The sequence below is a fragment of the Lagenorhynchus albirostris genome, chromosome X, assembly GCF_949774975.1.
Source record: "Lagenorhynchus albirostris chromosome X, mLagAlb1.1, whole genome shotgun sequence".
Classification (NCBI taxonomy): domain Eukaryota; kingdom Metazoa; phylum Chordata; class Mammalia; order Artiodactyla; family Delphinidae; genus Lagenorhynchus; species Lagenorhynchus albirostris.
Genome location: NC_083116.1, coordinates 81,196,249 through 81,340,427, shown reverse-complemented (window position 1 = coordinate 81,340,427; position 144,179 = coordinate 81,196,249). Strand labels below are relative to the sequence as shown.

Genomic DNA, 144,179 nt, shown 5'->3' with positions numbered 1-144,179 from the left:
TTCTCTGTGTATAGTATCATGTCATCTGCAAACAGTGACAGTTTTAATTCTTCTTTTCTGATTTGGATTCCTTTTATTTCTTTTTCTTCTCTGATTGCTGTGGCTTAAACTTCCAAAACTATGTTGAATAATAGTAAGGAGAGTGGGCAACCTTGTCTTGTTTCTGGTCGTAGTGGAAATGGTTTCCGGTTTTCACCTTTGAGAATGATTATGGCTGTGAGTTTGTCATATATGGCCTTTATTATGTTGAGGTAAGTTCTCTCTATGCTTACTTTCTGGATGGTGTTTATCCTAAATTGCTGTTGAATTTTGTTGAAAGATTTTTCAGCATTTATTGAGATGATTATATGTTTTTTCTCCTTCCATTTGTTAATATGGTTTATCACATTGATTGATTTGCATATATTGAAGAATCCTTACATTCCTGGGATAAACCCCACTTGTTCACGGTGTATGATCCTTTTACTGTACTGTTGGATTCTGTTTGCTAGTATTTTGTTGAGGATTTTGGTATCTATGTTCATCAGTGATATTGGCCTGTAGTTTTCTTTCTTTGTGAAACCTTTGTCTGGTTTTGGTATCAGGGTGATTCTGGCCTCATAGAATGAGTTTGGGAGTGTTCCTTCCTCTGCTATATTATGGAGGAGTTTGAGAAGGATAAGTGTTAGCTCTTCTCTAAATGTTTGATGGAATTCACCTGTGAAGCCACCTGGTCATCGGCTTTTGTTTGTTGAAAGATTTTTAATCGCAGTTTCAATTTTGGTGCTTGTGATTGGTCCGTTTATATTTTCTATTTCTTCCTGGTTCAGTCTCATAAGGTGTGCTTCTCTAAGAATTTGTCCATTTCTTCCAGGTTGTCCATTTTATTGGCATAGAGTTGCTTGTAGTAGTCTCTTATGATCCTTTGTATTTTTGCAGTGTCAGCTGTTACTTCTCCTTTTTCATTTCTAATTCTATTGATTTCAGTTTTCTCCCTTTTTCTGTTGATGATTCTGGCTAATCGTTTATCAGTTTTATCTTCTCAAAGAACAAGCTTTTAATTTTATTGATCTTAGCCATCATTTCCTTCATTTCTTTTTCATTTATTTCTGTTCTGATTTTTATGAATTCTTTCCTCCTGCTAACTTTGAGGTTTTCTTGTTCCTTCTCTAATTGAATTAGGTGTAAATTTAGGTTGTTCATTTGAGATTTTTCTTGTTTCCTGAGGTAGGATTGTATTGCTATAAACTTCCCACTTAGAACTGCTTTTGCTGCATCCCATAGGTTTTGGGTTGTCGTATTTTCATTGTCAGTTGTTTCTAGGTTTTTTTGATTTCCACTTTGATTTCTTCAGTGATCTCTTGGTTATGTAGTAGCATATTGTTTAGTCTCCATGTGTTTGTGATTTTTACAGATTTTCCCGTATAATTGATATTTAGTCTCATAGTGTTGTGGTCAGAAAAGATACTTGATATGATTTCAGTTTTCTTAAATTAACCAAGGCTTCATTTGTGACCCAGGATATGATCTCTCCTGAAGAATGTTACATGAGCACTTGAGGAGAAAGTGTATCCTGTTGGTTTTGTATGGAAGGTCCTATAACTATCTATTAAGTCCATCTTGTTTAATGTATTATTTAAAGCTTCTTTTTCCTTATTTATTTTCATTTTCGTTGATCTATTGGTGATAGTGGGATGTTAACATCCCCCACTATTATTGTGTTACTGTCCATTTCCCCTTTTATGGCTGTTAACATTGGCCTTATGTATTGAGGTGCTCCTATGTTGGGTGCATAAATATTTAAAATTGTATCTTCTTTTTGGATTTATACTTTTTTTTTTTTTTGCCGTACATGGGCCTCTCACTGTTGTGGCCTCTCTCGTTGCGGAGCACAGGCTCTGGACGGACAGGATCAGTGGCCATGGATCACGGGCCCAGCTGCTCCACGGCATGTGGGATCCTCCCAGATCAGGGCACAAACCCGTGTCCCCTGCATCAGCAGGCGGACTCTCAACCACTGCCCCACAAGGGAAGCCCTGGATTTATCCTTTGATCATTATTTAGTGTCCTCCTTTGTCTCTTGTAATAGTCTTTATTTTAAAGTCTATTTTTTCTGATATGAGAATTGCTACTGCAGCTTTCTTTTGATTTCCATTTGCATGCAATATCATTTTCCATCCCCTCACTTTCAGTCTGTATATGTCCCCACGTCTGAAGTGGGTCTCTTGTAGACATCATATATACAGGTCTTGTTTTTGTATATATTTAGCCAGTCTGTGTCTTTTGGCTGGAGCATTTAATCCATTTACATTTAAGACAGCAATCAACATGTATGTTCCTCTTACCATTTTCTTAATTGTTTTAGGTTTGTTATTGCAGGTCTTTTCATTCTTTTGTATTTCCTGCCTAGAGAAGTTCCTTTAACGTTTGTTATAAATCTGGTTTGGTGGTGCTGAATTCTCTTAGGTTGTGCTTGTTTGTAAAGGTTTTAATTTCTCCATCGAATCTGAATGAGATCCTTGCTGGGTAGAGCAATATGTGTTGTACATTTTCCCCTTTCATCACTTTAAATATGTCCTGCCACTCCCTTCTGGCTTGCAGAGTTTCTGCTGAAAAATCAGCTGTTAACCTCATGGGTATTCACTTGCACGTTATTTTTTGCTTGTTCCTTGCTGCTCTTAATATTTTTTCTTTTGATTTAATTTTTGATAGTTTGATTAATATGTGTCTTGTCATGTTTCTCCTTGGATTTATCCTGTATGGGACTCTCTGCGCTTCCTGGACTTGACTATTTCCTTTCCCATATTAGGGACATTTTCTACTATAATCCTTTTGAATATTTTCTCAGTCCCTTTTTTTTCCTCTTCTTCTTCTGGGAGCACTATAATTCGAATGTTTGTGCATTTAAAGTTTTCCCGAGGTCTGTGAGACTGTCCTCAATTCTTCTCATTCTTTTTTCTTTATTCTGCTCTGCAGTGGTTATTTCCACTATTTTATCTTTCAGGTCACTTATCCATTCTTCTGTCTCAGTTATTTTGCTCTTGATTCCTTCTAGAGAATTTTTAATTTCATTTATTTTGTTTTTCATCCTTGTTTGTTTGCTCTTTAGTTCTTCTAGGTCCTTGTTAAACATTTCTTGTATTTTCTCTGTTCTATTTCCAAGATTTTGGCTCATCTTTACTATCATTACTCTGAATTCTTTTTCAGGTAGACTATTTCCTCTTCATTTGTTTGGTCTGGTGGTTTTTAACCTTCATCTGCCTTGTATTTCTCTTGCTCCTTCATCTGCCTTGTATTTCTCTCTGTGCTTATTTTGCTTACCTTCCTGTGCTTGGGGTCTCCTTTTGGCAGGCTGCAGGTTTGTAGTTCTCATTGTTTTTGTTGTCTGCCCTCAGTGGGTAAGGTTGTTTTAGTGGGTGTGTAGGCCTCCTGGTGGAGGGGACTGATTCCTGTGTTCTGGTTAATGAGGCTGGACCTTGTCTTTCTGGTGGGCAGGATCATGTCTGGTGGTGTGTTTTGGGGTGTCTGTGACCTTATTATGATTTTAGGCAGCTGCTCTGCTAATGGGTGGGGTTATGTTCCTGTGTTGCTGTTTAGCATAGGGTGTCCATCACCTTGTCCAGCACCTTGACAAGCTTGCTGGTCGTTGAGTGGAACTGGTTCTTCGCATTGAGATGGAGATCTCTGGGAGAGCTGTTGCCATTTGATATTACGTGGGGCCAGGAGGTCTCTGGTGGACCAATGTCCTGAACTCGGCTCCCCCCTTGGAGGCTCATGCCTGATTTCCGGCCAGAGCACCAAGACCCTGTCAGCCACATGGCTCAGAAGAAAAGGGAGAAGAAAAAGAAGGAAAGAAAAATAAATATAAAATAAAGTTATTGAAAAATAAAAAATATTTTATTAAAAATAAAAAAGTAATAAAAGAAAGAAAGAAAGAAGAGAGCTGCCAAAGCAAAAAACAAATCCACCAATGATAACAAGCACTAAAATCTATAGCAAAAAACCGCAAAAACCAAAAACAAAATGGAAAGACAGAACCCTAGGGCAAATGTAAAAGCTAAATCATACAGACAAAATCATACAAAGAAGCACAAACATACATCCTCATAAAAAGAGAGAAAGGAAAAAAATATATACATTTAGAAGAAAAAAGAGAAGAGAGCAAGTAAACCAAGAAACAAATCTCTCAATGATAATAAGCTCTAAATACGAAACTAAGATAAACATAAAATCAGAAACAAATTAGATGCAGAAAGCAAACCCCAAGTCTACAGTTGCTCCCAAAGTCCACCACCTAAATTTTGGGATGATTCATTGTCTATTCAAGTATTCCAGAGATGCAGGGTACATCACGTTGTTTGTAGAGATTTAATCCACTGCTCCTGATGCAGCTGGGAGAAATTTCCCTTTCTCTTCTTTGTTTGCACAGCTCCTGGGGTTCAGCTTTTGATTTGGCCATGCCTCTGATTGTATGTCACCTAAGGGCAACTGTTTTTGTTCAGACAGGATAGGGTTAAAGTAGCAGCTGATTAGGGGGCTCTGGCTCACTCAAGGTGGGGAGATGGAGGGGTACAGTATGAGGGGTGAGCCTGTAGCAGTGAGACCAGCATGACATTGCAACAGCCTGAGGTGCGCTGTGTGTTCTCCTGGGGAAGTTGTCCCTGGATCACAGGACCCTGGCAGTGCGGGGCTGCACAGGTTCCTGGGAGGGGAGGTGTGGATAGGGATGTGTGCTTGCACACAGGTTTCTTGGTGGCTGCAGCAGCAGCCTTTGCATTTCATGCCCATCTCTTGTGTCTGCACTGATAGCCATGGCTCACGCCCATCTCTGGAGCATGTTTAGGTGGTGCTCTGAATCTCCTCTCCTTGCGCACCCCAAAACAATTGTCTCTTAACTCTTAGGCAGTTCTAGACTTTTTCCCAGACTCCGTCCTGGCTAGCTGTGGTGCAGTAGCCCCCTTCAGGCTATGTGCATGCAGCCAACCCCAGTCCTCTCCCTGGGATCTGAATTCAGAAGCCCGAGCCTCAGCTCCCAGCCTCCACCCACCCCGGTGGATGAGCAGTCAAGCATCTCAGGCTGGTGAGTCCTCGTCATCACTGATCCTCTGTGCAGGAATCTCTTCGCATTGCCCTCTGCACCCCTCTTGCTGTGCTCTCCTCTGTGGCTCCAAAGCTTCCACCCCCCACCCCCTGTCTCCACGAGTGAAGGGGCTTCCTAGTGTGAGGCAACTTTTCTTCCTTCACACATCCCTCCCACAGGTTCAGGTCCTGTCCCTAATCTTTTATCTCTGTATTTTCTTTTGCCCTACCCATGTACGTGGGGAATTTCTTGCCTTTTGAGAAGTCTGAGGTCTTCTCCCAGCGTTCAGTAGGTGTTCTGCAGGAGATGTTCCATATGTCAATGTATTTCTGATGCATTTGTGAAGAGGAAGGTGATCTCCACGTCTTACTCCTCTTCCATCCTGAAGGTCCCTGCAAATCTCATGAGGCCAACCTCAGATGATAGTTCCAATTCCAGTTGAGCTGAGATGGCTAAGTTTTCACTGCAAACATCATGCTGTCGTACCTCCTATCCCAACTTCTGAGCCATACACGTACAAAGGAACCGGCCTTCTCTTTACACCCCAGCTACTCACACTGTCCATGCTGTCTTGATTACTGTGGCTTTGTGGTATAGTTTGAAGTCAGGAATGCTGATTCCTCCAACTCCGTTTTTCTTTCTCAATATTGCTTTGGCTATTTCGGCTATTTTGTGCTTCCACACCAAATGTAAAATCTTTTGTTCTAATTCTGTGAAGAATGCCATTGGTAGTTTAATAGGTATTGCATTGAATCTGTAGATTGCTTTGGGTAATATATTCATTTTCACAATATCGATTCTTCCAATCCAAGAACATGGTATATTTCTCCATCTGTTTATGTCATCTTTGATTTCTTTCATCAGCATTTTATAGTTTTCTGAGTACAAGCCTTCCCCCCTTAGGCAGATTTATTCCTAGGTATTTTTTTCTTTTTGTTGCAATGGTAAATGTGAGTGTTTCCTTAATTTCTCTTTCTGATTTTTCATTGTTGGTGTATATGAATGCCAGAGATTTCTGTGCATTAATTTTGTATCCTGCAACCTTACCGAATTCATTGCTTAGTTCTAGTAGTTTTCTGGTGCCATCTTTAGGATTTTCTATGTATAGTATCATGTCATCAGCAAACAGTGACAGTTTTATTTCTTCTTTTCCAATTTGCATTCTTTTTATTCATTTTTTCTCTGATTGCCATGGTTAGGACTTCCAAAACTATGTTGGGTAATACTGGTGAGAGTGGACATCCTTGTCTTTCTTGTTCCTGATCTTAGAGGAAATGCTTTCAGTTTTTCACCATTGAGAATGATGTTTGCTGTGGGTTTGTTGTATATGGCCTTTATTATGTTGAGGTAGGTTCCCTCTATGCCCACTTTCTGGAGAGTTTTTTATGATAAATATGTGTTGAATTTTGTCAAAAGATTTCCCTGCATCTATTGCGATGATCATATGGTTTTATTCTTCAATTTGTTAATATGGTGTATCACATTGATTGATTTGCATATATTGATGAATCCTTGCATCCCTGTGATAAGTCCCACTTGATCATGGTGTATGATCCTATTAATGTGCTGTTGGATTCTGCTTGCTAGTATTTTGTTCAGGATTTTTGCATCTATATTCATCAGTGATATTGGTCTATTATTTGTTTTCTTGTGATATCTTTTTCTAGTTTTGGTATCAGGGTAATGGTGGTTTTGTAGAATCAATTTGGGAGTGTTTCACTCTCTGTAATTTTTTGGAAGAGTTTGAGAAGGATCGGTGTTAGCTCTTCTCTAAATGTGTGATAGAATTCGCCTGGGAAGCCATCTGGTCCTGGTCTTTTGTTTGTTGGCAGATTTTTCATTATGGTTTTGATTTCATTGCTTGTGATAGGTCTGTTTATATTTTCTAATTCTTCCTGGTTCAGTCTTGGAAAATTGTACCTTTCCAGGAATTTGTCCCGTTTTCATGGTTGTGTATTTTATTGGCATATAGTTTTTTGTAGGAGTCTCTTATAATCCTTTGTATTTCTGCAGTATTCATTGTAACTTTTCCGTTTTCATTTCTAATCTTATTGATTTGTGTCTTCTCCCTTTTTTTCTTGATGAGTCTGGCTAAGGGTTTATCAATTTTGTTTATCTTCTCAAAGAACCAGCTTTTAGTTTTATTGATCTTTGCTATTGTTTTCTTCATTTCTATTTCATTATTTTCTGCTCTGATCCTTATGATTTCTTTCCTTCTACTCACTTTGGGTTTTTTTTGTTCTTCTTTCTCTAGTTGTTTTAAGTGTTGGATTAGCATGTTTATTTGAGATTTTTCTTGTTTCTTGAGGTGAGAGTGAGTTGCTGTAAACTTCCCTCTTTGAACTGCTTTTGCTGTATTCCATAGGTTTTGGGTCATCGTGTTTTCGTATTCATTTGTTTCTATGATTTTTTAAATTTCTTCTTTGATTTCTTCAGTGATCTCTTGGTTATTTAGTAGTGCACTGTATAGCCTCCATGTATTTGTATTTTTTACAGTTTTTTTCCTATAATTGATTTCCAATCTCATAGCATTGTGGTCAGAATAGATGCTTGATATGATTTCAATTTTCTTAAATTTTCCAAGGCTTGATTTGTGACCCAGATGTGATCTATCCTGGAGAATGTTCCCTGTGCACTTGAGAAGAAAGTGTATTCTGCCACTTTTGGGTGTAATGTTCTATAAATATCAATTAGATCTATCTAGTCTCTTATGTCATTTAAAGCTTGTGTTTCCTTATTTATTTTCTGTTTGGGTGATCTGTCCATGGGTGTAAGTGGGGTGTTAAAGTCCCCTACTATTATTGTGTTACTGTTGGTTTCTCCTTTCATGGTTGTTAGCATTTGCCTTATGTATTGAGGTGCTCCTATGTTGGCTGCATAAACATTTACAATTGTTATATCTTCTTCTTGGATTGATCCTTTGATCATTATGTAGTGTCCCTCCTTATCTCTTGTAATTGTCTTTATTTTAAAGCTTATTTTATCTGATACGAGTATTGCTACTCCAGCTTTCTTTTGATTTCCTTTTGCATGGAATATCTTTTTCCATACCTTCACTTTCACTCTCTATGTGTCCCTAGGTCTGAAGTGGGTCTCCTGTAGACAGCATGTATATGGGTCTTGTTTTTGTATCCATTCTGTCAGTCTGTGTATTTTGGTTGGGGTATTTAATCCATTTACATCCAAGGGTATTATCGATATGTATGTTCCTATTACAATTGTCTTAATTCTTTTGTTTTTTTTCGTAGGTCTTTTTCTTCTCTTGTGTTTCCCGCCTAGAGAAGTTTCTTTAGCAATTGTTGTAAAGCTGGTTTGGTGGTGCTGAATTCTCTTAGCTTTCACTTGTCTGAAAAACTTTTGACTTCACTATCAAATCTGAATGAGATTCTTGCTAGGTTGAGTAATCTTGGTTGTAGGTGTTTCTCTTTCATCACTTTAAGTATATCCTTCCACTCCCTTCTGGCCAGCAGAGTTTCCACTGAAAAACAGCTGATAACCTTATGGGGATTCCTTTGTATGTTATTTTTTGTTTTTCCCTTGCTGCTTTTAATATTTTTTCTTTGAATTTAATTTTCGTTAGTTTTCTTAATATGTGTCTTGGTGTGTTTTTCCTAGGGTTTATCCTGTATGGGATTCTCTGTGTTTCTTGGACTTGGGTGACTATTTCCTTTCCCATGTTAGGGAACTATCATCTCTTCAAATATTTTCTCAGACTGTTTCTTTTTCTCTTCTTCTTCTGGGACCCCTATAATTCAAATGTTGGTATATTTAGTGTTGTCCCAGAGGGCTCTGAGATTATCTTGAATTCTTTTCATTCTCTTTTCTTTATTCTGCTCCTTGGTACTTATTTCCACCATTTTGTCTTCTAGTTCACTTATTTGTTCTTCTGCCTCAGTTATTCTGTTATTGATTCCTTCTAGTGTATTTTTCATTTCAGTTATTGTGTTTTTTTCCTCTTTTTGTTGTTGTTTTTCTTTAGTTCTTCTAGATCTTTGTGAAACATTTCTTGTATTTTCTCAATCCATGCCGCCATTCTATTTCAGAGGTTCTGGATCATCTTTACTTTCATTACTCTGAATTCTTTTTCAGGTAGATTGCTTATTTCCTCCTCATTTATTTGGTCCTGTAGGTTTTTACCTTGCTCCTTCATGTGTGACATATGTTTTTGCCATCTCATTGTTTATTTATTTATTTTTAATGAGTGGGATTGTGTTCCTGCTTTACTGGTTGTTTGGCCTGAGACTTACAACACTGGAGTCTGTAGGCTATTGGGTAGAGCTTCATCTTGGTGCTGAGATGAGGAACTCCATGAGACCTCAGTCTGATGAATATTCCCTGGGGTCTGAGGTTCTCTGTTAGTCCAGTTGTTTGGACTCAGAGCTTCCATCGCAGGAGATTCAGCCCAACCCTGGGCTCATGAACCAAGATCCCACAAGCCGCATGTGGTGGCAGATCCCTTTGGGGTTCTTCCTATCTCCTTGGGTGTCAGAGTCCCCCACCAGAAGCTGGAAGTCACCCAATTTGTGGGGAGATGCTAACTCCACATCTTCCCACACTGCCATCTTGACTCCTGGGCTAGGGACATTTTTCAGTGGTTAGAAAAATCAACAAAAAGCATTTTGGGTAGAAAAATTAGGATGGATAAATCATGTTCAAAATTCTTGACATTCATACACTATCAGTCACTGGAGGGTTTGAATCACTGCATTTAAAAAAGTGCATTCCTTTTTTCCTTCCTTCCTGTAAGAAATTCCTATAAGAAGATCTGAAGAAGAAAAAGACAATAGGATTTTTTTCATGTTGCTAATGAGTTGCTTGGCTTTACTATTTCATACTTAAACTCTCAGGAAATAATCAGATCCTGCTCCTTCTCCTCCTTGCAAGAGAGAAATGTTTCAAGTCCTGGAAGGCCTGTGTTAACAGTGAAATCTTATACTGAATCATGATTAATTAGGCCACTCATTAGCAATTTTGATCACTGGGATCTAATGCATCATGTTGATGATCTAAGTAATACACTCATTTATTTACTTTTGTGTAGAGGAAAACCGAATCCTAGCTCATCAAAGATAGGACCTGAAAGGTTATTCTGTATCACATCTCATTTCATGAATGGGAAAACCTGAGGAAAGTCAACTAATTTGTTTCAAATCAGTCCATGATTAAATGGCACAGTTGAGAATAGAAGCTGATGCTGTTGTCTGCCAGGCATCAACATATCTGGACACAAGGTCATCGTCCAGAAAAAAGACTCAGAAATTGAAGTTTTTTGAGTGAGTGATTTCAGGTAAGGGGCCCACTGGATGCCATCCCAATTCTGCCACTTGAGGAGGCTGTCAAGTCCCTTCTTCCAAGGACTAGCTTGAGAACACAAAAGGCTTCTTTGCAAACAAGAAAGCTGGTCCATGATGCACTTGAACCAGGCAGTTCCTTCTAGGCGATTTAAATGACATTATAGCTGTGGCAGGGCTCCCAGGTGGAGCCATAAACCCACTGTGCCTTTACAAGAGTGGTGGCTGAAACCTTGGACAAACTGACTTGCTTTAGATGCAAGCTGGAAAAAAAATGATTCGTTGTAGAATTCCTGTTAGTCCAGTCGGCTCTCTTTCTCTGGTGAAACCAGATTTGTAGGCACATGCACTGGCCAGTGAGTCAGCCCTTAAAAAAGTCATTCATCATTTATGTATAAACAAGAATAGCCTTTGTTTCAGAGAATTTGGGAAGTTTTTATAGCCTACTTTCTTCCAGTACCATTTCTGAAGAACTGTTTCTGTCTCAAGGCGGTTCCTATAGGCCTATAAATACTTTGATGTTCAGACATCTAGAACTTATATTTGGTGTTGACTAATGAGTATTATTATTTTATTATGTAGTTATATATGATCTGAAAGAAATTTGAGGTTATATGCCACATAACTCTGTATACACACTGAACAATGACAAATTCTTTTTACCCATTACACTTATGATTTATTACTTGGGCAGAAGAAGTTCTGAGTCATTCAACTGACATGTAATTGTGCTTTGGAAGATAGTAATGGAATAGAAAGAATGTAAAATTTCCCTTAACATATATTGTTAAAATAATTTGTAAGTGGACAAAATGGACTCCAGAGATATTATTTCTCCCATTTTAAAAAATCAAAGGATAATTAATATGGCAACAAACTCCAGTGCTCCTTTTGAATGAGTAAAGAAGAACCTTGGTCTTAGAAGTACATGTGGGTATGTTTGAAACAGCAATAAACAGTGCATAATGGATCTGACTTCAAACAATGCCTATTGGAGAACCAGGCCTATTTCAAAGGCAAATGCTCAATACCCAGTTTGCTTTGGTACCAATAAGCCACAGGTAAACACTAAGATCAAAGGGAAAGGTGGGTGTGTGAAGGGGCATGTGATGACATTACTTCTTCACAACACATTTTCCCCAAGGGACACTGGGGATATCACCTTGTAAGAGCCTCTGTTGTATATTCAGGAATTTATATTAAAGGAGTGTCAGAGGTATTTCAGTCTGTAAGAATTGTAGCTTAAACGCCACTAAACAAGAGACACACTGAAGGTGGCATGCACTTGGAGAAGAGGATACTGAGCTGGAAAGAGATAAACGGTGCCTTTATAGGCCACACTGATCCATGCTTTCTTGCTTGCTTCTCCCTCCCACTAGCAACAGCAGTGTAAACTGGTATGGCCCATCAGCAGGTCATGTGGCCCTTTGTGGAAGAATGAGCCCTCTGTGCATGCAGGCAGAGCAGTTACCAACAAAGGCCCATTGGAGTGTTTAAAAGCTCCAACTTGCTGCTGAATCAAAGCCTTTCTAGAGGCAGAAGCTGTGAACAGGCTATCCCATCAACAGGGAGAGGAACTGTTTTGCAGCTCCCCTACATAATCCTTAAAGTTGACTTATCTACCTTGCCAACAGTCCCCAAATTCAGTGCCCACAGTGGGCGGTATTCATTTAAAGTCATTACTCAGAGTTCTGTTAAGTCTTACTGAACTACATTTTGGGGCATGACCAGGAGCTAGCAGACTCCATAGAAGGGAAAAAGTAAAAAAGACACAGTGGATCCCACAACAGAAAGAAAGAGTTCTGAAAACAAAACAAAATCCAAACTTGGTTTTAAGAATGTGATAAAATGAAGTAATATTTCCAGTCTCCTCCCTCATACACACACACCTGTAAATGACTTTATTTTATTGTCCATGATAAATAGATTAGAATATTGCTCAGAAACATAAACTTAAGAAGAAATGTTAGCCTACTTTTAGTAAATGCAAATAAGGGCTAAAAGTTTTAGGCTATGTTTCGATTGCATGAAAATTATCTGTCCTATATATATTTAAACATGTCACAGTATTTTCCTTTTCACTGTCTTCCAATGAATGTCTCTCTTGTCCAAGGGATTATGTGAGGGTTAGTTGATTAGAAGTAAACAAGAACTATATATACTAAAAGTAAACAGAGCAACATATGAGTTGCATGAGCAAACCTCATCATAAATGACAGAAAATAGATGATGTCAGCCTCTACCACTGATTGCCCTAGTACTACCCCAAAATGTTCTTTTCCTTAATAGTTATTTCTACCCCAGTGCCTATGCTAGTACCTGCTACGGAGGTCAATATATCAGCTAATCTTCCCTATCACACCTCCCACTGGACTTGAAATTAGGCCATGCTTCCAACTTGGGTTGCCAAATTTGGGTTTCTAATAAAATTATAATTAATTCTCTCATTCCAGGGCACATGTATAGCTCCATATTATAACTCTCAGTATCTATCAATCTAGATTTGTCCCATCTTAAGGATTATGCTTTTGTTTCCTATCTGTCTGTAATCATATTGTTTAACCTGGTGGAGTTGGAGTTGCCCAACCCTCAGTCTCACTCCATCTAGTGAGACACTAGGATCCTGCGTGATTTTGCTCATATAGGCCACATTCACAGGAATAAATCCCAGTCCAGCTCCTCCAAAATTTGAGTAGCTGCTATTTTTCTGCTCCCCAGCCTCACTCCTAAATGGTGGTCACTGCATGGATTCCCAGACCTTGAATGACCCAGATTAGAAGATGCAGTACCAACTACTTCCAGAAATATCCCTGGGATGCTGGACACCAGAAGTCTTCTTCCAGGACTGTTCCCTGACCTCTCTAAAGCCAGGCATGCACCTGGGTCTACCTTAAGCCTTGGAGATTGTGTCTTTGCCCAACTCTGGTTCCTTTCCACTCTCCATTGCCCAGTTTTACCAAGGTTGACCCATAGCGTGTCAGGCCTGAGCTATCCTGAGCTCAGGTAAATTATCAATGATGAAGGAAACAAGGCCCCCCTTATAAGTATTTTCACTGCCTTCATGTCATTGAAAATAACAATGATGATCAGCATGTCAGTCAATCACCGATCCCTCAAAAGGGCATCTTTAAAGAAATGATTTTTATATAAAAATCCACTTTGAGAATCTATTTCAAAAAAAAGAAGAATCATAGAGGGAAAAAAATGGACAAACTGCCTGACCCAAAGTGGTAAGAAGATGCATTCATTTATCCATTCAATAGATATTTACTGAGTACCTACTATGTACCATATCCTAGGTACTGGGGATATAGAAATAAACAAAACAGATTAAAACACTTGCTCTCATAGAGCTCACATTCAGAAACCATTAGCTCTTTGATCGTGAATATGTCATTTTATTTTTCTGAGCTATGTTTCCCTTGTCCACAAAGTAGGAAATTTGGTGTAAAGAGAAAGAATTTTTCAACTCTAACACTCTGTGCTTCTCTTAGGAAAATATGGGCAGACTCATATGTTATACCAACATAAAAGCACTTGCCTGAATGGATGTCAAGGAAAGATGGTAGATAAAATTCAATTTAACCTCAATAACATTCACTGAGCACCTACTGAGCACCAAGTGGAGTGAGAAACACAAAGATTACTGAATTACATGCTCACAATCCCTTAGCACCTCAATATCTAATGGGGAAGTCAAACGTATGAAATGAATTATTTTTAACAAATTTGTTCTGATCAATTATACTTCTTAATTATGCAATATACAAAAACACACAGAAAAATATAAAAATCACCAGAAATCCAACCAATAGGGACTGTCATACTTAACAAATTGGTGAACCTTCTTCCAGACATTCCTCTATGCATGTATACATAAATTTCATGTATTTTCTGTAAATTGGAAACTGCAAATATTTAAATACTGCTTTTTTCCTCAAATATATGTCACAGATCTCCTCCTCAGCAATAAATATGGTTATATATAAACATTTTAATTGCCGTAAAATATTTCATTATTTGTATGAATACTTAATCAGCTTCCTATTAATGGGCATAATATTCAATCTTTCATATTAACAAGAATATCTTAATGTTCACATTTTTGTCATTTGTGCCAATATCTCCTTTGAATGTCCATGAGCAGAATGTGGATGTCAATGTAAATTTACATTTTATATTTTGAAACACATTGCCAAGATACATTCTTTTTTTTTTTTTTTTTTTTTTTTGCGGTACGTGGGCATCTCACCGCCACGGCCTCTCCCGTTGCGGAGCACAGGCCCCGGATGCGCAGGCCCAGTGGCCGTGGCCCACGGGCCCAGCCACTCCGCGGCACGCGGGATCCTCCTGGGCCGGGGCACGAACCCACGTCCAGTGCATCGGCAGGCGGACTCCCAACCACTGCACCACCAGGGAAGCCCCAAGATACACTCTTAAAGGTTTGTGCCAATTCACATTTCCGGAGAGCATGTAGGAAATTACATCATTTACCTATACTCTCATTATCTTTGAGGTTTATTTTTCTGAACCTGTTTAATCTTTGTCAATCTGACAGCTGAGTTTTATGTTCATTAACTTTTCTTTGACTATCAGTGCCGTTGAAAATCTTCATATACATTTATTGGATATTAGTATTTCTCCATTTGTGAATTGTCTGTTCATGTGTACTGCCATTCTTTTTAATTTGCATAAACTTTCTTTCATGCATTGGTTAATAATTCTTTGTATATTAGAAATATTGCCTCTTGTTTCATCTACTGGTGTTGCAAATATTTTTCCAGTGTGGTGGTTCAAACTTCTACGATTGTTTTTAGCCACATAAAAGATATTTTTAATTATTAAAAATTCCAAACATACAAAAAAAGAGAGATAGAGAAAATATAAAAGTATAAATGAACCCCATGTGCCTATCACCCAGCTTCAGTAAATAATTAATTCACGGACAATCTTGTTCCCATTTTAAACTCCTCCTTCTGTCAACCGTGTACCTCTTTTTTTTTAAATTATTATTTTTTATTTTTTAACATCTTTATTGAGGTATAATTGCTTTACAATGGTGTGTTAGTTTCTGCTTTATAACAAAGTGAATCAGTTATACATATACATATGTTCCCATATGTCTTCCCTCTTGCGTCTCCCTCCTTCCCACTCTCCCTATCCCACTCCTCCAGGCTGTCACAAAGCACTGAGCCAATATCCCTGTGCCATGCGGCTGCTTCCCACTAGCTATCTACCTTACTACGTTTGTTACCGTGTACCCCTTTGTAGCAAATTCAAAATATCATATTATTTAATCTATGAATACTTTAGTCTGTATTTCTAAAAGATAAAAGTCTTCTGAGGTGTTTTTATTGATGTCATCAAACTTCTCATAATTTTCTTTTTTTAAACATCTTTATTGGAGTATAATTCCTTTACAATGGTGTGTTAGTTTCTGCTTTATAACAAAGTGAATCAGTTACACATATACATATGTTCCCATATCTCTTCCCTCTTGTGTCTCCCTCCCTCCCACCCTCCATATCCCACCCCTCTATGTGGTCACAAACCTACCTGATCTCCCTGTGCTATGCGGCTACTTCCCACTAGCTATCTATTTTACGTTTGGTAGTGTATATATGTCCATGCCACTCTCTAACTTTGTCACAGCTTACCCTTCCCCCTCCCCATATACTCAAGTCCATGCTCTAGTAGGTCTGTGTCTTTACTCCCATATTTCCCCTAGGTTCTTCATGACCTTTTTTTTTTTCTTAGATTCCATGTATATGTGTTAGCATACGGTATTTGTTTTTCTCTTTCTGACTTACTTCACTCTGTATGACAGACTCTAGGTCCATCCACCTCATTACAAATAACTCAATTTCGTTTCTTTTTAGGACTGAGTAATATTCCATTGTATATATGTGCCACATCTTTATCCATTCATCTGCTGATGTACACTTAGGTTGCTTCCATGTCCTGGATATTGTAAATAGAGCTGCAATGAAATTTTGCTACATGACTCTTTTTGAATTATGGTTTTCTCAGGGTATATGCCCAGTAGTGGGATTGCTGGGTTGTATGGTAGTTCTATTTTTAGATTTTTAAGGAACCTCCATACTGTTCTCCATAGTGGCTGTATCAATTTACATTCCTACCAACAGTGCAAGAGTGTTCCCTTTTCTCCACACCCTCTCCAGCATTTATTGTTTCTAGATTTTTTGATGATGGCCATTCTGACTGGTGTGAGATGATATCTCATTGTAGTTTTTATTTGCATTTCTCTAATGATGTTGAGCATTCTTTCATGTGTGTGTTGACAATCTGTATATCTTCTTTGGAGAAATGTCTATTTAGGTCTTCTGCCCATTTTTGGATTGGGTTGTTTGTTTTTTTGTTATTGAGCTACATGAGCTGCTTGTAAATTTTGGAGATTAATCCTTTGTGAGTTGCTTCATTTGCAAATATTTTCTCCCATTCTGAGGGTTGTCTTTTGATCTTGTTTATGGTTTCCTTTGCTGTGCAAAAGTTTTTAAATTTCATTAGGTCCCATTTGTTAATTTTTGTTTTTATTTCCATTTCTCTAGGAGATGGGTCAAAAAGGATCTTGCTGTGATTTATGTCAGAGAGTGTTCTGTCTATGTTTTCCTCTAAGAGTTTTATAGTGTCTGGCCTTACATTTAGGTCTCTAATCCATTTTGAGTTTATTTTTGTGTATGGTGTTAGGGAGTGTTCTAATTTCATACTTTTACATGTACCTGTCCAGTTTTCCCTGCACCACTTATTTAAGAGGCTGTCTTTTCTCCACTGTATATTCTTGTCTCCTTTATCAAAGATAAGGTGACCATATGTTCGTGAGTTTATCTCTGGGCTTTCTATCCTGTTCCATTGATATATATTTCTGTTTTTGTGCCAGTACTATACTGTCTTGATTACTGTAGCTTTGTAGTATTGTCTGAAGTCAGGGAGTCTGATTCCTCCAGCTCCATTTTTCGTTATCAAGATTGCTTTGGTTATTCGGGGTCTTTTGTGTTTTCATACAAATTGTGAAATTTTTTGTTCTAGTTCTGTGAAAAATGCCAGTGGTAGATTGATAGAGATTGCATTGAATCTGTAGATTGCTTTGGGTAGTAGAGCCATTTTCACAATGTTGATCCTTCCAATCCAAGAACATGGTATATCTCTCTATATGTTTGTATGATCTTTAATTTCTTTCATCAGTGTCTTATAATTTTCTGCATACAGGTCTTTTGTCTGCTTAGGTAGATTTATTCTTAGATATTTTATTCTTTTTGTTGCAATGGTAAATGGGAGTTTTTTTTGATTTCACTTTCAGATTTTTCATCACTAGTGTATAAGAATGCCAGAGATTTCTGTGCATTAATTTTGTTTCCTGCTACTTTACCAAGTTCATTGATTCTCATAATTTTCATTTATGGTTTCTGGTTTTTGTGATATACTCCAGTCATTCTCAAGGTCAATTTATCTTTTTAATGTATTTATGATTTATTCAGAGATTTGCACATGACTTCTCTGTACAGAGATGTGAAGAAATGCGGAAGTCTAATACAATATCATCAGGCAGCTCAGTTTTATCAATGATGGAAGTACCTCTGAATCTGTGGCTTTCAGTGGAAGAGATAGATGTCCTATTTTGTCACTTTAGGGTCATTTGCAAATTTTCCATTTGGTGTTATTGAGATCGCTATGTATCATGGTATTCATTTATTATTTTGTGTGCAATCACTGAACTTAATAAACCTTTCATTCTTAATTTGTTTGTAATTATCATATGTTGCTACCAGATGACTGGAAGTTCCTTGGTAATAGGGTGGTTGGAACTGTCAGGCAATCTATAGATATGGTTAACTGAGAAAGTAACCAATGGTATTTCATAACAAAATATGTTAATTTTTAAAAATAAAACAAAAGAAAAATTTCATCCATTAATCATATATGTTAATAAGTAGAAGTTCTGCAAATTCAAAATAGGAATTATTCAGATCCAGGAAATAAAGCAGAAATAAAAGAAAAGTAAAAATAAGTGTTCCCTCAATATCACGAATTTAAAGTAATACTCATATGCTTTACTAAAGCTGTGGATCTCAGAATGCATTTATCTTATTTTATACATAGTTGTAAAAACTGCACTAGCCTATCCCACATCACATCAGAAAAAACAACAAAAAAACCGTAATGGATCAGAATGGAGAGAGAAATAAGAAGGTAATAACTTCAGAGAAGAGATGATGACGCCTGTCGATAAAAACACAAACTCCAAGAACTAAAGGATCTGGAGGCAAAGAGGCCCACACATATAGTTGTGAAGGCCTCATTGTTCCATAACATTGCCCAGTATTCATAGTGATAACCCTGGGTCATGAAGGGAAAACTGCTGCATTTATTATACTATAGTCTGTTTAAGAAAGCTTGGAGCTAATTCATTCTTTATAATTTTCCATCAAATGATTATATTAAATTTTATTTTTATTTTATATTTAAGCATTTTTGGTAAAATTTCATTTAAGCAATTCATTACTTCATTAAGTCATGTAACTTCACTATTTAGCATTTAAAAATTATATTCAACTGGAACAAGATTTTAAGTAACACAACTCTTAGATATATTTCACACTAATTTATAAATAGCTAAAAGTAATTTTAACCCAACACTGATTCTGTTGCATCATTTCAGTAAAATTTGCTTCATCTCAGAACCCTTTTGTCAGAGAGCATCTCAGAAGTCAAATTTTTTTTTGAACACGTAAGAGAAATGCTGTCCTGGTGCTCTATAAACTTTACAACTCCATATAAGAGTTTAGTAACCATCCAGAACCAAAAACTAGATTCAGATTACAAAAGTATTCTACATAATTTGAAATCACAAAAACAAAATGAGGAATTGGTTCAACCCAATGAGCATAAAATATACTCTAGAGAGAAAAGAACTAGGATTCTGCCAATAGGATATTCTTTCCTGTCTTTGCCTATATTAAACCAAAATTCCTAATGCAAAGTGGATAATAGATTAGACAATCCTAGACTACTGAGTTTCTGGTCACCAGTAAGGAGGCACAGGCAGCATGACATCATACAAATATACATTTTTACTTTTTCTTAAATGGATCAGATTATCGATTCATTTTTAAAGATCATCCTTGAAGGACTGATTTCCAGCTATTATTTGCTCCTGTGAATATAAAACAAAGACTCTGAGTACTCTCCTCTCATTTTGTGGAGTTATGATCTAAGCCTGTAAAACATTTCTAGAGGCTCATGTTCCCATGGTCACATGTGTGTAAGAACAATAATTAGCTAGTTCTCTAAATGTCTGTGTCAACTGTTAGGCTAGTTCTCATTAAGGCTTGGCTTGAGTGGCCACTGGGACCTTTCAGTGACCTGAGTCATCTTACTGAATTCATCCATTCACTCAACAGATATTTTTGAGGGCCAACTATGAATCAGGCAATGCAGAATATCAATCAGTCAAACAGGTGACAAACCAGAGCCACTCACAGTTTTGGCAGAATAGCCCAACACCCTCAAGGCAGAACTTCGTACACCAAAACACTCAGTGGTCTGATACAAATCTGCTGAGGGGAACTGACCTGTGTGGAAACACTGCACAGTGAAATATGGATATGGTGTGACTACTTTTCAGAATCTCAAATCGAATGATGCTCTGTGGACTGATTCAGAAGCACTTATGCTTACAAGAAGTATAGAAGATAGGAATGAAATCTGATTTCTCTTCCCAAACTCAACTCCTGACTTCCTTTGAAGTCTATGGTCTATAACATTACTGCAAGTTTTTCACCTGGAGGTAAGGAATAATCCTACTTTAAGCTGAAATATATTAAGGAACTCTTTGGCTTTTGTTTTTGTTTTTCCAGTAAAACTTAAAAAAAGCTTAACATGGATTTTATGTATATGCTGACTTTCATTAAGCTATTGCTTATGCTTGAGGTTGTCAAACAGAATTTTGGAACTGGAAAAGATCTTTGATATAAACTATTACAGTGATATTAGAACTGTTAAACACAGGACCGCAGGGTCTACCATGAGGTGGAGGAAGATGGTATGCATAGGTGAGACCCTGAACCCCAGAGCCACCTTGCTTTCATATTTGATCTGTTTATAATCCCAAGAACATTTATTTAGAGAAAGGGATATATAAGTATTTTTTTAAAAAAAGAGTGAAATCATTGAAGTAGTATAACTCTTTTGTGTTATGGATGAAGATACCAAAACTCAGAGAGAAACCCGACTTGCCAAAGATCACATAGTGGATAGGTGACAGTACCTGGACTCAAATCAGTATCTCCCCATTTCTTGTTCAAGAATTGTCCAGTAGGCCATGCCACCAACTTGTAAGGTACTCAAATGGCCAAAGTACAAAGGTTATGATTGTATTTCAATAGACTGTGGCATGATAGGGTTTCTGTTCATTTCAGGATCTTTGTCATGTTCTGTGATCTCCCGTCTCATTACCTCTGGGGGTAAGGACATCTTACAGCATAATAATGACTCAGTTTTTCTCTAAGAAGGTATTAATACTACCAGGAATGTTTGTTTGTCTGTAAAGGCTCAATACTAAAGAATGTGAGAATCCATAGTTGTGCTCCAGAATGGAGCCAGGAAAGCATCTGGTTCTCTCCAGGATTAGCTACAAAGGGCAGTGGTAAGATTGAACTGGGACCCTGGTGGGGGAAGACAGAGGTGACAAAAGGGAAAGATGGAGGAGCATCAGAATTAAAGCACTTCTAGATACGCTTCTGAAGCAGAATCTGTTCAATGGAAAGGCAGCCTGAAGAGACAGCTAAGCAGCATTTTCTACTACCCTTTGGTCTCCAAATGTGTTTAATATGGAGTTCAAGACTGTACTACGCAACTTTCCAGATCAAAGACTTTCATGTGAATTTCACTATTTTATAATTAGGTGACAAGTGTTAACACCTACCTACCACTAACCTTCCAGGATGAGGAGAACCATTATGTAAAAACAATTGTGTTCACAACTAATGATTAATAATACATTTCGGTAGTTAGTGTGTCTTACTGAAGAGGTGTATTACCTTCTCATACAGAAATAAATGAAACAAAAACCTTTATATAAAATTGAAGATATTCAAGAGAGAACATCATAGCTAAGTCTATACAAAGAGGAAAGACCAGAGGATAATATAATGGACTCAAAATCAAGTTCTTGTTTCTGTTTATTATTCCACTGAGAATTATCGATGCCTCCACTTTGTACAATTTTTTGATAGGCAATAATTGTATCTGGGAATGGACTATCATTTGCTAGTTCCAGCCTTAGAGCCTCAGACTTCCCAATCACTCAGGTATTGTGTGTCTTATATCTGGATCCTTGAGTCTAGGAAACATCCTCTCTTGTGCCTTTTTCAGTCCACTTTAACCATGATCTTATTCTACCTTCCCCTCTCAGTTTTTTGATCAACTGATTTATGGCTTTTGCTTAAAATTAAAATTTTAACTTGTCTTAACAGATAAGTGAAAGAATAAAGAATACAACCACAGTCAAGTTTGTAATGCCCAGTTTTCCACGGTGATTACATCTCACTTTGCACCTAGGGCGCCGTACCTTTACAGCCTTGTGTCCCAAGGGCAATAGTATTAGTTAAGAGGATAGCTCTGGAGTCATGCTGCCTGGGTTCAACTCCTGGCTCTGCCAATTATGAACTGTGTGATCTTGAATCTATCACTTAACATCTCTATGCCTCTGTTTTCTCATCCATAAAGTGGAGATAATAATAACAATACAGACGTCTTCATAGTGTTGTTGGGAGGCTTAAATGAGATAATAGATTTAAGCTGCTAAGAACAGTGACTGGCACACAGTACTTAATAAATGTGGGCTATTATCAATTTTACACTGTTGTGTGGATCATGGGAGTAAACCCTTTTTCTGATTTAAGTCTCTATAGGGAATGTGAGCCATTTTTTTCTCCAGTTGACAGTTGATGTAACATCCTTGTCTCTCCTGAACATTCAGCACTGAGTCATAGCTTGTATCCCATGAGTGTTGACTACATTTGTCCTCTTCTAATTTTGTCATTTTCTCTTTCTCCATCACTCTCATTGTCATTATCATCTTCATCTTCATCATCAACAGTATTGAGTACAGTGCTAAAGACCAAATTCAGAAAGTTCAACTCACTAAAAATTCAAGAAGCTACAATGCAACAGGGAATAGATGAGACATGGGACCAAACAAAGAGTGAGATGCACATACTGCCTGGAGACATCCATGGTCTCCAGTGGGGGAAACACAGTAGAGTCTCATTAACTCTGATGCAAGATTCCTAAGCTCCATAGGGACCCACAATCATCAATTATTCTTCCTTTCATGCTGTGTGGAGCTCATAAGAAGTTCTGAGCCTAAGGGTGACAATCAGAAGTCAGTGGCACAGAGGTGAAATCTAATCATGACCCTAACTCTCATCGTACCAGCCATGGTCCCAAGATTGTGACAATTTCAACAGACACTCCAGCAGGATCCCAGAAGAACAATAGGCCTGAGATACTGTGAGCCCAAGGACCAGGTGACTGACCTTCAAATATCCAAAGGACACAGGCAGTGCAATAGCACCCTTTCTTCAGGGCCCTCATTGTCTCTTGCTCAGCATAGGCTGTGCTGGAGTCTTGGGACTGAATGAAAGGATTGGATGTGGTACTGTGGGACACAGCCAAATTCCTAAAGTGAGCCAGAGCTGTGGCTAAGACTCAACCCCTGCCAGTGGAAACCAAAGACTAGTGGTTGAGATAGGCTTGCTTGGCCTATTCAAAATGGTGGTGAAAACATGGTGCCAAAGTACCATCATCAACATCAGCATCTTTACTACAATTTATTATTCACTTACTTGAGCTGGACACGTATTCAAACACATGCTTCATACATAGAAACTCATGATATGGATATCATTTCCTCCATTTTATAGAAGAGGAGACTGAACCTATGAGAATTTAGGCAAACTGTACAAGATCACACAGTTACTAAGTAGCAGCCCAGTTTCTCTAAGGGATGAAGGCAGTTAATTGAAAGATATACCCACAGCCCACCAGCTGCCATAATGTTGGCAGCTGAGACAAAGTAAGTTACTTAACTGCTTTTATTGTAATTCTACTATGTCTATATTATACTGAGAACTGCCTTTTTTTGTATAGCTATAAGGGGTGTTGTATGATGAAGCATTAATTACTATTTATCTGCCCTGCAATATCTTCTGTTTGCTCTGGAAGGCCAAACTGATTTTCTCTTTTTTTCACTTCCACCTATATAAAAGAAATTTATTCAAAACTGGTTCCACTAGATAATTTTATAGTCCCAAGCCTGGAAATAAATAGTTTCTCTAGAATTTGCAAAATCTATCATGATGTTTACTATAGAAATCAGATGTCAGCACTGGGTCCAATCTGGCCTCTATTCTTTCCTCTTTAGAGAAGTACACTTGCTGATTGGTCTTAGTGAAATATGTTTTACATTCCGACTGTATTGTGCTGTGTTGCATTAATCGTTACATAGCTACAGTGGATGAAAATAACCAATTTCCTTGATTAAAGGGTTCTGGTAAGACAAGAGGTGCTCTATTCATCACTTTTCATTTGTCTTGGCTAATAGTAATAGCAAAAATAATACCTTGAATTTAGGCCACTCCTTTTTTCCAAGAAGTTCAAAGCTCTAGTATGTCTAGTATATCATGATAATAGATAGATGCATAAAAAGTAACAAAACTGAGTTATTTGTAGTGAGGTGGATGGACCTAGAGTCTGGCATACAGAGTGAAGTAAGTCAGAAACGGAAAAAAAAAATACCGTATGCTAACACATACATATGGAATCTAAAAAAAAAAGGTCATGAAGAACTTAGGGGCAGGACGGGAATAAAGACGCAGACGTACTAGAGAATGGACTTGAGGACACGGGGAGGGAGAAGGGTAAGCTGGGACAAAATGAGAGAGTGGCATAGATATATATACACTACCAAACGTAAAATAGCTAGTGGGAAGCAGCCGCATAGCACAGGGAGATCAGCTTTGTGGTTCGTGACCACCTAGAGGGGTGAGAGGGAGGAAGACGCAAGAGGGAAGAGATATGGGGATATATGTATATGTATAGCTGATTCACTTTGTTATAAAGCAGGAACTAAGACACCATAATAAAGCAATTATACTCCAATAAAGATGTTAAAAATAAATAAACAATTGTAAAAAGAATACAAAAATAAAAGAACAGATAGATGAGTACTAGTGAACCTGGCAAGGAGAAAGAGATGTTATTTATGCCAAATTAAAACACTAAAATGAGACCATAATTTATTTGCTGAATGTATTATCTTTCTTAAGATGAATGCAATGTGGTGTAAGAAAGAAAAAAAAACAGAATTTAGATGCAGGCTGTTGTGTGTAAATCTTGGCTCTGTCATTATCTAGCTGGGGATTCATACTGAAGCAAATTTTAACCTTGCTAAACCTGAAGTTTCTCACCTATAATAGAGAAATAGTGAATACCTATCTCATATGATTATTATGAAGATAAAATAAGTATGGCTATATATATATATTTCATATGATTATTATGAAGATACAATAAGAGTTAAGTATGGTACTTTATAAAACATGAAGTTTTATAACACAAATATAAAATTACTGTTTTCTCATGAAGCTAGTAGAAAAAATTTCAAGCAAGCTAAATTGCATAGGTGCACATCATTGTCTACAGTCTATGCTCAACTTTCTACTCTCCTGTCCCTGCCCTGGTACCTAGCATCCACTGGAATGTTCATCGATGTTTGTTGGACTGGGATAGATTAAATCAGATTGGGTTTATGTTCTTTTATAAAGATTCATAAAAACAATAGGTATGGGAATCTGATGTCCTATGCCTTTAAATTCTGGGAGATCAGATTTGTAACCCATAAGAGTAGATGAAGTAGTCCTAAATTGATTCAAGAATAAGAATTTTGGAGGTTAAGAATTATTTAGGAAATCAACAGAATCCATGCTTTTAAATGCAGTAAAGTGAGAATTTTTTTCAATGTTTCTCATATATAATTTATTATCCAAGAAAGGATTAGGGTATCTCTAAATAAATAGCAGTTAGTATTTAGATTTCTAGTCTCAAATGATTCCGTGGACTATTAAAGGTAACTATTGCCTCTTTGGGAAAATAGTTTTGCAATAGGATTTCAACAAGGAATAATAATCACCTGCATGTATACATGATTTTGCCCTTAAAACGGGCTCTCATATCTGTTATCTAATTCATCCTCATAGTAGTTCCCAATTTTACAGATAAGGAAACAGAGTCATAGAATATGTGACTAGGTCCTAAGTGATGAGGTTAGGATTAAAAATCAGTTCTTCACTGGTTGACAAATTCAATCACTCTAGGAATAAGAGATACCATGAAAGGACACTCAACTCTAAAGATTAAAGAGGAATAAATGAATGAGGGATTGATTTAGCTGACTTTATAAACAAAAAGAGTGGCTTTACCACTACTGCCAACAAAAACTGAACAGCACAGTCAGCTCTTTGAAGCTGACCTACTGAGTCCCTAAGAGAAAATTGGGATGTAGGGTTTGATGGTTGTTGTTGGTGGTGATGGTAGGTTGGGTATTTTGTTGGGTTCTTTTTTTATCTTATTATTGGTTTTATATTGTGGTTTTGAATTTTTTCCTATAACTGAATAAACAATAATTTGACCAACTGACCAAATGAACTAGGTGTTTTGTCCTCAAAAAACATAATCTAAAAATACAAAAGGAGAGAACAGAAATAGAATAAGAAATAATGGAGTTAAGATGAAAATATAATGATGGACATTAAAAATGGACAGCAAAAAGGAAATGATACAGGAAATGGCGTATACATGTTGGACTTAATTATGTGCTCCTAGAAAGCTGAAGAAAAGACAATCTTTAAAATATTTAATCCCTTTTACATTTTTTACTTAATTGTTTTTGTATTTTTTCCTGTAAAACATGATAAAATGGAAAATAAGTTTTAAATAATCCCCCAAAATACTAATATAAAATTTATTCTTTATTTTACATTTCAGCCTTCCTAAACTACTTTTGGAAAGACTTGAAATACTCTTTCCAAGTCCTTTAAGAAGGGAGTAAATGCGTTCTGATTTATCTTTGTGTAAGTGCAGCCTTCCACGCAGTAGGTTTGTTTAGAATGAAATTTGGGGTGGCAGCAAATCTCTTCTGGGCTTCCTGCTGGCTTCTTGTATATTTCTCTGTGTAATGTCACGGAAAGAGCTGGACTGCGAGAAATGATGCTCTCTTTCAAAGAAGTACTTATAAAGTATACATATCACATGGACTTATCAACAACCTTCTTACAGAAGATGTAAACTTCCTTAAAATAAAAGCTACCACTCATTGAGAGTTTCTGTTAGTCAGATACAGTACCAAATGCTGTACATAATTTAATTTTCATCTGATCTTACAACAACCCTGTGAGTGGGTATTATTATTCCCATTTGACAGTGGAGGAAATTGAAACAGAAAGAAATTATGTAACTAACCCATGATCAGGGAGCACACAAGTTGGAATTAGGATGTAAGCCTAAAGCTGCCACGTTCCAAAGACTTTTTGGATGTGGTGACTGCTATAGAAGTAATGAGCATAAAGTCATGCTGCTCTTATCAGAAGGCACGCCACTGGGAGCTCAAGTCCGACAGTTGCTGGATGCAGGTTTTCACTGAAATTGGATTTGACCCTAGGAGAGAGCTTAGTACATCCTGAAGAATGGCAGTTTGGCACATACTTCAGACTAGTCATCTACTTTTTACATCATTTTTCCAGCATCACTTTAAGCCACTTGGTTCTCTAGTCTATTTTTACCTTCAGTTTTGATACTGAGAAGCTAAACCAAAATATGCTGTATCATCTTGTAGGGAGACACTATGGAGCTACAAAAAAGAACATGACCCTGGGGGTACCTTGGACACCCCTGAGTCTCAGTCGCAGCTCTGCCATGCACTAACTCTGTAGAAAGCAATAAAAGATAACAATAGTGACACATGCTCGAAGATGGCGGAAGAGTAAGATGCAGAGATCACCTTCCTCCCCACAGATACACCAGAAATATATCTACACATGGAACAACTCCTACAGAACACCGACTGAATGCTGGCAGAAGAGCTCAGACCTACCAAAAGGCAAGAAACTCCCCACCTACCTCGGTAGGGCAAAAAAAAATAAAAACAAAAAACAGAGACAAAAGAATAGGGACGGCACCTGCAGCAGTGGGAGGGAGCTATGAAGGAGGAACGGTTTCCACACACTAGGAAGCCCCTTCGTGAGCAGAGACTGTGGGAGGCGCAGGGGGGAGCTTCAGAGCCATGGAGGAGAGCACAGCAACAGGGGTGTGGAGGGCAAAGCAGGGAGATTCCCGCACAGAGGATTGGTACCGACCAGCACTCACCAGCCCGAGAGCCTTCTCTGCTCTCCCGCCAGGGTGGGCGGGGCTGCAAGCTGAGGCTCGGGCTTCGGTTGGAGCGCAGGGAGAGGACTGGGGTTGGCGGTTAGTGCACGACGGCTAGCCGGGAGGGAGTCTGCGGAAAAGTCTGCACCTGCCAAAGAGGCAAGAGACATTTTCTTCCCTCTTTGTTTCCTGGTGCGCGAGGAGAGGGGTTTAAGAGCGCTGCTTAAAGGAACTCCAGAGATGGGCACGAGCCGTGGCTAAAAGCACGGACCCCAGGGATGGGCGGGAGACGCTAAGGCTGCTGCTGCCACCACCAAGGGGCCTGTGTGCGAGCACAGGTCACTATCCACACCCCTCTTCCGGGGAGCCTGTGCAGCCCGCCACTGCCAGGTTCCTGGGATCCAGGGACAACTTTCCCGGGAGAACGCATGGCGGGCCTCAGGTTGGTGCAACGTCATGCCGCCTCTGCCACCACAGGCCCGCCCCGCATGCTGTGCCGCTCCCTCCCCCCGGCCTGAGTGCGCCAGAGCCCCGGAAGCAGCGGCTCCTTCAACCCCGTCCTGTCAGAGCAAAAAACAGACGCCCTCCAGCGACCTACACACAGAGACGGGGCCAAATCCAAGGCTGAATCCCTGTGAGCTGTGAGAACAAAGAAGAGAAAGGAAAATCTCTCCCAGCAGCCTCAGAAACAGCGGATTAAAGCTCCAGAACCAACTTGATATACCCTGCATCTGTGGAATACCTGAATATACAACGAATCATCCCAAATTGAGGAGGTGGACTTTGAGAGCAAGATCTATGATTTTTTCCCCTTTTCCTCTTTTTGTGAATGTGTATGTGTATGCTTCTGTTTGAGATCTTGTCTGTATAGCTTTGCTTCCACGATTTGTCCTAGGTTCTATCCGTCCATTTAAAAAAAATTTTTTTCTTAATAATTAATTTTAATAACTTTATTATACTTTACCTCCTTTCTTTCTTTCTTTCTTCTTTCTTCCTTCCTTTCTTTCTTTCTTTTTCTTTCCTTCCTTCACTCCTCTAGAAAACGAATCATCCCAAACTGAGAAGGTGGACTTTGAGAGCAAAATTTAGAATTTTTTTCCTCTTTACCTCTTTTTGTGAGGGTGTATGTGTATGCTTCTGTGTAAGATTTTGTCTGTATAGCTTTGCTTCCACCATTTGTCCTAAGGTTCTATCTGTCTCTTTTTTTTCCTAAATAATTATTTTAAATTCAATAACTTTATTATACTTTATTTTATTTCACTGTATCCTCTTTCTTCCTTTTTTCCTTCCTTCTCTCTTTCCTTCCTTCCTTCCTCCCTCCCTCCCTCCCTCCCTCCTTTCTTTCCTTCTTGCCTTCTTTCCTTCTTTTCTTTCTTTCTTTCTTTCTTTTTTTCTTTTTCTTTCTTCCTTCCTTCTTTCCTTCCTTCCTTCCTTCCCTCCTTTCTTTCTTTCTTCCTACTTCTACTAATTCTCTGTACTTTTTCTCCCTTTTATTCTGAGCTGTGTGGATGAAAGGCTCTTGGTGCTCCAGCCAAGAGTCAGGGCTCTGCCTCTGAGGTGGGAGAGCCAACATCAGGACACTGGTCAACAAGAGACCTCCCAGCTCCACATAATATCAAATGGTGAAAATCTCCCAGAGACCTCCATCTTAACACCAGCACCCAGCTTCACTCAACAACTAGCAAGCTACAGTGCTGCACAACCTATGTCAAACAACTAGCAAAACAGGAACACAACTCCACCCATTAGCAGAGAGCCTGCCTAAAATCATAATAAGTCCACAGACAACCCAAAACACACCACCAGACGTGGACCTGCCCACTAGATAAACAAGATCCAGGCTCATCGACCACAACACAGGCACTAGTCCCCTCCACCAGGAAGCCTACACAACCCACTGAACCAACCTTAGCCACTGGAGACAGACATCAAAAACAACGGGAACTACGAAACCTCAACCTGTAAAAAGGAGACCCCAAACACAGTAAGATAAGCAAAATGAGAAGACAGAAAATCACACAGCAGATAAAGGAGCAAGATAAAAATGCACCAGACGTAACAAATGAAGAGGAAATAGGCAGTCTACCTGAAAAAGAATTCAGAATAATGATAGTAAAGGTGATCCAAAATCTTGGAAATACAATGGACAAAATGCAAGAACCATTTAACAAGGACCTAGAATAAATAAAGATGAAAAAAGCAATGATGAACAACACAATAAATGAAATGAAAAATACTCTAGATGGGATCAATAGCAGAATAACTGAGGCAGAAGAATGGATAAGTGACCTGGAAGATAAAGTAGTGGAAATAACTACTGCAGAGCAGAATAAAGAAAAAAGAATGAAAAGAACTGAGGACAGTCTCAGAGACCTCTGGGACAACATTAAACACACCAACATTCGAATTATAGGGGTTCCAGAAGAAGAAGACAAAAAAGAAAGGGACTGAGAAAATATTTGAAGAGATTATAGTTGAAAACTTCTCTAATATGGGAAAGGAAATAGTTAATCAACTCCAGGAGGCACAGAGAGTCCCATACAGGATAAATCTAAGGAGAAATACGCCAAGACACATATTAATCAAACTGTCAAAAATTAAATACAAAGAAAGCATATTAAAAGCAGCAAGGGAAAACCAACAAATAACACACAAGGGAATCCCCATAAGGTTAACAGCTGATCTCTCAGCAGAAACTCTGCAAGCCAGAAGGGAGTGGCAGGACATACTGAAAGTGATGAAGGAGAAAAACCTGCTACCAAGACTAGTCTACCTAGCCAGGATCTCATTCAGGTTTGATGGAGAAATTAAAACCTGTACAGACAAGCAAAAGCTGAGAGAGTTCAGCACCACCAAACCAGCTTTACAACAAATGCTAAAGGAACTTCTCTAGACAAGAAACACAAGAGAAGGAAAAGACCTATAATAACGAACCCAAAACAATTTACAAAATGGGAATAGGAACATACATATCGATAATTACTTTAAATGTAAATGGACTAAATGCTCTCACCAAAAGAAACAGATTGGCTAAATGGATACAAAAACAAGACCCATATATATTCTGTCTACAAGAGACCCACTTCAGACCTAGAGACACATACAGACTGAAAGTAAGGGGATGGAAAAAGATATTCCATGCAAATGGAAAGCAAAAGAAAGCTGCAGCAGCAATTCTCATATCAGAAAAAATAGACTTTAAAATAAAGACTATTAGAAGAGACAAAGAAGGACACTACATAATGATCAAGGGATCGATCCAAGAGGAAGATTTAACAATTGTAAATATTTATGCACCCAACATAGGAGCACCTCAATACATATGGCAAAAACTAACAGCCATAAAAGGGGAAATCGACAGTAACACATTCATAGTAGGGAACTTTAACATCCCACTTTCACCAATGGACAGATCATCCAAAATGAAAAAAAAAAAAAAAGGAAACCCAAGCTTTAAATGATACATTAAACAAGATGGACTTAATTGATATTTATAGGACACTCCATCCAAAAACAACAGAATACACATTTTTCTCAAGTGCTCATGGAACATTCTCCAGGATATATCATACCCGGGGTCACAAACCAAGCCTTGGTAAATTTAGGAAAATTGAAATTGTATCAAGTATCTTTTCTGACCACAATGTCATGAGACTAGATATCAATTACAGGAAAAGATCTGTAGAAAACACAAACACATGGAGGCTAAACAACACAGTACTTAATAACGAAGTGGTCACTGCAGAAATCAAGGAGGAAATAAAAAAATACCTAGAAACAAATGACAATGGAGACACAAGGACCCAAAACCTATGGGATGCACCAAAAGCAGTTCTAAGAGGGAAGTTTATAGCAATACAAGCGCACCTTAAGAAGCAGGAAACATCTCGAATAAAAAAACCAAACCTTGCACCTCAAGCAATTAGAGAAAGAAGAACAAGAAAACCCCAAAGTTAGCAGAAGGAAAAAAATCATAAGGAACAGATCAGAAATAAATGAAAAAGAAATGAAGGAAACAATAGCAAAGATCAATAAAACTAAAAGCTGGTTGTTTGAGAAGATAAACAAAATAGATAAACCATTAGCCAGACTCATCAAGAAAAAAAGGGAGAAGACTCAAATCAATAGAATTAGAAATGAAAAAGGAGAAGTAACAACTGACACTGCAGAAATAAAAAAGATCATGAGCGATTCCTACAAGCAACTCTATGCCAATAAAATGGACAATCTCGAAGAAATGGACAAATTCTTAGAAATGCACAACCTGCCAAGACTGAATCAGGAAGAAATAGAAAATATGAACCGACCAATCACAAGCACTGAAATTGAAACTGTGATTAAAAATCTTCCAAAAAACAAAAGCCCAGGACCAGATGGCTTCACAGTCAAATTCTATCAAACATGTAGAGAAGAGCTAACACCTATCCTTCTCAAACTTTTCCAAAATATGGCAGAGGGAGGAACACTCCGAAATTCCTTCTACGAGGCCACCATCACCTTGATACCAAAACCAGACATGGATGGCACAAAGTAAGAAAACTACAGGCAAATATCACTGATGAACATAGATGCAAAAATCCTCAACAAAATACTAGCAAACAGAATCCAACAGCACATTAAAAGGAACATACACCATGATCAAGCGGGGTTTATTCCAGGAATGCAAGGATTCTTCAATATACGCAAATCTATCAATGTGATAAAGCATATTAACAAATTGAAGGAGAAAAACCATATGATCATCTCAATAGATGCAGAGAAAGCTTTTGACAAAATTCAAAACCCATTTATGATAAAAACCCTGCAGAAAGTAGGCATAGAGGGAACTTTCCTCAACATAATAAAGGCCATATATGACAAGCCCACAGCCAACATCATCCTCAATGGTGAAAAACTGAAAGCATTTCCACTAAGATCAGGAACAAGACAAGGTTGCCCACTCTCACCACTCTTATTCAACATAGTTTTGGAAGTTTTAGCCACAGCAATCAGAGAAGAAAAGGAAATAAAAGGAATCCAAATCAGAAAAGAAGAAGTAAAGCTGTCACTGTTTGCAGATGACATGATACTATACATAGAGAATCCTAAAGATGCTACCAGAAAACTACTCGAGCTAATGAATGAATTTGGTAAAGTAGCAAGGTACAAAATTAATGTACAGAAATCTCTGGCATTCCTGTATAGTAATGATGAAACATCTGATAGTGAAATCAAGAAAACACTCCCATTTACTATTGCAAGAAAAAGAATAAAATATCTAGGAATAAGCCTACCTAAGGAGACAAAAGACTTGTATGCAGAAAATTATAAGATACTGATGAAAGAAATTAAAGATGATACAAATACATGGAGAGATATACCATGTTCTTGGATTGGAACAATCAACATTGTGAAAATGACTCTACTACCCAAAGCAATCTAATGATTCAATGCAAGCCCTATGAAACTACCCCCGCCATTTTTCACAGAACTAGAGCAAAAAATTTCACAATTTGTATGGAAACACAAAAGACCCCGAATAGTCAAAGCAATCTTGAGAACGAAAAACGAAGCTGGACTAATGAGGCTCCCTGACTTCACACTATACTACAAAGCTACAGTAATCAAGACAGTATGCTACTGGCACAAAAACAGCAAGATAGATCAATGGAACAGGATAGAAAGCCCAGAGATAAACCCACACACATATGGACACCTTATCCTTGATAAAGATGGCAGGAATGTACAGTGGAGAAAGGACAGCCTCTTTAATAAGTGGTGCTGGGAAAACTGGACAGGTACATGTAAAAGTATGAGATTAGATCACTCCCTAACACCATACACAAAAATAAGCTCAAAATCGATTAAAGACCTAAATGTAAGGCCAGAAACTATCAAACTCTTAGAGGAAAACATAGGCAGAACACTCTATGACATAAATCACAGCAAGGTTCTTTTTGACCCACCTCCTAGAGAAATGGAAATAAAAACAAAAATAAGCAAATGGGACCTAATGAAACTTCAAAGCTTTTGCACAGCAAAGGAAACCATAAACAAGATCAAAAGACAACCCTCAGAATGGGAGAAAATATTTGCAAATGAAGCAACTGACAAAGGATTAATCTCCAAAATTTACAAGTAACACATGCAGCTCAATAACAAAAAAACAAACAACGCAATCCAGAAATGTGCAGAAGACCTAAATAGACATTTCTCCAAAGAAGATATACAGACTGCCAACGAACATATGAAGGAATGCTCAACATCATTAATCATTAGAGAAATGCAAATCAAAACTACAATGAGATATCATCTCACACCAGACACAATGGCCATCATCAAAAAATCTAGAAACAATAAATGTTGGAGAGGGTGTGGAGAAAATGGAACACTCTTGCACTGCTGATGGGAATGTGAATTGGTTCAGCCACTATGGAGAACAGTATGGAGGTTCCTTAAAAAACTACAAATAGAACTACTATATGACCCAACAATCCCACTACTGGGCATATACCCTGAGAATACCAAAATTCAAAAAGAGTCATGTAGCAAAATTTCATTGCAGCTCTATTTACAATAGCCGAGAGATGGAAACAACCTAAGTGCCCATCATCGTATGAATGGATAAAGAAGATGTGGCACATATATACAATGGAATATTACTCAGCCATAAAAAGAAACGAAATTGAGCTATTTGTCATGAGGTGGATGGACCTAGAGTCTGTCATACAGAGTGAAGTAAGTCAGAAAGAGAAAGACAAATATCGTATGCTAACACATATATATGGAATTTAAGAAAAAATATGTCATGGAGAACCTAGGGGTAAGACAGGAATAAAGACACAGACCTACTGGAGAACGGACTTGAGGATATGGGGAAGGGGAATGGTGAGCTGTGACAGGGCGAGAGAGAGGCATGGACATATATACACTACCAAACATAAGGTAGATAGCTAGTGGGAAGTAGCCGCATGGCACATAGATATCAGCTCGGTGCTTTGTGACCGCCTGGAGGGGTGGGATAGGGAGTGTGGGAAGCAGTGAGATGCAAGAGGGAAGAGATATGGGAACATATGTATATGTATAACTGATTCACTTTTTTATAAAGCAGAAACTAACACACCATTGTAAAGCAATTATACCCCAATTAAGACGTTAAAAAAAAAAAGAAAGATAACCATAGTAACTAGGTGTGAGACACTGTGCCAGGGCTTTACTTATGCTATTTCATTCAAACTTCAGCTATTCCATGATGTATTTATAGTCTCCTCATATAACAGACTAGGAAACCAAGGTCCAGGAGCTTCCAGAGTTTGAATTCAGGCTCAACCACTCACTCTCTACATGATCCTGGACAAGCTACTTAACCTTTTAAAACCTCAGTTTATCATCTATACCAAACTCATAGAACTATTATAAAAATATAGTAAAAACTTGGCACACAAAAGCTGCTTGTCTTATTCAATTTGATATCTCTTCTCAACGTCTAACAGAGAACCTTGAAATAGTAGGAATTCAGTTATGGTTTAATTTAGTATCGATATATAGATTGGTTGACATATAGGTGGAATGGTGCTGAAAGGATGATATGAAATAAGCATTTGTGGATTAAATCCTTAGGAAGCAGGAGAGCTGGTCAGGCCTCTTGAAGGACGACTCATATGGACTATGGGTCTCATTTTCTCTGCCTTCAGCCATCTTATCTTGGACCTGAACTTTAACTTAGGATGTTGGAGACAGGAGAGAGGTGAAGTGGAAGATCACTTCCCCTGGGACCACCTCTCCCCAATTAGCTAAACTGTAAGTATCCTCCATGTTGTGGCTCTAATATGCTTTCTCCACTTCATGTAGTACAGGCATTCCTTCAATACCTAATATACCATCCATTTCGGACCAATGGCTTCCTATGCCTCAAAATACCTTCACCTTTCAGACTTCTGTTGATTCTATCCTACTTACCTGTAATACACTTTCCACCATCTCTTCTGATCAATCTTCCAGATTCTCTTAGAGCCCAAATGGCATTTCTTTTAAGGGTCTTCTTGCATTTTAACAAAGTTAACTGAATTAACCCAACACACTAAGCCTGGTATTACAGTGAATACCTCCCCCCACCCCCATACAGATGTATGCTCCCACAGACACATACCCAGGGAAGTAATTTTGTCTTATTCCTCTGTGTACCCAAAACAACTACTACAGAGCCTGGTCCAGGATAATTTTTGTATACTTGAATGAAATAACATGGGATGTAATCAGAACCCCTTGTCCTTAAGCTCTGCAATGGACCATAAATCAGGGTGTGTGTTCCCTGAGGGACTGCCTTTATGTTTTCCATCACCCTCAATCTCTGCATTAAATATTAACAAACTCAACATGGCTGAGGTTTGCCCTCCATTATAATGGAAGCTGGATTGAGTTAGAATTGTTTTAATAGTGAAAATAGGAAGATTACTGATGAATCATCCTCCTTAGTCACAATATGGCCAAGCTTAGGACACACTGAGAGGGAATTCTACCCTTAACCACATCTGAAAGAGAGAATGTCAACTGGGTCTCTTTCCATGATTCTTGGGTCGGGTTTCATCAGAAGTGTTGCAGGGCTATTTTACACTGACACCAAGGTAGAGCATGGTCAGGACAGGCCAAAGTAACTAAAAGGTAAGCAGTGAGGTTGCAGCACCAGGTTCTGAAGTCATAATCCTATTGTCAGCTCTGCTTTCCCAGTGCTTCCATGGTCTGCATGTAAAAGTACCAGATGCTTTGAAGGCAGAGCTCTAACCACCAGCATTATTGTGTACACGTATCTGTCCTATTCCCTTCTTGATGCAACAAGGAGCAAAGAAACAATAAAATTAAGAAAAAGCAATTGGTCAACTTCCATGACCAATCATGGAATCAACATGTATTTATTGAGGACCTGTTGTATGCCAGGAGTTAGGCATGGAGGATATCACAGTAAGCAAACACAGCCACAGCTCCTAGTGTCATAGCAAATGGCATAGCAGTGAAGAGCGTGGGCTCTAGAGCCAAACCACCTTTCTGGTCTGATGACCAACTCTGTCACCTGTAAGTCATGTGACTTTGAATATAAATGGATTAAATCTCTCTGTGCCTCAGTTTCCTCATCTGTAAAATGGGAATGATAATAGTATTATCAATAATCTTAAGATTATTTTAAACATTACATGACATATGTAAAGCCCCTGGGATATAGTAAACCCTTGGTAAATTTTAGTCCTTTGTGTTTTAATTTTATGAGGGACACAAACCTCAACCAAAACAGTCCTAATTACATTGGAAACAAACATGATTATAACTGAGTCATAGTGTACACTAGTAAGAGTAAACACCAGAGATACATAAACTGGTCTAATGGTCAAAGAAGGCTTCACTGGGGGAATGTGTTGGGGGAAAGTGGGGTGGGAGTTGTTCAAGCATGAGCTCTGAGGTGAAGGATACAGAGCACTTTCTAGAAACTGAAAGAGCCATGAAGCTGGAGCACTTCTAGCAAGAGCTGGGGAGCCTGGTCCAAGGCAAAGTGAAGAGGTGAGCTCACATGCCGCTGAGGGCCAGATAATATAACAGAGGAGCATGGCTGAGAGTTAAGTATTTTAGAATTATATAGTCAAAATCGCTCTAGCAGGAGAAACATGGAACTAATACAGAGATCCAAAGAGGGTTTCCAACAGGACACAAATCTTTGCCATGTGAAATTGTATTTTTAATATAGTTGGAGGAAAAAGTAAACTGTGGAGGAGCTCCTCCCCAAACCCTCACATTCTTCTTTTCCCTCTGACCTTAGCCTCAGCATGTCACCCCAGCAGCAGAGAAGGTTGGTTAGAGAGAAGCTTGCACTCAGGGCAGAGGCTGCAAGTCATGAGTATTTACATGACACCAGAGGGGACTGGGGTCTTCAAATTTACAAGGGAAGAGTAACTATGGGAAAAGAAAGAGATGGAGGTGATACTGGCATTTGGGAAAGGAGATGTTAAAAGTCAGAGGGATTATAGGAAGGAGGGGGACAGAATAGCATTAGGAAGGACAAAGCACCTACAGGGCGCTCAAATGGCAAGCCAATCCTGGAAGGCCCCAGAGGATGTATGGTTGGCCTGTGTAAGCATCTCCATACTTCTCTACACCACTGGGATCAATTTCCTACCTAGGACTCTGCATGGTTTGGGTTTATCACTGGAACTGCACCAAAGTTGCTTAAATCTATTTAGAGTATGTGTGTGTGCTTCAGAGAGCAGGAGAAAGGCAGGCACTGGAGTAAGAAGAGTCGGATCTCACTCTCCCTGCTCCATCATTGGCCCCATCCTTGCCTACATTGGCTGCGATGGCTATATTGGCTCCCTTCCTTGTAGGCTCCTCTGGGGAGGGAAGTCATCCACAGAGATCTCTACCCCAATGTGTTATGGGACTTGAGGAGACCACATTCCCTTTTAAGAACTGAGTTTCCTCCCGCATAACATGAGGGACCCGGAACAACTAAGTTCAAAAGACCTATGTGAGGCTTCAGTTCTACCTGCAATTCTTGACAGAGCCCACTGCTCCCTTTTTCTACCTTTTCTGTTTTAGACTCATAGATTGCAATAGGTGGAAACCCTATTATTTTCCCTATGGCAGATATGAGGTAAGACAATATGTCAAGATTGGGAGTGAGGGGGAAGAGAGAGAAACACTCCTAATCAAGGTGGATCAGCTTCAAAATTTGTTGGGTCCAGTGCAAAATGAAAATGTAGGGCCCCTTGTTCAATAATGAAGAACTTCAAGAGGGCAACAACAGAGCATTAAGCCAAACACAGGGCTCTTCCGAGCACAGGGCCCAGTGTAACTGCACAAGTCACATGTCCATGAAGCAGTCTTGCTGCTGCTGCAGTGCTCTTTCCTCTATTACATGCTGACTGCTCCTTTCTCCCCATTCCCAGCCTCTAATTGACTGTAAGTAATAGAGAAATAAATGACATTTTTAAGAAATATTTATTTATTTATGTAGGTTGTTCCGGGTCTTAGTTGTGGCACACTGGATCTTCGTTGCTGCATGCAGGCTCTTTAGTTGTGGCTTGTGAATTCTCATGCATGTGGGATCTAGTTCCCTGACCAGAGATCAAAGCTGGTCTCCCTGCTTTGGGAGCGCAGAGTCAGCCACTGGACCACCAGGGAAGTCCCAATAAATGACATTTTAAGTTTGAAAGACTATGACTTAATTCTTGAGGGAAAACTATTCAATCCCTTAAAAGAAAGCAAAGAAAGAAAAAGAGTTGAAGAATATATCCTCTATTTTTTACCCTCTCCAAAGCTCTCTTCATTTCTAAGACACTGCCATATGAGCAGAAAACAAGGTCAGAATCTGGAGTTCAGTAGGTTGGAGATTTGCAGGTGAGAAAAATCACAAATTGGGCTTTCTGAGTAAAAGCCAGTATGCTACAATAGGTGAACAACAGAGACTACACTTCACCTCAAGGAACAGCTCTGGACAGTCCTTATTTCTTGATACTTGTGTGGGTTACTTAGAAAGACCATCCAGATCCAACAAGACAAAGTTAAATGAGGTCAGTACAAAGTCCCGCTCTTAGGCGCATCACAGAACTCAGTTGTATTGCTGCATGGAAAAGGCCAGGGTATGAGAGGCTGGTCAACATGATGCTTGGTATGAGCCAAAGGTCTGACAAAGATAAAGCTAAAGGCACCACATGCTGACCATATCGAAGCATAAAGGCCAGGGTGAGAAAGTTAAAAATATATCCTGTGCCAGTGTTGGGGGTAGAGGGCAGGGGAAAGGATATTCTCTGTTTTAAGCCCTTCACTGTAAATAAGAAAGGGTAAAAAAGTAGAGGAGGGTTGTAGGTCAGGATGGAGAAAGATCTCAAAACAGCACCACCTAAGGGTTAGTTGAGGGAGGAAGGCGTTCTTCACCTGAAAAGAGCGAGTCAAGGAAGTCGTGGACGTGTTCGAAAGGCTGTCTGTTGTGTGGGAGCTGGATTCAGCATAGTCAGCGTGGCTCCAGAAATCAAAAGACTTGGGGGGGTGGAAGACAGGAAAACAGGATGAACCCCTGTTACTGGAAGTGATGGCAATCAGCACCTGTGCATGCTCTTGCAAATTGGAAGTTCTGCTGGGTGGGATCCCTGGGTTCTCTTCCAAGTCCATGAACTCCTGGGAATCAAACACATGAAAAGATAGCGCGTGTCTTGAGTCTTGAGGTGATATTTTTCACAACCAAACTCAACAAAGTTCAAAGATTTCATAACTTCCAGGATGGTAAGGGGGAGGGGAAGCACCAGCATCTATAAAGAGTTAACTGGAAGAACACGGGTTAGACACTTTACAGATACCTTCCAGAGTGAAGAGGCGCCTGAGACACCACTGCAGGTGCATGATAGGTACTAGGCTAGGACTAGGGCCAGGACAGAGTTTTGGCATAATACTAAGTCATCCTAAGGTTACCTAAAGCTGGCCTGGAATGAGAGAGTAGTGGCTGTTCTCCAAAGACATTTTCTTTCACCAATCTTGAGCATAGATTAGCATCAGCAACATCTTTTGGCTGTGATAAGAGAGAAAGAAAAAGTTTTTTGTGTTTTTTTTTTCTAATGCAAAGCCTGGGTCCTGTTGCCTTTTACAATCATATATAAAGTGCTTTTGTCAAGTCAGTCTGATCCCTCGTTTGTTTTCTTTGGATTACTCCACCCTGCTGTGGGAAAATTAACTCTTTGGCACGTCCACAGGTACACAACCCTGTAGACATCCACCCCCGACAGCACATCCTCGGGAGCCCCACTGAGGCTACCAGGTTACAAGAAGGGCTTAAAGTCCAATTAGAGTCTAATGAGTTGTGCTAATTGAGGTTATTCTTGCAAATTGGTTAAAATTCTAATGAGTTGGCCTTAAATGGAACCTCCAGTCGATGTTTACTCTGGCTCTGCCCCACCGAATTTGTAAGACAAATGCAATATCTCTGTCCTTGCCAGCCTCAGTGAAAATGGGGGATAACATTACTGGACACCAGAAAGTCACAAGCATCAATCATCATTTTAGGCTGCTAAAAATGCTGTCGGCTACTGATACAAAAACTGATATCAAACACAATGGATGTTTTCTAGGAAAGAAGCATCCACCATGTGCCAGGTACTGAGCTAGGGGTGTCTAGAACTCAGGGAAAACATGATAAATACTTGCCTGATTTGATCAAAATTTCCAAAGATGATGATTGTGTATTGGGGAGGGGGGATAAAGGGGTAGAGGGTGGTAGAGTTTTTCAACTATTCCTCCTATTCAGGTACCAAAATCTTTACAGCAAGACCTGGGATCCATTCACTCCAGATCACTAGCTACAATAACACCTACAGGTAATTTTTAAATGGAGGGCTTCAAAAAGACAATGAAAAGATTATACAAAGCTGATGGAGTGAACACTATATACAGATTACAAACTAGGCAACTTGGTTATGAACATATGCATATACATTTTTATCTCGTAGTAGCCCCCAATGGAGAAAATGTGAGCAACACTGAATCATGGCCTTTGGAGTCACAGACAAGGAATGAGTTAAGTATCTGCTCCTCTATCCCCCCAACCTACAGGAGACACATGATCTCAAGCTTCATATGATGATTCCTTCCAAGGCTCTCTCACTTGGATTGAGATCCATGGGATAAAGACAATTCTCTCCAAAGGAATTCATCACTCTCCTGGAGGTTCAGCTTCCACTTCTCATACAGCTTAGAAAGGGATTTGGCTAATATCAACAGAACCAGATCTACGGTTGTTCAGGTGGTCTGGCAGAGGTACCCAGTACCTTGCTTTAGGAAGTGGACCTATTATGTTTTTCTTCTCCTTTGGTATTTTTGCTAAAATTCCAAGGAAACTGGAAGAATCATATTTAACATCTTGTCATATAGAATTATGTCCACCTTATTAGTCAGAGTTCTTGGTTGCAACCGAGTGAATCCCTCCATCAAATTTAAACAGAAAAGAGCTTTACTGAAATAGTACACAGAACCTCTGGAGAAAACCCTAGATCCAGTTTGGAGTCTACCCACCAGGAGCAACACCCAAATCATACTACTCAAGCACTCCAGTAAAGGTATCTCAGTCCCTGCAGCTGTGCATAGACACCGTGGCTTGCACCACCAATCTTGGGGCCTGGACACAAAGAGTCAGCAACTGCTGACCCCCAAAACAGATGCCACACCACCACTCGCACTAAAAAAGATGGAGTTCCTAGAACAGCTGATTCTCAGATCGCTCCAAATAAAATGAATTCTCACATGAATAGCTCTGGCTAATGGAGCATGTGGTCACATGCCTATTCCTTGAAAATGCTGGCTTCTTCCTTGAGGAAGCAAAATTTATAATTAAGATATTCCCCAGATATGAGAACGGTATTCAAAGTTGCTGAGCATCACAAACAGGGCAAACTCCCTTCAGTACATCTTAACAAATGAGATACTTAGGGCCAGAAATTTTGGAAGTGGGGCCAGATTTCACCTCAAACTTTTTCCTGAGGCAGACTTACTAGGATGGATCCTACTTTATTGTTGCTAAGATAGTTTTAACAGCTCAGTCTCTCCTTGAAATGGACTTTCTTTTCAGTTACCTATTTTCTTATGGTTATCTCATTAAAAAATAATCCAGTATTCAGAGGCTATATCTATATAAACTTTCATGTAGCTTTGTATTCATCAAAAACAAAGCTCTGCTAACACGGATATGATCATTTTGCCTATACACCAATAATTATTATAATAATTAAATTAGAGTAAATGCAGTGAGAGAGAAGCACCGTTTAAATGCTATAGGAGTTTGGAGGTGGGAGATCATCTAACTGAAGAAAGAACGGAAGGCTTCAAATAAGAAGTATCATCTGCTGACCATGAAAGACAAGTGGAATTTCAACAGGAGAAAAGGATTAAGGGCATTCCAAGCAGAGGGAAAAGCATGAACCAAATAAGAAGAAACCGATGGTGGATAAAGATGCCCAATGGAAAAAGAAAGTCTTTTTCCCATTTTATTAAAGGAATCTGAGAACTGGAGAGGTGAAATGATATACCAGAAGCCATACAATGAGGGTCTTCTAACTACAGTTCCAGAGGTCTTTCTCTTCCTGTACTATGTGTGACCATGCAAAGGTCACAAGTGAACTTAATCTTCCAAGTACCCCACAGGCCAGACAAGGGAATCAGGTAATGTGGCCATAAGCTCACAAAAAATTACCCATAATAATTCTAGGCGCTTCTAGGTTGGAGAGGCTTCTGTAGCACTTTGTAATTTTTGGCAGAAAAAGAATCACTTTTATAAAATTGTATCTTAAAAATAGTAAATAGAAATATAATTTGTATGCAAAGCAATCGTTCAGAACAAAACCTAGTTATTAGATTCTTAATATAATTTGCTTGCATTTCAAGAATCACTCACACACAAAAATTCTACTTAGGGCTCATGAATAAAGAAATAACATTACTTGGTAAAGTTCTTTCAGCTTACGGTATACTTTTCCATCAATCATAGCAATTAAACTTATAACAATTCTGTGCGATACATATTATTATTATTATGCATCACATATATCCTAAATTTTATGGTCAAGGACCTAAAAGTTGGCTTGTGCAAGGTCACCCAGATAATGAGGCCAAAATCATGGCACTGAAACCTGCGGACTCCAAGTTTAATGTTTCTCTCACCACAACAGAGCTATGATGGACAGTGATATGAGCTATCTTGACCAACCTAGGGCCGATACATGAAATGACTCAGCCCCCAGTGGAAATCTGTCAGGTTCCCATGTCTCTCTGAGTTCTTTGACTTGGTTCCTGTAGCACTCACCCCACTGTGTTCTGCTGCCCTACCCAGAGTGGTTTTCTCAATATCAGATGGAATGGAAAGGCACTGCAAAATAAAATGAGTGAGCTGCCACATACCAAGAGAAATACAACTCATAGCATTGAGAAGATGAGGCTGAGAGGATGCCTGACAAGGTCCAAAGGAGACTGTTATGTTGGGCAATTCACAGGGTCCACAATCTGGCCCCTCCCCTCCTGGGCTCATAAATTCCTCCTGTCAAAGCCATGACTGGACCCAGAGCACTGGCTCATTCTAACAATGCTCACAGAGACATTCATCAAATTCGCTGCCAAATCTGCTAATTCACAATGAGGAAACTCATTGCCAAGTGGATGGATGCTCATGTCAGCCTGACCAGCTGTGGACAGGCTACATGGAGAGCCAAGGGGCAGCAGGCTCTTTAGTGGTCCTAACCCCGATTAGAGTCAGAAAATTAACCTGATCTAAATGCTTATTGTTATTAGGCCAGGATAACATGATGATGCTTCCAATTCACCATGGGGCAGACTTATCAGGAAGAAAGAGAAACTGAGGCCAGTCTGACAGAGCAATTCATTCCTGGGCCTCCTGAGACGGGCACCAGCCATCTCTGTGGATTTTTCTTTAGACACATGCATCCTTTACCAATTCTTTTCCAACAGACACATTCTAAATTGCATTTCTGAATGCCAAGTTTGGTTGTAGCCAGCATTAATGCTGGCCTGTGAGTCATTGTGATTCTTTAAAGAGATTTCACCCAACTCAATGCTAATACTTTTCGATGTTGATTTCTGAGCCCAATTCTAAGAGGGCAATCTGAGTCCCTTGTTTCCAAGTTTGTGGTAAGAGCACACTCATCACTGTCATGCCATGTCAGGGCACTCTGACTCATCCATTCTGCTTTTGCAAATTAAAAAAAATCTTAAAAAATTCTTATTAGAAAACCAATACAAGCACAGTAAAGAAAAACTAGAAAATACATACACACACAAAATATATATTTTTAAAAATCTCCTCTAATCTCATTGATTTAGAGATAACCACTCGATATTTTGGTGAACATTCTGCCAATTCTCTTTATGCATATATTTTAATAAAACAATATTTTGGAAGTTGTTTCTTCACTTAATATATTATGAGCATCTTTACTTGTTGAAAAATACAATTCTACAACATCATTTAAATTACTGCCTGGTATTTCATCCTATGAGGCATCAAAATTATACAAGCAATCTTCAAGATTGGATATTTAGCCTGTTTCCAAATTCTTGCTTTTACAAATACTACTACAATGAAAATCCTTATTTTTATAAAAAATTAAATTTTAAAAGTTTTAAATATTTTAATATATAGTTTGTTTTAGAGTAATTTTAGGCTTACAGAAAAGTCACAAACACAGTACAGTTTCCATACATCCACACCCAGTTTTTCCTAACATTAATATCTTATATTACCATGGTATATTTGTCACAACTAAGAAACAAAATTTGGTATATTATTATTAACTAAATTCCATACTTTATGCAGACTTCAGTAGTTTTCCCACCAATATCCCTTTTCTGTTCCAGGATCCAGTCCAACATAACTCAATGCACTTAGTATAGCTGAACTCTTATGCACACATTTATCACCTCCATTTATTCCTGGAAGTGGAAGAATAAACTCCTAGAAGTGCTGGGTCCAAGGGCACATACATTTTTAATTTTTTTGATATGCATCACTGAATTGCCCACTAGAAATGTTGTACCAATGCACATTCCCTCAGCAACGTGTTAAAGTGCCCATATACATGGTGACAGCACTGTCCTTACAGCAGCTTTGAACATTATTATGATGATGTCACACCAAAATCAAATTATAAAAAAAAAAAACCTGATTAGAGTCAAGGGCCCCATCTCTCTGCTGACCTGGATTGGCCCAGAAAAGTTTAGCATACACGCAGACTGGTGAGCTGCATATCCTTCAAGTAATCCTTTAAGTCTTACTTGTTACATATCTAAGGCTTGAGTAGATATCAAGAAGTGGTGAGCCTGGCAAGTGCCCCGTCGAGCTCTTCATATTGTCAAGAAAGCAACTGTCTTTAGTACATCTCTATAGAAACTTAAGCTGGGAGAAGTATCAATGTGCTATAATACATCAGCTTTCAAACATATTTAATTTTTTTTAATTGAAGTATAGTTGATTTACAATGTTGTGTCAATCTCTTCTGTACAGCAAAGTGACTCAGTTATACACATATATACATTCTTTTTTAATATTCTTTTCTATTATGGCTTATCACAGGATATTGAATATAGCTCCCTGTGCTATCCATTAGGACCTTGTTGTTTAGCCATTCTGAATGTAATAGTTTGCATCTACCAACCCCAAACTCCCAGTCCATCCCTCTCCCTCCCCCCCCGCCGCGTTGGCAACCACAAGTCTGTTCTCTATGTCTATGAGTCTGTCAAATGTACTTTTAAATCACAACGCTCATTCAGAAATCCACTTTGCATCCCCTGAAAAATTATTACCTTACTATGAGCAATGCCTGCTGAAACTTTCCATTCTATTCTATTCTATTTCAATGTATAAACTTGCAGGCACTGAGATTGGCTGTTTAGTTTGGTAGCCAATAGCCACATATATATTGAGAGCTTGAAATGTAGCTAGTCTGAATTGAGGTGTGCCAGTGTAAAATAAACACCAGATTTTGAAAACTTAAGACAAAAAATGAATGTGCAATATCTCATTAATAATTTTATATTACATGTCAAAATAATATTTTAATATAGTAGATTAAATAAAATTTATTATTAAAGTTAACTTCAACTGCTTTTTTCATGTGGCTAATAGAAATTTTTAAATTATTATGTGACTTGCACTGTATTTCTACTGGACAGCAGTACACTAAACTAATTTTATCATCTGCTAATGGGTTGAAGCCCACAGTCTAAAAACACTGCCCTAGTGGGCTCTGGGTTCCTAACCAGGAAATATGCCATGCTCTACATACATATCCACCCAGCCCACCTACCTGAGAGCCACGTGCCTAGGGACTGAGCCAGAATTCTCCATGAAAAATGGCTTTTAGTCTTCTTCAACATTCAGGAGAATGGATGGCCTATGTTCAAATATTTACTCCGTAGACCATGATGTAAAATATCAATAGTTTGGAATTCAATAAACATTTCTGAAAGAACTTCAGACTTGTCATCAATATATTTTTAGGGTTCAAACAACTCCTTCAGAAAAAAAGTGATACCTAAGAATATATGTGTCAGTGATTGCGAGTTCCTCACACAGCCACTGTTAAGCTGTTTTGTTGTTATTGTTTACAACTTCACACCATTTTGCATTCTACAGTCTGATTATCATACGGATAATCAGTAGATGTAAAAACAGCTCACTAACTGGCTAATGGGCAAAGATACTACCTTTGGGATATGTTGACTTTAAGATCTAAAGCAGAATGTTGCTTATTCTGATTTTTAACTACATATCATTTAGTCTCTAGAAATTTGCATAACTCATAAATTCTATTTAATAATGCTCTAATTATACAGTTGCAAGTAGAGTGGAAAATAAACCTTATTAATAATAATATAATAAATACTGGAAATTTGCTAAGAGAATACATATCAGGTGCTCTTACTACACACACACACAAATGGTAATTCTATGAGAAGACATTTAATTAGCTTCACCGTAGTAATAATTTCACTACGTATATGTATATCAGATCATCATGTTGTACACCTTAAATACACATAATTTTTATTTTTTTTTAATTTGAGGAGTATACCTTATATAAACACTGTTACATCAGTAATATAAAATTTGTCATTTTATTTTTATAACCTCTTTATAAACTAAAAAGGAACACATATTATACAGAGACATTGAAATGACACATACAGTATTTGTTCAGTTACTCTTACCTAAGAGATAGTCAGGTTCTTTCTAGTTGAAAATCTATTTCTAAGCCTCTTACAGCATCAGAACCCAGGAGGCAATGAGAAACTCTCATGACAGACCTCCCATCCTCTCACTTTCTGGGAGGATCACAGGGCCAACACCCAGATTCAGCACAGGTCAAGTCTTTGCCTGTATAGTCTATGTGGATAGAGGCAAAGTCTCAAGGGCACCATGGTAGAGCCATTTCTCCACACCTCTAGCCCCCAATCTTTCATGTATATAGCTAAGAATTCTTTTTAGATATTGTTTGTGGTAGGCAGAATAGTGCCCCTTGCCAAAGTTACCCATGTCCTAATCTGCAGAACCTATGAATGTTACTTTATATGCCAAAAGGGACTTTGCAGGCATGACTAAAATTAAGGCTCTTGAGATGGGGAGATTACCATGGGTTACCCAGGTGGACCCAATGTAATCACAGGGATCCTTGTAAGTGAAAGAGGGAGGCAGGAGTCAGAGAAAGAGATGTGAAGATGGAAGCAGAGGTCAGAGTGATGTGGGGCCATGACCCAAGGAATGGAGGCAATCTCTAGAAGCTGGAAAGACAAGGAAATGAATTTTTCCCTCCAGCCTCTGGAAGAAATATAGCCCTGTGGACACCCTGATTTTAGCCCAGTGAGACCCACTTCAGATGCCTGACCTCTACAGCTGTAAGATAAAATACTTGTGCTGTTTTAAGATACTAAGTTTCTGGTAACCTGTGATAAAAAGAAATGTTCACATATTGAGGTATGGGGAAGTCATTTGGGCTTATACATGAGTTAACTTGCATTTTATGCTAACTAAAATCGCCTGTTTGTGGCCTATCAAACATACATTGTACATCTGCTTTAATTATTAAATAAAAATGTGCATTGACCAGAAGTAAGGAATGTCCATGCTAAAAATAAAGATTAAATACCTCCCTTCCTGGGACGCCAATGCTGGTACTCCTTCCATACAAAGACTCCCTTCCCAGGTGCCAAGGCCATACTGACTAGCTGTGCACGTGCTGATCTGTTTTTCTTAAACCTTGAAGGAATGTATCCCTGAATTGCTTGATGTTCTTTGTTCTCACAAGACATAAAACTGTACTGAAAAAAAATCTATTTCTATGTCTCTGAAATTAAAAGAAATTAATGATTCAGCATATACATAGATATAATCACTAGACGCCCTGCTGCTCTACAGTAAATACTGTCAATATCATCAAGCGGTTAACTTGAAGAGCATAAATATATTGACTTTATTAATGTGCTTATTAACCTTATTAATAATATTGTTAACCACTCTCTCTTACAGATATTTTATGCTATTAACTAAATGCTTATTTTCTATTATTAAAGCTTTGCTTAATTGTGTAGGTAACACAGGCTCATGTAACTACATAAACGATCTAGAGATATGTAGTGTAATGACCAGGTATTACACATGGAGAGGCACATTGCAACAATTCAGTAATGACACACTTCAGCAGATGCAATCAGATCTCTCCTGGGTTATAAGGTCTTGGAGGAAGTGGGCATCATTTGTTTTTTTAAATAAAAATAAGACTGAATTTTTTTAATATACATGTTATGAAACAAATATTTCCTAAATTTTATCATTTCTGTCATTTCTACATGTTATATAATTTTTCTATCCCCACTTCTAATTCATTAATATTCATATATGGAACTAGCTTTTTATAAGTTAAATTATTTTGTGTAAGGCATACATGTATACATCCCCCTAGACAGTAAGCTCCAAAGCTCCAAAAGATCTTATCTTTCTCCCCTCCTCAGCACAGCACCTGGCATAGAAAAGGCACTCAGTTAGCATTGCCTGACCCTAGAGACTCTGGAATGCAGGGCTGTGTTCTGTGTCTTCCCTCACTGGCTTTTGCTTCCATTTCAGGTGTTCTTGGGTGTGTTTATGACTGTCAAGCGCTCTATCACATCCCGATATCATGCTATGGAGGCGTATCCCAACCATTACTTTCAATTTTCAGTCAGCGAATGAAGTGATTTCTACATGCTGGGCCCTATACTGTGAATGAGGGAGAAAACAGAGATGAACCAGGCATGCTCTCTGCCTCCATGGGACTCACAGATAGTTAAGTAAGAGAGAGGATGAAGAAGTGAGCACAGACTCCATGCTCTGAGGTGAGAACTGAGCCAGGAGATGGGGCATTAGTTAAAGGAGCAGAAGCTGTGAGAATTGGCTGTAAAATGAATGAAAGAGGGAGAGTTTCAAGATGGCAAAAGAGTAAGACACGGAGATCAACTTCCCACAAATACATCAGAAATACATCAAAATGTGGAAGAACTCCTACAGAACACCTACTGAACGCTGGCTGAAGACCTCAGACCTCCCAAAAGGCAAGGCGCTCCCCACATACATGGGTAGGGCAAAAGAAAAAACAGAGACAAAAGAATAGGGACGGGACCCGCACCAGTGGGAGGGAGCTGTGAAGGAAGAAAGGTTTCCACACACTAGGAACACCTTCGTGGGCAGAGACTGCAGGTGGTGGAGAGGGGAAGCTTCAGAGCCGTGGAGCAGAGCACAGAAACGGGTGTAGAGGGCAAAGCGGAGAGATTCCGGCACAGAGGATCGGTGCCAACCTGCACTCACCAGCTCAAGAGGTTTGTCTGCTCACCTGCCGGGGCGGGCCGGGGCTGGGAGCTGAGCTCGGGCTTCAGTCGGATCCCAGGGAGAGGAATGGTGTTGGCTGTGTGAACAAAGCCTGAAAGTGGCCAGTGCGCCACAGCTAGCCTGGAGGGAGTCCGGGAAAAAGGCTGGAGCTGCCCCAGAGGCAAGAGACTTTCTCTTGCCTCTTTGTTTCCTGGTGCACGAGGAGAGGGGATTAAGAGCACTGCTTAAAGGAGTTCCAGAGGTGGGCGCGAGCCACGGCTATCAGCACAGACCCCAGAGATGGGCATGAGACACTGAGGCTGCTGCTGCAGCCACCAAGAAGACTGTGTGCAAGCACAGGTCATTATCCACACTTCCCCTCCTGGGAACCTGTGCAACCCGCCACTGCTAGGTTCCCGTGATCCAGGGACAATTTCCTTGGGAGAACACATGGCACCCCTCAGGCTGGTGCAAGGTCATGACAGCCTCTGACGCTGCAGCCTTGCCCCGCACTCTGTACCCCTCCTTCCCCCCAGCCTGAGTGACCCAGAGTCCCTGAATCAGCTGCTACTTTAACCCCGTCCTGTCTGAGAGAAGAACAGACGCCCTTAGGTGACCTACACACAGAGGCGGGTCCAAATCCAAAGCTGAACCCTGGGATCTGTGCGAACAAAGAAGAGAAAGGGAAATCTCTCCCAGCAGTCTCAGGAGCAGCAGATTAAATCTCCACAATCAACTTGATGTACCCTGCATTGGTGAAATACATGAATAGACAACGATCCATCCCAAATGGAGGAGATGGACGTTGGGAGCAACTATATATATTTTTTTCCCTTTTTCTTTTTTGGTGAGTGTGTATGTGTATGCATCTGTTTGTGATTTTGTCTGTATAGACTTGCTTTTACCATTTGTCCTAGGGTTCTGTCTGTCCGTTTTTTTCTTTTTATAATTTAAAAAATATTTTTTCTTGATAATAATTACTTTTTATTTTAATAAATTTATGTTATTTTACTTTATTTTATCTTCTTTCTTTCTTTTTTTCCTCCCTTTTATTCTGAGCCGTGTGGAGGAGAGGCTCTTTGTGCTCCAGCCAGGCATCAGGGCTGTGCCACTAAGGTGGGAGAGCCAAGTTCAGGACACTGGTCCACAAGCGACTTCCCAGCTCCACGTAATATCAACAGTGAAAATCTCCCAGAGATCTCCATCTCAACGCTAAGACCCAGCTCCACTCAAGGACCAGCAAGCTACAGTGCTTGACACCCTATGCCAAACAACTAGCAAGACAGGAACAAAACCCCATCCATTAGCACAGAGGATTCCTAAAATCATAATAAGGCCACAGACACCACAAAACACACCACCAGACATGGACTTGCCATCCAGAAAGACAAGATCCAGCCACATCCACCAGAAAACAGGCACTAGTCCCCTCTACCAGGAAGCCTACACAACCTGCTGAACAAACCCTAGCCATGGGGGACAGATGCCAAAAACAACAGGAACTATGAACCTGCAGCCTGTGAAAAGGACAACCCAAACACAGTAAACTAAGCAAAATGAGAAGACAGAGAAACACACAGCTGATGAAGGAGCAAGACAAAACCCCACCAGACCTAAGAAATGAAGAAGAAATAGGCAGTCTACCTGAAAAATAGTTCAGAATAATGATAGTAAAGATGATCCAAAATCTTGGAAATAAAATGGAGAAAATAAAAAATGTTGTATTGGAGAAACAACGTTTAACAAGTTGTAACAAACGTTGTATGGAGAAAAAACGTTTAACAAGGACCTAGAAGAACTAAAGAGAAAACAAACAGTGATGAACAACACAATAAATGAAACTAAAAATTCTCTAGAAGGGATCAATAGCAGAATAACTGAGGCAGAAGAACAGATAAGTGATCTGGAAGATAAAATAGTGGAAATAACTACTGCAGAGCACAATAAAGAAAACAGAATGAAAAGAATTGAGGACAGTCTCAGAGACTTCTGGGAAAGCATTAAACACACCAACATTCAAGGTATAGGGGTCCCAGAAGAAGAAGAGACAAAGAAAGGGACTGAGAAAATATTTGAAGAGGTTATAGTGGGAAAATTCCCTAATATGGGAAGGGAAATATTTAATCAAGTCCAGGAAGCACAGAGAGTCCCATACAGCATAAATCCAAGGAGAAACATGACGACACATAATAATCAAACAATAAAAAATAAAATACAAAGAACAAATATTAAAAGCAGCAAGGGAAAAACAACAAATAACACATAAGGGAATCCCCATAAGGTTAACAGCTGATCTTTCAGCAGAAACTCTGCAAGCCAGACAGGAGTGGCGAGACATATTTAAAGTGATGAAGAAGAAAAAACTACAACCAACATTACTCTACCTAGCTAGAATCTCATTCAGATTTGATGGAGAAATTAAAATCTTTACAGTTAAGCAAAAGCTAAGAGAATTCAGCACCACCAAATCAGCTTTACAACAAATGCTAAAGGAACTTCCCTAGGCAGGAAACACAAGAGAAGGAAAACACCTACAAAAATAAACCCAAAACAATTAAGAAAATGGGAATAGGAACATACATATCGGTAATTACCTTACATGTAAATGGATTAAATGCTCCAACCAAAAGACAGAGATTGGCTGAATGGATACATAAACAAGACGCCTATATATCCTGTCTAAAAGAGACCCACTTCAGACCTGGGACACATACAGACTGGAAGTGAGGGGAGGGAGAAAGATATTCCATGCAAATGGAAATCAAAACAAAGCTGGAGTAGCAATTCTCATATCAGACAAAATAGACTTTAAAACAAAGACTATTACAAGGGACAAAGAAGGACACTACATAATGATTAAGGGATCAATCCAAGACAAAAATATAACAATTGTAAATATTTATGCACTTAACATAGACGCACCTTAATACATAAGGCAAATGTGACAGCCATAAGAGGGGAAATCAACAGTAACACAATCATTATAGGGGACTTTAACACCCCACTTTCACCAATGGACAGATCATCCAAAATGAGAATAAATAAGGAGACACAAACTTTAAATGAGACATTAAACAAAATGAATTTAATTGATATTTATAGAATATTCCATCCAAAAAAACCAGAATACACATTCTTCTCAAGTGCTCATGGAACATTCTCCAGTATAGATCATATCCTGGGTCACAAATCAAGCCTTGGTATATTTAAGAAAATTGAAATTGTATCAAGTATCTTTTCTGACCACAACGCTATGAGAATAGATATCAGTTACAGGAAAATATCTGTAAGAAATATTAACATATTGAGGATAAACAGCACACTACTTTTAACTAAGAGATCACTGAATAAATCAAAGTGGAAATCAAAAAACACCTAGAAAACAATGACAATGAAAACACGATGACCCAAAATCTATGGGATGCAGCAAAAACAGTTCTAAGAGGGAAGTTTATGGCAATACAATCCTACCTTAAGAAACAAGAAACATCTCAAATAAACAACCTAAACTTACATCAAAAGCAATTAGAGAAAGAAGAACAAAAAAAACCCCAAAGTTAGCAGAAGGAAAAAAATCATAAAGACCAGTTCAGAAATAAATGAAAAAGAAAGGAAGGAAACGATAGCAAAGATCAATAAATCTAAAAGCTGGTTAGTTGAGAAGATAAACAAAATTGATAAACCATTAGCCAGATTTATCAAGAAAAAAGGGAGAAGACTGATATCAATACAATTAGGAATGAAAAAGGAGAAGTAACAAATGACACTGCAGAAATACAAAGGATCATGAGTGATTACTACAAGCAACTGTATGCCAATAAAATGGACAACCTGGATAAATGGACAAATTCTTAGAAATGCACAACCTTCCGAGACTGAACCAGGAAGAAATAGAAAATATGAACAGACCAATCACAAGCAGTGAAATTGAAACTGTGATTAAAAGTCTTCCAACATTTTCTCCCATTCTGAGGGTTGTCTTTTGGTCTTGTTTATGGTTTCCTTTGCTGTGCAAAAGCTTTCAAGTTTCATTAGGTCCCATTTCTTTATTTTCGTTTTTATTTCCATTTCTCTAGGAGGTGGGTGAAAAAGGATCTTGCTGTGATTTACGTCATAGAGTGTTCTGCCTATGTTATCCTCTAAGAGTTTGATAGTTTCTGGCCTTTTATTTAGGTCTTTAATCCATTTTGAGCTTATTTTTGTGTATGGTGTTAGGGAGTGATGAAGCAACTGACAAAGGATTAATTTCCAAAATTTACAAGCAGCTCATGCAGCTCAATAACAAAAAAACAAACAACCCAAATCAAAAATGGGCAGAAGACCTAAATAGACATTTCTCCAAAGAAGATATACAGACTACCAACAAACACATGAAAGAATGCTCAACATCATTAATCATTAGAGAAATGAAAATCAAAAATACAACGAGATATCTCACACCAGTCAGAATGGCCATCATCAAAAAAATCTAGAAACTATAAATGCTGGAGGGAGTGTGGGGAAAAGGGAACACTCTTGCACTGCTGGTGGGAATATGAATTGGTACAGCCACTATGGAGAACAATATGGAGGTTCCTTAAAAATCTACAAATAGAACAACCATATGACCCAGCAATCCCACTACTGGGCATATACCCTGAGAAAACCATAATTCAAAAAAGTCATGTACCAAAATGTTCATTGCAGCTCTATTTACAATAGCCCGGAGATGGAAACAACCTAAGTGCCCATCATCGGATGAATGGATAAAGAAGATGTGGCACATATATACAATGGAATATTACTCAGCCATAAAAAGAAACGAAACTGAGCTATTTGTAATGAGGTGGATAGACCTAGAGTCTGTCATACAGAGTGAAGTAAGTCAGAAAGAGAGAGACAAATACCATATGCTAACACATATATATGGAATTTAAGGGAAAAAAATGTCATGAAGAACCTAGGGGTAAGACAGGAATAAAGACACAGACCTACTAGAGAATGGACTTGACGTTATCGGGAGGGTGAATGGTGAGCTGTGACAAAGCACGAGAGAGGAATGGACATATATACACTACCAAACGTAAGGTAGATAGCTTTACCAAATTGGAAGCAGCCCCATAGCACAGGAAGATCAGCTCGGTGCTTTGTGACCTCCTGGAGGGGTGAGATAGGGAGGGTGGGAGGGAGGGAGATGCAAGAGGGAAGAGATATGGAACATATGTATATGTATAACTGATTCACTTTGTTATAAAGCAGAAACTAACACACCATTGTAAAGCAATTATACCCCAATAAAGATGTAAAAAAAAAAAAGGAAATAATTAGGACAATCACACCATGTGCATGGCATAAATCACACCTTTAAAGTTGAATGGAATTTGTTTTATATTGTTATATATATAAAAAAGTCTTCCAACAAACAAAAGCCGAGGACCAAATGGCTTCACAGGTGAATTCTATCAAACATTTAGAGAAGAGCTAACACCTATCCTTCTCAAAATCTTCCAAAATATAGCAGAGGGAGGAACACTCACAAACTCATTCTACGAGGCCACCATCACTCTGATAGCAAATCCAGACAAAGATGTCACAAGGAAAGAAAACTATAGGCCAATATCACTGATGAACATAGATGCAAAAATCCTCAACAAAACATTAGCAAACAGAATCGAACAGCACATTAAAAGGATCATACACTATGATCAAGTGTGGTTTATCCCAGGAATGAAAAAATTCTTCAGTATTCGCAAATCAATCATCGTGATACACCATATTAACAAACGTAAGGAGAAAAACTATATGATCATCTCAATAGATGCAGAGAAAGATTTCGACAAAACTCAGCACCATTTTATGATAAAAACCCCTCCAGGAATTAGGCATAGAGGGAACTTACCTCAACATGATAAAGGCCATATGTGACACAACCACAGCCAACATCATACTCAGTGGTGAAAAACTGAAACCATTTCCACTAAGATCAGGAGCAAGACAAGGTTGCCCACTCTCACCACTATTATTCAACATAGTTATGGAAGTCCAGGCCACAGCAATCAGAGAAGAAAAATAAATAAAAGGAATCCAAATTGGAAAAGAAGAAATAAAACTGTCAGTGTTTGCAGATAACATGATACTATACATAGAGAATCCTAAAGATGCTACCAGGAAACTGCTAGAGCTAATCAATGAATTTGGTAAATTAGCAGGACACAATATTAATACGCAGAAATCTCTTGCATTCCTATACACTAATGATGAAAAATATGAAAGTGAAATTAAGAAAACACTCCCATTTACCTTTGCAACAAAAAGAATAAAATATCTAGGAATAAACCTACCTAAGAAGACAAGAGACCTGTATGCAGAAACTTATAAGACACTGATGAAAGAAATTAAAGATGATACAAATAGATGGAGCGATATACCATGTTCTTGGATTGGAAGAATCAACTTTGTGAAAATGACAATGCTACCCAAAGCAATCTACAGATTCAATGCAATCCCTATCAATCTACCACTGGCATTTTTCACAGAACTAGAACAAAAGTTTTCACAATTTGTATGGAAACACAAAAGACTCCGAATAGCCAAAGCAATCTTGATAACGAAAAATGGAGCTGGAGGAATCAGACCCCCTGACTTCAGACTATACTACAAAGCTACAGTAATCAAGACACTATGATAGAGGCACAGAAACAGACGTACAGATCAATGGAACAGGATAGAAAGCCCAGAGGTAAACCCACACACATATGGTCACCTTATCTTTGATAAAGGAGGCAAGCATATACAGTGGAGAAAGGACAGCCTCTTCAATAAGCGGTGCTGGGAAAACTGGACAGCTACATTTAAAAGAATGAAATTAGAACACTCCCTAACACCATACACAAAAATAAACTGAAAATGGATTAAAGACCTAAATGTAATTCCAGACACCATCAAACTTCTTAGAGGAAAACATAGAACACTCTGTGACATAAATCACAGCAAGATCCTTTTTGACCCACCTCCTAGAGAAATGGAAATAAAAACAAAAATAAAGAAATGGGACCTAATGAAACCTCAAATCTTTTGCACAGCAAAGGAAACCATAAAAAAGACCAAAGACAACCCTCAGAATGGGAGAAAATATTTGCAAATGAAGCAATGGACAAAGGATTAACCTCCAAAATTTACAAGCAGCTCATGCAGCTCAACATTAAAAAAACAAACAACCCAATCCAAAAATGGGCAGAAGACCTAAATAGACATTTCTCCAAAGAAGATATACAGATTGTCAACACACACATGAAAGAATGCTCAACATCATTAATCATTAGAGAAATGCAAATCAAAACTACAATGAGATATCATCTCACACACGTCAGAATGGCCATCATCAAAAAATCTAGAAACAATAAATGCTGGAGAGGGTGTGGAGAAAAGGGAACACTCTCGCACTGTTGGTGGGAATGTAAATTGATACAGCCACTATGGAGAACTGTATGGATGTTCCTTAAAAATCAAAAAATAGAACTACCATACGACCCAGCAATTCCACTACTGGGAATATATCCTGAGAAAACTGTAATTCAAAAAGAGTCATGTACCAAAATATTAATTGCAGCTCTATTTACAATAGCCAGGACATGGAAGCAACTGAAATGTCTGTCAACAGATGAATGGATAAAGAAAATGTGGCACATATATACAGTTGAATATTACTCAGCCATAAAATGGAACGAACTATTCTTAGTGAGGTGGATGGACCTAGAGACTGTCATACAGAGTGAAGTAAGTCAGAAAGAGAAAAACAAATACTGTATGCTAACACATATATATGGAATCTAAGAAAAAATGTTCATGAAGAACCTAGGGGCAGGACATGAATAAAGACACAGACCTACTAGAGAATGGACTTGAGGATATGGGGAGGGGGAAGGGTAAGCTGTGACAAAGTGAGAGAGTGGCATGGACATATATACACTACCAAACGTAAAATAGATTGCTAGTGGGAAGTAGCCACATAGCACAGGGAGATCAGCTTGGTGCTTTGTGACCACCTAGAGGAGTGGGATAGGGAGTGTGGGAGGGAGGGAGATGCAAGGGCGAAGAGATATGGGGACATATGTACATGTATAACTGATTCACTTTGTTATAAACAGAAACACACCATTGTAAAGCAATTATACTCTAATAAAAATATTAAGAATAAAAGTTCTCACCACAAGAGAAAATAAAAGGAGTGAAAGAACAGGCCTGGGAAAAGCTGTAAATGGAGCCCAAGAATGAGGAGGGAGGCACAGAGATGTATTGGTTTCAGAAGACACAAGATTTTCAGTTCTCCTACCCTTATCTAACTCACCATTCAGGCCTGTGAGGATGACAAATCAGCCAGAAATAAGACCAATCTCTGATAGATCCAGGGCTAGCCAGAAAGTTGGCTAGATGAGAGGGAGGCACTTCTCATGGTTAAAGCATGGCTCAGATTTCGCTCTAAGTTGTGGCCTTCCGTGCCCTCTGTGTGTGAGGGTAGGATGGGGAAAAGTGATATAAGGAGTTAACAGTCAGTGTAGGCGGTACAAATCTGGGGGAATAAGGCAAGAAAAGCAGTCCTATAGACCCAGATCACAACTGAGAAGCTGCACTGTGTTCTCAGGAGTGGGAATGAGGGAGTACTCAGAGGAGAATGGTCAAGCTGAAGAAAAATAAATGGAAATGGAAGTAAGAATTGGGTCGGTGGAGGGCCTTACAGCAGAGAGAGGATGCCACATTGGTCTCATGAGGCTACAGGAAGACACAAGAATCCCCACTTCTACATATATGCATAGCTCTTCCCAGCTGTTGTAAACAGAAGTGGGAGCTGTGAGGCCTTAAGCCACTGCAGGAAGGGGTGAGCTGGGGGATTTGGGCTAGGTCTTTGTTATCTCTGTGGTATCTGAAATCACGTGGCCACAGGAGGTGACCCTGACCTCACTCATGAGTCAGCCAACACTTTCAGGTCACCACACACTTGTGAATGTGCCTTCCTGTCTGTCTGGGCTGTGGTTTGCCTTCACTTGATAAAGATAGAGAGAAATTGAAGCAGAGGGCAATGGCAGATTTTTATGCCTCAGAAATTTCTGCATCATCTATAGCAAATAATTGCTCAAGTGCACCAAAAAGGAAGTCAATCAGCAAATCCACAGGCCTCTCAAGAAACAGACCTGATAGATTCCTGGAACATTGACTGTCCCAAGCCAGAACACAGGTAGGAAAAGCCTATCATCCACAGGTAGGAGGGGAAAAAAATGTAAAGTAAAAGCTCATATGCTTTTGGCTTCCGTGTGCTATCATTAATCATTTTGCTAGGAATGGAGGATAGTTGCCTCGCTGTAAGAGGAAAAGAGAAACAGACTCCTTTGACTAATATGTTACCCAGATGTTCACCAGACCCCAATATCTATTTTTCCCCCACTTGATTTAGAAAATTGAAAGCTAGTATGATGACTGAGGGGAAGTGGTTCCTGAAGACAACATCACCAATCACTTCTCGGATGTGGCATCAATCCACCTTCTGCTGGCGGAAAGGGATTACATGACGTCCTGAGAGCTTTCAAGAGCAATACCCAGCCATCTTCTTACAGAAGCCATGGAAGCATTTAGTGGACTAGCTCTTTCCTAAATCAGCCATGAGTTAAATTACCTCATAAAATGGAGAGAGGCTTGTACGAAGCCTGTTGCCTGCAGGAGTGGCCCCAATCTGGAATGCCTTGACACATCCCAGCCTTGCCTGGCTTCCCATTGCATCATGTATTCTTGAGGAGTTCATTGTCACAAGGTAGAATTAAGTCACATACTTGGTGGAAATAATTCCTAGAAGCTCCAAATTAGAAGGACAAATGTAAGTCACAAAGGGTGCAAGGTTCAACAAATTGATTTAATTCTAAAGAGAGTGGGGACTGCATCTTTAGTTTTCACCACGGACTTCCCAAAACCTGAGACTCTGTGGGTCTCAATTAGTGTCATTATTTCCCTTTTAGTTAACTCACAATTTTACTTATATAAATATTTGCAAATGGAAAGCTTACACTACCATGTTAAATAGTAAATGAACATCCCTTGCCACATGTAGTCATGAAACATGAAAAACAAACACAGTGACAACACAGGCATTAAAAATTCACTTCATAGGGCTTCCCTGGTGGCGCAGTGGTTGGGAGTCCGCCTGCCGATGCAGGGGACACGGGTTCGTGCCCCGGTCCGGGAGGATCCCACATGCCGCGGAGCGGCTGGGCCTGTGAGCCATGGCCGCTGAGCCTGCGCGTCCGGAGCCTGTGCTCCGCAACGGGAGAGGCCACAGCAGTGAGAGGCCCGCGTACCACAAAAAAAAAAAAAAAAAAAAAAAATTCACTTCATAGAGATGGTTGCCTATAGAAAGGTTGAGCCTTGTGTTTGCTTTTGCTTTATTTATAAACGAATAAATAAAGATGATTAGTAAATAATGGAGAGGTGATAAGGACATTTGGGCTCCAAATTGCAGCCTTTTCCTTGGTTAATCAGAAGGCTGGAGAATTTTAAAAGGGAATGACTCTTACTATATGAGTCAACAGTATTTAGTATTGTATCTAGATACCTCATCAAAATGACCCCAGTGCCACGAGGGTATAATCTCTCACTTTGGAAAACACCACACTAGATGGTCTCTAAGGGCCTTTGAACATTGACAGTCAGAAATCTAGTGATATCTTTTAAACTATATCATAAATAAAATTATCAATGTGAGGTGGGTGTGAATAGATAGGGTGGATTTTGGAAGCAATGAATCTGATTTTCTTGCCTAACTTTGGAAAAACAGTCTTATGTCTTTACAGCTACCCTTCTCCTTAGTCATGCCATCATACTGTGGGGCCCCATTATGATTTACCAAGTAATTACATGGATCTGGGTCTCCCCAAACTACAACTGTTCAGAAAATGAACCTACAAAGCTCAGGTAGTTTTTCTATACTCTAAAGCAAGGTTTCCATGAAACCTGGTGTATAAATAAACTGGGGCTGCCATATCTCTTTCTCTAAATCTTTGTCTCTCTAGAGAGAGCATAATGTCTCTGGAGTTTAGTTCTTCCCTGAGTTACTATCAATAAGGTGAAAAACTCCCCATTAATAAAATGAAGACAGGTCCAATAGTAGAAGAAAGAAAGTCCCAAAGAATGGATTGAGCTCAGAAGTGTTTTATCCAAGGTAATTCGAGAGTCTATCATCACACCAGAGAAGCCATAGTTAGAAGAAACCATGGTCAAGAGATAAGCTGAATTATTATCCAGGGAAAACCAGTTGTGCGTATTGTGCAGAAGTCTTATGGGAGACTAAGCAGTAAAATGAATCAAGGGAGAAATGAGAAGTAAGGAAGAAGGAGCCAAACTGGTGGCTCAAGAAGCTAAATTGAAAAAGACCCAAGTGCCAGAACAGTCCATCTATGTTGCACCTGCTGCATACTGCCAAAGCAAGCATGTGGGCAAAGAAAGAGCCACTTCAAAATTCATAGACAGCATGTGTGTTCAGCATGCCTACATGCCTATAAGCATGTATCCATCCATCCATGCTCATGGACCCTTTCCATTCCTCACTGTGTAAGGCTGTGATGAGTGAAAGCAGAGGTGAAGAGAGTTTAGATCAAGATGCTGAGAAGAAAGAAACAAGAAAAGGAAAACTACAGCACTTAAGACTTGAGACAGTGTCCAGCAAGCTGAGAGAGGTACAGAAATTGCCATGGGAAGGAGGTCCAAGGAGGATGGGGGTCACAGCTGGCTGGTGTGGAGTCGGGGCGGGGGATGCCTAGAGTTCTCCCAAGATCTCCACCTCATCATGAATGTAATAAAAGGAGGGATTTTCCTGTAAATGGGGCCTTTAATCAGTGTTCTGAAGGATTAGGGGAGGACAGGATGGATGTGACAATGGGGAAGGGGGAGGATTTTCAGGCAGAGAAAACAGCTTGAGCAAAGACAGTGAGGCCATTATTTATAGCTTCCTAGATGTTTTCTAACTGCAGTAACCAAACCCTAAAGAATCTGTCAGCACATTCAAGGATTACTGACTGAATCCTGAAAATTTATAGGCAACTGACACAGGAGGGTTGAGCAATTCCACTGATTTTATCATGGCATCCGTGATCTTACATGAAAAGCAAGAGGCAGCTGCCTTGATGATTTAAAAGATTTTTCTTCGATTCCCCAATTTGAAAATTCTTTTCAATAAAATACCTTGATGTGTTTATAAATACCATATTACAGTAAAGTGATCCCTTTTGGACCAGGCATTGGCGGGGAGTGGGGGGAGGAATTTCTTGAATGAAAAGTTGGGAAATTCCTGAAAAAATTTTGAAATAACATTTAAGGCACTTGGAAATCGCAGCTGGCTTGAACATATTTCCGTTCCCAAATACTGCAAGGTAGCAGAGCTTACTTCTACTGATGGGGAATTCTTCCCCTTAACCACATTAGTGCATTTCAACTAATTCCCTTGATATTGTAGGTGGACTAAAAAGAGGAAAATGTTGATCTTTAATAAACATCTTAGGAAAATGATAAAAATAAAGGATATCATCTTCACTACAAAATAAAAGTGCTACATGTTTTTAAACTTCTATTTTAAAATGAAGCAAATGAGATTCAAAGAAATTAGGGAAATGCCCCAAGTTCATTCACAAATAAGGGAAGGAAGATTAGAGTGAGGAACACTAGATCCCCCTGTCAGTCTTTTATTTGAACAATGCTCTTGGCCCTCCCCCCGTACTTTAACCCTAGACCTGGAACCACCTCTGCTTACCCCTTTCCTCTTCCCTGGATCTGCAAGCTGGAACTGAATTCTACTTCATGTGGAATTCCTTCCACCTTGCCACCTCTAGAAGATAAGACTAGTTATAGAAAATCTTGCTCTTATCCCAGTCTTCCCCATCTCAGTAAATGGTATTATCATCCACTAGGTAAAACTAAAAAAGTAAAAAACTCAGGAGATATTCTTGACTTCCCTCTTCCCCTCTTTATTAGTTTCCTGTTGTTGCCATAACAAATTTACCACAAATTTGGCTTAAAACCACAGAAATTTATTCTCTCACAGTTCTAGAGGCCAGAAGTCCAAAACTGGACATTGGCAGGGTTGATTCCTTCTGGTGGCTTTGAAGGAGAATCCATTTCATGCCTCTTCTACCTTCTGTTGGCTGTGAGCAATCCTTGGCGTTCCTTGACTTGTAAATGAATGACTTTAATCTCTGCCTCTGTCTTCACATGACCTACCCCTCTGGGTCTCTGAGTCTGTCTCTTTTCTGTCTCTTAAAAGACATCCACCTTGGATTTCGGGCCTGGTATAATCCAGGATGATCTTATCTCAAGATCCTTATCTTAATTATATCTGCAAAAACCCTTATTCAAAATAAGGTCACATTCTGAGGTTCCAGGTGGACATATCTTTGGGGGCCACAATTCAACCCACTACACCCTCCTTCCCACATCAAATCAGTCTCAAGTCCCATCCACGTTACTTCCACCATATATTCCATTATCATTTCCTTCTTGCCACCTTCATCACCATCATTCAGGCCAACACCACCATCATCATTCCTTGGACAACTCCTGCAGCAGCCTAACTGGACTCCCTGCCTCCACACTCAGATCTTTCTATCCCTTCTCTCCACCACAATCTGAATGATTTATTTTAAAATTTGTATCTTGTCTTTCCCCTACTTAAAATTCCCCACAGATTTATCACTAACTTAGCATAAAACCCAAACTCCTCTCCACAGCCTCCTGAGACCTCAGGCTAGCCTACAGCTCTCACCCCCCTGTTTTTTTTGCTGATCCTCAGATACTTCAGACTTACTTCCTCCTGGGAGATTGTTCCTAGCTTTTCTTCTAATAGGCATGCCTTTTTTTGTCCCATTTCCCCATCTCTACATGGCCGACTCCCCACCATTCAATTTTAACTCAAATGTCACCTCCTTGAAAGGCCTTCCTGACCACCAAGAAGAAGTCACTACCTAGGAAATTTTCATCAAAGCACCTAGCCTTATTCATTTGCTAAGCATCCAGCACTGTCTGACAGCTTTCTTCTTTACTTGTTGTTAGTTATATGGTGGTTATCTGTTCATTCATTCTTTTATCAATGTCCCATTCCCACTAGAATATATGCCCTGAAATCAGAGATTTTGTCTATTCATTCACTATTAAATCTTCAACACCAGAACTTTTTGGAACATAATAGTTTCTCAATAAATGTTTGCTGATTGACCAAATAAATGAATGGATTAATTAAAGCTACAAATGCTTAAAGATCCTGACTTGTGGATGGGTAATAGGACACAGCTGCTGAAACCATCTGATAGGGAGAAATCTGGCTGGATGAGTACCCAGGAATGTCCATAGATACCTTCTCAAGCTTGGGGCAAGAGATCTCAACTGCTAGAGAATCAGACCCAGAACCTTGCTTTCTTACCTGCAGTTAAGTGTATGTAATTCCACGCTGGGGCTTTTAGATCAGTGTAATTATGGAAGGCATAGACATCAGCATCAGTTATAGAACCTGGAGAACTTAGAATGAAAACTAAAACTTGGTTTGGCCATTAAAAAAATCATACTTACGACAAATGCAATATGGGTCTCCTGATCCCATGCATCATAATGATTACATATCTCATTCAACATACGCCAAATTAATATAATTGTAAATGTTTTCAGTGACAACAATAAATCAGAGGGGGCAAAAGAATGTGTTACATAAGTGATCTGAGACCCACACAACCAACATTGGGAATTGCCAAAAACTGAGCCACACGGTGCTTTGTGACAGCCTGGAGGGGTGGGATAGGGAGGGTGGGAGGGAGGGAGACGCAAGAGGGAGGACATATGGGAACATATGTTTATGTATGACTGATTCACTTTGTTATAAAGCAGAAACTAACACACAATTGTAAAGCAATTATATCCCAATAAAGGTGTTAAAAAAAAAAGAATTTGCAAAAAAAAAAAAAAAAACTGAGCCACAGAGTAGCTCCAGCAGCTTTTGAAACAAGAGGTCAAATGAAACACTGTTTTGATAGATGAGGTGAGAAAAAGGATGGTGGCAGGGTGACAAACGTGTCCCTATTTGCCTGGGACCTTCTTGATTTTAGCACTGAAAGTAATTCTGAAATCCCTTCAGTCCTGGGCAAACTGAGATTGCTGTGATGCTAAATAGTGAGGACTCAAGGCTGAACTTCCCATCTGTTGAATTACTAAGTCAGTGACCCTATTTCATACCTAACTCAAATGTTTGTACAACATTCACTGTTGTTTCACGTGCTCTGGTTTCTCTCTCTTACTAAATGTTAAGGACACTGTTTTAAAAATGTTTCTCCCAGCAGTGCCAGTCACCTGAACCTTGGGCCCATCTCTCTGGCTCAAAGACCCCACATGCTACTTCTGCCTGGGAGCAAACGCCCCCCTCCTCTAGCCAACAAGTGAAGTCAACACGCCTAGCTGCTCCCTCTATGGAACCCCTATCACCAGCCCTGTCGATGTCTCCTGAGCTTCCTCCAGCCCCAGAACCCACATATTCCTGGTGCTGCTATCACCTTCATGGTACAACCCTATCACACCTGTCCAGGCTGTTCTTTCATCTTCAGTCGAAATCCGTCTGCTTTCTGTCTTTCAGAGATTTCTCATAGTTTCTGATTCACCATGTCCCTTCTTTCCCTATATCAGGTAGATACAGATTTATTTTAATATCTGTCTTCTCTATTATTTCCTGGATTTGGTGACACAGAAGTGACTATAATATGAGCTCAAGCTACCATTTTAAAAATATACAGCTTGCATAACTTAATCTCAATTTAGGGACACCTGACAATGCATCTAATGTAAGAGGAAAAAGAAGAATACAAAAATATATAAAATAAGCAAATAAATGAAACACCCTCCACCTCCAAATGTGTGGACAGCACTATTAGCTGCAAACAGAGGGAGGAGAGTATCCTGGATCTGCTTTTCTACCTTTGGTGTGTTGCTCATTGATTTCATGCCTGAACATCTCTTTTTCCTGTACTTTTTAGGCACAACTAGATCATGAGGTCTACTCACGAGCTCAGAAACTCTCTATACATGAGTTATTCAGACAAAAGTAAGGGTTTTGTTTTGCTTTGCTTTGTTTTTTAATGTGGCTCAGCTAGGTAGTTGCAGTAGAATGGGGGCAAATGAGTAAGTGTTAATTCAGTCCCTTCTGTGTCCTGCTGCTTGGGATCAATGGGTGCTCTCTGGGAGGCTGAGATGGATACGGCCCAGCCTCTGCCCATATGGAGACTGCTATCTGGGCAGGAAAATGAACACTCAGATAAGTCAGAATACATAAAACAGCATGAAATAAACACACCCAAACCAGGACTGTGGAAATACAGAGGAGTAACTGACTATTCCTCATCAAGAGAATCAAGAAAACCTTCACAACAAAGATTATTTTTAATCTCAGCTTTGAAGAATGAGTATGAGAAAGTAAGGAGGGTGTTTCTGGGCAGCATGAGTGATGACAAAGGTGGCTGATCTTGAACGGTCTTGAACAACATACCCATGAACTTGAGCTTTATTCTATACACTGTGGACATGTCATGAAGTACTTTGAGAAAGAATATGATGTGAAAAGAGCTTTGATTCTGAAAGCTCATGCTGGTGCCTATGCACAGGGTGAGTGGGACATACAGAGATGGAGCAGAGCCCTGGCCAAGGTAGGGATAGAGGGACTATGAGACAGAGCCCTTATGAAGGGAAAATCAACAGAGTTAAGGACTGATAGGAGACAGAGGAAGAGGCAGAAGGAGTTAGATGACTCAGGTTTGGAACTGAAGGAATTTTTTACTTCTCATTGAAATTGGGAGCAAAAATGATTGGGAGGGAAAAGATAATTTTGCTGGGCCTAGTGCTCATTCTTACTTGGAAAGATTACCAGGGCTGAACATCAGCTCTTGCCATGATTTCTGGGAATGGCAACCGTCATTTTTTTCAAATAGATAATAATTAGCACTCCTCTCAGGATAGGTCTTTTGCCCACTCCTTCAGTGATCGGCTCTAATACAAACAGCCAAGAGGGTTTTCAAGCTCATCAGGATATTTCTGCCAACTTCTTCCATCCCAACACACTAATTAACCCCTTTCTGTCACCCCCAAAGGAGGCAATGAGAGGCACAAAGTTAAGCAAAATGAGAAGACAGAGAAACACAGAGCAGATGAAGGAGCAAGGCAAAAACCCACCAGACCTAACAAGCACAGAGAAAATAGGCAGTATACCTGAAAAAGAATTCAAAATAATGATAGTAAAGATGATCCAAAATCTTGGAAATAGAATGGAGAAAAACAAGAAACGTTTAACAAGGACCTAGAATTTCTAAAGAGCAAAAAACCAGTGATGAACAACAAAATAAATGAAATTAAAAATACTCTAGAAGAGATCAAAAGCAGAATAACTGAGGCTGAAGAACGGATAAGTGACCTGGAAGACAAAATAGTAGAAATGACTACTGCAGAGCAGAATAAAGAAAAAAGAATTAAAAGAATTGAGGACAGTCTGAGAGACCTCTGGGACAACATTAAATGCACAAACATTCGAATTATATGGGTCCCAGAAGAAGAGATAAAGAAAGGGACTGAGAAAATATTTGAAGAGATTATAGTTGAAAACTTCCCTAATATGGGAAAGGAAATAATTAATCAAGTCCAGGAAGAACAGAGAGTCGCATACAGGATGAATCCAAGGAGAACCACACCAAGACACATATTAATCAAACGATCAAAAATTAATACAAAGAACAAATATTAAAAGCAGCAAGGGAAAAACAACAAATTAAACACATAAGGTAATCCCCATAAGGTTACCGCTGATCTCTCAGCAGAAACTCTGCAAGCCAGAAGGGAGTAGCAGGACATATTAAAAGTGATGAAGGAGAAAAACTTACAATCAAGATTACTCTAAGCAGCAAGGAACTCATTCAGATACGACGGAGAAGTTAAAATTTTTACAGAAAAGCAAAGGTTAAGAGAATTCAGCACCACCAAATGAGCTTTACAACAAATGTTAAAGGAACTTTCCTAGGCAGGAAACACAAGAGAAGGCAAAGACCTACAATAACAAACCCAAAACAATTAAGAAAATGGGAATAGGAACATACATATCGATAATTGCCTTAAATGTAAATGGATTAAATGTTCCAACCAAAACACATAGACTTGGTGGACGGATACAAAAACAAAAACCATATATATGCTGTCTACAAGAGACCCACATCAGAACTGGGACACATACAGACTGAAATAGAGGGGATGGAAAAAGATATTCCATGCAAATGGAAGTCAAAAGAAACCTGGAGTAGCAATCCTCATATCACACAAAATAGACTTTAAAACAAAGAATGTTACAAGAGACAAAGAAGGACACTACATAATGATCAAGGGACCAATCCAAGTAGAAGATATGACAATTGTAAATATTTATACACCCAACATAGGAGCACCTCAATACTTAAGGCAAATGCTAACAGCCATTAAAGGGGAAATCGACATTAACACAATCATAGCAGGGGACTTTAACACCCCACGTTCACCAATGGGCAGATCAGCCAAAGTGATAATAAATAAGGAAACACAAGCTTTAAATGATACATTAAACAAGATGCACTTAATTGATATTTACAGGACATTCCATCCAAAAACAACAGAATACACATTCTTCTCAAGTGCTCATGGAACATTCTCCAGGATAGATCATATCTTGGGTCACAAATCAAGCCTTGGTGAATTTATGAAAATTGAAATCATATCAAGTATCTTTTCCAACCACAACGCTATGAGACTAGATATCAATTACAGGAAAAGATCTGTAAAAAATACAAATACCTGGAGACTAAACAATACACTATTTAATACCGAAGTGATCACTGAAGAAATCAAAGAGGAAATCAAAAAATACCTAGAAACAAAGGACAATGAAAACACAACGACCCCAAATCCATGGGATATAGTAAAGCAGTCCTAAGAGGGAAGTTATAGCAATACACTCCTACGTCAAGAAACAAGAAACCTCTGAAATAAACAACCTAACCTTACACTTAAAGCATTAGAGAAAGAAGAACAAAAAAAATCCCAAAGTTAGTAGAAGGAAAGAAATCATAAAGATCAGATCAGAAATAAATGAAAAAGAAATGAAGAAATGATAGCAAAGATCAATAAAACTAAAAGCTGGTTCTTTGAGAATATAAACAAAATAGATAAACCATCAGCCAGACTCATCAAGAAAAAAAGGGAGAAGACTCAAATCAATAGAATTAGAAACGAAAAAGAAGTAACAACTGACACTGCAGAAATACAAAGGATCATGAGAGGTTACTACAAGCAACTGTATGCCAATAAAATGGACAACCTGGAAGAAATGGACGAATTCTTACAAATGCACAACTTTCGAGACGGAACCAGGAAGAAATAGAAAATACGAACAGACCAATCACAAGCACTGAAATCGACACTGTGATTAAAAATCTTCAACAAACAAAAGCCCAGGACCAGAGGGCTTCAAAGGCAAATTCTATCAAACATGTAGAGAAGAGCTAACACCTACACTTCTCAAACTCCTCAAATATATAGCAGAGGGAGGAACACTCCCCAACTCATTGTATAAGGCCACCATCACCCTGATACCGAAACCAGACAAGGATGTCGCAAAGAAAGAAAACTACAGGCCAATATCACTGATGAACATAGATGCAAAAATCCTCAACAAAATACTAGCAAAGAGAATCCAACAGCACGTTAAAAGGATCATACACCATGATCAAGTGGGCTTTATACCAGTAATGCAAGGATTCTTCAATATGCGAAAATCAATCAATGTGATACTCCATATTAACAAACTGAAGGAGAAAAACCATATGATCATCTTAATAGATGCAGGGAAAACTTTTGACAAAATTCAACACCCATGAAGGGAGAGGGGGAAGATGACAGAAGAGTAAGACGTGGAGATCACCTTCCTCCCCACAGATACATCAGAAATACATCTACACGTGGAACAACTCCTACAGAACACCTACTGAATGCTGGCAGAAGACTTCAGACATCCCAAAAGGCAAGAAACTCCCCACATACCTGGGTAGGGCAAAAGAAAAAACAGAGACCAAAGAATAGGGACAGGACCTGCACCAGTGGGAGGGAGCTGTGAAGGAGGAAAGGTTTCCACACACTAGGAAGCCCCATCGCGGGCGGAGACTGGGTGGTGGAGTGGGGAAGTTTTAGAGCCACGGAGGAGAGTACAGCAACAGGGGTGCAGAGGGCAAAGCAGAGAGATTCCTGCACAGAGGATCAGTGCCAACCAGCACTCACCATCTTGAGAGGCTTTTCCGCTCACCTGCTGGGGCGGGTGGTGGCTGGGAGCTGAGGCTCAGCTTTGGTCAGATCCCAGGGAGAGGACTGGTGGCGTGCACACAGCCTGCAGGGTGTTAGTGCATGATGGCTAGCCGGGAGGGAATTGGGGAAAAGTCTGGACCTGCCGAAGAGGCAAGAGACTTTTTCTCCTCTCTTTCTTTCCTGGTGTGTGAGGAGAGGGGGTTAAGAGCACTGCTAAGAGGAGCTCCCGAGATGGGCACAAGCCGTGGCTAAGAGCTTGGATGAAAGAGACGGGCCTGAGATGCTAAGGCCGCTGCTGCTGCCACCAAGAAGCCTGTGTGCGAGCACAGGTCATTCTCCACACCTCTCGTCCGAGGAGTCTGTGCACCCCACCACTCCCAGGGTCCCAGGATCCAGGGACAACTTCCCCTGGAGAATGCACAGTGCGCCTCAGGCTGGTGCAACGTCCCACCGGCCTCTGCCACTGCAGGCGCACCCCGCATCTGCACACCTCCCTCCCCCCAGCCTGAGAACCAGAGCCCCCGCATCAGCTGCTCCTTTAATCACGTCCTGTCTGAGCGAATGACAGATGTCCTCCAGTGACGTACATGCAGAGGTGAGGCCTAATCCAAAGCTGAGTCCCAGAGCTGTGAGAACAAAGAAGAGAAAGGGAAATCTCTCCCAACAGCCTCAGGAACAGTGGATTAAATCTCGACAATCAACTTGATGTACCCTGCATCTGTGGAATACATGAATAGACAACGAATCATCCCAAATTGAGGAGGTGGAAGTTGAGATCAAGATTTATTATTTTATCTCCTTTTCCTCTTCTTGTGACCGTGTGGATGAAAGGATCCTGGTGCTGCAGCCAGGCGTAAGTGCTGTGCTTCTTAGGTGGGAGAGCCAACTTCAGGACACTGGTCAACAAGAGACCACCCAGGACCACGTAATATCAAATGGCGAAAATCTCCCAGAGATCTCCATCTCAACACCAACACCCAGCTTCACTCAATGACCAGAAAGTTGCAGTGCTGGACACCCCATGCCAAGCATTGAGCAAGACAGGAACACAACCCCACCCATTTGCAGAGAGGTTGCCTAAAATCATAATAAGTCCACAGACACCTCAAAACATATGAGCAGATGTGGACCTGCCCACCAGAAAAACAATATACAGCCTCATCCACCAGAACACAGGCACTAGTCCCCTCCACCAGGAAGCCGACACAACCCACTGAACAAATTTTAGCCACTGAGGACAGATACACACATACAAAAAAGGAATGACGAACCTGCAGCCTGAAAAAGGGAGACACCAAACACAGTAAGATAAGCAAAATGAGAAGACACAAAAACACACAGCAGATGAAGGAGCAAGATAAAAACCCACCAGACCTAACAAATGAAGAGGAAATAGGCAGTCTACCAGAAAAAGAATTCAGAATAATGATAGTAAAGATGATACAAAATCTTGGAAATAGAATAGACAAAATGCAAGAAACATTTAACAAGGAAGTACAGGAACTAAAGAGGAAACAAGCAATGATGAACAACACAATAAATGAAATGAAAAATATTCTAGAATGGATCAATAACAGAATAACTGTGGCAGAAGAACGGATAAGTGACATGGAAGATAAAATAGTGGAAATAACTACTGCAGAGCAGAATAAAGAAAAAAGAAGGAAAAGAACTGAGGACAGTTTCAGAGACCTCTGGGATAAAATTAAATACAGCAACATTTGAATTATAGGTGTCCCAGAAGAAGAAGAGAAAAAGAAAGGGACTGAGAAAATATTTGAAGAGATTATAGTTGGAAACTTCTCTAATATGGGAAAGGAAATAGTTAATCAACTCCAGGAAGCAAATAGAGTCCCATACAGGATAAATTCAAGGAGAACCACACCAAGACACATATTAATCAAACTGTCAAAAATGAAATACAAAGAAAACATATTAAAAGCAGCAAGGGAAAAACAACAAATAACACACAAGGGAATCCCCATAATGTTAACAGGTGATCTCTCAGCAGAAACTCTGCAAGCCAGAAGGGAGTGGAAGGACATATTTAAAGTGATGAAGGAGAAAAACCTACAACGAAAATTACTCTACCCAGAAGGACTCATTCGGATTTGATGGAGAAATTAAAACCTTTACAGAAAAGCAAAAGCTGAGACAGTTCAGCACAATGAAGCCAGATTTACAAGAAATGCTAAAGGAACTTCTCTAGGCAAGAAACACAAGAGAAGGAAAATACCTACAATAAAAAACACAAAACATTCAAGAAAATGGGAATAGGAACATACATATCGATAATTACCTTAAATATAAATGGATTAAATGCTCCCAGCTAAAGACACAGACTGGCTTAATGGATGCATAAACAAGACCCATATATATGCTGTCTACAAGAGACCCACTTCAGACCTAGGGACACATACAGACTGAGAGTGAGGGGATGGAAAAACATATTCCATGCAAATGGAAATCAAAAGAAAGATGGAATATCAATTCTCATAACAGACAAAATAGATTTTAAAGTAAAGACTATTAGAAGAGACAAAGAAGGACACTACTTAATGATCAAGGGATCCATCCAAGAAGAAGATATAACAATTGTAAATATCTATGTACCCAACATAGGAGCACATCAATACATAATGCAAATACTAACAGCCATAAAAGAGGAAATTGACAGTAACACATTCTTAGTAGGGGACTTTAACAACCCATTTTCACCAATGGACAGATCATCCAAAATGAAAATCAATAAGGAAACACAAGCTTTAAATGATACATTAAACAAGATGGACTTAATTGATATTTATAAGGCATTCCATCCAAAAAAACCAGAATACACATTCTTCTCAAGTACTCATAGAACATTCTGCAGGATAGAACATATCTAGGGTCACAAATCAAGCCTTGGTAAATTTAAGAAAATTGAAATTGTACCAAGTATCTTTTCTGACCACAACGGTATACTAGATATCAATTACAGGAAAAGATCTGTAAAAAATACAAAAACATGGAGGCTAAACAATACACTACTTAATAATGAAGTGATCACTGAAGAAATAAAAAAGGAAATCAAAAAATACCTGGAAACAAATGACAATGGAGACATGACGACCCAAAACCTATGGGATGCAGCAAAAGCAGTTCTAACAGGGAAGTTTATAGCAATACAATCCTACCTTAAGAAATAGGAAACATCTCAAAGAAACAACAAAACCTTGCACCTAAAGCAATTAGAGAAAGAACAAAAAACCCGAAGGTTAGCAGAAAGAAAGAAATCATAATAATCAGATCAGAAATAAATGAAAAAGAAATGAAGGAAATGATAGCAAAGATCAATAAAAGTAAAAGCTGGTTCTTTGAGAAGATAAACAAAATTGATAAACCATTACCCAGACTCACCAAGAAAAAAAGGGAGAAGAATCAAATCAATAGAATTAGGAATGAAAAAGGGGAAGTAACAACTGACACTGCAGAAATAAAAAAGATCATGAGAGATTACTGCAAGCAACTATATGCCAATAAAAAGGACAACCTGAAAGAAATGGACAAATTCTTAGAAATGCACAACCTGCCAAGACTGAATCACGAAGAAATAGAAAATATGAACAGACCAATCAAAAGCACTGAAATTGAAATTGTGATTAAAAATCTCCCACAAACAAATGCCCAGGAACAGATGGCTTCACAGACGAATTCTATCAAACATTTAGAGAAGAGCTAACACCTATCCAAACTCAAACTCAAACTCAAAATATAGCAGAGGGAGGCACACTCCCAAACTCATTCTACGAGGCCACCATCACCCTGATACCAAAACCAGACAAGGATGTCGCAAAGAAAGAAAACTACAGGCCAATATCACTGATGAACATAGATGCAAAAATATTCAACAAAATACTAGCAAACAGAATCCAACAACACATTAAAAGGATCATACACCATGATCAAGTGGGGCTTATTCCAGGAATGCAAGCAATCTTCAATATACCCAAATCAAGCAATGTGATAATCCATATTAACAAATTGAAGGAGAAAAACCATAGGATCATCTCAATAGATGCAGAGAAAGCTGTCGATAGAATTCAACACCGATTTATGATAAAAACCCTGCAGAAAGTAGGCATAGAGGGAACTTTCATCAAAATAATAAAGGCCATATATGACAAACCCACAGCCAACATCATGCTCAATGGAGAAAAACTGAAAGCATTTCCACTAAGATCAGGAACAAGACAAGGTTGCCCACTCTCACCACTCTTATTCAACATAGTTTTGGAAGTTTTAGCCATAGCAATCAGAGAAGAAAGGGAAATAAAAGGAATCCAAATCGGAAAAGAAGAAGTAAAGCTGTCACCGTTTGCAGATGACATGATAATACACATAGAGAATCCTAAAGATGCCACCAGAAAACTTCTAGAGGTAATCAATGATTTTGGTAAAGTAGCAGGAAACAAAATTAATGAACAGAAATCTCTGGCATTCCTATACACTCATGATGAATAATCTGAAAGTGAAATCAAGAAAACACTCCCATTTACCACTGCAACAAAAAGAATAGAATATCTGTGAATAAACCTACCTAAGGAGACAAAAGACCTGTATGCAGAAAATTATAAGACACTGATGAAAGAAATTAAAGATGATACAAATAGATGGAGAGATATACCATGTTCTTGGATTGGAAGAATCAACATTGTGAAAATGACTCTACTACCCAAAGCAATCTACAGGTTCAATGCAATCCCTATCAAACTATCACTGGTATTTTTCACAGAACTAGAACAAAAATTTCACAATTTGTATGGAAACACAAAAGACCCTGAATAGCCAAAGCAATCTTGAGAACGAAAAACGGAGCTGGAGGAATCAGGCTCCCTGATTTCAGACTATACTACAAAGCTACAGTAATCAAGACAGTATGGTACTGGCACAAAAACAGAAAGATAGATCAATGGAACAGGATAGAAAGCCCAGAGATAAACCCACGCACATATGGTCACCTTATCTTTGATAATGGAGGCAGGAATGTATATTGGAGAAAGGACAGCCTCTTCAATAAGTGGTGCTGGGAAAACTGGACGCGTACATGTAAAAGTATGAGATTAGATCACTCCCTAACACCATACACAAAAATAAGCTCAAAATGGATTAAAGACCTAAATATAAGGCCAGAAACTCTCAAAAAATTAGAGGAAAACATAGGCAGAACACTCTATGACATAAATCACAGCAAGATCCTTTTTGACCCACCTCCTAGAGAAATGGAAATAAAAACAAAAATAAACAAATGAGACCTAATGAAACTACAAAGCTTTTGCACAGCAAAGGAAACCATAAACAAGACCAAAAGACAACCCTCAGAATGGGAGAAAATATTAGCAAATGAAGCAACTGACAAAGGATTAATCTCCAAAATTTACAAGCAGCTCATGCAGCTCAATAAGAAAAAAACAAACAACCCAATCCAAAAATGTGCAGAAGACCTAAATAGATATTTCTCCAAAGAAGATATACAGACTGCCAACAAACACATGAAAGAATGCTCAACATCATTAATCATTAGAGAAATGCAAATCAAAACTACAATGAGATATCATCTCACACTAGTCAGAATGGCCATCCTCAAAAAATCTAGAAACAATAAATGCTGGAAAGTGTGTGGAGAAAAGGGAACACTCTTGCACTGCTGGTGGGAATGTGAATTGGTTCAGCCACTGTGGAGAACAGTATGGAGGTTCCTTAAAAAACTACAAATAGAACTACCATATGACCCAACAATCGCACTACTGGGCATATACCCTGAGAATACCAAAATTCAAAAAGAGTCATGTACCAAAATGTTCATTGCAGCTCTATTTACAATAGCCCGGATGAAAACAACCTAAGTGCCCATCATCGGATAAATGGATAAAGAAGATGTGGCACATATATACAATGGAATATTTCTCAGCCATAAAAAGAAATGAATTTGAGCTATTTGTAATGAGGTGGATAGACCTAGGGTCTGTCATACAGAGTGAAGTAAGTCAGAAAGAGAAAGAAAAGTACCGTATGCTAACACATATATATGGAATTTAAGAAGAAAAAATAATGTCATGAAGAAACTAGGGGTAAGACAGGAATAAAGACACAGACCTACTGGAGAACGGACTTGAGGATATGGGGAGGGGGAAGGGTGAGCTGTGACAGGGCGAGAGAGAGTCATGGACATATACACACTAACAAACGTAAGGTAGATAGCTAGTGGGAAGCAGCCGCATGGCATAGGGACAGCGGCCCAGTGCTTTGTGACCGCCTGGAGGGGTGGGATAGGGAGGGTGGGAGGGAGGGAGACGCAGGAAGGAAGAGATATGGGAACATGTGTATATGTATAACTGATTCACTTTGTTATAAAGCAGAAACTAACACACCATTGTAAAGCAATTATACCCCAGTAAAGATGTTAAAAAAAGTCCGTTCTCTAGTAGGTCTGTGTCTTTATTCCTGCCTTACCCCTAGGTTCTTCATGACATTTATTTTTCTTAAAATCCATATATATGTGTTAGCATATGGTATTTGTCTTTCTCTTTCTGACTTACTTCACTCTGTATGACAGACTGTAGGTCTATCCACCTCATTACAAATAGCTCAATTTCATTTCTTTTAATGGCTGAGTAATATTGCATTGTATATATGTGCCACATCTTCTTTACCCATTCATCTGATGTTGGGCACTTAGGTTGTTTCCATCTCCGGGCTATTGTAAATAGACCTGCAATGAACATTTTGATACATGACTCTTTTGGAATTATGGTTTTCTCAGGGTATATGCCCAGTAGTGGCATTGCTGGGTCATATGGTAGTTCTATTTGTAGTTTTTAAAGGAACCTCCATACTGTTCTCCATAGTGGCTGAACCAACTCATATTCCCACCAGCAGTGCAAGACTGTTCCCTTTTATCCACACCCTCTCCAGCATTTATTGTTTCTAGATTTTTTGATGATGGCCATTCTGACTGGTGTGAGATGATATCTCATTGTAGTTTTGATTTGCATTTCTCTAATGATTAGTGATATTGAGCATTCTTTCATGTGTTTGTTGGCAGTCTGTATATCTTCTTTGGAGAAATGTCTATTTAGGACTTTGGCCCATTTTTTGATTGGGTTGTTTGTTTTTTTTGGTATTGAGCTGCATGAGCTGCTTGTAAATTTTGAAAATTAATCTTTTGTCAGTTGCTTCATTTGCGAATATTTTCTCCCATTCTGAGGGTTGTCTTTTGGTCTTGTTTATGGTTTCCTTTGCTGTGCAAAAGCTTTGAAGTTTCATTAAGTCCTATTAGTTTATTTTTGTTTTTATTTCCATTTCTCTAGGAGGTGGGTCAAAAGGATGTTGCTGTGATTTATGTCATAGAGATTTCTGCCTATGTTTTCCTCTAAGAGTTTGATAGTTTCTGGCCTTACATTTAGGTCTTTAATCCATTTTGAGCTTATTTTTGTGTATGGTGTTAGGGAGTGATCTAATCTCATACTTTTACATGTACCTGTCCAATTTTCCCACCACCATTTATTGAAGAGGCTGTCCTTTCTCCACTGTACATTCCTGCCTCCTTTATCAAAGATAAAGTGACCATATATGCGTGGGTTTATCTCTGGGATTTCTATCCTGTTCCAATGATGTCTCTTTCTGTTTTTGTGCCAGTACCATACTGTCTTGATTATTGTAGATTTGTAGTATAGTCTGAAGTCAGGGAGCCTGATTCCTCCCGCTCTGTTTTTCGTTCTCAAGATTCTTTGGCTATTTGGGGTCTTTTGTGTTTCCATACAAATTGTGAATTTTTTTGTTCTAGTTCTGTGAAAAATGCCAGTGGTAGTTTGATAGGGATTGCATTGAATCTGTAGATTGTTTTGGGTAGAAGAGTCATTTTCACAATGCTGATTCTTCCGATCCAAGAACATGGTATATCTCAACACCTATTTGTATCATCTTTAATTTCTTTCATCAGTGTCATAATTTTCTGCATATAGGTCTTTTGTCTCCTAAGGTAGGTTTATTCCTAGATATTTTATTCTTTTTGTTGCAATGGTAAATGGGAGTGTTTTCTTGATTTCACTTTCAGATTTTTCATCATTAGTGTATAGGAAGGCCAGAGATATCTGTGCATTAATTTTGTATCCTGCCACTTTACCAAATACATTGATTAGCTCTAGTAGTTTTCTGGTAGCATCTTTAGGATCCTCCATGTATAGTATCATGTCATCTGCAAACAGTGACAGCTTTACTTCTTGTTTTCCGATTTGGATTCCTTTTATTTCCTTTTCTTCTCTGATTGCTGTGGCTAAAACTTCCAAAACTATGTTGAATAAGAGTGGTGAGAGTGGGCAACCTTGTCTTGTTCCTGATCTTAGTGGAAATGCTTTCAGTTTTTCACAATTGAGGATGATGTTGGCTGTGGGCTTGTCATATATGGCCTTTATTATGTTGAGAAAAGTTCCCGCTATGCCTACTTTCTGCAGGGTTTTTATCATAAATGGGTGTTGAACTTTGTCAAAAGCTTTCTCTGCATCTATTGAGATGATCATATGGTTTTTCTCCTTCAATTTGTTAATATGGTTTATCACATTGATAGATTTGCGTATATTGAAGAATCCTTGCATTCCTGGAATAAACCCCACTTGACCATGGTGTATGATCCTTTTAATGTGCTGTTGGATTCTGTTTGCTGGTATTTTGTTGAGGATTTTTGCATCTATGTTCATCAGTGATACTGGCCTGTAGTTTTCTTTCTTTGTGACATCCTTGTCTGGTTTTGGTATCAAGGTGATGGTGGCCTCGTAGAAGGAATTTGGGAGTGTTCCCCCCTCTGCTATATTTTGGAAGAGTTTGAGAAGGATAGGTGTTAGCTCTTCTCTAAATGTTTCATAGAATTCGCCTGTGAAGCCATCTGGTCCTGGGCTTTTGCTTGTTGAAAGATTTTTAATCACAGTTTCAATTTCAGTGCTTGTGATTTGTCTGTTCATATTTTCTATTTCTTCCTGATTCAGTCTTGGCAGTTTGTGCATTTCTAAGAGTTTGTCCATTTCTTCCAGGTTGTCCATTTTATTGGCATAGAGTCGCTTGTAGTAATCTCTCATGATCTTTTTTATTTCTGCAGTGTCAGTTGACACTTCTCCTTTTTCATTTCCAATTCTATTGATTTGAGTCTTGTCCCTTTTTTTCTTGATGAGTCTGGCTAATGGTTTATCTATTTTGTTTATCTTCTCAAAGAACCATCTTTTAGTTTTATTGATCTTTGCTATTGTTTCCTCCATTTATTTTTGTTTTTTTTCTGATCTGATTTTTATGATTTCTTTCCTTCTGCTAACTTTGGGGGTTTTTTGTCCTTCTTTCTCTAATTGCTTTAGGTGCAAGTTTAGGTTGTTTATTCGAGATGTTTCCTGCTTCTTAAGGTGGGCTTGTATTGCTATAAACTTCCCTCTTAGAAATGCTTTTGTTGCATCCCATAGGTTTTGGGTTATCGTGTCTCCATTGTCATTTGTTTCTAGGTATTTTTTAATTTCCTCTTTGATTTCTTCAGTGATCACTTTGTTATTAAGTAGTGTATTGTTTAGCCTCCATGTGTTTCTGTTTTTTACAGATCTTTTCCTGTAATTGATATCTAGTCTCACGGCATTGTGTTTGGAAAAGATACTTGATACAATTTTCTTAAATTTACCAAGGCTTCATTTGTGACCCAAGATATGATCTATCGTGGAGAATGTTCCATGAGCACTTGAGAAAAATGTTTATTCTGTTGTTTTTGGATGGAGTGTCCTATAAATATCAATTCAGTCCATCTTGTTTAATGTATCATTTAAAGCTTGGGTTTCCTTATTTATTTTCATTTTGGATGATCTGTCCATGGGTGAAAGTGGGGTGTTCAAGTCCCCTACTATGAATGTGTTACTGTCGATTTCCCATTTTATGGCTGTTAGTATTTGCTTTATGTATTGAGGTGCTCCTATGTTGGATGCATAAATATTTACAATTGTTATATCTTCTTCTTAGATCGATCCCTTGATCATTATGTAGTGTCCTTCTTTGTCTCTTCTAATAATCTTTATTTTAAGGTCTATTTTGTCTGATATGAGAATTGCTTCTCCAGCTTTCTTTTGGTTTCCATTTGCATGGAATATCTTTTCCATCCCCTTACTTTCAGTCTGTATGTGTCTCTAGGTCTGGAGTGGGTCTCTTGTAGACAGCATATATATGGGTCTTGTTTTTGTATCCATTCAGCCAATCTGTGTCTTTTGGTGGGAGCATTTAGTCCATTTACATTTAAGGTAATTGTCGATATGTATGTTCCTATCCCAATTTTCTAGATTCTTTTGGCTTCATTATTATAGGTCTTTCCCTTCTCTTGTGTTTCTTGCCTACAGAAGTTCCTTTAGCATTTGTTGTAAAACTGGTTTGATGCTGCTGAACTCTCTCAGCTTTTGCTTGTCTGTAAAGATTTTAATTTCTCCATCAAATCTGAATGAGATCCTTGCTGGGTAGAGTAAGCTTGGTTGAAGGTTTTTCTCTTTCATCACTTTCAGTATGTCCTGCCACTCCCTTCTGGCCTGTAGAGTTTTTGCAGAAAGATCAGCTGTTAACCTTATGGGGATTCCCTTGTGTGTTATTTGTTGTTCTTCCCTTGCTGCTTTTAATATGCTTTCTTTGTATTTAATTTTTGACAGTTTGTTTAATATGTGTCTTGGCCTATTTCTCCTTGGATTTATCCTGTATGGGACTCTCTGTGCTTCCTGGACTCGATTAACTATTTCCTTTCCCATATTAGGGAAGTTTTCAACTATAATCTCTTCAAATATCTTCTCAGTCCCTTTCTTTTTCTCTTTTTCTTCTGGAACCCCTATAATTCGAATGTTGGTGCGTTTAATGTTGTCCCAGAGGTCTCTGAGACTGTCCTCAGTTCTTTTCATTCTTTTTTCTTTATTCTGCTCTGCAGTAGTTATTTCCAATATTTTATCTTCCAGGTCACTTATCCTTTCTTCTGCCTCAGTTATTCTGGTATTGATTCCATCTAGAGTCTTTTTCATTTCATTTATTGTGTTGTTCATCGTAGTTTGTTTCATGTTTAGTTCTTCTAATTGCTTGTTAAATGTTTCTTGCATTTTGTCCATTCTATTTCCAAGATTTTGGATGATCTTTACTGTCATTATTCTGAATTCTTTTTCAGGTAGACTGCCTATTTCCTCTTCATTTGTTAGGTCTGGTGCGTTTGTGTATTGCTCCTTCATCTGCTGTGTGTTTTTCTGTCTTCTCCTTTTGCTTATCTTACTGTGTTTGGGGTCTCCTTTTTGCAGGCTGTAGGTTCGTAGTTCCCGTTGTTTTTGATGTCTGTCCCCAGTGGCGAAGGTTGGTTCAGTGTGTTGCATAGGCTTCCTGGTGGAGGGGTCTAGTGCCTGTGTTCTGGTGGCTGAGGCTTTTATCTTGTCTTTCTAGTGGGCAGGTCCACGTCTGGTGTTGTGTTTTGGGGTGTCTGTGGACTTATTATGATTTTAGGCATCCTCTCTGCTAATGGGTGGGGTTGTGCTCCTCTTTTGCTAGTTGTTTGGAATAGGTCGTCCAGCACTGTAGCTTGCTGGTCGTTGAGTGAAGCTTGGTGCTGGTGTTGAGATGGAGATCTCTGGGAAATTTTCGCCGATTGATATTACGTGGAGCTGGGAGGACTTTTGTTGACCAGTGTCCTGAAGTTGGCTCTCCCACCTCAGAAGCACAGCACTGAGTCCTGGCTGCAGCACCAAAAGCCTTTCATCCACACGGCTCAGAATAAAAGAGAGAAAAAGCAGAGAGAAAGAATTAGTAGAAGTAGGAAGAAAGAAATAAAAAAGAAAGAAAGAGAGAAAGAAGGGAGGGAAGGAAGGAAGGCAGGAAGAAGAAAAGAAGAAAAGAAGGAAAGAAAGGAGGGAGGTAGGGAGGGAGGGAGGGAGGGAGGGAGGGAGGGAGGGAGGAAGGTGGGAGGGAAGGAAGGATAAATGAAAGAAAGATACAGTAAATAAAATAAAGTATAATATTTTTATTAAATTAAAAAATAATTATTTAGAAAAAAAATGGGGACGGCTAGAACCTTAGGACAAATGGTGGAAGCAAAGCTATACAGACAAACTCTTACACAGAAGCATGCACCCTCACAAAAAGAGGTAAAGGGGAAAAAATCATAAATCTTGCTCTCAAAGTCCACCTCCTCACTTTGGGATGATTTTTTTTCTAAAGGAGTGAAGGGAGGAAAGAAAGAAAGAAAGAAGGTAAAGTATAGTAAAGTTATTAAAATTAAAATTAATTATTAAGAAAAAAATATTTAAAAAAAAACGGACGGATAGAACCCTAGGACAAATGGTGGAAGCAAAGCTATACAGACAAAATCTCACACAGAAGCATACACATACACACTCACAGAAAGAGGAAAAGGGGAAAAAATCATAAATCTTGCTCTCAAAGTCCACCTCCTCAGTTTGGGATGATTCGTTGTCTATTCATGTATTCCACAGATGCAGGGTACATCAAGTTGATTGTGGAGCTTTAATCCACTGCTTCTGAGGCTACTGGGAGAGATTTCCCTTTCTCTTCTTTGTTCTCACAGCTCTCAGGGGCTCAGCTTTGGATTTGGCTCTGCCTCTGCATGTAGGTCGCTGGAGGGCGTCTGTTTTGTGCTCAGACAGGACGGGGTTAAAGGAGCTGCTGATTCGGGGGTCTGGCTCACTCAGGCCGGGGGAAGGCAGGGCTATGGAGTGCAGGGCGAACCTGTGGCGTCAGAGGTCAGCGTGACGTTGCAGCAGCCTGAGGCGTGCCGTGCGTTCTCCCGGGGAAGTTGTCCCTGGATGCCGGGACCTTGGTAGTAGCGGGCTGCACAGGCTCCTGGGAGGGGAGGTGTGGAGAGTGACCTGTGCTCGCACACAGGCTTCTTGGTGGCTGCAGCAGCATCCTTAGCATCTCATGCCTGTCTCTGGGGTCCGTGCTATTAGCCACGGTCACGCCCATCTCTGGAGCTCCTTTAAGCATCACTTTTAATTCCCTCTCCTCGTGCACCAGGAAACAAAGAGGCAAGAAAGTCTCTTGCCTCTTCGGCAGGTCCAGACTTTTTCCCAGACTCCCTCCCAGCTAGCCATGGTGCACTAACCCCTTGAGGCTGTGTTCACGCCGCCAGTCCTCTCCCTGCGATCCAACGGAAGCCCGAGCCTCAGGTTCCAGACCACGCCCACACCAGTGGAGGAGCAGACAAGCCTCTGGGTCTGGTGAGTGCTGGTCGGCACGGATCCTCTATGCGGGAATCTCTCTGCTTTGCCCTCTACACCCCTGTTGCTACTCTCTTCTCCACTGCTCTGAAGCTTTCCCACTCCGACACACCCAGTCTCTGCCAGCAAAGGGGCTTCCTAGTGTGTGGAAACCTTTCCTCCTTCACAGCTCCCTCCCACTGGTGCAGGTCCTGTCCCTATTGTTTTGTCTCTGTTTTTTCTTTTTTCTTTTGACCTACCCAGGTACATTTGGGAGTTTCTTGCCTTTTGGGAGGTCTGAGGTCTTCTGCCAGCGTTCAGTGGGTGTTCTATAGGAGCAGTTCCATGTATAGATGTATTTGTGATATATCTTTGGGGAGGAAGATGATCTCCGCGTCTTAAGCTTCCACCTTGTTCCTCCTCCCCCACATTCTAGTTTGAGAACCATGGATCTACACCAGCTCTACCTCCAGCCAAATAGCACCAGTCTCCATTCCTAGAAAGTGCTTCACAAACCTTAGTCAAAATATCTTCACAATTGGTTATCCCTCTCCCTGCTGTGCTCTCTCCCCTGTATCTCTAGCTTCAAGGCTCAGCCTAAACATTACCTTACATTGATGTTATATCTGCCTGGAATCCTTTTCCTCTAAATCTTTGCAGGGTTGAGTCCTTCTCCTTCCCAAAGTCTCAGATTAAATTGGACCTCTTTAGAGAGATTTCTTGCACCACTGAGTCCATAGCCTGTGTCTCTTTATATCACATGACACTGTTTGATTGTTTCCACAGCACTTAGCACTATCTGGATTTGTTATTTATTTATTTACTTACTTACTTATTTACTTGTAAATTTTGTGCCTCCACCCACTAAGATATAAAATCTGTAAAGGTAGAGACCTTGTCTACCCACCACTCTATAGATCCTTAGCACCTAGAATAGTGCCTGGAAAATAGTAGTTACCCACTTAGTATTTGTTGCAATGAATGAATAGACAAAATGACAGTGAGATTTTTGTACTACCAACATAAGGGCCAAATGAGCTGTGTCATGCTTCTCACATGATTCAAGTCATCACATTATGATGCTAACAAACAGACTCAGAAGTCTGTGTTCTAAGGTCAAAGAATTACAGCTCCCATATGGTACAGAGGGCAGGAAATCCCCAGTTGCTTCCCTCTTCCATGTAAGCAGGTAGGAAACCACCCAGACAATTGTATTTGCTCTTTTCTGTATATCTGTTCAAGCCTTTCCCCATGGTCTTGGTGGTTTATTTGTTTAATTACCCTAACAACTCAGAAATTTCTTCTGCCTCCATATTAAGCCCTTTTTCCTGACATCATGATGTTTCTAGAGATGAGCAATTTGTCCATCTCTATCCCACAATAACCCCTTACCTCTCTAAAGCGAGTAATGAAGTCAATCCTCAGCTTTATTTTTTCCAAAGTGAGTGACTCCAACTCCTTTCAATGCTCCTCTGAGGGTCCATCTTAAAATGTCTAATGCTTTCCTATGGAGACTCTCCAGCTTTTTTTCAATTATTTATAAAGTGAGGACATTCAAACTGGGAGAAATGATGAAGATTCAGAATGTTTCTTTTTTATTAAATTAAAGGTGCATGCAAACTCTGTGTGGCAGTGACGAAAGCTAGAAATATTACGACATGAGTTCAAGTCCCCACTTAGTCACTTATTATCCCTGTGCCTTGGACACATTGTTTACCTTTCTGACCCTCACTTCGATCCCTCTAAAATGGGAATTCTCATTCCTCTAGATTTTTGTGACAATCATGTAAGAAAACATATATGAAAGTGTAAAATGTGAAATGCTTTACAAGAACAAGTAACTGTTGAAAGAGAGAGTACTTTTCATTTCTTTTTAAAAAGTCAATGGATGTAGAGGTCATTATTAATAAATTCTGTTTTATATCAAGAAAGAAAAGATATCAGCTCTAAGGGAGAACACTAGCCCCATCCCCATTAGCTCTTTCACGGATCCACTTAGATGAAGCAGAGCCCATGCTCACAAATTCCCTTAGCTCATTATCAGAGCACTGCACACTATTTGTTGACCTTCATTGGAAGAATGGCTGCATTGGAATTTCTGGGAAGAGTTCTTTTACATATCAAAGGGAATCAGAATAAATAATTTTAGTTACAAGCAGTATATTCTCCTGTTAAAAAATATAGATTTTTCATCATGGTAAATGTGGTGGCCGTGAGAATGTACAACTAAAGGGGACAGAACTGACCAATGGCCCCAGTTGCTTCTCTGAAATCTATCACTTCTTTGTGATGACGCCACACCTCCCACGAGCTCTTCCCAGTCAATTACTGAGCTCAGCAGGAATAGTTTGGGTGCCCCATCCCTGAAAGATAGGACGTGCAAGGACTCCTCTATTGGCTGACTTTGTTTCAAGGTTATCTCCCCTGCCAAAGTTTCCTTGGATGTCATAGCCACCTAAGATGCTTCCACTCAACATCACTACCTCTCTCATTCCCTCAGGTCAGACCTCCATCATGTTCTACAAGCTCTGCCATCTTCACCAATCCCACCCTGTTTTCTCTCACAAGTATTTCCCCTAATAAAATCTGGCATCATTTTATTGGAAGATCCAGACCAACATTGTAAACAAAACACAAAAGAAAACTCTCAGTTTTCAAGGAAATTTTGCATCTATACTCACATCTATTGCTTTTAAATATTCAATGAATTACACAAATGGGAAATTGGAGTCCCCACTGTTTAAATGAAGAAACAAGTAACTTGGCCAAGATCAATTACCTCATTTTTTTTCAGTAGCTTCTCTATCTCCTAGCCTTCCATGCTCAATGTTCAGAAAAAAACTTTAAATTTACTTTCCCTTTTGATTATTATTTTCCTAGCACAAACAACAGCAGCACCTACAATTTATTAAGCAGGCAGTGAATAAGTGCTTTACATATATTCAATTTTTCATTTAATCCTCACAATAACTCAAGAAGGTAGGTGCTTCCCCCTTTAAACATGTGAGGAAACAGCTTCAAAAAGTTAAGTAAGCTTTTCAAGATCACTCATCTACTATGTAGAGGACCCAGAACCAGCCCATGACTCTAAATCTAATGTTATTAGCATTAATAACAATATCTCAAATCTGTAGAACATTTTACTAAGCACTTCTAGATGTGTTAGGAAGTGGGATCGGCACCCACCAGTAACTCCCGCTGCATTAGTCTAGAGAAGACAAGTGCTAGGGAAAGAAACAGGGGTGACAGGAGCTGACAAGGTACAGGCAAGTGTGAGAATGACTAACCTTCTCCCAAATGCTTCAGCTCAGGTCGCAGAAGAGTCGCTCGTGGCCATCGGTACTCCAAGGGCCCTTATTTCAAAGAAAGTATGGGGGGGAAAAGTAAGTTTTTGTTAAAGAGATTAGCATAATATAGTTTCCCAAGTAATCTTCCTAAATTTATTAGATGGAAACCAGCTTCCTACCACCTACCAGCCATGGAATGGGGAAGAAAGCATCAAGCACTCAAGGTTCTGCATGATCCAATTTTTAGCCTCCTCTCCAGCTTCATCTCCCCTCTTGCTGTGTTTTACCTGATTAAAATACAACAGCATCCACACTGTGCTGTCACATGCCTCTGTACATTCGGTCATGCAGTTCACTGTCTAATTCATCCTTCCTTCCCTTCCTCTGGCTAACTCTTACTCATTCCTCAGCAACTCAGCTCAGGCACCATGTACTTCAGGAATTCTTGTTCAACACCCAGGCTGAGGAAACCCAAAAAACCCTCCTCTGTGCTCCCTTATCTTAACCCCAGTGCTTACCTCACCTCACCTCAACATTTCCATTATTATGTTGAGATTATCTCCCACTAGAAAAACAAACAGAATTATTTCTCCTTAAAACATCATCCATACCTCACCACTCTGGCCCATAAAGTGCTTCGAAGGGGATCCTATGGCCGGTAAAAGAAGATCCAGGTTCCATGCTCTGGCTTTCAAGGCCCTAAATGATGTGGCCCCTGACCGTCTCTCCAAACTCTCCCTTTTTCCCTTGCTTACTAACTGTCATACCACTCTGCATTCAGATCCATTACCATGCCAACCCTATTTTGCCTTAAGACCTATTTCCTCCACTCTTTGTAGAGTTGTGCCTTTTTATTCTCCAGATCTCCACTTGAATGTTGCCTTCTTAGAGGTGCCTTCCATCCCCACCTCTAGAACTATCATTATTCTCTCCCATTGTTACCTATTCCTTCTCCTCATTGCAACCACAAAACTTTATAAATAGGATATTTATTCATTTATTTATTTAAATCTTGAATGTAATGGAAAACACATCCTCAACTCCTCATGCTTCTTGAGAGCAAGGATCCAGGCTTATTAAATTATATTCTTCCAAGGTGTTTGGTGCAACAGTATGTCCTTAAATTTGCTGAATAAATGAATGAGCAAGCAAAGTTCAGGAAGAACATTAAAAGAGAGGGAATTACAAAATAGCAGAGATATATAGAAGTTAAATATTAGTTAGTTTCCATAATGACTTGTGTTGAGGGAACTCTAAGTGCTTCCTAAATATTAATTATATTCTATTCACAGGAAAAACTCATTATCTCTAACTTACAAGCATAAAAGGAAAACCAAGTGAAGTGACTTTTCCAAAAGCAATGTAATGAATTAAATAGGGAGCTTTGGTCTTGACTCTGAACAGCTTCATTTTATACCATCTTGTTCCCAAAGGATATGAGGTGGCTTTGAAAGACACAGATAGTTACACAATTTAGAGTGTCCACAAAAACAAAACAAGCCAGTTGCTCAGGAGAAGCACGACTATTCCTGGTACAAGGTCTGAAAAAAAATTTTCCCTTGGGTCCTCACAAAGCGTAGCAAACCACATCCTCAATCACATCCCCCAGGATATGCAGCAGTGAGGCTCACAGGGTTGTTTGCTAGCATTCCTCAGTGTGGGCTGATGGCACAAGGCCAAGGTTCAGATCCATGGAGCAATTCTCCAAGAAGCCTAATCAAGACAGCCCAGGTGTGCAATTCTCTGATGATCTCTCTTAATCCAAAAAGACATCTGGAGATTCTGGAAGAATCATTTAACAGCACAGCCTTCATATGCTGGGCTCTGTGAATTTTACTTCTCACATGAAAACTTCTAAGTATTAAGTAATAGTGAACTGAAAGTGACCAGCATCCAGATCACAGTCAACGTTGTGGAACTATTGAAAGTTCCATATGATTTATCAGTCAAATGATGTGGAGAAGGTATAAGCTAAGCTGCTGTAATAAGGAGACACCAAAATACAGTAACCTGGATAAAACTAAAGTTTAATTCTCGCTCATGTAACAGTCCAGGTATAGGAGGGTTGTTCAAGACAGGTGGGAAGCTCTGCTCCACAAGGTCATCTAGGGACTCAGGCTGGCAGTGTACTTCTACCATCCTTAATAAGCAGCTCCCTTTCAGTCCAAGGCAGCTGTTCTGGTTGTCGCCATCTTAGAGTCAAAGGAAAGAAAGAGAGTAAAAGCAAACAGCTTCCTTGTAAAAATGTAATCTAAATGTTGTACATATCAGTTGTTTGATCATTTAGTGACATGGACACACCGACTTGCAAGGAAGACTGGGGAATGGAATCTATACCTGGACAGCCTCATATCTGCCTAAAACTCAAGGAGATTGTATTACTTCCAGGAATACTAGGAGAGTCGATAAGGGAAACCATAAGACTATGCCACTGGGAATCGGCATCTGCTTAAACAGAATTATCCTCTGATTAAAGAACCACCCACTACTAGCCAGAGGTATATAAAGGCAGACACCAGTTACAGGTTCAAGTTTTCTACATTCATGTGTTGTGTCCAGTGCACAGACAATGAAGGATCAAGACCCCAAAGTTCTACATCATATGCATGGCTACACTCATTTTAGCCAGAAAAAAAAGTTAACTTGTTGTTTCTAAATACCAATTATGACCGTAAAAGAATCAATAGAGCCTCCATGTAATATTAGATATTAAGAACTGTCATACCCTTGTGAACCCTCCAAGATAAACTAATTGCAAAATGTAAACGAAGATAAACAAGTAAGATGACAACCACATAGGATTCTTAACTCTAAGCTAGTTAAATGTCAGAGGACTTTTACTAAAACTCAGTAAATTGGTTTTGGAATAGTTGATGTTAGACGACTTTGTTCTGGCAGCCATTGGATGACAGCATCAGTTTGTCTGTGGAGGTATTCTTAGTTTGAAACAATAAAAATCATGATGAGGTCAGCATATTGTTACTCTCTCTGTCTAGAGAGGTAGAAAGCATATGCCTATCTCATCCAAAGGGGATGTCACATTATTGCCATACAAGTTTATAAAAATTGGGCAGCAGGATTTATTACTTACCCCACTGAAAATCATCTGCTCCCTCAGGAGACTGCTCTTGTCTCTGCTGACTTAAATGGCAGTATTAAGGTTTAGATTTAGTCTATATGGACATAGATTTTCTCCCATAAGCAATTCCTTCCCGTGGAGTGAAAGTTTAAGAAAAAGTCAATACAAGCTAAAACTTAGTTTCTTCTTCCTAATTTTCTCCACGAATATAACAATGGTTTAACGTGTTTAAAGCTGACCTACTCCAACAATGTTTAAAGCTGACCTACTCCTCATGTAATAGATTTGGCCTAAGAAGTCCACATGTGAACTTTGAAAGAAGCAAACAGGTACTTAGTCTAGATATCAGATGGGTAAGTATACAGGTCCAGAATTCGGGAGGAATAGGTGGTTGCTCTATTAAATACGGAGGGGCCTATATGCTATCAGTAGGCATGCTTTCAAGCATGCCCTCATTACTGGAACGAATAGCCAATGTAAACCCTGAATAATTTGCCTTAAACATCAATCAATGTCCTTCCAGCTGTGGTCTTCCAAGACATGATATGATCACATGTATGTACACTTGTATGTATAAACAATGATGCATCTACCAGAGCTAGGTTCTAATCAGCACAATTTGGTAAGGGGAGAAGGAAAGGACAACTAACATCGGTGAAGCATCCCTATGTGCCAGGGGTAATACTACATCCTTTATCTTTGTTTTTGCATTAATTTCTCACAACAACCCTGTGAGGCAGGCATTATCATCACCATTTTAGAGATGAGGAACCTGAATCACAGAGATATGAAATGACCAACCCAAGGTCACACAGCTTGTGCACACAGAAGCTGGAATTCAACCCAGTTTGATTGCACAGTTCATGCTCTTTCAAATAAACCACACTGCTGATCTGGAATTCTACTTACTCCCCCACTTACTTTGGGCACCATATTGTTGACCACAAATGCGGCTTGAGTCTACAAAGTTCAGGAGTGGTCCCTAAAGGGCCTTTTAATTCCACTGAAATTCTGCTAGTAGTCTCGTCTGTTTTACCTGCTGTTACATACATCACCTAAAATAGTGCCTGCACCCTCTCCTCCCCCAGAAAAAGGTTTTTAAGTGAATGAATGATTGAGACTAGTCATTTCCTTGTAACAAGGTTAGTATACAATTTCTAGAGACTTCTCAATGTGTCTAACTGCTTGAATCTCTTTAAAATACAAATTCTGCCTACAATGTATTTCATATGATTTGACAACTATATCTAGTAGTATTCATTTCTTTACATAGATCTTTATTGGAGTATAATTGCTTCACAATACTGTGTTAGTTTCTGTTGCACAGCAAAGCAAATCAGCCATATGCATACACATGTCCCCATATGCCCTCCCTCTTGAGCCTCCCTCCCATCCTCCCTATCTCACCCCTCTAGGTCATTGCAGAGCACCAAGACGATCTCCCTGTGCTATGCTACTGCTTCCCACCAGCCAACTGTTTTACATTCGGTAGTGTATATATGTCGATGCTACTCTAACTACACCCCAGCTTCATCCTCCAACCCCATGCCGCAACTCCATTCTCTATGTCTACCTCTTTATTCCTGCCATGCAACTAGGTTCATCAGTACCTTTTTTTTTTTTTAGATTCCATATATATGCGTTAGCATATGGTATTTGTTTTTCTCTTTCTGACGTACTACATTCTGTATGATAGATTCTAGGTCCATCCACCTCACTACAAATAACTCCATTTAATTTCTTTTTATGGCTGAGTAATATTCCATTGTATATATCTGCCACATCTTCCTTACCCATTCATCTGTCAAAGGACCCTTAGGTTGCTTCCATATCCTGGCTATTGTAAATAGTGCTGCAATGAACATTGTGGTACATGACTCTTTTTGAGTTATGGTTTTCTCAGGGTATATGCCCAGTAGTGGGATTGCTGGATCGTATGGTACTTCTGTTTTTAGTTTCTTAAGGAAGTTCCATACTGTTGTCCATAGTGGCTGTATCCATTTACATTCCCACCAAAACAGTGCAAGAGGGTTCCCTTTTCTCCACACCCTATTCATCATTTGTTGTTTGTAGATTTTTTTAAATTGGAGTAAAAATGCTTTACAATGGCGTGTTAGTTTCTGCTTTATAACAAAGTGAATCAGTTATACATATACATATATCCCCATATCTCTTCCCTCTTGCATCTCCCTCCCTCACACTCTCCCTATTCCACCCTTCCAGCTGCTCACAAAGCACAGAGTGGATCTCCCTGTGCTATGCGACTGCTTCCCACTAGCTATCTATTTTATATTTGATAGTGTATATATGTCCATATATACACTACCACTCTCTCACTTTGTCCAAGCTTACCCTTCCCCCTCACCATGCCCACAAGCCCATTCTCTAGTATGGCTGCGTCTTTATTCTGGTCATGCCCCTAGGTTCTTCATGACTTTTTTTTTTTTTAAGATTCCATATATATGTGTTAGCATACGGTATTTGTTTTTCTCTTTCTGACTTACTTCACTTTCTAGGACAGTCTCTAGGTCCATCCACCTCACTACAAATAACTCAGTTTCATTCCTTTATAGGGCTGAGTAATATTCCATTGTATAAATGTGCCACATCTTCTTTACCCATTCATCTGTTGATGGACACTTAGGTTGTTTCCATGTCCTGGCTATTCTAAATAGAGCTGCAATGAACATTGTGGTCATGACTCTCTGAATTACGGTTTTCTCAGGGTATATGCCAAGTACTGGGATGGCTGGGTCGTATGCTAGTTCTATTTTTTGTTGCTAAGGAACTTCCATATTGTTCTCCATAGTGTTTGTATCAATTTACATTCCCAACAACAGTATATGAGGCTACCCGTTACTCCACACCCTATACAGCATTTATTGTTTCTAGATTTTTTGAGGATGGCCATTCTGACCGGTATGAGATGATATCTCATTGTAATTTTGATTTGCATTTCTCTAATGATTAATGATGTTGAGCATTCTTTCATGTGTTTGTTGGCAATCTGTATATCTTCTTTGGAGAAATGTCTATTTAGGTCTTCTGCCCATTTTTGGATTGGGTTGTTTGTTTTCTTGTTATTGAGTTGCATGAGCTGCTTGTAAATTTTGGAGATTAATCCTTTGTCAGTTGCTTCATTTGCAAATATTTTCTCCCATTCTGAGGGTTGTCTTTTGGTCTTGTTTATGGTTTCCTTTGCTGTGCAAAGCTTTTAAGTTTCATTAGGTCCCATTTGTATATTTTTGTTTTTATTTCCATTTCTCTAGGAGGTGGGTCAAAAAGGATCTTGCTGTGATTTATGTCACAGAGTGTTCTGCCTATGTTTTCCTCTAAGAGTTTGATGGTGTCCGGCCTTATACTTAGGTCTTTAATCCATTTTGAGTTTATTTTTGTGTATGGTGTTAGGGAGTGTTCTAATTTCATTCTTTTACATGTAGCTGTCCAGTTTTCCCAGCACCACTTATTGAAGAGGCTGTCTCTTCTCCACTGTATATTCTTGCCTCCTTTATCAAAGATAAGGTGACTATATGTGCATGGGTTTATCTCTGGGCTTTCTATCCTGTTCCATGGATCTATCTTTCTGTTTTTGTGCCAGTACAATACTGTCTTCATTACTGTAGCTTTGTAGTATAGTCTGAAGTCAGGGAGCCTGATTCCTCCAGCTCCGTTTTTCATTCTCAAGATTGCTGTGGGTATTTCGGGTCTTTTGTGTTTCCATACAAATTGTGAAATTTTTTGTTCTAGTTCTGTGAAAAATGCCAGTGGTAGTTTGATAGGGATTGCATTGAATGTGTAGATTGCTTTGAGTAGTAGAGTCATTTTCACAATGTTGATTCTTCCAATCCAAGAACATGGTATATCTCTCCATCTATTTGTATCATCTTTAATTTCTTTCATCAGTGCCTTATAAGTTTCTGTATACACATCTTTTGTCTCCTTATGTAGATTTATTCCTAGATATTTTATTCTTTTTGTTGCAATGGTAAATGGGAGTGTTTTCTTAATTTCAGTTTCAGATTTTTCATCATTAGTGTATAGGAATGCAAGAGATTTCTGTGCATTAATTTTTTATCCAGTTACAATACCAAATTCATTGTTTAGCTCTAGTAGTTTTCTGGTAGCATCTTTACGGTTCTTTATGTATAGTATCATGTCATTTGCAAACAGTGACATCTTTACTTCTTCCTTTCAGATTTGGGTACATTTTATTTCATTTTCTTTTCTGATTGCTGTGGTGTAGACTTCCAAAACTATGTTGAATAAGAGTGCTGAGAGTGGGCAACCTTGTCTTCTTCCTGATCTTAGTGGAAAAGGTTTCAGTTTTTTACCATTGAGGACGATGTTGGCTGCGGGTTTGTCATATATGGCCTTTATTATGTTGAGGAAAGTTCCCTCTATGCATACTTTTTTGGAAGGTTTTTATCATAAATGGGTGTTGAATTATGTCGAAAGCTTTCTCTGCATCTATTGAGATGATCATATAGTTTTTCTCCTTCAATTTGCTAATAGGGTGTATCATGTTGATTGATTTGCATATATTGAGGAATCCTTGCATTCCTGGGATAAACCCCACTTGATCATAGTGTATGATCCTTTTAATGTGCTGTTGAATTCTGTTTGCTAGTATTTTTTTTATTTTTATTTATTTATTTATTATTGTTTTTTGTGGCAGTACATGTGCCTCCCACTGCCATGGCCTCTCATGTTGCGGAGCACAGCCTCCGGATACGCAGGCTCAGCGGCCATGGCTCACGGGCCCTGCTGCTCCACGGCATGTGGGATTTTCCTGGACTGGGGAATGAACCGATGTCCCCTGCATTGACAGGCAGGCTCTCAACCACTGTGCCACCAGGGAAGCCCTGTTTGCTAGTATTTTGTTGAGGATTTTTGCATCTCTGTTTATCAGTGATGTTGGCCTGTAGTTTTATTTCTTTGTGATATCCTTGTCTGTTTTACATATCAGAGTGATGGTGGCCTCGTAGAATGAGTTTGGGAGTATTCCTCCCTCTGGTATACTTTGGAAGATTTTGAGAAAGATAGGTGTTAGCTCTTCTCTAAATGTTTGATAGAATTCACCTGTGAAGCCTCCTGGTCCTGGGTTTTTGTTTGTTGGAAGATTTTTAATCACAGTTTCAATTTCAGTGCTTGTGATTGGTCTGTTCATATTTTCTATTTCTTCCTGGTTCAGTCTCGGAAGGTTGTACATTTCTAAGAATTTGTCCATTTCTTCCAGGTTGTCTATTTTATTGGAATACACTTGCTTGTAGTAATCTCTCATGATCCTTTTTATTTCTGCAGTGGTAGTTGTTACTTCTCCTTTTTCATTTCTAATTCCATTGATTTGAGTCTTCTCCCTTTTATTATTGATAAGTCTGGCTAATGGTTTATCAATTTTGTCTTCTCAGAGAACCAGCTTTTAGTTTTATTGATCTTTGCTATCGTTTCCTTCATTCCTTTCTGATCTGATATTTATGATTTCATTCCTTCTGCTAACTTTGGGGTTTTTTTGTTCTTCTTTCTCTAATTGCTTTAGGTGTAAGGTTAGGTTGTTCATTTGAGTTGTTTCTTCTTTCTTAAGGTAGGACTGTATTGGTATAAACTTCCCTCTTAGAACTGCTTTTGCTGCATCCCACAGGTTTTGGGTCGTCGTGTTTTCATTGTCATTTGTTTCTAGGTATTTTTTGATTTCCTCTTTGATTTCTTTAGTGATCTCTTGGTTATTAACTAGCGTGCTGTTTAGCCTCCATGTGGTTGTATTTCTTACAGACTTTTTCTTGTAGTTGATATCTAGTCTCATAGAATTGTGGTCGCAAATGATACTTGATATGATTTCAATTTTCTTCAATTTATCAAGCCTTGATTTGTGACCCAAGATATGATCTATCCTGGAGAATGTTCCATGAGCACTTGAGAAGGATATGTATTCTGTTGTTTTTGAATGCAATGTCCTATAAATATCAATTAAGTCCATCTTGTTTAATGTATCATTTAAGGCTTGTGTTTCCTTATTTACTTTCATTTTGTAGGACTTGTCCATTGGTGAAAGTGGAGTGTTAAAGTCCCCTACTATGATTGTGTTACTGTTGATTTCCCCTTTTATGGCTGTTAGTATTTGCCTTTTGTATTGAGGTGCTCCTATGTTGGGTGCATAAATATTTGCAATTATATCTTCTTCTTGGATCGATCCCTTGATCATTGTGTAATCTCCTTCTTTGTCCCTTGTAATAGTTTTTGTTTTAAAATCTATTTTGTCTCATATGAGAATTGCTACCCCAGCTTTCTTTTGATTTCCATTTGCATGGAATATCTTTTTCTATCCCGTGACTTTCAGTCTGTATGTGTCCCTAGGTCTGAAGTGGGTCTCCTGTAGACAGCATATATACGGGTCTTGTTTTTGTAGCCATTCAGCCAATCTCTGCCTTCTGGTTGGAACATTTAATCCATTTACATTTAAGGTAATTATTGATATGTATGTTCCTATTACCATTTTGTAAATTGTTTTGGGTTTATTATTGTAGGTCTTTTCCTTCTCTTGTGCTTCCTGCCTAGAGAAGTTCCTTTAGCATTTGTTGTAAAGCTGGTTTGGTTGTGCTACATTTGCTTAGGTGTTGCTTGTCTGTAAAATTTTCAATTTCTCTGTCATATCTGAATGACATCTTTGCTGGACAGAGGCATATTGATTGTAGGTTTTTCCCTTTCATCTCTTTAAATATGACCTGCCACTCCCTTCTTGCTTGCAGAGTTTCTGCTGAAAGATTAGCTGTTAACCTTATGGGGATTCCCTTGTATATTATTTGGTCTTTTTCCCTTGCTGCTTTTAATTATTTTCTTTGTATTTAATTTTTGGTAGTTTGATTATTATGTGTCTTGGCGTGTTTCTCCTTGGTTATATCCTGTATGGGACTCTGTGCTTCATGGACTAAATTAACTACTTCCTTTCCCATATTAGGGAAGTTTTCAACTATAGTCTCTGCAAATATTTTCTCAGTCCCTTTCTTTTACTCTTCTTCTTCTGGGTCCCTTATAATTAGAATGTTGCTGCATTTAATGTTGTCCCAGTAGTCTCTGAGACTGTCCTCAATTCTTTTCATTCTTTTTTCTTTATTCTGCTCTGAGAAAACACTCCCATTTACCATACTTCTACTATTTTATCTTCCAGGTCACTTATCTGTTCTTCTGCCTCAGTTATTCTGCTATTGATCCCTTCTAGAAAATTTTTAATTTCATTTTTTTGTGTTCTTCATCACTGTTTGTTTGCTCTTTAGTTCTTCTAGGTCCTTGTTAAACGTTTCTTGTATTTTCTCCATCCTATTTCCAAGATTTTGGATCACCTTTACTCTCATTATTATGAATTCTTTTTCAGGTAGACTGCCTACTTCCTCTTCATTTGTTAGGTCTGGTGGGTTTTTACCTTGCTCCTTCTTTTGCTGTTTCTCTGTCTTCTCATTTTACTTACCTTACTGTGTTTGTGGTCTCCTTTTCACAGGCTGCAGGTTCATAGTTCCCATTGTTTTTGGTGTCTGCCCCCAGTGGCTAAGGTTGGTTCAGTGGGTTTTGTGGGCTTCCTGGTGGAGGGTAGTGGTGCCTGTGTTCTGATGGATGAGGTTGGATCTTGTCTTTCTGGTGAGCAGGTCCACGTCTGGTGGTGTCTTTTGGGGTGTCTGTGACCTTAGTATGATTTTAGGCAGTCTCTCTGCTAATGGGTGGGGTTGCTTTCCTGTCTTGCTAGTCGTAGCTTGCTGATCATTGAGTGGAGCTGGGTCTTGGCATTAAGGTAGAGATCTCTGGGAGATTTTCATCATTTGATATTAAGTGGAGCTGGGGGCTCTCTGGTGGAACAATGTCCTGAATTTGGCTCTCCCACCTCAGAGGCACAGCCCTGAGGCCTGGCTGGAGCACCAAGAGCCTGTCACCCACACGGCTCAGAATCAAAGGGAGAATAAAAGAAAGAAAGAAAGAAAGAAAGAAAGAAAGAAAGAAAGAAAGAAAGAAAGAAAGAAAGAAAGAAAGAAATAGATATAAATAAAACAAATATATTAAAATAATAAAATTAGTATTAGAAACATTTTTAAGTAATTTAAAAAAAAGAAAGAAGAGAACAACCAATGCAAAAAAGAAATCACCAATGATAACAAGTCCTGAAAACTATACTAACAAAAAAACAAAGAAAACACGAAAAAAACGGCAGACAGAACCTTAGGACAAATGGTAACAGCAAAGCTATGCAGACAAAATCACACACAGAATCATATGCATACACACTCACAAAAAGAGAAAAAGGGGAATACACACACACACACACACACATATGTTGTTGCTCCCAAAGTCCACCTCCTCAGTTTGGGGTGACTAGTTGCCTATTCAGGTATTCCACAGATACAGGGTACATCAATTTGACTGTGGAGATTTAATCCACTGCTCATGAGGCTGCTGGGAGAGATTTCCCTTTCTCTTCTTTGTTCGCACAGTGTTGATTGTAGATTTTTTGATGATGGCCATTCTGAGCAGTGTGGGGTGATACCTCATTGTAGTCTTGATTTGCAGTTCTCTAATAATTAGTGATGTTGAGCAGTTTTCCACGTGCCTCTTGGCCATCTGTATGTCTTCCTTGGTGAAATGTCAATTTAGGTCTTATGACCATTTTTTAAATGGATTGTTTGTGTTTTTGATATTGAGCTCCATGAGCAGTTTGTATATTTTGGAGATTAATCCTTTGTCTGTTGTTTCATTTGCAAATATTTTCTCCCATACTGAGGGTTTTCTTTTTGTCTTATTTCCTTTGCTGTGAAAAAGCTTTTAAGTTTAATTAAGTCTCACTTGTTTATTTTTCTTTCATTTCCATTACTCTAGGAGGTGGGTCAAGAAAGATGTTGCTGTGGTTTATGTCAAAGAGTGTTTTCCCCATATTTTCCTCTAAGAGTTTTATAGTGTCTGGTATTACATTTAAGTCTTTAATCCATTTGGAGTTTATTTTTGTGTATGGTGTTAGGTAGTGTTCTAATTTCATTCTTTTACATGTAGCTGTTCAGTTTTCACAGCATCACTTACTGAAGAGGCCACCTTTTCTCCATTTTATGTTCTGTCCTCCTTTGTCGTAAATTAGGTGACCATATGTACGTGGGTTGATCTTTGGGCATTCTATCCTGTACCTTTGATCTATATTTCTGTTTTTGTGCCAGTACCATACTGCCTTGATTACTGCAGCTTTGTGGTATAGTTTGAAGCCAGGGACCCTGATTCTTCCAAATCCATTTTTCTTTCTCACGAATGCTTTGGCTAATCACGGATTGTGTTTCCATACGAATTGTAAATTTTTGTTTCTAATGCTGTGAAGAATGCCATTGGTAGTTTGATAGGGATTGCACTGAGTCTGTAGATTGCTTTGGGTAGTATGGTCATTTTCACAATATTGATTCTTCCAAGCCAAGAACATGGTATATCTCTCCATCTGTTGGTATCAACCTTAAGTTATTTCTTCAGTGTCTTATAGTTTTCTGCATACAATTATTTTGTCTCGTTAGGTTTATTCCTAGCTATTTTATTCTTTTTGTTGCAATGGTAAAGGGAGTGTTTCCTTAATTTCTCTTTCAGAATTTTCATAATTAGTGTATAGGAATGCAAGAGATTTCTGTGCATTAATTTTGTATCCTGTAACTTTACCAAATTCATTTGATTAGCTCTAGTAGTTTTCTGGTGGCATCTTTAGGATTATCTATGTATAGTATCATGTTATCTGCAAACAGTGACAGTTTTACTTCTTCTTTTCCAAATTGTATTCCTTTTACTTCTTTTTCTTCTCTGATTGCTGTGGCTAGGACTTCAAAAACTATGTTGCATAATACTGGTGAGAGTGGACATCCTTGTCTTTTTTCTGATTTTAGAGGAAATGCTTTCAGTTTTTCACCATTGAGAATGATGTTTGCTGTGGGTTTGTCATATATGGCCTTTATTATGTTGAGGTAGGTTCCCTCTATGCCCACTTTCTGGAGAGGTTTTATCATAAATGGGTGTTGAATGTTGTCAAAAGCTTTCTCTGCATCTATTGAGATGATCATATTGTTTTTATTCTTCAACTTGTTAATATGGTGTATCACATTGATTGATTTGCACATATTGAAGACTCCTTGCATCCCTGGGATAAATCCCACCTGATCATGGTGTATGACCCTGTAATGTGCTGTTGGATTCTGTTTGCTAGTATTTTGTTGAGGAATTTTGCATCTGTTTTCATCAGTGATATTGGTCTATAGTTTTCTTTTCTTGTGATATCTTTCTCTAGTTTTGGTATCAGGGTGACTGTGGCTTTGTAGGGTGAATTTGGGAGTGCTCCTCCCTCTGCTATATTTTGGAAGAGTTTGAGAAGTTTCGGTGTTAGCTCTTCTCTAAATGTGTGATAGAAGTCACCTGGTTCTAGACTTTTGTTTGTTGGAAGATTTTTCATTATGATTTCAATTTCATTGCTTGTGATATGTCTGTTTATATTTTGTAATTCTTCCTGGTACAGTCTTAGAAATTTGTACCTTTCCAAGAATTTGTCCATTTTTCATGGTTGTGCATTTTACTGGCATATAGTTGTTTGTAGTAGTCTCTTTTTAATCCTTTGTATTTCTGTGGTATCCATTCCATTTCCATTACTTTCATTTCCATTACTTTCATTTCCATTGTAACTTCTATTTCATTTCTAATTTTATTGATTCACGTCATCTCCCTTTTTTTCTTTATGAGTCTGGTTAAGGGTTTATCAATTTTGTTTATCTTCTCAAAGAACCAGCTTTTAGTTTTATTCATCTTTGCTATTGTTTTCTTTGTTTTCATTTCATTTACTTCTGTTCTGATCTTTATGATATCTTTTCTTCTACTCACTTTGGGTTTTCATTGTTCTTGTTTCTCTAGTTGTTTTAAGTGTAGCGTTAGATTGTTTGAGATTTTTCTTGTTTCTTGAGGTGACATTAAATTGCTCTAAACTTCTCTCTTAGAACTGCTTTTGCTGCATCTCATAGGTTTTGGGTCATTGTGTTTTCATTGTCATTTGTTTGTATGTATTCTTTTACTTCTTCTTTGATTTCTTCAGTGATCTCTTGGTTATTTAGTAGTGCACTGTTTATCCTCCATGTATTTTTGTTTTTTACAGTTTTTTTTCCTGTAATTGATTTCTGATCTCATACCATTTTGGTCAGGAAAGGTATTTGATATGATTTCAATTGTTTTAAATTTTCAAAGTTTTGATTTGTGACCCAAGATGTGATCTATCCTGGAGAATGTTCCATGTGCACTTGAGAAGAAAGTGTATTCTGCCTCTTTTGGGTGGAATGTTTTACAAATATCAATTAGATCTATCTAGTCTATTGTGTCATTAAAAGCTTGTGTTTCCTTATTTATTTTCTGTTTGGATGATCTGTCCATTGGTGCAAGTGGGGTGTTAAAGTCCCCTATTATTAATGTGTTACTGCCGATTTCTCCTTTCATGGTTGTTAGCATTTGTCTTACGTATTGAGGTGCTCCTATGTTGGCTGCATAAACATTTACAATTGTTATATCTTCTTCTTGGATTGATCCTTTGATAATTATGTAATGTCCCTCCTTATCTCTTGTAACAGTCTTTATTTTAAAGTCTATTTTATCTGATACAAGTATTGCTACTCCAGCTTTCTTTTGATTTCCGTCTGCATGGAATATCTTTTTCCATCCCTTCACTTTCAGTCTGTATGTGTTCCTAGGTCTGAAGTGGTCCCTTGTAGACAGCATATATATGGGTCTTGTTTTTGTATCCATTCAGCCAGTCTGTGCCTTTTTGCTGGGGCATTTGATCCATTTACATTCAAGGTTATTACCAGTATGTATGTTCCTCTTACCATATTCTTAATTGTTTTTAGTTTGTATTTGTGGGTCTTTTTCTTCTCTTGTGTTTCCCACTTGGAGAAGTTCCTTTAGCATTTATTGTAAAGCTGGTTTGGTGGTGCTGAATTCTCCTAGCTTTTGCTTGTCTGAAAAGCTTTTGACTTCTCCACCAAATCTGAATGAGATCCTTGCTAGGTTGAGTAATCTTGGTTGTAGGTTTTTCTCTTTCATCACTTTAAGTATATCCTGCCATTTTCTTCTCGCCTGCAGAGTTTCCACTGAAAAATCAGCTGATAACCTTATGGGGATTCCTTTGTATGTTATTTTTTGTTTTTCCCTTGCTGCTTTTAATATTTTTTCTTTGAATTTAATTTTTGTTAGTTGGATTAGTAGGTGTCTTGGTATGTTTTTCCTAGGGTTTTTCCTGTATGGCATTCTCTGTGCTTCCTGCACTTTGGTGACTATTTCCTTTCCCATATTAGGGAAGTTTTCAACTATAATCTCTTGAAATATTTTTTCAGACAATTTCTTTTTCTCTTCTTCTTCTGGCACTCATATTATTCGAATGGTGGTGCGTTTAGTGTTGGCCCAGAGGTCTCTGAGATTGTCTTCTATTCTTTTCATTCTTTTCCCTTTATTCTGCTCCTTGGCCTTTATTTCCACCATTTTGCCTTCCAGCTCACTTATTCGTTCTTCTGCCTCAGTTATTCTGTTATTGATTCCTTCTAGTGTATTTTTCATTTCTGTCATTGTGTTGTTCATCTTTGTTTGTGCTTTATTTCTTCTAGATCTTCGTTAAACAGTTCTTGTATTTTCTCAGTCCATGCCTCCATTCTATTTCTGAGATTCTGGATCATCTTTACTATCATTACTATGAATTCTTTTTCAGGTAGATTTGTAGATTGCCTGTTTCCTCTTCATTTATTTGGTCTTGTAGGTTTTTACCTTGCTCCTTCATCTGTGACATATGGTTTTGCCATCTCATTTTTTTTTTAATGAGTCAGATTGTGTTCCTGTCTTACTGGCTGTTTGGCCTGAGGCTTCCCACACTGGAGTTTGTAGGCTATTGGGTAGAGCTGGGTGTTGTTGCTGAGATTAGGAACTCCGTGAGACCTCACTCTGATGAATATTCCCTGGGTCTGAGCTTCTCTGTTAGTCCAGGGGTTAGGACTTGGAGCTCTCACTGCAGGAGCTTTGGCCTGACCCTTGGCTCATGAACTAAGATCCTGTGAGCCACGTGGGGTTGCAAAAAACGATAAAAAAAGAGGGAGAACAATAACAAAGTAAAAAATAAAATTAGACTAGGAAACTATCAGATATGTTAGAAAGAACATAACAATAAAAGTAAAGATGAATCAACAACCAGAAGGTTCTTCAGTACCACAATAGTAAAAATAGAGGAGGAGGGAAAAGAAAAGAAAAAGGCCTTGGCTGTGGAGGGCAGGGCCTAAGCAAGGGCGAGGTTTGAGCGGGGGGCAGGGCCAATGCTTAGGACCTACAGGGCTGAAAAGGCCCTGGGGGCTGTGTGGGGCGGGGCTTAGGCTCAAGGAACAGAAGGGGCCCAGGCATGCCCTCCACCCCTGGTCTCAGAAGGCAAGAGACCTCACCTGGGAGCCCATCAGGCTTCCTGGGCTCGAGTGGGCGGGGCAAATGCCCTCCTCTCCTCTCTCGCTCTTCCTGGAGAGTCCCTTCTACCTGCCTCTCCTGATCTCCCTGGCCTCAGAGGCACTGATCCTGTCTGGCCTCCAGTTCTCCTCCCCCCTCAGTCCCCCGACATCCTACCGGTTCACTTTGGGGTTCCTCCCATCTCCTTGGGAGTCAGAGTCCCCCACCAGCAGCTGGCAGGTGCCCTAGTTGTGGGGAGATGCTAACTCCGCATCCTCCCACACCACCATCTTCTCATGGTCTCCTCTAGTATTATTATTAAACTGTCATTTATTGAGAATTTACTATGTTCATGGTATTGTTCTGGGTATTTATATGCATTATCTCATTTAATTTCACAGTAACTCTACAAAGGAGGTGCTTATTTCATTCACGAAAAAGCTAAGGTGTAGAATGACTCAGTAACTCTTAAGTACTTGACCCAAAGCTGTTCAACTCTAAACACCAGTGGTGGACCTACAAATTTAACATCTGAAACAGATCCTTTTTTAAAATTTCTACTTCTGTAAAACAAAATTATTTCCAGTAAGTATTATTTTAAAATACTTGATTCAAAACAAGAATAAATTTCAATTTTAAGCATATTATCCAAGGTCAGTAGGATATTTCACATATACACTAAAACTTGCATCCACTAAACAAAAGGATTACATCTCATGGTTCATATGTGGTCTGTTTTAAATTTTATGCAAAATAAAATCCTCTAAGTGGTCATACAAACTAAAAGAATGATGTAACTTATATTCTGTTTCTTTGTCTTCACAATCACTGTGGTATTTATTTCAAATCTTCCATTTAAACACAGGAACAGGTGCACTACAGGTATTAGAGACACAAAGCACATATGAGATGAGCAGTAAAAATTCCAAACCATTATGAACTTACTCTCAAAGCCAACAAATGTAGCTGAGTCCATGCGTACTAAGCACAAATTACATAACTAAGAGTTCTTTAAATTAATGTAGAAGACAAAGGATAAGATACAAATATGTGCTACTGTGAAGCTTACACATATATTATTAAGTTACCCTAGTCATTGTTTAGAACTTAGAACAAAAGATTTTCTCAAGTTGTATTGTATCACTGACGTTGAAAACTGCAAATGCATGTGATAATAAAATGCAAAACAACTTTTAATTTTTTATTATTGTCTTTAAATTCTCTATAGACAATACACCTCATATCGCCTGCACCTGAGGCTGACCCTTTCCACTACCACTCCTTTGGTAAGTCACTGACACAGACAGCTCTCAATCTCCCAGTCACATCTGTACTTACTATTACTTGAGCTCAGTTATGCTCTTTCCTATTCACCCTTTAAATTCATGCAAATATCCACATGGTAGAAAGACCAGTTCTTCTCCAACATGGATCCCTATTAATAACTCCCCACTGTTAAGAAGAAAAGAAGAGTTCTTGGCCTCAGTTACGTTGAACATCCACCTGTTACTCAATAAACCTCTCTTTAAGATTGTTTCCTGTGCACAACTTACAAAGGGCTGCCTCACTGTAACCACAAGAGTTACAATCTTCTTCCTGTCTTTGTTAGTTTCATGTTCTCTTATTGTAAATTATGTGCATAAATTAGCATAAACTGGAAAAGTGGAAAAATCACTACAGTCACTGTCCATTTAGTGAAAAGCAAGCTCATCATCTTTAATATTCTTTTCCAATGGCTGGACACATCCAAGAATCCCTCTGAAAATGTAGCCTAAAATAAAATATTAAAAATGAACTATAAATTAGAGGTGAGAGGGGAGAAAATAGGAATAAGAAGATATTTAGAATAATCCTGATAAAGTCAGGAAGTTTTGTGAGAAAAAACAATTGTACTTATGTTATTTTTTGTGCATTATACAGTATCAAATATGTATGCCATATATGTTAGAGAAAATTACTAGTGTCGATATGATCTCAATAAATATATTGTGAATGAATGAGTTTGTAAAATAAATATTAGTTATACTGAGTCAGAATATTTTGTGTCATCTGTAGCTCTTTCTCCTACAGTGATTCATGTAAATTGCAGCCAGATTATATTTGCCTCTAAGGGAACTTATTCTCTTGACAACTCTACTTTACTAACATTCATTAATTCCTAGAGTAAATTGAGATAGTTAATAGTCATAAACTTCCCTATTTGGGAAATGGTGATATCAAGACATGGTGACAGGGAGTAATTCCCTTGAGTGCCTCAGGGTGAGTGACAAGAAAGGAGATGAGGGTGGATCCCTGAGACTTGCTACGAACAGAGCTCCAGCAAGAGTCACAGAATCTCAGGGTGGAAGGTACCTCAAAAGCCATCTCCTACCTTCCTCGGCAAATGCTATGAACATTAGGCTCAAGGAAGGCGTTTTATCCCAGTGGTAGAGGAAGAAGAGGTTTAGCTGGAAATACTGAGAAAAAGTATCATCAATTTAGAGATTGAGGATTTGAACCCAAGTCTTTCTGGCTTTAAAACCCATACTCTCTGAATCTCAGTTTGCTCAAGTGTAAAACAAGGTATTGAACTAAATATTCTCTTAAGGCTCTCCCAATTGAAATATTCAGAAGGTTTCTGATAGCTTCAGATCACGATGGTCCTTTCCCAGCACTAACATTCTGTAAATAGAAATTTCCGGTATGGATAACGGGAGAGCTGTTTTAGCACTTCTTTGCTTGTAAAAGGTGCTGACAGCAGGAATTTTTGACTGAAGCTACCTTATTAGCAGCAGTACCTCCAGGTGTTACCTCCATATCAATAACTCTTACAAATGATCTAACACTACCATGTGTAAAATAGATAGCTAGTGGGAACCTGTGGGATAGCACAGGGGACTCAGCTCGGTGCTCTATGATGACCTAGATGGGTGGAATGTGGGGGCCGGGATGGGAGGGAGGGGATATATATGTATATACATATAGCTGATTCACTTAGTTGTACAGCAGAAACTAACACAACATTGTAAAGCAATTATACTCCAATAAAAAAACATAACTCTTGGGCTTCCCTGGTGGCGCAGTGGTTGAGAGTCCACCTGCTGATGCAGGGGACACGGGTTCGTGCCCTGGTCTGGGAAGATCCCACGTGCCGCAGAGTGGCTAGGCCCGTGAGCCATGGCCGCTGAGCCTGCGCGTACAGAGCCTGTGCTCTGCAACGCGAGAGGCCACAACAGTGAGAGGCCCGTGTACCACAAAAAAAGAAAACAAACAAAAAAACCCATAACTCTTACAAATGATCTTTTCTATTATGTGAATTCCCTCCTTTGATTATTGCATGATAATTCTATAATTTTCCTCAGTCACTACTAAGTCTCTTGACAAAGTGCTTCACTTTTTGAAACATACCTATATACTATCTTCCTGATTCTACCAGGAACTTATTTTGGGTTTTGTTTCTAAATGCTTTCCTGTCATCAAATGAGTTTTAGCGAAGCATCTATGTATAATACCTAGAATTTACTCTTGAATCATTTGGGGAAATAATCTATAAGACATGTCATTTGTTTAGCTCAGTGTAATTTACAATCTTATATCGTTTGAAGGAAAAGACTCCCTGTCTCTGTAGCTTTAGCTTCGTCTGACCATTCATCTGATGTCACATAGCCCATGTATCTTCCACATGCTGTATTTTCTGTACATACTATTCTCTCAAACAAATTATAAAAACACCCTAAAAAACACACCCTCAACTACCATCCTGAACTCTCTTCCTGAATGAGCTGCAACTCACCCCAAGTATCCAGGAATGATAAGAATGACCATCAGTCCAGCAAGCTAGAGAGGGAATAGCTGGCCACGTACTTCATCTATCACTGGTTAAATTGAGAAAGGAGGGAGTTCCTTCTCTTTGGTCCCCTTTGCTCTCTTTCAGCCTGAAAGTTCTCTAGTCCTGGCTACTTGCATTTTCAATCTATAATTAATAGCATTGTCTTTCTGATGATTGTGCAGGTAGTAGGCTAGGCTTAAATCTGGTGTTTTGTAACTGAGACGCAGGGAAGACAGGCAAAAGCCAGGGGAGAGACAAGAGACAGGGGAACATGGAGGAGACATTCCCATCCTACCTGCTTTCTTTTCCCATGGAGTCCACTGGTTGACACAGAGGGTGTTCAGATTGCAAGAAGAAGGGGGCAGGGAGTGGGGGTGGGAGAGAAGAAAATAAAAGTGACTGTGTATTTGCTTAAACAGAACATAAACAAACCAGGAACCCAATACCTTTGTATAACCCCTGTTGCTAATAATCACATAAGCAATCAGACTGCATCTGGGATTTTGCAAATAAAACAATAAAGACAGCCCCTGCCCTCAAGGGGCTCCTGGTCTGAATTCCATAAAAATGATGCAACAGTTGGCTGGAAAGGCAAGCCTGGCCAGGTAGGCAAGAGGAGGTATCCATGAACAGAGGAAAAGCTTGCTCGGGAAGCTTCTGAAAGGAAAGTTTGGGAATCTCCAAACTTAAATCCGGGCCCAACCTCTGACTCTCATCTGTGAAACAGGACTAATTGTAACCACTAGGTGAGATTACGGAGTGAGAATTTGGTGAAATAAAGTATGGAAAAAGAGCTTTGAAAACTATGAAGAAACATGCAAATATAAATTAAAATAAAGTTTGAAGCTTGGAAGCAGAATTCCCTTAAAAATGTCATTTTCAGTCTTTGGAGGATTGATACTCCTCTTACTTTCCTGTGACGCTACTGTTAACTCTCTATTAATATTCATTGAGCACCTAGCAACATGCCACCCACGCGTACATGAATTAGCTTTAATCTTCCCCAAAACCTGCCAGGTAAATACCATTATTCCCAACTTACAGATAAGGAAACATGGCTCTGATGAAGATAACAGAATTAGAATTAATTTTGCTCATTTAATCAACTTTCCATCATTTTCTCAGTCTTTTTTTAGTATTTCTTTCAACATATTTCTACCAGAATACTGAGATTGAGTATTAAGATCCCAGCCTCAGTCAATAATTTACTTTACTTCATTAGTTTATTCATTCAACCAATATTTATCAAGTCCCTACCAGGTGCCAGGGATTGCCCTAGGTGCTGCAAACCTGGGTTAAACAGAAAAGAGAAGGGCTCTGCTCTTTCGGAGTTCACTTCTAGATATAAGAGACAGATGATAAATAGATAAACAAATACATCCACGTGATACTATCACATACTGAAAGGTGCTATGAAGAATATTTAAATACATTCAAATGATAACTAAGTGAATGAACAAAACTGTCATTTACCCTATTAAAAAGGTTACACTTTTTATAACCTGGTGGCGCAGTGGTTAAGAATCTGCCTGTCAATGAAGGGGACATGGGTTCGATCCCTGGCCTGGGTAGATCCCACATGCTGTGGAGCAACTAAGCCCATGCACCACAACTACTGAGCCTAGCTCTAGAGCCCATGAGCCACAACTACTGAGCCCATGCGCCACAACTACTGAAGCCCATGTGCCCTAGAGCCCGCACTCTGCAACAAGAGAAGACACTGCAATGAGAAGCCTGTGCACCGCAATGAAGAGTAGCCCCCGCTGGCCACAACTAGAGAAAGCCCACATGCAGCAACGAAGACCCAACACAGCCAAAAATAAATTGAAAAAGAAAAGTTTATACTTTCCTCCACAAAATGTAAAGTGGAATCTGTATAATGCCATCCGTCTTGTTCTTCTGACAAAAACAAATGAGCCAAGAGCCAAAATAAATGCTTCCTGTTATCGAAATAGCATTATCAATGTCAAGGAATTATACACTTTGGAGGTGTGCAATTTCATCCAACAATTCTCTTTAAAAATCCTTAGCTATTTATACTTCCTCTCAGGGTGCCCACCAACCCAAGGCTATGAAAGAAAATGGAGACAGTTCTGAAGAACTTCCTGTCTGCAAATAGCTCCACCGTGATATAAGCCCATTATTATCAGGCATGATGGGATCCAGAATCTTCATGTTTGCCACAAGGGACACAGAGACGTGAGTATGCCTAATATCAGACATAAAATAGGGGCACTTTGAGCCAATACGAGAGGGAGACAAATATTCAGACACACCTTGGGGAAGTGTCCTACAAAATCCATATGGATTCTTGGCCAAGGCTTCTTGGTTTATTACCACTGAAAATTAGTTTGGTTTGGTTGATTAACATTGCAAATCATAATATGTACCACAATCTTCTGTGGTTTTCAATGATCAGAATAAGTTCCAAAACATCAAGCATAGCTCCAAGGCTGTGACATATGTAAATCCTCCTGGTACATTGCCAACAGAGTGCCCAAGATAATGTGATTAGTGCCTCTGATGAGAATAATTTAACTTCCTCATTTAAAAAAGCACCCTCAGTAAATAACCCTCGTTAACAGTTTACTACTCCCTGGGTGGAGAAGTAAAACAGCGAGAGCATAGTATTTGGAGATTAGGACCTAATTTGAGACATATCTGGGTGAGTCATCTTCTATAAGCTACTTATCCTCTTTGAAACTGTTTCCTCATCTGTAAAATGGGGATAGCGATCCCTATCAGTCAGCATTTTTGTGAGAATTAAGTAAAGGAATGTGCATTTACACACGTCACAAGGGGCAAAACATCATGTACCTGGTTAGGGCCATTCCTGGGGAGCCCCTGCTACAATCAGGATGTTGTAAGGATGTCTTAAACCCAGAATGTAAGATGTGTGTCAACCTGGGAGTTCCCTCAACTATCTGTGTTCAATACATTTTTTTCAGGCTGGAAAGGCAGGTCATTTAGGCCTTCTACTATTAAAATATATAGTAGAAGTGACAGTCCATTATCTAAGCTCTGTTCATGTCACCATCTTTGGAGGTCACCTCAACTCCAAACTAGATGCAATGAGAATCATCATAAGCACTGACAAATATTTCATTCATCTACTCATTCAATCATTCATTTCCCATCCATCATTAGATGTCACACACTCATTCAATAAGTATATTCCGAGCTCAGTGCTGTGCTGTGGACTGTTCAACAGCTGGGTTCACAGTCCAGGAGGGAGGAAGGTAACTCAGTGACTGCAGTACACTGTGATGAGGGCAATAACAACACAACAATAATAATAAAAGTTAACTCTGCTGATCAAGCTCCTGGTTGTAAGCATCAGACACCAACTCTGGTTTACTTAAGCAGAAAAGAAATTTATTGGAGGGAAACTATTTCTCACAGAATTTCTGGGAAGCTTGGAGGACAAGATGCCAAAAATGGGCAGGAACTAAGAGAGGTCACACAATAGGACCACAGCCAAAATCCCGCCACAGGGAAGATCTGGTGAGGACACCATGGCTGGTCCTGTTTCCATGGCTACTATGGAAAACAGGCTGTTCTTGCTGCTGCCAAGTTGAACAGGATAAACCCCTCAGGTAGTGCAGGGAGATGAGACACTGACTATAAGGCTGGGGCATCTGATAAGCCAAGCCCAAGCCCTGGGTCCCAATGGTGAGGGGAAAGCAGCAGCTGGCCTTTCAGCTTTGAAAGTGGACACAGGTGGATGCAGTTCTTCCAGGACTCATCCTGAGGGAATCTTCCAAATACAAGGATGGATTTCAGATGCCAGGCAGCCAAATGTTTACTGAGTGCCAAGGCACTCAGCAAACATGTGCCAAAGGCTGTGCCAAGCAACTTATATGCAATATCTCACTGGGTCCTCAGAGCAGTCCTATAATACAGGCACTTTACTATCAAACTTTACCGATAAACTGAGATTTGGCAAGAGGAAGAAACTTGCCAAGTTGTACAGCCAGTAAAGTGGCAAAGCCCTGATTCAAACTCAGTTTTCAACAACTGCTCTACACTACAAGGAGAGAGAGAAGTACAAAGGTTGTTGGGATCACAGGCAAGAAGCCCTTGAATCAGAACAGGGAGTGAGGGAAGGCACCCCCAAGAAAGTGAGGTTGCAATGAGATTTAATGGATAAGAAGTTGGTTAGATATTGCAGGGTGGTGTGTGGGAACTGAGGGTAGAGGCAGTGGGATTTAGGAGAGGAAACTATTTATGAAAATAAAAAGTGGCATGAAACAAACTCAGGTTTCTTGGAAGAGGTTTTTGGTTCATGCAGTACAGCTGAAGAAAAGAGTATGAAAGAAAGGAATGTGAGTGGGAAATGTGGTGACCCCAACCTCAGGCACATGTTTGTCCCTAGAAGAGATTCCAGGTCATTCCATCATTAAATAGCACCCATAGCGAGGGAGTGACACTGGAATTGTTTAAGTCCTTTGTCTTCACTGAAAAAGTAGAGGAAATGAAGTGAGCAGAACATCCAGACAACATTCAGCACCATTTTCCTAAATTAATCCTACCATCCTAACTCTAGAACCTAAAGAGCAAAGACTCTTCCAGGGGCAGTAGGAATTCCAAAGAGAGTTCTCAACCTGGAGTGATCCTGAGTACTAAGTGATGATCCAAGTATTTGTGGAGAGTGATCAGGGACCAACTCCTGACAAGTCTGGCCAAGGTCAGAATTTCCTGAGACCCTCCCCCAGGCAAGATCAGCAAGGAACAATGCTCAATGCCTGACTCACTCAGTCCAGGCCATTGCCCCAAAGTCTCACCTCACATTAGCATTAGCACCAACTCAGTGGGTAGGCATGACTGGGTCATGCCTTGTCAGATTAAATTTTCAAGTGCCTTCACTTTTTTCTAAAGAGAGAAGGATATATTTTCGACTTTATGGAGGGGTATATATCAGCAACTGTTAAATGTCTCCAAAAATCCATTCTTTCCTTCTATTTAGTATTAGGACAGATACACGTACTCGTGCACACACCTCCACCCTGAGTTTTAGCAGAACACACATCCACTCTACCTGAAACACATTCTCCAGACTCTCTTGCAGCTAGATGTGCCCATGTAACTATGGTTCCCTAATGGTGTGAGGGTAGGAAATGATGTGTACAACTTCTGGTCACTTTCTTCACAGTAAATTGCTTGCCTACCAACCGGTTTCTTTCTCCCTTCTCAAGGGTTAGAACATGGACATGTTGTTGGCAAGAAACTGACTATGAAGATGAGGAAAACATTCTAAGAGATGGTGGACCAACAATAAAGGAAGAACATAGTTCCCTGAATGACCTCTTAGAGCTGCCCAGCCTTCCTGGGCCATCCACCTACAACAGAACTGTTATGTAAAAGAGAAATAAGCTCCCATATTATTTAATCCACTGTGTACTGGGGTTACTGCGTTACAGCTTAGCCTTTCCCTAACTACACAGGTTTCATCTGAAGGTAATGACAGAAAGTATGTGTTTTTTTTGAAGACGTAGAAACCTAAGTTCTAATTCTAGCTTTACCACTAACTAATCATCTGCAGTCAGTCAACTGCTCTAGGTATTCTTCTCACATGCAACAAAGGGCAAATAATATTAATTTTCAGGTAGCTAAAAGAATTATAAATAAAGGACCCTGTATGGTGCTGGTACACAGTGAGTGCTATAATTGCTACTATTTTTATTGTTATTTCAGGTCACTGATAAGGCCTGCTGCAAATGCCACAGCACCATGAGGCATCCAACTTGGAACTCTCTAAACATGTTTAGAGGACTCCAAAATGCCATGTACAGTCAAGTTTATCTGACAGAACACGATATGAATTCTATTAGCTGACCTGGACGTCATCCCACTTTTGAACATCTATAGCCTTTCAATTTGGCATTTTGCATGTCAACTCTGCAACTAGAATGTGAGGGGAAGCCTCCACACCTGAGCAGCGGGGGTGGGTCTGCATCCACTGAACTCTTGCAGATGGGAGGGAGCTCTCTGCCTGCAGTCAGTGGTTGAGTTAGAGGCTGCTCCTTTCGTTAGTGTGGTATGACTGGTGCCATGTCACCTATGGCTTCTGGGACCAGTTTAGGTGACAAACTTGGTTCAGAAAAGGAGACCCAGGGAAGGACTTTGTCATTGGCTCTACTGGCCTCTTATATTTTATCCAAGAAGTTTCCAGATTTGCAACATAGAAGGCAGCAGTCACACCCATAATACTAGCAGCACACCCTGGCCAAGCTGTCAATTCTATTCATGAAATTCAAAGCCCTGAACCATGTCAGTGCTGATAAGAAGTGTAAATTGCCAATTCTTCAGAGTTCTTCAAATATCCTCTTATCATGTGGAGCACACGGAGTGAAAAGTCCCCTTATGGACTCCCTCACCCACCTACCCGCCCACCCCCAGAGAGGCAACACACTCTTCCCTCTGGAGTCCTATGTCTGTCAACTTTTTTTAAACCATTTTCTCAAGGTATGATTGACATAGAGAAAGTTGTACATATTTAATATATACAACTCGATGAGTTTGGAGATACGTATACATACATGATGTCAGCCTTAAGAAGGAACAAGTTCCCCTCAGATCATAAATCCCAGGTAACATTCTAACTGAAATCAATTTTTTATTTAGGCCTCAGAGAAGCCAGCTGTTTCTGCTCCTGTGCCAGGGTGGATATACTAGCTCATTGCCACTGGTTCTCCAGAGTCAATTTATGCTGCCTACTGTTGGCCAACATTTTAAGTAAAACTTCCTTGAGCTCATGGCTAGAAAATGTCACACTGGGTATCAGGACCCAGGCAAGGCTGTGAGCAAGCTTTCAACAAAAATTCAATGGTCCTTTACTGCTGAAAACATTGTTTTGACTTAACTCTACCTTGCTGAAGTGTGAAGGAATATGAGTTTACAAGGAAACAAAACCCCAAATGCTAAACCACTGCACCCTCTGTATGTACACCCTTTCAATTTGTCATTAACTTCCTGTTTTTCTGGTTCTCTCTTATACATAAAAAGACCCCCTGAATCCAACTTGCCCAAAGATCATTCCGTGGAGCCGCATAAGGCAGGACGGAGGCCCTCATGCTGACAATGAAAGAAGTCAGTTCCAGGCACTTGCCCAAGGTCACCTGGTGGGTCAGTGGTAAAGCTATGGTCTCAAAGCTTCCCTTCTGAAGTGCCCAGCATGTGGGGTGTTTTTGCTACACTAGCTGACATGTCATCTGTCATGTTCTCCTTGACTCATTCATTTTCAAGGGTCAGAACCATGCTAGTGTCCATGTCAAGACCTCAGTGATAGTGGCAAGTACCCCACAAGGCCTTCCATGCAAACAGTGAGAAATGTCAGCTCCCTTGAAAGGAGAAGTTTCATGCACAAAACCCAGCCATCCCCAGAGTCGACCGTGCCGTGAGGTCAGAGGCCAGGAGGCTTTTTGGGAAGGCACATTCTGTGTGGAATGTCTGAACTTGCCACGTCTCAGGGAAGTTGGACTTCTTCTCCCAAGGAAAGTCTTGTCCCGACTCTTGACAACTGTCAGCACATCTCACAAAGACAGGAACTCCCGAGATAGAGATGCTAAGCAGCCGGGAACCATTTAGCCGGGAAGACTAAAACTTGAGCTGCTGAAGGAAACCGGAGACTGAGTGATTTTTCTTCTCTGAGCTGCAACCTGTGAACTTTGAGAACGAAGTGCCATTTATTGTGGGCCTGCTCTGGGCCAGGCTCTTAGCACACTTGATTTCACTGAGGCAGTACAGCGTAGTGCACGGTTCCTCAACTGAGGCACCACTGACATTTTGGACAGGGCAGTTCTTTATTGTGGGGGTTGTCCTATGCATCGTAGGCTGTTTAGCAGCGTCCCTGGCCTCTACTCACTAGAGGCCAGTAGCACTTCCTCTTGCCACCTGTGATAATCGAAACTGTCTCCAGCGTTGCCAGCCCCTGGGAGGCAGATTCACCCCAAGTTGAGAATGATTACTATAGTGGCTATTTTGCAGGCTCTGGAATCAGACAGCCAGACTCCAAATCCTGACCCACCCTTTATCCCATTTATCAAATAACTTTAGAAAATTCCAAAACTTCTCTGTTCCTCAGTGTCCTTAACTGAAAATAGTTAATGGTAATACCCACACATAGGGTAGTTATGAGGATTAAGTGAGACATCACACACGAAGCATGTAGAATCAGGCCTGGCACAGAGAAAGCCAACCTTCCCATACATATACTCATCCTCATTTTTCAGAAAAAGAAAGTGGCGCTCCAAAATGTGACTAAGAGATCACACAATCAGCAAGCAGCCCAGCTAGTATGTGAACATGATTCTTCATGGGCTCAAATAACCATCAGTGAGCGGCCACCACGCAGCAAGCCCTGGTCTGGGCTCCTCAGCTAAGGAGGAAACGAGACAATCCCTGTGCTCAAGGAACTCCAAATCCAATGAAGGAGGCAGGCACGTGGCCTGGCAGTTTCAGAACGTGTGCTATGGCAGAAGGGCAGAGAAGTGCTGGGGTTGTGTGTGCTCAGTGGTGAGGCACTTGACCCAGCCCAGGTCATGGGGGAGGAAACACCCAAAGGGATCCTGAAAGACTCCAAAACGCTTTCCCCGTCACCACAGTGCTTATTTCATCTAAGAGATGACAGATAGCTTTCGACAGTGACTGCAGATGTACGTCTGAGGGGTGAAGTCTGCAATAAGCCTAGTCAGGGACACCAGCCTCCAACGATTTGTGAAAAGGGAAGAAATCGCAGAGTCTCACTGAGATTGAGTCAGATCTCTCATTCAGAACTGCAGGGTGGGTGGGTTGAAAGCTGCCCCTCACCTAGTCAGTGCATCCTTCAGCGGTTTGGAGAGAGAGGTTAGCAAACCCCATTTGACAGCCCTGGGGTGGGTAGGGAGGTCAAAGACAATTAAAACTTAGCATGAATACACAGCGGCGATGAATAAGCAAAAACGCATATTACCACAAGAGCAGGTCCTTCTCCTTGAAGAAGCTGATTACACAAGAAGGGACCATAATCCTCATGATAGACAAAAGGGTTTCACAAGCAGAGATGTTTTAATAGCCCTGTATTTCACTTAATGAGCTGACTACTGAAGGCTCACATTCATAATTCCACTGGTTGGCTCAAACACCTGCATCATGGCTATGTTATTATATACCTGTACAGAATCCCAAATACTTGGAATGATCCTGTATGGCAGCCTGGGGCCTCTGCTAAGAAGGTGGGGAGGGCCAAACCCCAAGTCAGTCTTTTGAGAACAGGATCCAGTGTCACGTCTTGTCATTGATCTATGATAGGGAAGAAGACTCCATATGCTCTCACTGCACAAAGTGTGGCCCTTACACCAGCAGTATCAGCATCATCAGGGAGCTTAGAAAGTAAATACTCAGGCTCCACACCAGACCTACTGGATCAGAGTCTTTGGGGTGGGAATCTGTATTTTAACAAGCTCTTCACATGATTTTTTTTTTTTTGTGTGTGTGTGTGTGTGTGTGTGTGTGTGATACGTGGGCCTCTCATTGTTGTGGACTCTCCCGTTGCGGAGCACAGGCTCCGTACGCGCAGGCTCAGCGGCCATGGCTCATGGGCCCAGCCGCTCCACGGCATGGCATGTGGGATCTTCCCGGACCGGAGCACAAACCCATGTCCCCTGCATCGGCAGGCGGACTCTCAACCACTGTGCCACCAGGGAAGCCCCACATGATTCTTATGTTAAAGTTTGAGAAACGCTAGTGTAGACCATCTTCCCTTCACGTTCCCTTTCATTAATTTATTCAACAAATAGTTACTGAGTATCTATCCTTTAATAACCTTGCTACTAGATACTTGGTGTATAGTTGTAAATAAAACTGACACGGCTTTTGCTCTTGCAGAATTTAAATTCTTCTCTGGGGAGCAATGGGAATTTGTGGCCACATTTGGTGAGAAACCCATGACGGAATTAGAAACAAATGCTTATTCCTGACAGATATGCAAGTCGAGTCATATCATGTCATTAACATGAGCAGGCTAACCCAGAACAAATATTTATCAGGCACTGGGGTTATGCTAGATGAAAACAATGACAGAAACACATTTTTATTTCTCCTACCTGAGTCTGTGCCCCTTGAGAATGAGCCAACGTCCCATTCACTCTGGTTTCCCCAGGGCTCAGCATGGTACCTGGAACTCACTTAATATTTGCTGAATGAATAAGGAAAGGAATAAATCCCAATTAGCCTGAGAGGTTGCCCAGAGCCCTCTGTGTCCTAGGAACCCATGAACCAGCTTGCAACCTGCCCCGCAAGCTAGGAAAGGGTCCCCCACACACAATAACCTGCATGTCCGCAAAAATTCTGCAAGCAGGACCCTAACTCTAAAAGCCAGTTCCCCACCTAGCGGGCTGTGGAGCAGAGCTTCCTTCAGGGAAGTCAAAATCTCTCTGGAAGCACCTCCCTCTGTGCTAGAGGACTCTGTACAGAAGAGGCTGAGAAAGAAAGGCAGGAGAGATAGGCCTCCTGGGAGCTGCCCCAAGGGCAAAATTAGAAATGAGACTAGTGGGGTGGGAATGGGGGAGGACACAGTGAAGTGCTGCCCCCTACCCAGCCTTCCTGGAAAACAGGAGCATTAAGCAGTTGACACTAACAATTAACAGCTCAGATCTCAGAGATTTCGCTCAACTGGAAAAACTTAGTGGCAGATTTTTGTTTCATTTGGATACTTGATGGACTTAAGCCAGACTGTATATTTACTTAGGAAGAAGAATAAAACATTAAAAACATATTCTTCATGCTGAAATTACATTATCCAAAAGCAAGGTAAAATCAGAGATTTCATATCATTTTTCAGCTCTCAAGGAATAAAATCCCCTCTGAATACGTGGATGTATTGTTTGGGTTTTGCTCATGCACTTTCTTATATGAAGAACATGATCTATTAAAGTGGGAGCTTTCATATATAATGAAAGTAACGACGCTCAGGGGCTATAGGAGGGCTCTGATAAAAGAAGAAGAAGAGGTGGGAAGAGCAGACAGAGCCTCCACAGTGAGTCCACCAGTGAGCAGCAGTCGACGGAAGGGGGCTTTCTGCTTTCCATCTTGTATGCCAGCAAGAACCTCCTCTGGCTTAACAGAGTAAGCCAAAAATTGGTATAAACCTTCCTCATGGCTCAGGTATGATGAGAGAGGACCCAAGAAAGGTTTACTCTTACCCTCAGTGTACAGAAGCTCCTAAGATGAAGCACAAATGAAAGGTTTACGGTCTCCCTCACCTTGTGCAGGAGAGGAAGGAAGGGGAGGAAGAGTCCCCCAGCCAACCACCCACCCACTGCTGCCCAGGGCAGGAGCCCCTGGGCTGAGCCCACAGCAGGGCTGCTCAGGGGTTCTGGGGAAAAGAATCATTAGGCCAAGGTGGAGATGACACAAATGCCCAGGCAGCTCCTACAGGCTCCGGGGACTTGGGTCTCCTAGGGAAGCCTGTAGGCCTCACAGGCCCAGAGCAGGTGCTTGAGACCCTCCTGCCTGCCCAGCACCAGCCTCCCATGTAGTGAGTCAGGCAGGGGAAGACAGAGGCCTGTGAACTCCTAGAACTGGGTCCCAGAAGGAGGGGAAGAGAGAGAAAGACCGAGATTAAGAAAAAGGGACTGAGTAAATGAGACTGAGAGAGACAGAGAGAGAGAGAGAGAGAGAGCATGTGAGAGTGAAAGAGGAGATTGATCGACGGCAAGAGAAAAGCAAGTGTTTAAGAAAAAGACGTCACTGAGAAAACCAAGAGTCATTAAGGTTGACTGAACACAATTTTAAGAGTTTCACATATATTAACTCATTTAATTAACTCCTTATACCATTCTCTAATGAGATATTATTATCCCCCATTTTATAGATGAAGAAACTGAGGTTTAGATTTAGTAAATGTCTGAACCAAGATTCAAGTCTAAACAGTTTGGTTCCAGAATATGGAAAGGAAAGAGAGCAGAAGGGAAGGCAAAGCAAGGCAAGACAAGGGAAGAGAAGAGGAGAGAAAGGGGAAAGAGAAAGAAAATCTTAATAAGGAAGACATTTCATGAAGTGGATGAACGGAGAGATGGCAGGCAACAGAGATGAATGGAGTAAGTCCTCACTATTAAATCTGACCACTGTGACTCTGAAAACTACCAGTCACTGCACAGAGGCTGCTCCCAGTTTGTCCAGCTTTTTTTTCTATTCTGTCCAGTAGAAGCATCACAGGGCTTATTATTTCACAAATTTGGTTCCCCAAATCAAGCATTTCTGGAAAGTGAAATCTGGGAGAACACACGTAGCCTAAAAGATGGGAGTTAGTCCTGCCCTCCAAGGCTAGAGTCTAAAACTGTGTCCTTTAGATTATGGGACCCAGATCAATTAAACGACTCTTATTGTTTTCTAAACTCCAACAGATGATTCCTGCATGTTCACCCTGGGCCAGGCCCTCTACCAGGCAGTACAGAATGAGGAGGACGCTGGGCTCTCCGATGGCTCAAAAACCATGTTAGCCCCCAGTCAATGCCATGAGTTCTGTATACATAGTGGGAATAAAACTCACACAAGCCCAAAGCAGGGGGAGGATTGAGGATAGTTTCATGTAAGTGGCCTCCAAGCTAGACTTTGAAGGATGAGCTGGAATTTCTCTGGTGAGGAAGAGGATAGCAGGCAGTACCAACAGAGGAAACCACATGAACACAGATCTGAAGGTGTGAGAGTGTAAGGGACCTTCCAGAAAGTTGTTAGAAGTTCAGAGAAACAGATCTTAACAAGAAGTAGAAGGAAGTAACCCCAGTGAGAAATGTGTGTACTTTAGCCTTTGAAGTCAGGGACCCTTTGAGAATCTGGCCAAGATCTGAATCCTCTCTCTGGAAAATACACTCACATACACACACACACACACACACACACACACACACACACACACACACACACAAAACACAAAATTTTACATTCAGCATCACAGTGTTCTCCTATCTCCGGTAAGATGCCATCACTGTAGGCAACAGGGAGCTATAAATTGTTTATAGCAAGAGAGTGACATGATCAGATCCATGTATTAAGAGATGGCAAGAGAGCAGAAGGTAAAAACCCACACATTAGGGTCAAACAGACCTGGATTTGAGAGCCTACTCTGTGCCCCTTACTAACTATAAGACCTCAGGCAAGTTGGTTCAAGACTTAGCAATTGAGTTTCTCATAATGGTCACAGTAATAGTTCCTACCTCACAAGACTGTAGCAAAGATTAAATGAGATAAGGCACTTAAGGTGCATAGCACAGACCCCAGAGAACATGGTGAGCCCTGGCTCTATGGGAACTTTTTAAACAATGAACACAGTTCTGGTGGTCTCAATGAGGGAAGAGGGACGGCCCAGGGAATAATCCCAGGGAGCCTGGCTCACCCACCACCCCAGGAGGCACCCAATCCTAGGTCTCTATCCGTGGGTACCTGGCTATGTTATGTGCCTTTAGAATGAGGCTCAGTTCTCAACAACATAGGTTCTCAGGAGGTGTGTGCTACTACTTCCTTTACAAATAGATGGTTCCAGCACCTCCTGCAGCCAGAAACATGGGATTGGAGAATGACTGAGCAATGCAGCTCACTCAAAATGTTTCCAAATTGATTTCATAACCAGATTATGCCTAAGATTTAAACTTGGCAACCACAGGTCTATTCTTCAGATTGTGAAACCAATGTTCAAACAGCTGATGAGGCAGATTCCCAATCGAATTACACAGGTTGCATTGAAGATGCCGACCACAGATATGTCATGGACACTTCACTATGTCTCGCTCAGCAGGAAGGGCACAAACCACTGAGAGAACTCTGCTTACTGAGCACAAATTCCAGTGCCTGGCACATAGTATGCACTCAATTACTATTTGTTAAATGAATGAATGAATTTATAACGAATTTATTATAAATGAGGCCTCAGGGTTTATCTATCTAGTTCAGTCTCCCATTCTGCATGTGTGGAAAGGGATGGTGAGAGAGAAAAAAATCATATTCCCAAGGCCTTGGTACTTGTTAAGAGTTAAATTATGTCCCCATATGCACCTCAGTACCTCAGTGTGACCTTATTTGGGTCTTTACAGAGGTAATCAAGTTAAAATGGGCCTTAACTCAATATAGCTAGAGTCCTTATAAAAGGAGAAAATTTGGACACAGACACACACACTGGGAGAACACCATGTGAAGATGAAGGCAGAGACTGAGGTGATGCTTCTATAGGCCAAAGGTTGCCAACAAACCAGCAGAAACTAGGAGAGAGGCATGGAACAGATTCTCTCTCACAGTCCTTAGAAGGAACCCACCTTGCTGACACCTTGATTACAGACACTTCTAGTCTCCAAAACTGTGACACAATAAATTTCTGTTGTTTAAGTCACCCAGTTTATGATATTTTGTTACAGTAGCCCTTAGCAAACTTACACAGTACTCTCTCTGCTACAGACCCAATGGTTCTGTAGAAAATGAGAGGCCATTCAGCTGACTTTTAATGGGCAAGCCTAATATCATGCTCCTTTATGGGACGGTCAGCAGGTCAATAAATTATAGGCTAGGGAATTTGATTATTCATTCATTTGACTAATATTTCCTGGGCACAGATGAAGCACAGCTCTGTTCCTGTGGTTGGTGAGCAGACACATGAGCCACAGAGGTGGACTCAAGAAAAGGGCAACACAGGAGAGTCTGGCTCAAAGAACTCCAAGCAGCCAAGTAGGAGACTCTCACTCTCCCTGGATGAGTCAGAAGATTTCATAGAAAATGTGACATTTGAGAAGGTCTCAAGATTAGGAGTTTTCCAAGCAGAAAACATGGATAAGGGTATTCTGAGAAACCAAAACTCTATAAGTAAAAGTCTGGATTCCCCCACGGCAGGGGTAGACTGAGGGTGCAGTGAGAAGGGGCTCCTGGATGGAGAGGAGGTGGGAGAGGTTGTGTGGCATCAAACTGTGACGGGATGAGTTTGGGTTGTTATCCTGCATGCAGAGAACACAGAATCTTTCAGCGGGGCAATGATGTGATTGGATCATTTTTCAGGTTGACCACTCTGAGGGAGCATAGAGGCCAAGAGGACAAAGAACAAGAAGCTCTTGTCACTGTCATATGAAGGATGACAAGGGCCTGAGACAGAGAAGTGACAGAGGGGACGAATGGATCCCCAAGCCATTTCTGAGGCAAAATTAGCAGACTGTGTTGACCTACGCTCCGTAGGATGTAAGGCTGCCCAATAGGAGGTGACACTGGCCTAAGAAGAATAGTGTCGATGTTTTCTTCCTACCTTCAGGAAAGAGAACAGGTACCCCCAGGTTTTCAGATCTCACACCTTTCTTAATGACTCTAGAGAGAAACCGATGAGGAAAATGTCCAGAAGAGGACATTTTTTTAGCTCACCAAGGGCAAAAAGGCGATGTGGGTGTCACTTCCCTTCAAATCTTTTGCATACCCAGCAAGTTCTGCCTCAACTATGGCAGGTGGTGGTCCACCCAGGGCTCTCTGCCATGCCAGAAGTGCTCCAGATCAACCTACCTTATTAGGCTGTGACCTCGCCAAAGGAGGCAGCCCCATGCCAGCAGAAACAGGGGTGTCAGAACTCCACGCCCATGAGGGAGTCACTGGGGATCAGGTAGAACGGGAGTCCTCCCAATCATATTTCACTCTATCTTAGATGCTCAGAATCTTGGGATTCACAGGAACTCACTATCTCTCTAGTCTAGTGGGCCTCTACAGCCTTCCATCAGCTGCTTGCCCAGCTCATGCTTAAACTCCTCCAGGAACTGGAGAACCCAACTCTTACAGCCCAGCTGATCTTTAGATAGCTTCCACTAGGCCTCCCTAATATATCACCGAGTGCCCCAGGAAAGAGGTTGAAAGCCACTTCTGCCTGACTCTCTTGGAGCATCTGAAAATACACTCTTGTCCTGCCCTCTCTTCTTCCGGTTAAAGCTATCCAGCGGCTCCAGCCTCTCCCACTGGAGTGACTTTACATCCACCCTCACTTTGTTCATGTTCCTCTGAACTCGTGCCAAGGCCAGATCACTTCCAATTTATCACTTGAGGTTTTTACATTGGAAGGAATCTTATTTCAAAGATTTCTCCTCTTTTCTCTGGCACCCCAAATCACTACTGCCTCTTTAGCATGTCACCACACCTCTGTGCATTCCAAAGACATCTCTAGTCTTTTAGTATAAAATGCATAAAGGATGTAGAGTGAAAGATGGGGTATGTGTGTTGAGAAGCAAGATAAGGATAGTAATTGGGGATGTGGGATACAGATTACCACTTTTCCTTCCCTCTGATTCTTCTGAGTGCTTACCCAGGCATGTCACCGTCACTATCTGAGAAGTTTGGAAACAGTGAATTAGAGCATGGTGCCAGGGTGACCACAACTGGGGGTTCAATCTTTTCATCCAGAGATCTGTTTTGTTTAGCAGGAAGACACTGAGGGTTCTAAGCTCTGGGGGTAAACATCCCAAGCTGGGGTATGCAAGACAATCCAATAAGATGAGGGGAATATATTAGAATTTTTATTTCTAATTGGTTTATCTCATACTTTTAAATTTCCAGTTTTTTCATGTACTATGTGTATGAGTCCATTACACTATTTATAAGTAAATAAACATGCATATATTAGAGATGCATGCTCAATATATTTTTACAGAGATGCTGGCATGATCAAAAAGGTTTAAACAATGCTGCCCAGGATGGCAGTCAATTAGCCCACACATGCCTTTTACTGGCTTTGGGGTGGGCAGGTAAGAGTGTGGATACTCTGCACACTGCTGAAAAAACTAGTCATTCTGCAGAGGACCTACTGACCTTTGGTAGGTGTATTATTAAGAGGGTGTTATTTAATCTGTATTTATACTGGTAACATACCTAGAATGAGAGAGGCGACAGTCACATTCAACCTTACTTGTCCAGACCACACCTAGAGAATTATGTTCCATGGTGGAAGTTACATTTTAAGAGGTAACTCCAAAACTGGAGTCTTTTGAAAGAACATTGAGAAACTATGTTTTGGGCACTTGCAACGGTGTCATCAGAGGAACACTGGCTGAAACTGGGGGTGTCCAGCCTGAATGAAGTATGGGATACCTGAGAGCTGGCTTCAGATTTCTAAAGGGCGACCTTGGGCAGGGACAATAGACATAGTTTATGTGACCCAAGAGTTAAAGCCAGTGGGTAGAATTACAGGTAAGAAAATTTGGGCACAATCTACAGAATAACTTTCTGGCATTGCTGTCTCAAGAGAAAAGGTGAGCTCCCTGTGACTAGAGGTGTGCACACAGATGCAGGGTGACTACTTGTTGAAGATGCTGCAGAGGAGACTCCATCTTCAGATGGGTGGTTCATTTGGAACACAAGTTTTCAACAAAGTTAGCACATGGACAACTGGTGGTCATTGGGTGGGTGATTTTAGATGATACATAAACAGATTTTTTTTTAATTTTAATAGTTAGTTATAAGGCGATCTCACAGATACCTTTGATTTAGATGAGGCTGAATTTACTTCTCAGTCAACTGATGTAAAGAAAACCATCAAGAAGAAGACAGTAGAGGGCACCTGCAGACATGGCAAAATGCTTAAATAACTGAAGACAAGGAAACAATGGCGATGACTAGGAGAACAAGAAAGCTCCTCCCTGCCTCAAGATTCCAAGATTCTCTGACCTTCAATACTCACCCTCGACCAGAGATCACTTTCGATTTTTGCCTTTCTCCTTTCAGCAAAGTGCAGACCCCAAAGCTGGAGTCCCCAGAGCCCTTGTGTTCACCTGGTGTTCCAGAACATCCAGTCCTGGTACATTTCCTTTCCTGCTCCCCAAATACACCTGTCCTGGATCCTGAACGACCTGCTTTCCTGTTATAAGATTAAACTGATAAATGGAAACCCCATTTACAACTGGGGCACCCTTCCCCACCTCCATGTCAGGGAATATATGTTTACTTGAGCAATGGTCTCCTGTAGAGTGTATTTGAACCCCAAGAGGAAACTCCAGAGTCAAGGATGTTAATCGTTAAGGCAGTTTTTTTTTGTTGTTGTTGTTGTTTGTTTGTTTGTTTGTTTTTGTTAAGGCAGTTTTGAGGGCAATGATTTTTAGTCAGAAAGGACCTTAGGAGCCCCTACCCCCAATCACACACTTACAAGAACATTAGAATCGTGATGTACTTAGCTCTTTATAGTTTACAATAAACACCTCCCACATCCATTTTCACCTGATCCTCATAACCGCCCAGTGAGGTGGGTATTACCGTGATTATCCACATTTTGGGGACAAGAAAATTGAGACCCAGAGAGGTTGCTTAATTTGTTCAAGGCCACACAGCTTTCAAACCCACGCCCCAATTCCCTTACTCCAAATCCCAAGGTCAAACCACTGTACCACACTGCCCCCCAGTGTCCCAGAAAAGGGACTCTAGCGTAACTACAAAGGCAGCAAGAGCAGCTGCTGTCCCTACATTCGCAACAAACAAGAGCTCTTTTTAGTTTTTACTGACTGCCTGGATTGTGATGTGGGTGGTTAGCCTCAGAATGATTCTTGCATAGCTCACATCTGCCCCTCAAGAAGCCAAGCAATTTCTTCATCTGCTTAATATATGTGGCTGGTACCTACCTGTCTCCTAGGATGGTTCTAAATGGAATAATGTAAGCAAAAGTGTCTGGCATCCAGTAGGATCTTGATAACTGCATGCTGGGTCTGTTGGCACTCCTCACTTTTCTATCTGAGATCCTGGTTAGAAGAGGAGGTTTGAAACAACTAGCTGAACCTGTAAACTAAACTGGAACGGAAACCCCAGATTTCCAGATCATGCACTTCCATTTGAAACCTAACTGCATGCCTCTTCTTGTTTGGCCTGCAGGACTTTTGTAAAATGCATCGTTTTAGCAAAATGCATCTTCATATTAGGAAAGGCAGAAACCCAGGAATTTGGGGGGAAAGGCAATAAAAGGAATACTATTAAACTCCACTGACTCTTCGTACACAAGCCATCTTAAGCACGTTTTCACCATGTGTCCCAGAGTTTCCAAGATGGTCTTCATTTCAGGTGCTCTATGCCTCACTAAGACCATGTGGTGTATACCGTGCCAGGCCACATGACTTGATCTGGGGTTAGGAAAAGATGGTCAGTATAAGTGTGTGCCAGACCTCAGCCCTTGGGGTGCTCACAGTCTAGAAGAAGGGGCAATAGAAAAAGAATGAACCAGTGTGCAAAACGATGTGGTGGAGGAGGTAACCAAAGGGTGTTAGCACTTCAGAGAACAACAGAAATGCCAGAGAAGGTTTCATAAAGAAGGGGCATTCAATTTGGATCCTGAAAGTTGACTAGAAATTTGCCCATGAAGAAGAAAAATGTACCTATCTGTGTCCCCACTCTGCCTACAATCCCTCACTCATGTGCCAACGACCTTCCACTCCTTATCTGACTCTGGTGACTCACTTTTTCCCACCCACTCCCATAAGATGTCCCAACCTCCCTGTCTTCGCTGATTCCCATCCAACCCATGCCTCTTCCCTCCTCCACATCTTCCTTTCACCATGAATCACAAAGCCCACCCAGACCTGCCTTCGCTCCGAAAGACTCAAAATGGCTTATTTATCTAAGACTCTCACGCCACCCCCAGCCCTCTGTCCTCATAGGACAGCAAAGTGAAGAAAAGGCCAGATCCAACAGAGGACAGAATGTGGAGGTGCTGCTGGCGCATGATTCATGATGCAACAGAGATGAGTGAGAGGCTGTGGTGGGTGTGGGAGCAGCTAAGGCACAAAGAGAAGAAGGATTAATTGAACCAAGCCAAGCTCAACCTTAAAGATCCTGGTTTGGTTTGTTCCTGAAATAGGGCTGAGCTTATGGCTGGTTCTTACTTGTTAGTAACCAGTTCACCCATCCCTTCTTTTAAGTCCTTGTTCGTTAATCTTCTTAAAGAAAGCAAGTTGACTCTGTCAAGTTTGCTGCCTGTGTGTCAAAAACCTGTTCTTCCACTAAGAGATTTCAGAGGTGAAATACATATATAGAAATCTTCACAGAGAACTGCCATGTGGAATGGGGAACTCATTCTCCCTACCCACGGTTTGTGAGGTATATGCTGGTAAAGATTCATAAACTTAAGCACCAAGAAGCTGCATTTACCTATCCGTTCACTCACTCATTCATTTATTTTAAAATATGTATTGACTGTGATCCAGACATGAGCTAGATATTGTGAACAAGAGCAACAATGAACAAGTCAGATGTGGTCTCTGCCCTCACAGATTGATGAGGAAGTTAGATACATGCACAAATAACTGCAACATATTGTAATCAGCAGTATAATAAAGACCCTAAGAGCATGCTTTGGGAATTACCAAAGGGATTAAAGGTATTTTCACAGAGAAAGTAATGCTTGTGGTCTCTTTGAGGTCAGGGACTATGTCCTACTCATCACTGTTCCCCCCGCCCCACATAACACAGGGTTTTGCTCATTGGAGGTGCTCACAGATGTGTGCCAAATAAATAATCAAGATCTCAAAGACTGAGTAGGAGTCACTAGAAAAAAAAGAGAAAGGAGCAGCATTACAGGAAGAGGGCACAATGATTTTTTTCAAAAAGGCTCAATGCATGGGCTTTTGAGGGAAAAACATTTATTTCAGTATCAGTAAGAGCAGAAGATGAGGCTGGAGAAGGAAGGTGGGCTCAAACTGGGAAATGCTCAGTTTGCCATGCAAAGAAGTTGGAACTTTAACCCGGGAACAAAGGGTAGATTTATTAATGTGGGTGTGCCATGGGAAGATCCACGTAGACATATTTTCACAATTAAAAACACTGTCTCTTGGACTTCATTAAGTTGGGTACTTTTTAAAAAATAGCAAACGTGGCCATCTTGGTAGCTTGTGGCTTAGCCCAGGGAATGAATGCATAAGGATTTCAATCAAAGTCTAGCCAAGTGTCTGCTCAGAGTCTTTCTTTAACTGAGAGCCCAAATCCCCCACCTTATCCTTTGAGTGTATTAGAAACACCCCTGCTGACTGGCTGCTGCTCCTCAGAATCTTAAAGTGGGCAGCAGCTAATAGAGCAAGAAGGGAAGGCACTACAAATGATCCAGCAAACCCACTCCTGGGCATATACACAGATAAAACTATAATTCGAGAAGATACATGCACCCCTATGTTCATAGCAGCACTATTTACAATAGCCGAGTCATGGAAACAATTTAAATGTCCACTGACAGATGAATGGATAAAGAAGATGTGGTGTGTGTGTATACACACACACACACACACACACACACACACACACACAATGAAATACTACTCAGCCATTAAAAAGAATAAAATAATGCCATTTGCAGCAACATGGATGGACCTAGAGATTATTATACTAAGTGAAGTAAGTCAGAAAGAAAAAGACAAATACCATAGGCTCTCCCTTATATGTGGAGTCTAAAATATGATACAAATGAACATATCTACGAAACAGAAACAGACTCACAGACACAGAGAACAGATTTGTGGTTGCCAAGGTAAGGTGGGGGAGGGAAGGATTGGGAGCTTGGGATTAGGATGGATAGACAACAAGATCCTACTGTATAGCACAGAACTATATTCAATATCCTGTGATAAACCATAATGGAAAAGAATATGAAAAAATATATATATGTGTGTGTGTATATATATATATATATATATATATGAATAACTGAATCACTTTGCTGTACAGCAGAAATTAAACACTGTAAATCAACTATACTTCAATAAAATTTTTAAAAGAAAGAAAATCATAAAAAAAAGAAGGGAAGGCACCAGAACCACAGGGACGTGTGTACAGTCCCAGGCACCTAACAGAGCCCCAGCACACTGAGGCAATAATTACAAGCCAGCATTTTCTTTTTCTTAATTGAGGTATAGTTGTTTTACAATGTTGTATAGTTTCTGCTGTACAGTGGAGTTCCCTGTGCTATACAGCAGGTTCTCATTAGTTATCTATTTTATACATATTACTGTAAATATGTTAGTCCCAATCTCCCAATTCATCCCACTCCCCCTTTCCTCCCTTGGTGTCCATACGTTTGTTCTCTACATCTGTGTCTCTATTTCTGTCTTGCAAACCGGTTCATCTGTACCATTTTTCTAGATTCCACAAATATGTGTTAATATACGATATTTGTTTTTCTCTTTCTGACTTACTTCACTCTGTATGACAATCTCTAGGTCCATCCACGTCTCTACAAATGACCCAATTTCATTCCTTTTATGGCTGAGTAATATTCCACTGTATATATGTACCACATCTTCTTTACCCAGTCATCTGTTGGTGGACGTTTAGGTTGCTTCCATGACCTGGCTATTGTAAATGGTGCTGCAGTGAACATTGGGGTGCATGTGTCTTTTTTAATTATTGTTTTCTCTGGGTATATGCCCAGTAGCAGGATTGCTGGGTCATATGGTAATTCTATTTTTAGTTTTTTAAGTAACTTCCATACTGTTCTCCATAGTGTACAAGCCAGCATTTTTTAACACTTCAATCATAAAACAAAAACACACGAGGTTGCTCAGTTTTATTATTCTCTCTTTTTTAAACAACACTCAACATCTAAATACACACACACATACACACATACCTCCATTAGAAAATCTGGGTACAATCCTAGCTCTTCAACTGACTGTGAGACATTGATCAAGTCACTTAAAGTCTGAGACTGTCAGTGACATCTTCTACAAATGATTGGAATGCGTTCACACAGCTGTCATGGGGACTGACGGACAGGAGGTCTCCAAAGCCCCCTGTCAAAGGGTTTGGCGCTTAGGAGGCACCCGACACACCAGATGGCTCTCCTGGCCTCTCCACCCATCAAAGTAGAGAATCACGTCACTCCCGGTTTACAGTGCTCAGTTTTGCCTCCACAGTAACCTCAGGTTGCTGGTGCCCTAAAAGGAAAACCTCACTGCTGTTTACTTTACTCGATAGTGATGTGTCATTTCCTGGTGCCTGGGCATTGGTAAATCAATAACCAGGAAACAGATAAAACATCAAGTCTCTGCTCTTTAGCCTGGTGCACAGGGTCCCTACTTTCTACGCCTCCCCTTCTGAGCGGCATCAGTTCCCACCCCACCCCCGTAACAGGCTTACACACCTAGGGCTTGTAGGCACTGCACAGACCCGTGTGCACGTCTGTTCCACTGCACTGTGCTTTCACCTGGGAATGCCTTTCCCACATCTCCTCAGCTGGATTGATTCACTCATCTTTCAAGTCTCGGCTCAGGTGTTATCTCCTCCAGGAAGCCGTGTATGAACTCCCACGTTAGAATAAGCACCCCTCTCCCATGCTCCTTTCACACCTTTCATTCTCTGTGTGCCATCATATACCATGTCGTGTTGAAAATCTCTGGTTTTGAATCTGTCTCCCCAAATGGCCTCCAATATTCTCAGGAACAGGAACCATGACTTACCACCAGTACAGGAACCATGTCATTTTATCCAGTGCCTCTCACAGAAACGGGGACAAAGTAAGCATACGGCAGAGAATCATTAAAAGGAGCTGACAAGAAGCATAGGAAGAATCCTGGAACATTGTTTCCATGAGTAAACTGTTAACAAACTCCTAATCTCCAAAGGTGACTCCCCCACCAACGAACGCTGTATCCCTCTATTTATGCTCTTGTATGGTCCTCTCTCCTTGAATCTGGGCTGGCCCCGGGGCTCACTTTGGACCAGCAGAACACAAATGCCTCTTCCTAACCTCCAAGGCTAGGTCATAAGAAGCCTTGCAACTTCCACCTGGGTTTCTTGCAACACTCACTCTAAGGGAGTGGTTCTTAGCCCGAGATCATTTTGCTTCCCAGGTGACATCCAGCAATGTCTAGAGATGTTTTTTTAATGTCACAACATGGGGGTCGGGGTAGGGGATATACTACTAGCTTCTAATGGATAGAGACCAGGAATGCTGCTAAGCATCCTACAGTGCACAGGACAACTCCCCACAACAAAATAGCCCAACATGTCAATAGTGCCAAGGTCAAGAAACGCTGCTCTAAGGGAAGCCAGATGCTTTGTAAGAAGTCCTACTTCTCTCAGACTGCCATGCAAGGAGGAAGTCCAAACTAGTCATATGGGGCAGAGAGACCTGGCCAGCCTCTAACCATTCTAGCCATACAGCTGAGGTACCAGACGTGTGTGGAGAAGTCATCTCAGAGGCCAACCCACTCAAGCACTCAGCTGACTCCAGCCCTAGCTGCTATCACACAACAGCCACATAAGAGACCCAAATGTAAAGCACCCAGCTGAGCCAAGGCAACCCACAGACTGTGAAAGACAATAACATATTGTTTTTTTAAGTCACTAAGTTTTAGGGTGGTTTGTTACGTGGCAATAGACAAAGCACCTGGATTCTGATGTTTCTGGGTCTCTTACCTTTCCCACATCTCTCATTTATCTTTCTCCTAACTTTCTCCTGAAGTTCCAGGAAGGCAAGTTTTTTTATGCAAATTGGTCAACTGGTTCCTCAGATGTTTTAGACATATGAAAATTCCTGATAGTTGCTTTGATCCTACCAGCTGGGGCAGAGGAATCCTGTAGCACTTCATAAATGAGGAGCTGGGGCCATTTTCATTTTATTGCTGGAGAAAGGGAGACAGTAAAAGTCAGACTGCTGCTGTAGTTTGCCCATGTAATAGGCCTCAGGGACTGTCCTGACCACAGTGAGAAGTTTCTGCCAGAGAAACAGGAGTGAGCTCTGGCTGAGAATTAGAGTTAGTGCAAAGGGAATCCATTCATAATGTCAGGACACATTGCAGTACCCTTGGTTTCTAAACAACACTAATTTATCACCTAACTCAATTCAACTCAGCAAGCATTTATTGAACACCTGCTGTGTGCAGAAATTACGCTTATCCCCACTGGAAGACTCAGAGATGAAATGATCTAGTTCCTGCATAAAAGAGTCAGTGTTTTAGTCGGAGGGACTAACATATCAACAGCAAGCTATAAAACAAAATGACAAAATTAAATCAATGCCCAAGTGCGATATAAACAGGCAAAGAAGGGTCTGTGAGTTTTCACTATTAGGTTAATGAAAGTACACTCATTCACCATACCATTTACCAAGTGCCCACTCTATTTAGGCATGATACTTCAACCAAAATCCACCAATCAAAGGTTTATGGCTCAACATAAACTTATCATTCATACTTTCAGATACAGTACATAGTCCTGGACATTTAGTAAATAAATAACTGTTAAAGAGTGATACATCCCCAAAATTAACAAATAATAAGTTGATTTTAGTCTACATATTGAGACTCTAAATCTGAGAAGGACTCACAAATCTCACACTATTTGCTATATTTTATAGAGTAAGAATAATAATCTTTCCAGAAAATGGGGGAGTGGGAATCCAGCATTTGAACTTTTTCATTTCTCATCTGTATTCCTCATCTTCCAAAATGTACTGTTTTAGGCAAGATACTGGAGGCCACACTTTCGAAATGGAGGACGGGCTCCCCTTCAGAAACTTGATGGGCACTAAAGGGGATGAGGAGGCTGTATGTCAGGATGGGCTGCATCATAACAGTGATGACAAATAGCCCTTAACTCTCAGTGGCTATTAACAACAGCATTTACTTCTTGTCCACCTAGCCTGTCCAGCCTGATCCAGTAGAAGAACTTGGCTCATCAGTCACTTGGGGACCCGGCTGATAGAGGTTTCCTCTCAGCCTGAGCTTCTACCTCTCCATAGCAAAGCAGTGTGGCAAACTGCGCACTACCCAGAGCTAATGTGCTTCGTTTGGCCAAGCTAGTCACAGGGTCACACCTGACTTCAGGCTGACTGGGACATGCAGTCCTACTATGAGCCTGGAAGGGGTTCATCAAGAAATACTTGACGACCAGCACTAATGGCTTCACAAGGAGTCATAAATTCAGAGGTGTGCCTTTCTGGAACATCAGTTCTACTTAAAGATTGGTAATTCAAAACACTGACTGAACACTAAAACAAACACAGATATGGAATGAGCTCAAGTTCAAAATATGTATACATTTTCAAGTTAAAATACAGAATTTGAAAGAGAATTCAGGCTTCTGAACTCTTAAGACTATAATCTCCAAATTCCCCTCAGTCACTATTCTTGGCTATTTTTAGTGGTGCCATCGAAAAATTAAGAAGCTCTAGTCTAAGATAAATATCCATTTGAAGGAAATGGAAGAAATAGACGCTTTGGGGCACTCAAGATAAGCAGTGGTTAATGTTCTAGGTTCCCTGACAAAAAGGCAAAAAGAAAACACAGTAACATCACTCATTTTTTGTCAACAGAAAGCAAACATATCCATAGTCAGAGATAGGTGTCTTTCTGCAAGAACACTGTATGGATAATGAAGTCATCTCCAACTGCCATTTATAAAGAATAGAAACACTATTCTTGCATCAACTCCTGTCAACTAAAAGGACAGGATAAAAGCTGGGTCACTGAAAGTTGGCTGCTTTCTGTAGATCAGGCCTAATTCAGGGGTGGGCTTGGGGGATCTTGAAAGATTGATAGCTACACACATTGAGTGCTTATTACATGCCAGGCACTGTTCTAAGCCACTTCTGTGTAATAGTTAATTAAATCCTCAAAAACTTTAATGGCCTATATGGGAAAATAATCTAAAAAAAGAGTGGATATATGTATATGTATAACTGATTCGCTTTGCTGTACACCTGAAACTAAAACAACATTGTAAATCAATTATACACCAATAAAAATAATAATAAAAATTAAAACAAACAAAACACCCTATGTGGTAGCTGCTATTATTGTCCCCACTTTACAGGTAAGGAAACTGAGGCACAGGGCCATTAATGTACCCAAATCTTAGAGCTTATAACTGCTAGAACCAGGATTCTAACTCAGGCAGTCTGTCTTCGAATCCTCACTCTTATGCATCAGGCTATTCCACCTCAACCTGACCAATTATGGCCCACTGGGCATCTTATATATTCAATGAGCTCTGGACAAGGCCTGGAACTCATTCATCTCCTTATTAAGTCACCTAAGTGAAAAAAGGGCAGACAAGTTGTGCTATCAATTACAGCACAGGCAATGGTCCTTCATTCTTTATGATTTCAGGGTGGCCCTGCCTCCTCCGAAGACATTTCTGGACCAGATTCGATACCTGCCCACATCCAAGACAGCTCAAGTCAGGCCTAGCATGGGCACCCAAGACCAACGTGATTTTCTGGATAAAGATTTTCATTTTCTTCAGCTCATTTCCCAGTGATTGATGGAGACACCAAAGCTCCACACACTACATTAAATGGAATCGATGACCTCAGCATGGAAACATTTTAGAGGATGTAATACCAGCTGCCCACCCTTTCCATAAAACAAATGAGGAAAGTGAACTGCATATAGGCTAGGAATGCTCCTTATTTTAAAAAGAAAAAAAGAAAACCTTTTTAAGATTGGAGCTATTGGAAGAGGCAGGCTAGCTTCAGAATAGTTTTTGTTTATTTGGGAAACACTGACCAACCATCTAGTATGTGCCAAGTCTCTGCTATACAATGTCCCCCCACTTCCATCACCACCACCACCATCATTACTGCCCCCCCAAAAGTCCAGGAACTATACCAGAATCTGTGCTTGCCACAAGTGGTCTGGTCTGTTCAATCCAAAGCTAATAATCAGTCCATGGTGTTGAAGAAACTGTAAGAAGGATAGCAGTAACCATCAGCACTACATCAGAAAATACCCAGAGAGATGTGTAGTGCAGGTGTAGGCCCTGTCAAAGGCAGATAAGATAGCCCTAAGCCCACTGGAAAGAGCACTGCGTGTAGAAACAGTAAATCTGAGCTGGGATTACACACTCAGCTGCCCACAGGTTCGAACTTGGGTGTGGAGGGACCACATGAACTGCAAAGCACATGCCCTGTCTAAAGGCATTCCCATTCCATATTTTCTTTCTCCACAAACAATTGACAGCCCAAACAAAAAATGTGCTGTGACAGAACTGAGCTGTGAGCTGCCCTTTGGTAACCTCTGATGCAGTGTTCCATTTGACGTACCAGCACTTAGGGTTATAGGGCTGGAGGCTGACCATGGAGCTTCTCCAAAGCTTGACTGCCTTATCACTCAAGGAAGAGAAATAATCTCTGCCTTAAAGGGCTTATCAAGAGAATTCAATAATGACAGTAAAGTTCTCCAAATCCACTCAACTTTGCGCTCCTTGAGGGCAGTGACCTTTTCACCACTAGCGTTTTTTTTTTTTTTTTTGCGGTACACGGGCGTCTCACTGTTGTGGCCTCTCCCGTTGCGGAGCACAGGCTCTGGACGCGCAGGCTCAGCAGCCATGACCCACGGGCCAGCCGCTCCGCGGCACGTGGGATCCTCCTGGACCGGCGCACGAACCCGTGTCTCCTGCACTGGCAGGCGGACTCCCAACCACTGCACCACCAGGGAAGCCCTCACCACTAGCTTTTGACATTAGGTCTGGCACATTGTAAGTTGAATGAATGAAATGTATGCCTACTGTGTGCCAAACATGGCCCTAAGTGCTCTACAATTGTTACATTAGAAAAGAAAGGGCTCCAATGCAATCCTGATGGTCATACACCCAAGTCTCCACGGTTCACTCCTCACCCCTTTTTTCACCACACATGCAGCCAACTCTTTAAGATGGCGGTGGGTTTTCAGGCAGGAATTGGCAAAGGGAAAAGTGGGTTGGGATCACGGCTTATTTTAATCAGCTTCTTCTAAAGGGCCTTTTCTCTCCTAATACCAATTTGATTGCTAGCCTCACTCGCCTATTCATTTATTCACCTCGAGCTCCCTGAGTCCCTGCTCTGTGCTGGGCCCCATGCTGGGCCAGGGGACAACAAGCCAGTACCCTCAGTCCAACCCCGGAGGAGCTCACCTTTTAGGGTACTGCATCTGTTGGGCTCTAGACAAGAATATTGCAGCCTATGCCGAGCCTCCAAATTACAGCAATGTTCTAAGGAGCAGCTGGGGTTTTATTTTTCATTTCCTCAGCACACCCGTCTCTCCACCTTTAGTTGATACGCTCTAACGAATAGGTCCTGACACCTGGGGGTATGTTTTTGAAAAATGTGTGGACCATATGCATACCTAACATGCAACAGGGCCATGGAGAAATTGGTACAACCCGGCTTGGCACCAGCCAGCTTTTATTTTATTTTTTTAATTCCTTAACATCTTGCCTACAAATTGCATCCTCAATCACTTCAGAGAGTTGAATAACCCCCAAATGCTTATAGCTTATTTCATTATGCTTTATTTGGGGCCTTAAAGGAGGGGGCACCAGAGAATGTCAGAAACAGTTTAGCAGCATCAGGGCTGATTAGGTTGAAGAGCATTCAAAGAAATGTATTTCTATATTCCTTTTGTTACCAAGATCATGTGTTTCTCTGAAAGCCATCTTATGACTGCCTCACAAGTATGTTTCCTAGCCTCTCATGAGCCCATTAGCCATTGCTTGACTGCCTTTTATTAATTTTTAAAAAATTAGAAAAGAAAAGGGGGAAGGGCAGAGGGTAGGGGTCAGGACTAGAAAGCACTCATAAAGCAACAACCAGGGTAGAACAGATCCTGTTCTAGGAATGGGGAAATCCAGCTCTAGGCCCTTCTATTGCTTCTAAGCTGGGTGGGCTTAAGCAAACCATTGCACTTCTCTGGGCTTTAGTTGCCTTCTTTGTTTAAATGCAACACGAGAGATGATGTCCATCTCCGTGGGACTGTACTGCTTACAAAGCCCTGCCATGTGCATTTTCTCAGGGGTATCAGGTCAGGCCTGCAACTCCAACATTTGAGCTGTGTGGTTTTGTGCAAGTTAACTAACCTCTCTGAACTTCAGTTTCCTTATAGAATGGGGGGGGGAAAAACAGAAGATAGTTGTGAGACTCGAAACAGCAGATCCAAATTTCCTCTTTAAAAAGTTATATAAATATTTAGACTCCACTCTCCCTCAGCCCTGCCTCCCCCCATTATCTTCACTGGCACTTCCTCCAGCTGCCCCAAATGAACAAATGCATGATATAAGTAAAAACAGTGTGTGTGCCATGAAAGGCAGCGTCCAGACAAATTTTTTGGCACCCACATGCAGCCAGATTGCTTTCCTCAATTCCTCCTATGTAGAAGTCACCACTTAGAGTTATGCAAATGTCATTATCCTCCTCCTCCTCCTCCTCCTCCTCATCCACTGTATGATGCACCCAGTTTTTCTAAATTTTCATAACTCTGTGATTTAAAGACCATCTTTCAACGATAACCAGAGAGAAGCTCTAACTCAGGGGTGTTGTAATAGGACATAGTATTCCAATAAATAGCTAACCTCTACACAGCAATTTACAGGAAGCTTTCACATGCATTCATTATCCTGTTTGAGCCTCATAACAGCCTGTGTTATGATTTATTTTGTTATGTCCATTTTACAGATAATGAAACTGAAGATCAGAGAGATGAAGTGACTCGCTCCAAGTCACACAATTAGTGAGTGGTAGATTGCAGATGGGAGTCCAGGTTTTCAGATTCCAGATCCGGTAAATTTCCACTTCTCCACTCTGCCTCTGGCATCATACAGAGGGTTATGTTGTAAAGATACTTGCCCAGGCTCTGCTTCCAATGGTCACTCTCATCTGAGGTGGGGGATCCTGCACAACTAGCTCTTTGCTTCCCTTCCTGGGAAAAGTAAAAGACCGAAGAAGGTGGGATGGTACTAGCTAGAAGGTTTCTTCTAGCTACGCTTCTCCCTTAATTTTTTCCTGTGACCACTTAAAAGAGCTTTTTGGCCTACACTTGCAGAATGGCCCTAACATACATATGAAAGCTTTTTGCTTCCAACTTGTTTTTATAAGAGTAGTGGGTTTCTCTTTAGGCCAACTTCTGAAGCTAGGCCCAAGGCCATTTACTCTTCACTGTCACACACACAATTCATCTGCATTTCTCACTTTCCAAAGCTCTAAGCCACAACATGAGCAAACACATGTAAACTTCCAAGCATTTTTTATATATTGCTATTAGGAACCAAAATTGCTTATTAGGATAACTGAAAAAGCCATTTTAAACAATGTTGTATATAAGGAAAGAAAAGAGCCAATTTATTGAGCCCATCCCATGTGCCAGCCCCAGGAAGAGGTCATCGGTTCTCATAGCATAAGAGAAAAAGACCATTACCTCATTCTACAGATGAGGGAAATCGGACTCAGAGAGGCTGAGTGGCTTGCCCAGGATCACAAAGGAAGAGGAGCAAAGGAGTGAAAGCCAGACCATTTGAGTCCAAAACCCAGGCTTTCAGCTACAATACATATATGTACACTAGTTCTGCAATCTGGGTCACATGTTTCCCCCAAAGGCTTCTCCACTTTTTCTGGTTGTACCTAAGGGTGGAAGGAAGGACTCTGCTTCCTGGTAAAGGTAGTTTAGGTGAGTTGAGAATTGAGGAGGGGAAAAGGGTGAGGGAGTTCAAGGAAACCACAGAAATCTCACTAGATCTAGCCATAAATCCTACCTGGAAGGTACAGTAGAGGTTAAACTGGAAAAGGGAATGAGGAGAAGACCCCAGGAATGGCTTCTCTCCAGCCCCTGTGAGAAGCATAGTCATCACCCCTATTGTGACTTCTACTGTTAAACCAAAATGGGGCATGGTGACCTGCAGGCCCCATCCCTCCAGACTTCCCCAGGCTCTGCCCTCCTTCCCACTGCCCTGATTGTAAACCCCATTGTACTCTCCCATCCCTTCCCAGCCTTCCATGGGCTTGTGTCACAAAAAGATGTTGATTTAGTTGGTCTTTTAAAATTCTTGCTCACAAAGATGCCCTGAAAAGGATCCTGTGCTCCCTATATTCCTTGTACCTGAGAGTTTACCTTGTAAACACTAATGAGGTTTACAGAAAGATGCATCTCATGGCAATACACCCTCTCAATTTACAAAAAGTATCACTGCTTTACTGTATCTTGCAAAGTATCAACACAGTACTTTTTAAGCACCTACTCTGTTCCGGGAGCTATGTTTTTAGGCACAATTTCATTTTAACCCCACCATGAATGCATTATTATTAATGTTATTCCCATTCTACAGATGAAATAAATGAGCCTCAGAGAAACTGTGACTCACTCAAGGTCATCCAGGTAATACCAATATTCTACTTCAAGTCTTCCAGATCTGACGTCCATGTTCTTTCCAGCCTCTCCCCATGCCATTCTTGCAGTCAGCTGAGAGGGAGGGACTTTATTCAAAGACATAGCACTGAATAATAACTATGTTAGCCTGGGTCATCTGAGAAGTAGATATAAAGATGGGATTATATCAGAAATGTCAGAAATGTATTGCGAGAAAAAAAATGGCAAGGGAGTCGGGAGGCTGGGAGACTCATCTGGCCATGATGTAGGTCTGGCCCTAAGTGAAGGAGAGAGGGAAGGGAGAAAGAAGAAAGGCTGCATAGAAGTACCTCAGGTTGCCATTCAGGCCTAAGGCAACTTTGGCCAGGTCATTGAAGGGACTCCCCAGGCCAAGAGGCCCATCAGAGAGACCCCATCGTGCAGCAACAGGCCTCTTTTAGTATCTCTACCAGGCTCTTCACTGGCTGAGAGCAACCCTTGGGAAGAAAGAGTTTGATCTGAATAGAGTGCTGAACTTCAGAGCAGCTGGGGGCCTCAGTCAATTATACTCTCTATAATCATGGCTGCCATGGTAATTTTGCACAGAATCTGGTAAAAACATTTAGAACTCTTCTCAAACACTTGTTTTATTTACAACCCCAGTTGGACATTTTGCAACTTTTTTCTAAATACAAAAATGGCAACTATAATAAAATAAAGCCTTTTATAAGAGACATGGACTCATCCTGTATGTGATGAAACTCAGTTCTCACAAGAATAGAATACAGATGATAACAGAGTTCTGTGATGAGTAGGTATCTCCTTTCCCATCCTAACAAGCTCAAATGGACTATTCATGCTTCTGGTGCAGCTGAATGGCCAGTTCATTGGAAAAATTGCAAAGGGTCATTATCACAGACAGACCCTAAAGTGATCCCTAACTCCTGGCACTCACACTCTTATATTATCCCCTCCCTGAGTGTGAGGAGGACTGGTGACTTGCTTCTCACCAATAGAATGTGGCAGAGGTGATGGGATGTCACTCTCAGGACTACATTGTGCTATATAAAACTCTGTCTCTCTGGAGTCACTCTTGTCCTCCTGCTAGCCTTGAAGAAGTAAGCTGCTATGTTGTGAACTTCCTATGGAGAGGACCATGTATACAGAACTGTGAGCAACCTGTAGAACTGAGGCCCTCGGCTCCTACAGGCTACAAAGAAATGAATTCTGCCAATGACTTGATAATCTTAGAAGTAAATTCTTCCCCAGTAGAGCCTCCAGATGAAAATGAAGCCCATCCAACACCTTGATTGCAGTTTAATGAGACTCTGGGCAAAGGAACCAGCTAAGCCAGGGCCAAACAGGTAACCCACATAAACTGTGAGATAATAAATGTGTGTTTTTTAAACTGCTAAGTTTGTAGCAATTTGTTACACAGCAATACCTAATTAATAAGAGTCATGAATATGCTTTGTGTTGGGTACTGTTCTAGGCACAGTGGTCATATTTACTTGGTTAGGCCATGGACCCAGACCTAAGTGCTAACAGAGGGAGGTGAACTAGTTAAGTGGAGATGATGGTTATAACTAACCTACAATATAATTTACAAAATGTTATAAGAGACTTAGAGACAAATTTCTGAGTGCATACATCCACAGAAGCAATTATTTCTGCCCTAGGGAGCTGGAGAAAGCCGTATAGACACAATATCTGAACTGGGAAGGAAGTTCTAACACAGTGAAATTATTTTATAATCACAGAAAGTTCTACACTTTGGGTTAAAATGATAGCATCCCTGACATGATGGATAGTTTTTTTTTTAATGTCCATTTAAACTCTGACCAAAAGAAATACTTTATCCATCATGGAAGAATGCCACGATTAGGAATATCTTTCTCCTCTGCTTTCCTAGCTGAGCAAAAAACACACCTGTGCTTCCCTCTCACATAGGGTGTGAAAGAATTGCTTGAATGCAAGACCCGGTGGAATAAAACAGCTGTTGGCCACGTCACTGAGGAGGGTTTCCCTCACCCAACTGCCGGTCTCCATGGCAACTGCCAGCCACAGCCTGCAAACAATTACCCTGATTGCATTACACATCCCTGCAGAACTCCCATGGAGAGAGTCCTTGTTGATCTCTTGGTAGCCATGGTTTCAGTTCCCGCCATAATCTTAGATGTTCTCTAAGCCTGTGTGTGCATGCATGTACATATATTAATGTGTGTACTGAAGCTTAGAGCATGCTGCCCTTTGCTCTTGGTGGAAGCCAAAACATGCTAGAGGAGTGACTAGTGTAATCTTTGTGATGAAAATGATCACAAAGTAATCCTCACTCCAGTGAAAGGTCTGTGGTTGCTTAGGATCAGCTGAAAAATTCCTTCACATTGATGGGAATGCAGTATGATTGAGTCTCCCCAGGGAAAAGTACATCTGCAGGCACCAAAACTATTTTTAAATTTTGAACTTTTTAGAAAATAACTCACAATGGATGGGGTCAGTTTTACTCAGGTTCCAAGGACAGTCAACTTTGGATTGGAAATTAGTGTGCATATTCATATTTGCTCTAAAAACTAACGTTTACAGTCTCAAAGGTGAAGTCATCTCATCCAGAATCTCAGAACCATGAACAAAAGAATCATTATCGGAATTATTTGTAAATGCTACATTTGCATTTCTATTCTGATACTGAGGAATCTGTACAAGTATGATGTAGAAGCCACCAGTGCTTCTCAAACTTTAATGTAAATGTCAATCATCCTGCAGTTCTTGTGAAAATGTGGACTCTGTTTCCGTGGTAAGGCTGGAATTTCAGTACTTCTAACATGCCCCCGGGTAATGCTGATAATGCTGGCCATGGACCACTGCTGCAAGGCTCTAAAGAGTCCTCAATGTGACTAGAGCATGTGAGAATTATAGTTAGGATTCTCAGTAATGACATAATTCATGTAAAATGCTACACACAGCACCTTGCATGTAAAAGGTACTCGATGAATGTTGTTTCTCTCCCCTGCAAAGTATTTCCATTTTCATTTGCTCATTCGACTGGACTGTCACAACAAAAGGTACTTGGGGCAGAAACTGGGTTTAATTACCATTTTAAAGACAAAGACACTGAAGTTTAGGAAGGTGAAATAATTTGCCCCAATTTATAGAGCTAATGGGGCAGAGGCAGGAATTGAAACTTTGTCTTCTAATTCTCAGTCCTGTGTTCTTTCCATCACTCTATCCTTAGAGCCTACATGTCCCTATTAGGAACGCTACTTAACGGATTCAAGATGAAGAACATCAGTTTTGAAAGCTAGAAAAACCCTGAAATCAAAACCTGGCACAGATAATCCACTCAAAAAAACTCTATAGGACAATCTCAAAAACATTGAAGCGGAACTCCTAAATAAAATATTATCAAATCGAATCCAGCCGTGTACTTGAAAAATAATACAGAATGACTAAGTAGAGCTTATTCCAGGAATGTAGGATAGTTCAATATGAGGAAATCTATTAACATAATTCATCACATCTACTGATGTGGTCAAAGGAGAAAAAACATACGATCGTTGTAAAACTGCCAAAAAGACATTTGATAAAATTCAATAGTCATCCAAGACTTTTTTAGAAACTGGGAACTTAAATTTACTTCTTTAAGATGAAAAAAAGGATAACTAGCTGAAAGCACCAGCCAGTAATCCACTTAACTGGGAAACACTTGGGATAAGATAGAACTGCCAACCCCCACTCCTATTTTTAACCTTGTTTTAGAAGTTTTAATCAATGTGATAAGACAGGAAAAATAAAAAAGAGGTAGAAATAGTTGAAAGGAGGAAATCAGGTTATAATTATTTTCAGATGCTAAGATTTTACTCCGACAAAAATCCAAGAGAATTTTTTTTTAAGATTCTTTTTTTTAAAAACATCTTTATTGGAGTATAATTGCTTTACAATGGTGTGTTAGTTTCTGCTTTATAACAAAGTGAATCAGCTATACATATACACATATCCCCATATCTCCTCCCTCTTGAGTCTCCCTCCCGCCCTCCCTATCCCACCCCTCTAGGTGGTCGCAAAGCACAGAGCTGATCTCCCTGTACTATGCGGCTGCTTCCCACTAGCTATCTATTTTACATTTGGTAGTATATATAAGTCCATGCCACTCTCTCACTTCGTCCCAGCTTACCCTTCCCCCTCCCCATGTCCTCAAGTCCATTCTCTACGTCTGCAGCTTTGAGAATTTATTTTAGAACCAATAAAAAGAGTTCAATGGAATCAGCAATGACTAGTTAGAAAATATAATTTTTTTAAAGATCTCATCAAACTAAGTAACCAAAAAAATTAAAATACCACTAAGAAACCTAAGTAATACTTACTAAATTTCAGAATTTTATAATGAGGCATAGATGAAGATTTAAATAAATGGAGAGAAATTCCATGCTCCTGGATGGGAAGTCAGACTTTGTAGAGGTGGTAAGCCTTCACATTAATTTACAGACTTACTACTTTTTCCATCAAAATTACCATGGTATTGTTGGAACTTGAGAAAGTAATTCCTAAGTTCATCTAGAAAAATAAATGCATGATAACCAATAAGAAACTATTGAAAAAGAAGAATAATGTGGATAAACTTGTTCTATCAGATTTTAAATTTACTATAAACCTACAATAAATAAAATATTGCTGTATAGGTGCCAGAAGAGAAAGCTAGATCAAAGAAACAGAATAGAAAGCTCAAAAAATGGTCCCAAGTATACCTATATGAGAATTTATTAAATGACAGGATAGCATTTACTTCCCCTGGGAAATTT

General features: G+C 40.1%; 1 long non-coding RNA gene across 1 annotated transcript; it reads right to left on the bottom strand.

The window, feature by feature from the left end:
- Positions 1–38,774: 38,774 nt before the first annotated feature.
- LOC132513874 (uncharacterized) lies at positions 38,775–87,357 on the bottom strand. The gene is made up of 3 exons (XR_009538559.1): positions 87,195–87,357; positions 87,009–87,074; positions 38,775–39,930 (listed from the first exon to the last, which is right to left on the bottom strand). It is a non-coding gene; the product is annotated as an uncharacterized LOC132513874 (long non-coding RNA).
- Positions 87,358–144,179: the final 56,822 nt, after the last annotated feature.